This window comes from Tachypleus tridentatus, chromosome 13 (genome assembly GCF_004210375.1).
Source record: "Tachypleus tridentatus isolate NWPU-2018 chromosome 13, ASM421037v1, whole genome shotgun sequence".
Taxonomy (NCBI): Eukaryota; Metazoa; Arthropoda; class Merostomata; order Xiphosura; family Limulidae; genus Tachypleus; species Tachypleus tridentatus.
In genome coordinates, this window is record NC_134837.1 from 212879330 (window position 1) to 213023508 (window position 144179).

The following is a 144179-nucleotide window of genomic DNA, read 5'->3' on the forward strand; positions in this document are numbered from 1 at the left end:
TGTAAAGTTTGTTTCATAAAATATTTTCTTTTGGTAGTTTAGTGAATAATTAGTAGCACCTGTTTTTTTTTTCATAAAATATACTAAAATTTAAGTCTGAATGGTTAGTTTAAAGAGCCAAAACATTCTGAAAACATCTGTACAATTTTATATTTTCAATTTGCCACATAACATGGCCAAAATTTTGTATTTTAAATAGCTATTCTGCTTTGGCTCTAATAGGTATTTTCCTCCCCCTACCACAAAATTATTTTTACCTTTCTTCTGTTGCAACTAAAAGATCTTAATAAACATTTTAGTGATGTTACTTTTCTTGCTAACACAAAAACAGCTACAAGTCAGACTTCTAAATTAAACACGAGTTCCTTACAATAAATAAATAATTTACTATTTTTTGCAGTTATAGCAAATACTTGAACATTAGTGAATTTAAAAGAAAAATAAAATCTGGAACTATTACACACAATAATTTTACTTTTCTTTAGTCCTTCTGCTGAAAATAATGAAATATGGAAAAGAAAAATTGGATAATGATTTAAACTGCCTTTATAAAATCAAGACGTTTCTGGTAATACAATGCTATGAAAAATATAAAACAAACATTTATGATTCAATACAGTCATACAGGAGAAAAAATTACAATTGCAGGATTTATTTAGATATTATATGCTACAACTATTTAGTAAATTAATTTACAATGTTATGTGAATGGGTTCATCACAAATAGATGCAATAAGTTTGGATAAATACAGAGATGAAAAGCTACTAGACTGATTCTTATTTTATGTAACTTGAACCCCAGAATTATAGTTAAAAATTATAAATTATTTTACTGCACCATAAGAAGTATGTAAGATACTGTTCAGATATGAAGATGTTATGGGTCTCGAATAGGCTACATTATTAAGTCTAGTGTTATAATTTTAACCTTCAAGTTACAACATTTCACACAGTTTTTTAATTTGTTTATCAGGATGTGACATCATATAAATTATTCCTTAAAAACCTTTGGTTAAAGTAACAATGATTATATACCAGTTACTACTGTAACTTAACATTCTATCAATCTTCATTTGCATTCATTGTTTACAAAGTCATTTGACCAAAGGATGTCTTTTCTTTACTCCATTCCTATCAACATCATGATTATAAAGCAATCAGAAGATTTTATAAAAACATTTAAAACATAGTTATAAAGTCTAAGTTACTTTTCACATGAAAACTCTTTCTGTCAAAATGATGACAACTCAAAAATTCACATACTAAAGTATTCATATATCATGGCATTGGTGCATTACTAAAACCTTGCAAAACCTACTTTCAGTTGCTTATTGTACGATAGTTTAGTTAGTGTTCAACAGGAGAAATCACGCATCCAAATTCATCACTCTCGAGCAATGCAAGAAAATTCATTCTTCAAACTAGTTTCCAATATAATTCAGGAACATAATCTGGTGGAGTGCTTCTACTTTTAATTAAATCATACTACTGCTTGACTTTTGTCGGGAAGAGACAAACGTAAACCTGAACACACAATATTTTAAAATTCATGACTGACTATAATTTAATAGCAGTAATAATATTACGATAAAACCTCTCAGAGTCAAACCTCATCCTCCAATTTTTCTTCCTCAACGTCTCGCAAAAAAAAAATTAAAGAAAATTCTACTTTTCATTTTCAACACTATTCTTTTGATATATTTTACACATGACAGTTATATTTATTATGATTAAATTTCATGTATTTATACCAAGCTATTCAATACACAACACACATTCAATCCTCTTTTGTAAAAAACAAACAAACTGGAAATGAGTGCCATCTATGGGCGTCTATATTGCTTTAACTCATTGACAAATTCGAATATTTTAATATGGTATTAATATTATTATTTCGATTTCTTAGAATGTTGAGAATAATATTTGATTTTATTAAGCAAGTTCTTACTCTAGAAATATATTAAATTATTCAAGTATTCATTGTTACTTTTCATTCCGACTGCTAAATTCGCAATGATTGTTTACCATTAACGTAGAATGTCGCTTCTACAAGTGGCTTGTACATAAAAAAGTTCAGGGAATTTTCAAATATTCTTGTTAGTTTTGTGTGGTTGTTTGATCAAATAAGTAAGTTCTTTTTTTCGGTATCACTTTTAATTTCAAAATGCATTTCCCTTATTTGCCACCAGGTAGTTCAGAGATAAGTTTTTGGAATTTTGCATACAGCTACTCCAGGGTTATCTGCGCTATCGTTCCTAATTAGAAAAAATTATGCTCGAGGGGAAGCATTTGATCAACCCACCCACCGCAAACTCTTCGGCTACTCTTCACTCTTCACCAACAAATAATAGGATTGCCTATAACATTAGAACGCAACCACAGCTGAACAGAAAATGTTCAGGGACAGAATTCGAACTTGAATCGAATGCCCTAACCACTATAGTTCGACTAATAAAGCATGTAGTTTTATATTGAAATAAAACATATGTTTTACAATTAGAATTTGAAGTTTATAATTCTTGAGATGCTAGTTTTTATTTTGGTTGTTCGGACCAAGAGAGATAATTAAGATAATTTAAAATTAAAATATTATTTATTTTCTTCTTACAAAATTAAACGGGTGAGATGTTTTTATTTCTTTTATTTGCAACCTACACGGACTAAGTAAACAATTTTCTTACAGTTTTATATGAATTTTTTTTCTTTCTATCCTAAATGATTTTACTTGTAACAGATGAACAAAGATCCAACAGTCCAGTAGTTTGTCCAATTATGCTTCTCAGGCACAGACCAGACTGCAGTTGACTTGCTAATTCAAAAACGACAAGAAATAAAATTGCCCCTACTGGCAGCATTGTTCACCACAGTTATCTGAGTTTTATAGAACACCACGTGTAAATAAACGTAGATACAGTCCCATTATATTCCTTGCACATCTATGAATCTAGAAAGAATGAAAACAACAACCATGTTTAATCTTATCTCATTTAAGGCCGTAAAATAACATTAAATTTACTCAATAAACTTACTGATCCTTACAAATCACCTGATAAGCTATGTTTGGGAGATAATTCAATACTTATATCATTAATTACTCACGGACCCTCCTTGTGGTAAGTTTGAAGGCTCATAACGCTAAAACTAGAGGCTCGATACTCATTATGTCGCTTTGTCTTTAAATACGAATAACTAATTCATCATTCCCTAGCACTTGAAGTACAGAATGTTGAAATTATATAAAAGTTGTTTGAAATTACGAACAAATATGTGACCAGGACTTTTAACCACATGTAAATTCGACCATTGGATAGTGCCGGGCTCCATAATGCTGTCAGAAAATTGGTGACTCACTGGTATCACATGATTTGGCTCAGTTGTTCATGCAAATTAAAAACTACAAAAAAATAAAGAAGGAGAAGGAGAGAGAGAGAAATTTAAAATTGTTTTTGTCTTTCGGTTTTTGCTACTGCTGTTTCTCAAAAGGTTCCTGTTTTAATTACGTAAGCCCAAAACTACAGTACTACAGATAGAACATAATAAGTATAGTGTATTATCAACATAAAGGGTTTCACTCTAAAGTCTAATTGCAAAAGGAAAGTGTAGCGAGATTTTGTTTGTTGTTAAGCGCAAAGCTACACAATGGGCTATCTGTCCTGCGCCTATCACGAATGTTGAAACCCGATTTTTAGCGTGCAGCCTTCTACAATTTTGTTTTATTAAAAATATAATTAATTTACGACGATACACTACATTACAACATGAAATACAGTTTTTAAGAGTGTAGCAAATCCCAGTCAACTTAAATAGAACATAAGTATTAATTTGTTGGCAATTTTCTTTTTCAAGGTCCTAATTTCCGAGTCAAGTTACTCCTAAGCTTTCCATTTTGTTTTGACGGGTGATCCTAGCTTATACATTCACACATAGCTCCCAAGTTACAACGAATTGATTGGAGGAGGGTGTACAGTGTGACAACGCCAAAGCAGTCGGTAACCATCATGATGTTTCTGACTATCGGTCAGCTTCAGTTGTTGGGTGTGTGCTTTACGCATTGTCGTCACACCCATAAAATTTAAAAAAAAACGAACCTTGAGGCCTCCGCCCTATCACCTTGTTGTGCTGTTCCGGAGCGTTAGACTTAACGTTTTAACAGAAAAAAGAGGAAGTTACCCACCTTCATTGTAAGTCATGCAGCATGAGGTAATTTTAAGGGGTAGAAACCCTTGTGAATTTGTAAAACTTGCAACACGAAGTGACAAGAAATTTATATATTTTTTATATATTTAAAGAGCATTTTTTCTTTGATTTAATGGTTGAATTATTTTTGTCATTTGATGATTATTTGACTGGTGTACAGCTTGGATGTCACTTTCATGAAAAGTTTAAATAACATTACTACCCGATAGTTGGCGCCACATACAGAAGGATTTTCTAAACATAATACTAGGACAATTGACAAAGAGAGAGTGTTTGTTGTTTGGTTTCGGATATTCCTGCAAAGCTACTCAAAAGTTATTTGCGCTAGTCGTCCCTCATTTTGAGCTGATAGAGTGATGGAAGGCAGGTGACCCACAGTACCCAACGAAGACTCTTGGGCAACGTTTGGATAGCGAAATATAACCATTGTTGTTGTTTGTTTGTTTGTGGTTGTTTTTTGCGTCCACGGCCCCAAACTGTGGATCGCTATTTCTTTATTTTTTCTTTGCGGTTAAGGTACATGAATTCTGAACCAGTCGATCCAAGGCTGGTACATCAATCACTTGGTCACACTCAGCCCAGAAAGACTTGGTTTAATTTTAATTTCGAGCAAAGCTACACGAGCCGTTCCTTATTTAGACATGACAAGTTAGAGGGAATGCAGCTAGTCAGCACCACCCACCACCGACTTTTAGGCTACTCTTTTACTGATGAATAGTGAGACTGACTCTAACATTATGACAGAAAAGGCGAGCATGTTCGGTGGCGCAGATTCGAACCCGTGACCGCCAAATTGCGATACGATTGTCCTAACAACCAGACTGCCCAGGAAAACTGTCAAGGGTACGTGTCGTTTTCCAACACAATACAAGTGTTTGAAAACTTTCATTATTGCTATCATTACTATTATCTACCCACCACCCCCGTCAACGATAAGTATGAAGGTTCAAAAAGTTAAAAGCAGAACCTATGGCGCGTGCAGTACAGTACACAGTACACTGTGTAGCTTTGTGATTAACTACGAAAAAATACATGTATTATTGTTGTTCCGCAAGGCAACACATCAAGGCAACAGACTGTAATCACTTTCTCAAGAAGGTTATGCTACGTTTACCGAAAGTTACTTTACATTATTCTCGACACAGTTGTCATAGCAACAGTTTGTGCCGCGAGGCTGATAACTATTGATGTTTGCGAGTATAACATATGTATAGTTAGTTTACCTATCCTTGCTCTAGGCCTAGGGAAGCTTGAAAGCAATAGATTGTTAAATACGTCTTATAGTGGAATTATAGATGGCGCTGTTATACATGATGGCATTCAGCTTCTCCAATTTCGTTTTTGTTTCGGTTCATTTAACTCCACGAAGAAGGACGCCTGAAGAAAAAGCAGGTTCTCCTATGTGTACTTACAGAACGTATAGTATTATATATTAAGTGTGCAAGTGCACACGCCCACATTATCGATTTAAAGATTTGTTAGGATGTGATCGTTCAACGTTGTGAAACTAAGCATGCAGTAAAACCAGCAGGAAAACAGTTTCTAGTTAATATCTAGTTGAGTCTTCGATCTCATATCAACAAAATCATGGCATGACCACCTGCATTCATCGCACTACTTAAAACATGTCTGAATATGTTCAAGATTTGAACAAGCACTACAAGAAAAAAAAAAAAACTTTTCAGATGATTAGCTGACATTTCACTCGATTCGTAATCCGAGGGTCACGGGTTCGAATTCTCGTCACACCAAACATGCTCGCCATTTCAGCCGTGGGGGCGTTATAATGTCACGGTCAATCCAACTATTCGTTGGTAAAAGAGTAGGCTAAGAGTTGGTGGTGGGTGGTGATGACTACCTGTTTTCCCTCTAGTCTCACACTGCAAAATTAGGGACGGCTATCGCAGATAGCCCTCGTGTAGCTTTGCGCGAAATTCAAAAACAAAACAAACTAACATTTTTCAAACTTGTGCTCAGCATTTTCTTTCTAGACTAATCAGCGACTGGCATGGCCAGATGGTTAGAGCACTTGACTCGCAATTTGAAGGTCACGGATTCAAATCTTTATCCCACCAAACATCGTCGCTTTTTCAACCATGGTGACTTCATAATGTAACGGTCAATGCTTGGTGAAAAAGCAGCCCAAGAGTTTGGCGGTGGGTAATGATGACGAGTTGCCTTCCTTCTCGTCTATCGCTGCTAAATTAGGGACGGCTAAACAGACAGTTTTCGTGTAGCTTTGTGAGAAATTCAAAACAAACCAAACTAATCCAAGCTAATTCGAAACTGTTTTTTTAAAGCCTCGTATTTTGATATTACCCATAATTCTACTAACAGTAATAATGCCAAAAGTGACAAACGTTTAGTACCATGCCAATGCTCAGTTTTTCTGTGTTGTTTTAACCACAAAACTGCACAGGAGGCTATTGGTTCTGTGCCCACTACAGGAACCGAAGTGCGAATTTTAGCACTACAACTGATCTAGGTAACAGAAACAGCTGATGATATGAAATGATTACGAGAATTGATAGAACAATATTACAGTTTTTCTAACACAAAAGAGTCGTATCTATAAAAACGTGAAACAAACTGGCAAATAAATAAACTTGGAAAGAAATTATTCAATACAAATTCTTATTTAGGAACTTAATTTCTCATAAACCTTTAACAAATTATTTTGTTAAGTTTGTAGTTTGCATTCCAACGTTACTGTAACTTGTACAGTCTGAATATGCAAAATGGCAAGCACGTGACAGCCACAGCCAATACAAACTCGCGGTTGAGCATAATATATCAGAATTACATCTGGACATAGCTGTGTAGTGTTATGCTATTGAATATTGATCGGTTTTTAGGTTTGTTTGTTGTATTTCGCACAAATCTACTTGAAGGCTATCTGCACTACATGTTCTTAAATTTTTAGTGACAGAATAGTGTATAAGTAAGTATTCAAAACCATCTGTTGTCCATGTATGAGCTACTTTAATATAATGGTGGGGCTTGGCCGTCATTCTCATAATATACCCCATCCCAAAAGTACGGATCCATTCTTCAACATGCTAACCATTCAGGCCGCACTCGTCGCTTTTAAAAAGAGTATGTAACAACCCTTTTCGACACAAAGTATTAATACACTCAAATCATAAAAACGTGTTAAAGTAGAGAATGTAGAATTTTCAAAACCGTCATATTCATAATATGTAATGGCATCGGGAAAAGCAAAATACAAAAATGAATATGAATCAACTCAGTGTTTCAGGATTATTAATAAAAGATCTGCAATAAGTCGTACTCCAGCTTGGCGAGCAACGTCTTGTAATAGGTGAGAGTCCAGGAATATAAAGGCTAGTGATAAAATCCGAATACGTATCAAAAAATAGTACATGACATAAATAAGAGATACGAATGTGATCGTTTTTTTGTGTGGAAACATTCTGATTATATCTCTTAAGTCACGAGTGAGTTGAGGATAGTTTATCTTTACTCGAAATATTCTGATTATATCTCCTAAGCCACGAGTTAATTGAAGATAGATTTTTTTTTATTCTGAGTGCCTTTTATTCCCAGAACCTGAATACCTTCCAATGATAAACAAACATGCATTGCAACAAAAGTCACATGTACACAAGTTCTTCCACAACATGTCAGTCCAACCAAAACACACCTAAAGCATCTGGAAAATGAAATGAATGTTCATACTATACATAGAAAATATACTGGCTAAATGCAACACCTATAACGTAATTGGAATGTTGAATCAGACATTCTTGCAAAATAGGTGAGTTATAGAATACATGCAGGAAGGAGGGGTGTGCTTTGAGCGTGACAGCCTTACGATAACGCCTTTTACAATGAAAGCTTCACTGCAAGGTTTTGTCAAAATGCAAGGGTGAAAATTTGGGCTAGTGACGACATAGAGTGTAACGACGTGGTCAGGCTCTGAAATAATTTTAACAAAACACACTCAAATTTTAAAATAATATTAAAAGACATACGAATGAAATAGCTATGTTAAACTTTATGTTATTATCTAATTTAATATGTTTTACTCGTGCCTTCATTTCAGCATATCTATTTCTTACTTGTTTTATAAATATCTTGTAAAGTAACACAAGGTTTATCTTAATGTACTCGTCCATAATTGTGAATTAATATACTGAGACTAAGCAGTTGGTCAACAGCACCTGTCGCCAAAGCTTAAAACGTTTTTTTTTTTTTTGTTTCAATTGATTAATTGGAAAGTTGGGAAAACATCTGTAGTTTATGTAATATTTGCGAAAAATCTTAGAACTATTGATATTTTGTCTACGTCACATTACAAAAACAACACTTACGTCACTTAACCTGTTTTCATTGTTTAATGGTGTTAAACTGTTTTGATTCAGGCCTAGTAATAATAGCAAGTAGCTTGATATAAACTGTTACGGGGAGAAATGGATTAAGTTAGTGAAGTATATTAGTTGTTTGTTTTTTGGAAGTTCACGCGAAACTACACGAAGACTATCTGCGCTAGCCGTCCCTAATTTAACAGTGTAAGCCTAGAGGGTTTGTTTTTGTTGGATTTCCCACAAAGCTACTCGAGGGCTATCTGTGCTAGCCGTCCCTAATTTAGCAGTGTAAGACTAGAGGGAAGGCAGTTAGTCATCATCATCCACCGCCAACTCTTGGGCTACTCTTTTATCAACGAATAGTGGGATTGACCGTTACATTATAACGCCCCCATGGCTGGGAGGGCGAGCATGTTTGGCGCGATGGGGATGCGAACCCACAACCCACAGATTACGAGTCGCACGCCTTAACACACTTGGCCATGCTGGGCCAGAGAGCCTATAGGGAATGCAGCTAGTAGTCATCACTAGTCACTGCCAACTCTTATGCTACTTTTGTACCAACAAATAATTGGATTGATGATATTTCCCCAAGGGTTTTAAAGGAAGTTAAAGATTGGATATGTGAGCTATTTACGGTTATTTTTTGTCAGTTTTTGAATACTGAGCAGGTAGCAGAAATTAACTAACGTAACTCCGCTTTGCAAGGGAGGTGATAAAAATTGTCCCAGTAATTATATATACCAAAAGCGTACGGTCCATGAAAACAAAGGAAGCAGTGCTTCTCAAATATATCTTTTAATAAATAATTTTAAGTATCGGCTAAATATGACGTCATGAAATTGCAATTGATTCACACGGAAACACTCAACTACACCGTACATAATCAGTAATCACCTTGTACGGGCGAAAGCCCTATTGGAAAGAATCTGGACTACGATTTGCAAAATGCTTTCTTTTTTGAGTTGATTTCAGTCTTTTCTAGTAGAAAAATATATTCTTTAAACTATAAAATGCTTCTTACATGGATAATTTTCTGAATAAAAAAATTCAAATTCAACCTTGTATTAAAAAAACAACATATATTGAATGTTGTATTGGCCTCTTCTATGGCATAAAAGAAGCAATTACCAGTTAATCTTAATTTAAAATACATGTAAAATTGTAACTTATTGACAATTTATATTCTATATATTTAATTATTTAAATCACTAAAACTTTTAAGCGAAATAAATAATCTATAGTTTCGTAATTACTATTTTATAAATTAAAATGTACAATAAACAAATCAAATATAATAAGACAATAAGTTATAGTTAATTTTCTTACGATATTTGGAAACTTTGTTTTTTCATGACCAGCAGCCCGCGCTTGTGGCTGTTTGTTACATCTTTGGTGTCACGAGATGTGCAGGTGCTTTGGGGCATTGTATTAAATGATGGTGTTATTTTTTGTATGCATACATTTTTTTGTGAAGTGTTACCCTTTACATTTGAATTCAAAAGACAAGAGGAAAAATTGTAATTGTATTATTGAAAGCTTATTAGTGATAAAGAAATAATCATCAGAAATGGTAGACTGATCCCAGCTCTAAGCCTGATTGAAAGAACAAAGCAGTGTGTTCGAAAATTCAATGTAAACCAGTGTGACAGGACATCTTTGTTAACTGCTTGTCCTAACTTGCAGAAGCTATTCTGCAGGCCGTGTTTGTTATTTAACAGTGAATTTGTTTGCTATTTAGTTGGAATTCAATCCGTGATTTTACAAATCTTGCTAGGCCTAGAGTTGAAAATACATGACACGAAGAATTTTCATGTGCTTTAATTGCCTTATGTATATTATTTAAATAATCAAATCCGCTTGATTTCCACGAACCAAATTCACGAACCAAAAGTTTAGATGTCATGATGAATCACTAGTGTTTGCTAACTGAGGCAGTTATGTGGAATTGGTAAATTTGTACAAGAAATACGATCCATTGTTGAAATACCATTTAGAGAAATCGAATGTCTTCTTCTGGCCTTTCAAATAGAATCCAGAATGGCATGTAAATAAAGACTGATAGTTTCTATGAAGATGTAATCAATTTATTCAATCAAAAGGAAAATAGGGTTGAATTAACATAAATAAAATAAGTAGCCAAATATGTCTTGTTTTGAATTTTAATTGGAAGCACTTATTATTAAATATGATTAATGACTACAAGTAATTAATTTTATCTTTATTGGCCATCCTGCACATTTTTTTATTATAGTCCACCTTTTATGCGTTTGCTTTCCCATCAAGACAAATCGCCGCACGCCCTGTTACAGACCCATCAGTCTTGCATCAATGGTGGGAAAAGTTTTGGAAAATCTGTTAAAAGATGCTTTGCAAAGTCATCTAACAAAGTTTAGAATTTTATTGGATACTCATAATGGTTTTACAAATATTTTATCATTCTTTGAAAAGGTTACTGCTTATATAGATGAGGTTAAGGGTGGAGTTTTGGTGTATCTAGATTTTCAGAAAGCATTTGACAAAATGCCACACAAGAGGCTTATGTTTTTGTTTTGAATTTCGTGCAAAGCTACTCGAGGGCTATCTAAGCTAGCCGTCCCTAATTTAGCAGTGTAAGACTAGAGAGAAGGCAGCTAGTCATCACCACCCACCGCCAACTCTTGGGCTACTCTTTTACCAACGAATAGTGGGATTGACCGTCACATTATAACGCCCCCACGGCTGAAAAAGCTAGCATGTTTGGCGCGACCGGGATTTAAACCCGCGCCCCTGGGATTACGAGTCGAACACCTTAACACACTTGGCCATGCCGGGCCAAAAGGCTTATGAAAAAATTATTTCTATAGGTTTGGGAGATAAGTTAGCAAATTGGATAGAAGAGTGGATGGATGGAAGAAAGCAGAGGATTGTTACAAATGGAGTTCAGTCTAGCTGGATTAATGTTACCAGCGGAGAACCTCAGGGCTCAGTCTTAGGACCTTTGCTCTTTTTAGTTTACATAGATGAAGGAATAGTCAATAAATTACTTATATTTGTAGGTTATTTTAAGATCTTAAATGTTACTGACTGTGAAGAGAATGATGCTGTTTTACAAAAGGATTTAGATCATTTATTGAATTGGGTGAATAAATGGAAGATGGCTTTTAATTATAACAAATGTAAAATAATACATGTGGGTCATCATAATTTCAATTATAAGCATAATTTTGATGGAAATAACTTTAACAGTATTATGGAAGAAAGGATCTTGTTGTAATAATCAATCAATTTCTAAAGCCATCCAAGCAATGTGCTTTTGCTAGTGGTAAGGCAAATAATGTTTCAGGTTGTATCTACAGAAATGTTGAATCCACGTCTAAAGAGGGTATAATTTCATTGTATAGGTCATTGGTTAGAACACATTTGGAATATTGTGTTCATTCTTGGGCTCTTTACGCTAGGAAAGACATAGAATTATACGAGGAGAGACTGGAATCTCTCAAATTGTTTTCTCTTGAAAAGGAAAGATTTGGGGGGAAGATCTGATTGAGGTGTTTAAAATTGTAAAGGTAATTGATAGTGTTGATGCATTATCCTTTATCTTCTAACAGTGAGAACAGTAGGACTGCAAGACACAAATTAGACTTTTGGCAGGATAGGAGTCTTCTGCAGTTAAGATAGTTTTACTTTTCTAGCAGGTAATTGGCCTTTTGAATGGGTTACCTTGAGATGTTGTAGAGGCAGTAAATTTAAGTTTAAGAAAAACTTTAATAAGTATATGAATGACAAGGGACGACCTTAAGATATGTTTTATTTTTTAAATTATTTTAATTTTAGCTTGAAGGATGGAACAGCTGAGTTAAACCAATTGGTCCCATGTTGTTTCTAAACGTTATGTTAAGACATCAGGTTCAATTAGGGTTATAAGTCCGTAAAATTAACAACGTGCCATTTGAGGGACCCGGCATGACCAGATGGTTAGGGCGTTCGACTCGAAATCTGAAGGACACGGGTTCGAAACTCTGTTATACCAAACACACTCGCCCTTTCAGCCGTGGGGGTGTTATAATGTGATGATCAATCTCACTATTCGTTGGTAAGAGTGGCCCAAAAGTTGGCAGTGGGTGGTGATGATTAGCTGCCTTCCCTCTTGTCTTACACTACTAAATTAGGGACGGCTAGCGTAGATAGCTCTCGTGTAGTTTTGCGTGAAATCCAAAAACAAATATACAAGCCACCAGGAACAAGCGATGATGGTTACGGTTACTCTGTTTCACAGTTGTTGAATATCCCAGCTAACATGCATAACTATAGCTTTAATCTCATACAAAATATTGGCTAGATCTAGTGGTTAGTATGTATAGTTGTACATTAAAGGGTTCGGGGTTCGAGACTTCCTGCTGCAATTTAACTGTCTTCCCGCTGACCATTTATTCAAAATTAGGAATGGCTCCACTTATACCCTAGAGGTTTCTGGCTTTGCTGTTCAGCCCAGGTGCACAGATCTGAGTAGTGCCGGACAGACGTAAATTCCGGCTCAAAAAGCATTTCTCTTACAATGTCTCACAGTAAAAGTCTTAACACATTGTTAAGGTTCTATGGTATGTGTAACAATAACAGATATGAACAATAACAAATGTTATAAACAACTATGAACTGTATACAAACATTTATAAGTACAATATTTTAATTGTGAATCACGGTACAGGCGGCTAACAACTGAAACCTGCCGGCGGAAAGAACGTAAACAAAACTACAGCAGCGCCACTAAGTTACAATGAACATTCATTCGTTTGGTTTTTTTAAGAATTTCACACAATGCTACAAGAGAGTTTGGTTTATTTTGAATTTCGCGCAAAGATACTCGATGGCTATGTACTCTAGCCGTCCCTAATTTAGTAGTGGAAAATGAGAGGTAAGGCTACTTATCACCACCAACTACCAACTCTTGGGCAATGTTTTTTTCAACGAATAGTGGGATTGGTCGATTCATTTTAACGCCCCTACGGCTAAAATGGCAACCATTGTTGGTGTGACGGAGATTCGAACACCCAAGCCTTGGATTACGATACGAGAAGCCTAACCACTTGACCATGCAGGGGTTAGCGAGATGTATTTTTATTCCGTTTTATTTCAATCAAGATACATAAGAATTCTGGTAACGATTCGCTAATACTGTACTATTTAGTTATCTTAACATCATGCGTTATTAGCTTATCAATTATTTTCTTCAATTTACCTGTTCACTATGCAGAAAAACTAACGAAACAGAAAGCTAATTCTCTTCATCAGCTCTCAACACGTGCGGGCCTGGTTTTTACAACTTTCAATCTTCAGGTCCGAAGTTCGAAACTCGTCGTCGAACGTGCTCGTCCTTTCACCCGTGAAGATATTATGATATAGGTCAATCTCACTTTTTGTTGATAAAAGTGTACCACAAGAATAGGCGGTGGGTGATGTTGGTTAGCAGCCTTTCTTTTAGTCATTTCTAACTTAGGTTTGTGCAGATAACCCTCGAGAAATTTCGCGCAAAATTAAAAAGAAACTCAAGAAAAGCAATTCAAACCTTTGATTGGACTAAAATCATCGTATCTATTTCTTGCGAAGCATAAAGCGCAGAATGTGTCTTCCGTACTACAGCAGCTAATGGTATCAAACCCCGAATTTAGCATTACAAGCGCTAAACATTTTTCTCTGAGCCTAGTTAATTTATTCGTTTATTTATAGGTAAGCACAAAGCTGCACAAAGGGCTATCTGTGCTCTGCCCATCACGGATATCGAAACCCGGTTTCTAGCAGTGTAAGTCCACAGACATTACCCTGTGCAAGTGTGGGGTTTCTTTGAGCCATTCGATTAGATAAAAATTACATTGTACGCTAATAATAAGGCTGTTAAAAGTTAGTTACAGGCTAATTAGAATTGTTCAGTTTAAAAATTAAAAAATACGTGTTAGTTCGCTTTTGTTTAATTCCTCGAAATTATATTGTTGACTTCGAAAAATCATTAGGTCGAGAAAGGAGTTCAAAGTTCAACAATCTGTCTTATAGTTCTTTCGGGTCAATAAAAAAAATTCTAGACTACAGAGATTTTGGAAAGGGTTATGTTGGAAACTATCACTCGTTTATATCAAACAGGTCATAGCCCTAGCCAAACAACTTGGAAGCCATTATTAGGTCACTAAAGGGTAGGGCAGATGACATACGATAAGGTGTCAACAATATGGTTCTTCTTTGAAAGGTCAAATAAACTTGAAGTACAAGCAGAGCGGGGGTGGACGTACCCTCGTAAGTTTCGTTTCGAATGGAAATTCGTGATGACCGCCAGTCATCGGGATGATCCACGTTCTAACGTCCGCCTTTGCCGCAAGAAAGTCGTGCGCTTGTGTAGACCAAGCGTTTTGATAAGATACAAATAGGCCTAACGCTGAAATGGAACCAGTCGATCTTTTTTTTTTGTATGATACAATTTCAATAGTTTAATGAACTCAACCATGTGGACTATAAAAATGTTAAAACAACAAGACAACTTTGTAATAAACGTTAATAACACGAGCCTAGACTAATCATAACTTAACGCTTTCATTTCTGGGTGTTTTTTGCAAATTTTGGAATTTACGAGGTGTCCTTTTTGTACTATTTTCTTTCGTAATGCCACAAATAGGTCAGTGCCGCGGCCTGTCGTTCCGCGTATTCGGATCCCCGTCACACCGAAAATGTTCACCTTTTCAGGTCAGGGGCCTTATAACAACGGTCAATTCCACTGTTTTTTGCTAAAAGAGTAGCCCAAAAAGTTAGTAGTGGGTGGTAAGGGTTAGTTGACTTCCCTCTAAACTATTACTGCTAAATTAGGGATGACTAGCGCAAATAGTAGCCCTGCGCATAATTTCTAAATAAAACAAACTAGCATCGCAATTAGGGTTTGGTTTGAATTTTGCGCAAAACTACTCAAGGGCTATCTGCGCTAGCCGTACCTAATTTGGCAGTGTAACACTAGAGGAAAAGCAGCTAGTCATCACCACCCACCGCCAACTCTTGGGCTACTCTTCTACCAATGAATAGTGGGATTGGCCGCCACTTTATAGCATCCCTCCAATGGGCAAAGAGGGCGAGCATGTTTGGTGAGACAGGGATTCAAAACCGCGACCCTCAGATTTCGAGTCGAGTGCGTTAACCACCTGGCCACCTGGTCAATTAAGGAACTGATTGATCATGGAGGAGGTATAAACTTGTGTCCCCTCACGTATATTTGTTTTTACGAAAATACCCTAGAATATGATGAAATGAATTTATTGATACTTACAAACCAATGAAATTGCAAAGTAAAACATATACTTTTAAAAAGGGTCTATTGCTATTATTTTATCATACGCGTCACACTTTACTATTTATTATTATATTCGCAATGTGCGGTGGGTTCCTGATGGCATTGGGCCCTGGGCATCTGCCCCTTTGCCCATTGGATAAAACGGTTCTGGCCTAGTTATGGCTCCATGCAGCTTCTTTCTTATGTTGGGAGGAGAAAATTTTGTTTAATCAGAAGCCCAGCATGACCAAGTGGTTAAGGCACTCGACCCGTAATCTGAGGTCGCGGGTTCGAATCCCTGTAACACCAAACATGCTCGCCCTTTCAGCCGTGGGGGCGTTACAAAGTACGATCAATCTCACTCTTCGTTGGTAAAAGAGTAGCCCAAGAGTTGGCGGTGGGTGGTGATGACTAGCTGTCTTCCCTCTAATCTTACACTGTTAAATTAGGGACGGCTAGGGCATATAGCCCTTGTGTAGCTTTGCACGAAATTCAAAATAAATAAACAATCCATTAAGTCTTTCGCAGCTAAATTAGGAATCGTTAACGCAGAACTTCCTGGTGTAGCTTTTTTTTAACCATCCAGAGTTTTGTTGTTTAATAGAAGAAATACTGAACAAATAATTAACTTACGTACATTACAATAAATAAGTAAATAAAAAACAATTAATTTCATAGTACAGGGACGTGAATTTTCATTTCAGTATGTTCTACTGAAACAGAAGGAAAATAATTCTCACGTTCGTCTTTCATTTGGTTTGCACCAAACGGTTATGCATCACCATCACGAATCAGTGATCCAACAACACGCACGTGAGATTGTTTTGTTTGTGTTAGGGTAAATCCACTGTAGACTGTTTGCTGTCTCTACCGCGGGGATTTAGCCTCGGATTCTAGCGTTGGTAAGTCCGTAAACTTACCGCTGTCCCGCCATAGGGACAAAATTTGAGGACTTCTGGAGCTAATTTGATAATGCTCATCATGATAAGAGAATCGAAATTAATTTGAAATATTTACTTTTGGCATTGCGAAAAATCAAACATATATACCATTTAGTTAGTAGCTTCTTTAATAAATGTCTTCTGTCTTTTTTTTTCTTAAAACCCGTGGGAGTGAAAAAAATAGGATACTTTACTGAATATTTGCCTGAAAAAATAATGAAACTTATAATCGCAACAGCGCAGTGGTAATTATTAGTAAACATTTTATTTGATTTCATCACCACTTTTGGATTTCTAGAAAACCTGAAAACAGTAGTAACTGGCAGACTATTTGATGAACACAGAAAACCAAAGAAAGGAGCCATATTTGTCATGTTTGTTTTCTTTCTGGTGTACTACAATGCGCATTAGCTACAACAGAAAGCATAAACGTCGTCGCTTGTTGAATCAATAATATACAAAACACAAAAGGCGCAGCCAACTCAGGGCTGAGTTCTTGACGGCGCTTGATTAAAAAAACCAAAAACAACTTTGTTCAGTTGCAAATATCGCCGTTTCCAGTTTGTTTTAAATTTTGTACAAAGCTACTCGAGGCTATCTATGCTTGTTTTGTTTTTGAATTTCGCGCAAAACTACACGAGGGCTATCTGCGCTAGCCATCCCTAATTTTGCAGGGTAAGACTAGAGGGAAGGCTAGCTAGTCGTAACCACTCACCGCCAACTCTTGAGCTACTCTTTCACCAAAGAATAGTGGGATTAACCGTCATATTATAATGCCCCCATGGCTAAAAGGGCGAGTGTGTTTCGTATGACAGGAATTCGAACCTGCCACACTCAGATTACAAGTCGAGTTCCTTAACCACCTGGCCATGCCGGGCCTAGGCTAGCCGTTCCTAATTTAGCAATGATAGACCAGAGAGAAGGCAGCTAGTCAACATTACCCACTGCCAACTCTTGGACCAATCTTTTACTAACAAATAGTGAGATTGATCGTGACGTACTACCGCCCCCACGGCTAAAAGGGTGAACATGTTCGGTGACAGAGATTCGAACCCGCAGCCTGCAAATTGCGAGTCGAACGCTCATTTCGCCGGGTCATAATATAAGCCCCTGGAAAAAATAATGAAGGCGGTGTTATGAATCTCCGTGTGTGAAAGAATTGAAATGAGTTTTATGCCCTAAAGGTAGCACGTATATTATCATAACGCATCACATGACTATGTACGTTATCTTCCGCACGGTCAAACTGATTTAACACCGAGTTTCAAAAGAGTATTCTAAACACTGGAAGTGACTTCTTAAATACGATATATATTTAACCATATAACTCCATGATACTTTACAGGTATTCGCACTCACGCCGCGAGAGAAGGTCCGGTACGATCAGGTGGGTAACGCACTCGACTCATTGTCCGAGGGTCGCGGATTTGAATCCTAGTCACACTAAACATGCTCGCCCTTTCATCCGTGGGAGCGTTACAATGTGTCGGTTAATCCCACTTTTCACTGGTGAAAGAGTAGTCTAAGAGTTGGCGGTGGGTGGTGATGACTAGCTGCCTTCCCTCTAGTCTTACACTGCAGATAGTTCTTGTGTAGCATTGTGTAAAATTCAAAAACAAACAAACCAACGTCGCTAGAAACCGGGTTCGATACCCGTGATTGGCAGAGCAGAGATGGCCCTATGTGTAGCTTTGTGCTTAACCACAAACAATCACCGAGCCCTTGATTTATTGTTTTATATGTTTTGTTGATTCCATAAGTTCTAAAGAGAACATTACAACGTTTTAATATATTCACACAACCAACCTCGTGTTTTCCACTTAACAGATAATCAAGTAATTTTACGAACACTCTCACTCTCGAACCAGACTACCTTCTGTCTCTCGAGGTTAAACTCTCCAAATTAATGTTGCCATAGTTTGCTTCAACCTTAATGTATATTACTTAATAATTACTGGTCGTTCTGTTTTTTTAATCGTCCACGAGACGGGTATAACGTGTGGAAGGGAAAGAAAATCAATCCAATATCAAATAAGTTCTTACATCCAACCACGTCCCTAACAAAATTTGTTAGCAACTAAATATTTTGGTCGCCCAAAGGAGGGTCCTATGGAGCGAACTCAAACAGAGTGTTAATTAAGTCTTTCAACACAAAAATTATTTGCCCAAAAATGAAAATTCCCGGAAGGAATTAAAAGAAAATACGAAACACCAGACTTACTTTATTCAGTATTTTTTTATCCTTTTCTAGTGAAAGTAGATACATTAAAAATGGGCCTAAAAATAAGGGTTAAGAATAGTATTCGCAATATTCTTTCTAAAACCTATTTTAAAAATTTCATTCTTAAAGTGTAAATAATCACCCTCTTTCTTATCAAATTAAACTAATTACATATGATTTTTACCAAAACAAAAAGGCTTTTAAATTAAATTATCTAATATTAATTTTTATTATTCGCGTGTGTGCATTAACAACGAGAATAATAAGTAACCAAGGGTTCTCCTTCTTCTAAAAAATACCCAACACTCAAAAAAGAATTGACTTTTCAAACTACTTTAAATTTAAAATTACAACAATTTAACATATTCTATCATTACCTCAAAGATTCACTTTCCACGATAATATTTCTCTTATTTAACAAAAATTGTATAGGAAATCGTAACTTATCTTTTAGTGTTGTGACACAAATTATCAGTGACGTAGTCCTACGGAGCCAGGAAGGAGTGCTGACCCCACATTTCGTGTTCAAGGGTAGCGCCGCTCCCATACCTCTAATGCAGATTATTTTCCGTGTTGTTGTTTGTTTTTTTTATACATTCAAACGTTGATCGATTGGTTAAAATCCAGTATTCAGTTTCCCGCGGTAAACACGGCAGATAACACAATGTGGCTTTGCTTTAAAATGATCAACCAATCAATCTAACTCATTAATTAATAATAAATTAGTAATCATGGCGGCTGTAATAAGTAATCAGTTTCATAATTAGCTGTTCCGTTGGAGGGTTGTTGTTGTTTTTCTTAAGTGGAAGGCTACACAATGAGCTATCTACAATTTGTCCACTAGGATTGTTGTTGTTTTATTAGTGGACAGCTACCCAATGAACCATCTGCAATCTGTCCACCACAGGAAATGAGCCTGGATTACTCTGTTTAAAACTACCTTACTGCAAGAAATATAAAGCTAAATTACAGGAGTTCATTAATTAAACATAAAACTCACATTTAACATAATTGATTATTTGCTACTGTCGATTATTTTATGTTCAATCGTTCAAGCAAAACCACGTCATTAGATTTTGATTTTTAAATTACTACAAACAGATGAGATTAAATATCATTATGGCAAATACTCTTGACTGGAAATCTGAGGGTCACGGGTTTGAAACTCCATCATCGAACATGCTCACCGTTTTCTTCTTATTATTGTTGGGATTTTCATCTTATAGACCAGAGAGAGACAGGTTCACTTGGATCTATTCCGTCTGTCTGTGCTTTTGTTTTGTTTACTGGTAAATGTTCACAATGATACCACACGAGGGTCAAAGTAAACCACACTTGCTCCGACCCCTTTCAGGACAAATGTCAATGTGGTATCCTCATTAACATTCTTATGTTGCGTGTAACGTCTCTAATGTTTGCTATTGGAAAGTTTTACATTTAAACAGTTCGGTATATACAAACAACACATTTCACTAGTTATTGACTAACACAAAAACATTTTACATATAAAAACCTGTTTTTAAATATCATAATATCAGTCCAGAACTAGTGTGGGTTTTATTATCTAGTAATAGATGGCCTTTATAAAATATATATTAACAGAAGAGAGGTACTTAGGTCTACTTTCATCACGTATGTAATAGTGCTCACCCTTTCAACCTTTGGATTGATTTGTTTGAACATTCGCACAAAGCTACAACCGCCCGGCATGGGCAGGTGGGTTAAGGCGTTCGACTCGTAATCTGAGGGTCGCGGGTTCGAATCCAGGTCGCACCAAACATGTTTGCCATTTCAGCCGTGAGGACGTTATAATGTTTCGGTCAATCCCACTATTTGTTGGTAAAAGAGTAGCCCAAGAGTTGGCGGTGGGTGGTGATGACTAGCTGCCTTCCCTCTAGTCTTACACTGCTAAATTAGGGACGGCTTGCACAGATAGCCCTCGAGTAGCTTTGTGCGAAATTTAAAAAAACAAACAAACAAGCAAAGCTACACGAGGGCTGTCTACGCTAGCTGTCCCTAATTTAGCAGTGAAAGAGTAGAGGGAAGGCAGCCAACTCTTGGGATTGACTGTAACATTATAAAGCCCCCATGGCCGAAAAGGCGAGCACATTTGGTGAACGAGGATTCGAGACCGCAATCCTCAGATTGCGAATCAAGCGCCCTAACCAATTGGCCATTTCAGCCATGGAGGCGTTGCAGTGTGACCATAAATCCCACTGTTCATTTTCAAACGTTTTTTTAATAAGTGAGACAAAATAATTTGTATTTTGTGTTGTTGTTTTTTTTTAGCTATAAGATAAAGTTACCAATATAAATCATAATCCGAGGGTCGCGGGTTCGAATCCCCGTCACACCAAACATGCTCGCCCTTCCAACCGTAGGGGCGTTATAACGTTACAGTCAATCACACTATTCGTTGATAAAAGAGTAGCTCATGAATTGGCGGTGGGTGGTGATGACTAGCTGCCTTCCCTCTAGTCTTACACTGCTAAATTAGGGATGGCTGGCGCAGATAGCCCTTGTGCAGCTTTGCGCGAAATTCAAAACAAACGAAACCAAAATAAACACAAAATACAGGATGATCAACATGATGACTGTCATGTAAATTCATCGATATAGTCTGTTTATATATTTTGCAGTTAAGCACGAAGGTATACAAAAGGCTATCTGTGCTGTGTCCACCACGAGTATCGAAACCCGATTTCTAGCGTTATAGGTCAGCAGACTTACTGTTTTGCCGCTGGAAGTTTCATCAGTATAATAACATATAAATAAACAAGTATGAATATTAAGACAGTAATAATAAAACGTTTCGATTACTGTAACCATGCCAATGGTTTGAAAAATACAAAATATTAATAACAAAAAGGTATTGAAGACCTATTAATCTAAGCAGAAACAAAACCCATGGAAATAGACAAGTTGAAAATGTTAGTTTGTTTTGGAACAAAGTCACATTGAGCAATCTATTGCGTCCACCGCGGGTAATCGAGCCCCGAAATTTTGCGTTGTAACACCGAGTGGTAAGTTTACGGAGTTACAACACTAAATTCTGGGGCTCAAGAGTAAAATTTAGCCAGTTAATTACTTAATAAAGTACTTTGTCTAGTCATTTATAACTTAAAAAAACGAAAACAAACTTTTATTGTGACGTTTATTGTTTATTTAGGATCAACAGCTTTATTATTTAATTTTACGACTATTTCAATTTTCGAAGCTTTTGTGAACTGGAGTCAGTACGTTGTTTAAAGAGAAAAACGTCATACCTTATATAAGTATAATGAACACTAGTACAAATTACTTTTAAAAAATTACTCACTTTCATTAGTCAGTCAGTAGGCTATGTAGAGAGCATATGGGAGGCATCAAAGATTAAACGATGGCTGTCCAGCATATTGCTTACATTCACACTTAACAATAGTTTTAACTACAGTATAATGGGTTTCAAACATGAATCGTGATTTTGACCTTTATGGCTAATTTAACTTATTTGTATTTTATCATTGTTCCTGTGAATTGAAGGGCCTTAAATCAAAGTCTACAGCATATACTGAAGTGTACGTCATTATGATTCCAATGGTGTGTGATGTATTTTGTATGTATGGTGTTTTGAGGTGTAAATTACTATAAAACGCGCACTCTTCTTCTTTCAAATTGTCAGGGTTAGCTATAAGAAAGTGTGAAAAATGATAAGACGAATTTCAGAACGAGCTTCATGTTTATTTCTGGTGTGATATATTTGATTTCATGTTTACTTTTGGTGTGATATATGTAACTCCGTGTTTATTTTTGATGTCATATATTTGGCTTCATGTATACTTTTAGTGTGATATACTTGGCTTCATGTTAATTTTGGTATGATGTATTTGGCATCATTGTTACTTTTGGTGTGATATATTTAACTTCATGTTTATTTCTGGTGTATTATATTTGACTTCATGTTTGCTTTTCGTGTAATATATGTGGATTATTTTTGGTGTGATATACTTGGCTTCATGTTTATTTTTGCTGTGATATATTTGACTTGATGTTTATTTTTGGTGTGATATATTTGACTTGATGTTTATTTTTGGTGTAATATATTTGACTTCATGTTTATTTTTGGTGTAATATGTTTGACTTCATGTTTATTTTTGATGTAATATATTTGACTTGATGTTTATTTTTTGGTGTAATATGTTTGACTTGATGTTTATTTTTGGTGTAATATATTTGACTTGATGTTTATTTTTGGTGTAATATGTTTGACTTCATGTGTATTTTTGGTGTAATATGTTTGACTTCATGTTTATTTTTGATGTAATATATTTGACTTGATGTTTATTTTTGGTGTAATATGTTTGACTTGATGTTTATTTTTGGTGTAATATGTTTGACTTCATGTGTATTTTTGGTGTAATATATTTGACTTGATGTTTATTTTTTGGTGTAATATGTTTGACTTGATGTTTATTTTTGGTGTAATATGTTTGACTTGATGTTTATTTTTGGTGTAATATATTTGACTTGATGTTTATTTTTGGTGTAATATGTTTGACTTGATGTTTATTTTTGATGTAATATGTTTGACTTGATGTTTATTTTTGGTGTAATATATTTGACTTGATGTTTATTTTTGATGTAATATGTTTGACTTGATGTTTATTTTTGGTGTAATATATTTGACTTGATGTTTATTTTTGGTGTAATATGTTTGACTTCATGTTTATTTTTGATGTAATATATTTGACTTGATGTTTATTTTTGGTGTAATATGTTTGACTTCATGTGTATTTTTGGTGTAATATGTTTGACTTGATGTTTATTTTTGGTGTAATATATTTGACTTGATGTTTATTTTGGTGTAATATGTTTGACTTGATGTTCATGTTTATTTTTGATGTTTATTTTTGGTGTAATATGTTTGACTTCATGTTTATTTTTGATGTAATATATTTGACTTGATGTTTATTTTTGGTGTAATATGTTTGACTTGATGTTTATTTTTGGTGTAATATGTAATATATTTGACTTGATGTTTATTTTTTGGTTTAATATGTTTGACTTCATGTTTATTTTTGGTGTAATATGTTTGACTTCATGTTTATTTTTGGTGTAATATGTTTGACTTCATGTTTATTTTTGGTGTAATATGTTTGACTTCATGTTTATTTTTGATGTAATATATTTGACTTGATGTTTATTTTTTGGTGTAATATGTTTGACGTGATGTTTATTTTTGTAATATGTTTGACTTGATGTTTATTTTTGGTGTAATATGTTTTACTAAATCCATTTCACGTTATTTCCGACAGTATTAAATCACTTCTGAGGCACTTGTACGGTAAACTACCAGCTAAAAACAAACAGCATGGTAACTATTATTATTAATAATAAACAATGCTTATGACTGGTGTGTTTATTTGTTAAATTTCACCCATAGCTACTTGCGGGTTATCTGTACTAGCCATCCCTAATTTAGAAGTGACAGAGTAGATGGAAGACAGCAAGTCAACACCATCCACCGCCAACTCTTTCACCAATGAAAAAATGGGATAGACCGTAACATTATAACGCCCACACGGCTGAAAGGACGACATGTTTGTTATCAGGATTCGAACCTCGACTCGCATGTTGATGGCGAAAAGCCGTAACCACCAAGCTATGTCATGCTTCTCACGACGGAGACATATTCGTTTAATTTGTCATATATGTGCCAATAAACAGGATTCTTATAAACTAATCAAAGTAATTAATACCATATTTAAAAATAGTATATCATAAGTATTGATTTCCTTGGCATTGATCCATTCACCACTTGTCTCTGGATGTATGAACACAAATGGATTGTTGACACCAAGTAACTAATTCAATGCTAAAGTAGTTCTTTGCATGATAATGTTCTTAACTGGTACTTTTTTGTTACCAAAACTACATGAATGAGACAGTAGTTTGATAAACCTGTGTTATAAGGCATGTTTGTTCACTCTTTTGTAATATTAACTGCCGATCAGAGTAGCCCATGTATTTGGATGAAACTATAAGTTAACCTATCAAATAGTATAATTGATTAAATACAACCTTTATTGCGTTTATACTTATCAATATTAGAATGCTTTATATCATCAAGTGAGTACCATCGCTGTTATCGATCGTTTCGGCCGTAATCCCAATAATACCAAATGAGATTCAGCCAGGTTTGGAAATGGAGGCTAGTCCTAAACACATATACATACTAAGCTAACAGAGTAAATCAGTCTGTATAATAAAAGTATACTAATATAAAAAGAAATACAATTAAAGAATAATGGCATTCGTTATACTAAATAACTCGGTGTTAATAAAAATAATATATAAATAATATAGTATACCTTACATAAGAAACTCAAAACACTAAAATTACCCCACACTTCTTCATTTTAGATAGCTATTGAAACAATCAGAATTGAAACATGGAAAAAATCAAGATGAAAACAAAACAAAAGATATAATTATATTCAATAAGAGATAGTATAAAGTTTCGTCACGGTTCATTCTAAATTTATCCCAACGTCAACAGTATACTATATTGTTCCACTTGTAGAACTAACCATTTTACAATATTGATTTATTGGTAATAAGTGATTCAAAGGGTGAAAGAAATGTTTATGGTTTACTATCCTTCGCATAAAAACAACCCTTACGTCAGTGAACAATGACGAATCCACACTGGTGATTCTGAGGTACTGTATTACTGTTTTCCAAAGAGCTGGCCCGGCATGGCCAGGTGGTTAAGGCACTCGACTCGTAATCTGAGGGTCGCGGGTTCGAATCCCTGTCACACCAAACATGGTCGCCCTTTCAGCAGTGGGGGCGTTATAAAGTTACAATCAATCCCACTATTCGTTGGTAAAAAGAGTAGCCCAAGAGTTGGCGGTGGGTGGTGATGACCAGCTGCCTTCCCTCTAGTCTTACACTGCTAAATTATGGACGGCTAGCGCAGATAGCCCTGGTGTAACTTTGCGCGAAATTCAAAACAAACCAAACCAATCCAAAGAGCTTTCTCGGACGTACGTGTAACGTGTCAATAGTGTTACAACCAATCGTTTGTTCACATAAAACAACGCGTGTGTACAGTACAACATTTTGCCTTGAGAATGGAACGTTAAGCGAGAGATAAATCTGATCCAGTTTCCAGCCATTAGGGACCACCCGATGGGTGTGAATTTCTTAGCTCTAGGCGAAACGCTGATAATTCTTGTTGTGCATAGGTTTGTCCTTGAATGGCGCAAACCTACAATGCTTAATAACAAAACGTCTACGTACATGAAAAATAGTACCTTTATACGTCCGCCGGCAATTTGCTTGTGGTTGTGATTAAGCCTAACCACGTGTAAGTATCGAATCGTCTCGCGCCTAGGAAACAATTCAGTTTACGACAGTCTGAGTCCATGAAAGTCTCGCACTTTACGAACTCCATACTTTAGTTGAACTGTTTTCGTCAGATAGTTAGACACATACGGAACACCAGGCCTAACGGATGGCAGCCCGAAGCTCTGAAACTTGCCCAGTTCCCGGGAAAATCTCTCCAGCCATACCTCGAGCCAACCTGAAACCTTCAACCCCGGGAATTTTGGAGTCTACGGCAGCATCTTATGCAGACAGGATTGCTATAGCACGGTAAGTATTTCTGGATAGTTTTTGAACTAGACAATTGGTTATTGTCTGCTATGTTTGAATAATATTTGAACATGTGTTACGGATTTGATGTTCTAAGTACTTGTGAGTTAAAATTGAAGCATGGTGTATTTCAAAAACATTATTTCGATACCTAATCCAGACCAACCTCTTAATGATAAAAAAAAATAAAAATAAAACTTTTTATAACTATTCATAAAATTACGTCCTGTTGATGCAGACGTAGAGATAAAGAACTAGATGCTTCCACTATTACCAATGCCTTTACGTCTTTGTTTGAAATTAAACAGAAAACTACACAATGGGCCACCTGTGCTCTACCCACCACAGGTATCAAAACCCGGTTTCTAGCGTTGTAAGCCCGCAGGCATATCGCTGTGTAAACTAGGGGCAAACCAATATCAACAAATTCACCATGGCAATTGGACCATTAAAATACCTAGACATATGGTAGCCCAAGAGTTGGCGGTTGGTGGTGATAACTAGCTGCCTTCCCTCTAATCTTACACTGCTAAATTAGGGACGGCTAACGCATATAGTCCTCGTGTAGCTTTGCGCGAAATTAAAAAAAAAAAAAACAATACATATTTTCATATCTTCGTGTTCAATTACTCGAAAAATGAAACTAGCTACTTTATATGCATTTATTCAAGTTATTTTTTTAAAGAAAGTTACTTCGAAATACTTATGCACTGTTACCTAGAATAAGAAATATTTTTATGACGCAGTAAGTGTTGAAAAAGGCAAAGCGTGTTTACTCAGTGTTGCTGCCAAAAAAAGAAAAATCGCGTTCCGCACTTTGGGACCGTGAATACGTTATAAGAATGACAGAGAAATCTAACTTTTCGATTAGTGTCCCATAAGTTGACGATTGGTGATGCTTACTAGCTGCCTTCCCTCTAGTGTATCAGTGAAGAAAGCTCTTATGGCACTGTAGCGCCGAATTTCTTGTCCTGTAGACAATTGGCATTTTAGATAACATTTCTGTCATGGGTTCAGCATAAGTTGATGAATTCTGTGTATAAAGTTTACTACATCCTGTGAAATGACCTTTGACAAATAAACATAAGTCAGTGGTGTTTTCCTTTCAATATGAATGTTTATGTATTGTGTTCTGTATCCATTGCAGGCATCAGAACCAGATTTTTAGTGTTATAAAACATCAGACGTACTCCTGAACTACCAGGCATCATTCTTTACGGACTAAAAGAAATGTCATAAAAATGACTGTAGTTTGTTATGATTTTCTTTCCATTTATTTGGTATAAACGGATTATATACAGAATATTACATAGAATTCGTTGGGGGGGGTTGGAGTAATCATAAAGCTGGATAGACTAATAAATGAACATTATTGTTTTTTTTTATTCTTTTATACCTTCATGATGATGAGAAATCCATTTAAAGTAAAAAATGTGTTCTCGAGACGGCTAATATTGGTATTAAAACTAATTAAAATAAAGTACAGAACAACGTTTCGACCTTTTTAGGTCATCTTCAGGTTAACAAAAAGAGTTTGCAACCTGAAGATGACCTAACTAGGTCGAAACGTTGTTCTGTACTTTATTTTAATTAGTTTTATATCCATATCAGCTATCTTGAAAATACACTTTTACATCTTGTACGACAAATAAACTGATATTTTTAATGACTGCAAGGCGCGACATTAATAGCCTATGTGGGCTATTTTCGTTTTTACGAACGTATTGAAGAAGAGATAAATGTTATATCGAAAGAGTTTAGAATATACAAATATATATATATATATATATATTATATCAGGCATGTGGCTGTTATTGTTAATATTCAGTTCTAACCACAATTCGTTCATGCCGTCACTAGATGTTCAGTCATTCAGCTGTTAACCATTCACTGAAAAATAGTCGTAACGTTGTTCTCTTTTTCAATTTTCTGGTGAAAATAATTAAATATCCAGTCCACGTGACGATAGAAAATTTCTGTATTCTCTCCTATAAATCTTCTTCAAGCCTAAACACTATGTCGTTTACAGATGACTCTCCCTATATTACAATAGCGTAAAGAATATCTTATTTACACTACATGACTGATCCACTGACCAACTCAATGTACGCAATAGCTAACATAGATCTAAATAATTCACTGAAACTGAAAGCATGTTTCAAACTATTTCACTCTCCCATCTTCAAACAATTCTCTTAATTTGGTATCAATAATATTCCCTTGAATTTACTAAAAGAATTGACGTCAATTTTTTTTTTAAATTTAGGCCTAGCTTATTTAAACTTTATCATCTTTTAAAAATATCCTAACGGCCTGCAACCCCCTCTGTATAGTAAAAAAATTATAACAAAATATAGCTTATAACAATATTATTATTGATAAATTCGTTTCTTATTGCAATTTGAATACTATAAGAATATTTATTTTTGTCATAAAAGTAAACCGCTTTTCTTCAAATTATCTAAAGCGTACATTTTAAAATATTCATGTGCACATGAAGTGAATGCCTCGTATAAAGCCCAGTAGCTAATATATTCTTTGCGTATTTGATGTAGTAATTTTTGATTCGATATACTAATACTGCAGTGTAGGTATAAGTTAAATTACTTTGTAAAATACAACTACCATTGTTAGTGATTACACAAAGTCACTAAATTGCTAAATCAATAATAAATGCAACTCATCGAGCAATGTTTATTCGCTCGCTGTAGTTAGTCGAATGTTTTCCAAACATATATCTCTACGGTTCACATCGTGGGTTGAATGCAAACAGAGATATCACAGTTACTCCTAGAAAATAATTGTGTGTGCAGCCAATTCATCACAACACGACCATGAACACTAAGCCATTTCCCCTTAAGGCATAGGTAAAACCGATTGCCGACGACCTTCGGATTAAACCTTATATATATATATATAACAAGATGGTCGAATGTCTGTTGTATGTGAAAGTTCTTAAAATGGTGATATCTATAAATGTGTTTGTAACGCAACCAAAACTGCAAAAATATAAAGTCATAGAAAGATTTATTCCACGTCGAATTATTATATGGCCGTGATTACAAAAAGAATCGCCGTGTGTTTGTACTCATTGAGAGTACGTTAACGAAAACTGTTAAATCCATTATTTGATTTAATAAGTTGCCATGATTAAGCCTACATCAACATCCTCCCTGGCGTTTCGAATTTATAATAGGACAAAGTATTTACTATTCGTGAACAGGAATGGTTGTATTAAAATAAATAGTTTAAGATAAAATGCTATAAAAACTTAGACATGATAATATACAAATACATTTCACAAAATCGGACATATTTATTTATGGTCGTAAATATCAGTATTCTCGAAGGACACGATCCATGCTTTAAAAACTCATTAATAAAAATATTGTTTCGATTTCTTAAGGTTCTCGTATGTTTGTAATGAAAATGCATGACATTTGTCAGAAAAAAAAAGCAGGTTAAATAGAGCTTTTGAAAAGTTCTAGGTGGATCATACGCGAGAAGCTATCGTAAGAATACATAGGCCTACTTTATATCCGTGTGCGTTCGAACGTCGTATTTAATACAGAATTTTCCCCGTTTTAGTTTTTGCTGTTATCTTTTTTATGTTGCGTATTATTATCCTTATTTTTGAACTGTAAATTTTTATAATAAACTCACTGTATTTTACAGCTCTTGGATGGATTCCAAAATGATGATGACTTCTATTGAATCTGCGAACTACAGTCATAAAATATCTGGAATCCCGTGTGTGGCAGCAGCTACCCGCTTTACAGCTCCTGTTCATATTGATGTTGGAGGCGACATCTACACTTCTTCTTTACAGACACTTACCAAGTAAATATGGTTTAATTTGTATCTATTATTCACAGTATGGTGCATAAATTTAAACAGAACATAAACCGTAAACAAGGAAACAAAATGTTTGTGTTTTCAAAGACAAAACAATAAGAAAACTAAACAAATTAGTAAATGTTTTTTAAAGCTTAAGTTTGAAACGTCGAAAGGTGGCGAAGCATTGTAAATATTATTTTCTATTTATAAAGCTACGAATGTGGAAAATAACCTTTTGTTCTACCTTAAAAACTATTTCAAATTTTCATTATTATTTTCACTGATAGGAAAACATTCCTCCCGCGGTTCAGTGGTAAGATTTATAATGCTAAAATTCGGAGATCGAATCCCGTAATGTAGGTACAGCGGAAATAGATCACTGTGCAGCGTTACATCACAACGAAACAAGACTTTTCCTTCTTCCAAAATATTCAGAAATGATTTTATTCAATACTCAAGTAAGAATGTTAAATTTGAAGTTTCAGTGATATATATATATATATATATATATCTGATATTTGTGTTTTGTGTGTATGGTTATCAAACGCAATGTGACAATTTTGTAGTCCACATGGAATATTTAATTACGTTGCTCAAATCATTCATGGCCCAGCATGGCCAGGTGGGTTAAGGCGTTCGACTTCTAATCTGAGGGTTGCGGGTTCGAATCCCAGTCGCACCAAATATGCTCGCCCTTTCAGCCGTGGCAACGTTATAATGTTACCGTCAATCCCACTATTCGCTGGTAAAAGAGTAGCCCAAGAGTTGGCGGTAGGTGGTGATGACTAGCTGTCTTCCCTTTAGTCTTGCACTGCTAAATTAGGGACGGCTAGCGCAGATAGCCTTCGTGTAGCTTTGCGCGAAATTTAAAAAAAACAACAACAAACATATAATTCATTGTCTGCTTTACACTTAGCAACATTTTAAAGTTAATTCAAGGAACTATTAGTTAATCGCTAAATAATTTTCTCACTTGAATAAACCAATGTTTATGAGGTAGAAAGTGTTTTAGTTATAGCGTGAAATGTATATAGGCATGTATTAATGGTCATTTATCACTCAATTATAGATAGATCCGGTAAGAAAATGATCAATTGCTTGTACCTGTTGTTGGCTAAAGTTCAAAAAGAGGAGATATAAATTTACAGAATTCAGTAGTAATGTATAATAGAGGGAGGACGTGGTATTTAACTGACGTCCACTACTATATTTGAGAATTTCATTAATATGTTTTTACGTATTTTAATAATTATTTTTATCGATCAGCACTAATCAGAAGTTAATATTATAGCTTAGCTAAATTAAAATGGAAAAAAATGGACTGACGGGAAATATAAAAATCAAATTCACATGAATTTACTTCCCATAGGACACTCACGATTCCAACCAGGATTCAAGAACAGACAGAAATGACAACGTTTGGAAACGTCAGATTTTATCCGTTGCAAAGGAAAGACCTAAACAAGATTATCTGTCACGGTTTATCTTTGACACCAATACTCTAGGAGTGAAGTGTCACGAATTCGTGTTTTTTGAGCACGTTTCAAATTGTTTTTTTATTACTAGCTTTAGGCAAGATTTTCCTACAAGGGATAACCCGTTTGAATGACTATCTACAAGACTCAGTTTTGTTATTTTTTTGACCCGTATGAAATGGACGATATGTCACGGATTACGTGAATTGTTTTGAAACAAGCATAAATTGCTTTAGCTGTTGCCTCTGGTGTTAAAAGTCTTGTTTTTGATGTTAGTTACGGGTTGTTTGTAAGAGGTTAAGAAAGCCATATGCATCCACAAGGTATAGAAATTCCTCATCTTAAAATCTCAGTTACTGTATAACAGGTTAAGCTAAAGATATAGCAACGCACAGTTATTTGTGAAATGTAGCGTCGGGGTCCCCCGGTAGAGAGCAATAGGTCTACGGACATACAAATAAAAAATTCGGGGTTTAATTCCTCGCGGCGGACACAGCAAATACTCCTTTGTGGCTTTGCTATTAAAAAAAAAATTACTCCATGGAACGTCAGGAGTAGATTGGGAAGATGATAAGATCGGCATTTGTAATTTGACTATTGGACTGGCTCTAGCCTCTTTTGAGGGAGGAGGGGAGGGGTCAAAGCTTAATTGAAATTAAGTAGTAATTAATGCAGATCTTAAACATTATAACTTTACGGAGACAAGTATAAAGCTTGAAAACAAGAATTCTTCGTTTTGTGTATATTTTTATGCATTTATTGTGTGTCATATGTTATATGTGTCATTTCTTTGTAATAATCCAGCAGGTCGATTCCCTCTCGGTTAAAACTGTCAGACCAGCCCAGTGATTGATCGACGCATTTTTTGACTATTCTATCCACGAACCACATTTGTGCACTTGTATTGAAACTGTTAGAAAACAAACAAACCTAATAAGCTGACGGCTTTCAGCAACATATTCTTTTTGCATCCTTATCAATAATTATTTTTGTTATATTTCGTGACGTCTTTGGATGATGGATTTATTCACATATAAAATGTGGTCCAACTGATAAGCAATTTGTCGTAAACAACGCGTCTGTCTATTTTCTCTCGAGGTCCTCTTCATTAAATAACTGTCCCACAGCAAACTACCTATACGTCCGAGGGTTCTTAATGTGAAAAACGAGGTTTTGATGATGCCTGTGGTGGGCACAGCACAGATAGCCCACTGTGTAGCGTTTTGCTTAAAACAAACAAAAATCATTGAATAATTAAAAGCCGGTTCTCACCTGATACCGTGCTCGCCCTTTCAGTTGTTGGAGCATTATAAGATGACGACCACTCCCACTATTCTTTGGTAAAAGAGGAGTTGGTGGCTACCTTTACTCTAGTCTATCATTTTTAAATTATGAACGGCCTCCCACTGGCACAGCGATATGTAAAAAGCTAGAAAGCGGGTTTCGATAATCATGGTATGCAGAGAACAGATAGCCCATTGTATAGCCTTGTGCTTAACTTCAAACAAACAAACAATTATGGACGGCTAGCGCCGATAGCCCTCAAGTTCCTTTGAACAAAATTCAAAACAAATTAATCTGATACAGAATACATGCAGTAACATTATGAAACTGAGTGAATTCTCTCCTTACTACGACCTGACATGTCTATGTGGTTTAGGTACTCGACTTGTAATCTGAGGGTCGCGGGTTCGAATCCCCGTCACACCAAGCATGCTCGCCCTTTCAGCCGTGGGTACGTTATAATGTTAGGTCAATCTCGTTATTCGCTAGTAAAAGAGTAGCCCAAGAATTTGCAGTGGGTGGCGATGACTAGTTGCCATCCATCTAATCTTACACTGCTAAATTAGGGATGGCTAGTGCAGATAGCCCTTGTGTAGCTTTGCGCAAAATTAAAAAAACAAACAAAACAAACTCTCGTTACTTAAAAAAAAACAAAAAAAAATATTTCAGTAAAGTCGCTATATGTTTGTTTTTGAATTTCGCACAAAGTTACACGAGGACTATCTACGCTAGCCGTCCCTAATTTAGCAGTGCAAGACTAGAGGGAAGGATGCTAGTCATCATCACCCACCGCCAACTTTTGGGATACTCTTTCACCAGTGAATAGTGGGATTGACTGTAACATTATAACGCAACTACGGCTGAAAGGGCGAGCATGTTTGGTGTGACGGGTATTCGAACCTGCGACCCTCGGATTACGAGTCGAGTGCCTTAACCACCTGGCCATGCCAGGCCTTGGTCAAAGGTAAGAACAATCGAAAAATTCATCATTTTATGTTCCTCTACGGTCATACTCACAGCAGTCAAGATGAAAATTGATGCAAATGTAAGTTTATATTTTCATTCACCCACGATATTGACATATAAATAAGTTGGATTTACGTATTGTAAGTTTTTTTTGTTTTTTTTTTACTCAGGGAGGGGTCAGAAATCACAAAAGAATTGGGGGAAATTTGGTCAATTACTCGGATGTATTTCGGCCAAATTACGAGATTTAATACAAATATAGTTTTTTACATGTCTTATACAGAGATATAAACTGTTTGAGAATATTTATCTTCTGCTCAATTTCCAGCGAGGAAAGCACAGTTTGGGGTTTCTAATTAACTATTCACGTGTATGTCAAACAACTTACACAAGATCTTTCAAGTTCCGCCCAAGCAGTGATATGGACAATTTTGAGTTTTCTATGCTTTTCACGATTTTTCTGGTGTTAAAATCTACCTTCGTGCGATTACGTAGCGCAGACGTACAGCATTCGCGCACGAACCGCGAATGTTGTCCTCTTTCAATTTTTTTTTAATTGGAATTTGAGCTTTATTTATGAATTCAATGTTAAATTATTATTTCTTTAATAATGTAGATGGTAACGTTTAACTTCGAAAACCTTGTATGGTATCGTTTTTATTGATACACATATTGTATATTTATATATATTATATATATTTTGTGAACCGTAGTAGCTGTCTGAGCGTTCTAGTCGGGCATGTATAATAGGTCTGCCTGCATCCCCCCCCCCCCATGATCCTCTGAAACCAACTTTTTTTGAAATTTTTAGGATACTTTTGAAGATTAAATATGTTTCCAGTTGCGCTTTCATGGTATAAGGGGGTTTTCGGGCCCTTTTCAAAATGGCCGCCACCGAAAATCGTAAAATTACACAATATATATGAAATAATCATTATTTGCATCCACTTGGCCTATAATATTTAAATTGTTGTTATTCACTTATGTATAAAGCACAAATTGGACCAAAATATGTAATTTTGAAATTTTGTGACATGGCAGAAATCCAAGATGGCGGCCAAATTTTGTTGCATTTTCGCAAAATCGCTCATAACGTTTGAACCAGTTAACGTATAAAGTTGATTTTGTTGTTTAACCATATGTGTTGCCACATAAGGAATTCAATAGAACCATAATTAGAATGATTCATCCAACTCTAGTCATATTAGCAACATATTAACTGTGCACAATGAGTGCAAAGTGATTCATGCCATTTTCCGAAAAACGTCCTATTATTCCACTCTATACTCAATGCTTCGTACATTTGATTTTCAACATTTTTCTGAACTAGGTACATAACAAATGACCTTATTCTGCTATTTTATAAGGTAATATCGCTATTTTATATAGTATTAATATCACTGCATACAAAGAAAAACCAAGTAAGTATTTATAAAACTTTAATCAATGTAATCAAACTTCACATTGTTACAAGATTAACCATTTGAACATGGACAAACAAAAAAACAATATCATGAAACTACACTGTTTCTTTATACTTCATTGTCCAAGTCGTCGTCTGAGGAGAAGGACTCAATGGTGTTTAGGCAGCTTCCACTCTCCATTAGTTACGGCTCGGCATATGTCCTGGCCAATGGAGAGCATGATGCGTTCAGCTCGTGATGTCTTAACCGTTTCGCTACCTGTCAAAACCAGACCCAGAAACCGTTGAAGTACATGTGCAATCACCCCATCTTGGACAATCATTTCCATTGGGTCTGGGGGCCATTTCTCTTGAGCATCGTCCGCTTGCTCATATGCCTGCAAGATAGCTCCACGAAGGATCATGGCCACATCTCTCATCAGATCTTGTGAAGCAAGCTGTTAAGCCTTGGCGATAGCACTAGATGTTTTGGTGCTGCTGTTGAATACAAGATAAAATGGCAGTTTGCCACGATCTGTCTCAACCAATGTGAACTCAAGTTTGGAACCTAATTCTGGATGTTTCTGTAATTTGTCATTGAGTTTCTCAGCTCTGTAGTGTGGATTGTCATAGCGTGTTTGCTGCAATTCAGTAGCATACAAACGTCGAAGGTGCGATAACATGACAACATTTTGCTCCACTATTATGGTGTTGGAAACATAATCGACAACTTTCTTCAGGGCATTTTGGTGTGCCTTCTTCAGACCTGCTTGTTATTTGATGTTCTCAGGGTCTTTGCTGTTCCATAGCGCAGGGTTTGATGTATACTTCTTTCTGCAATTCGGGTGATACTGGGCTTCACAAACAAAGAATTCTTGCCCACGTATGCGTGTTAGAAGTCTGTCATCATTGCGGCTTGTGGCAATATCAATAACAGTTTGACCGCCACCGTACTCGAACGTTGACGTGGACTGCTGTTCCCAATTTCCTGCAATCTTGACTTTGATACGCCCAACTTTGTTGCAGAATATATAGTCTTTCTTGAACAGAATGTGATCTCCCTGTGTGAAGGATCTACGAGAAGGATTTGATGTGCCTTGCACAGAGTCTTGACGTGCGGTGCTTTGTGATACACTGGTAGGATCAAGCAAGGGAAGCTGGTCCAGATGATTAGTGAATCGCTGGTAGCAATTTCTGTGATACCCATGGTGATCTTGGAGAATTTCTGGGATGAGGGAATATGCCGACTCTTTCCTTTCTGGTGAATCTTTTGGTAGCAAAATCGCCTGTCCCTTATGTTACAAATTTCATTGTACCTTCTTTGTGGATTTGAAAGGTTGGACATCAAAATCAGGTTCCCTGCATTTTTGATGCCATCAGTGTGTATAATACAAACTGGCAGGCGTGATTGTTTTTTAGCTGGACCATCACCAGAATCAGTGCCACCACCACAAGTTTTAGATTTTGCTTTGGGTATGGTAATGCAGACAGATGTTAAAGTGTCTCTACAACTACAATATTAGATCACCGACACCTCTAGGAATAGGGAAAACTCTAAGTCTGTGAGTCTTGTTAACCACCGTCGATTGGTAATTATGCCACCTATAACAAAGAAAGATATTTTAAAATGACGTGTTACAATGCATTATTCGTCATGTTTATAGTGTTTTTACTAAACATGTATATATTGCAACTTATATATCTTATTTGATTACTATGTTATTTTTATATGTTTTACTGATGTGTAGTATATGTGTGTGCCATATGTGACCAGAAATAAATATTTTTAACAATTGTTTATTCAGTATAGACTTGTACAAAATATTTCTAAAAATTGCTGAATAAGGTCATTTGTTATGTACCTAGATCAGAAAAATGTTGGAAACCAAATGTACGAAGCATTGAGTATAGAGTGGAATAATAGGGCGTTTTTCGGAAAATGGCATGAATCACTTTGCACTCATTGTGCACAGTTAATATGTTGCTAATATGACTAGAGTTGGATGAATCATTCTAATTATGGTTCTATTGAATTCCTTATATGGCAAAACATATGGTTAGACACCAAAATCAACTTTATACGTTAACTGGTTCAAACGTTATGAGCGATTTTGCGAAAATGCACCAAAATTTGGCCGCCATCTTGGAGTTCTGCCATGTCACAAAATTTCAAAATTACATATTTTGGTCCAATTTGTGCTTTATACATAAGTGAATAACAACAATTTAAATGTTATAGGCCAAGTGGATGCAAATAATAATCATTTCATATATATTGTGTAATTTTACGATTTTCGGTGGCGGCCATTTTGAAAAGGGCCTAAACCTATACTATGAAAGCGCAACCGGAAACATATTTAATCTTCAAAAGTATCCTAAAAACTTTCAAAAAAGTTGGTTTCAGAGGATCATGGGGGGGGGGATGCAGGCAGACCTATTATACATGCCCGACTATTCGTCTGTCTTCTGTTTACAGCGACTGCTTCCCGCGCTTCGTTTGAAAAGCCGTGCACGCAGACAAAGCTCAACATTCACTTTTGAAAACGACCCGACATGGCCAGGTGGTTAGGGCACTCAAGTCGTAATCTGAGGATCGCGGGTTCGAATCCCCGTCACACCAAATATGCTCGACCCTTTCAGTCATGGTAGCGTTATATAGTGACGGTCAATCCCACTATTCGCTGGTAAAAGAATAGCCCAAGAGTTGGCAGTGGGTGGTGATGACCAACTGCCTTCCCTCTAGTGTTACACTACTAGCACTCGTGTAGCTTTGCGCGAAATTAAAAAAAAACAACAACCAAAACCACTTTTGAAATGACAGGAGAACAGGCATTAATAATAGTGACGTCACATTTTATATTAGAAGCAGGATATTCTCCACTGGATCGTTAGGAACTAATCACGCTATCATTCACATTTCAAAATGTGACGTAACTTAAATAATAAAAATGTAATTTACCATATATTATTGTTAAGTGGCTCTTAGCATGACTGAAATGTTCAACAATTACTTTTAGCAATGGACGGTATAAGTAGGTCAAAGCTTTGGCTCTGAGTGAAATACGTTTAACGTTTTTTAAAGTCAATGAAATAATTTAAACTGATGAATTAACTTAAACGTTTCCCGTCACTGGGTATGGGTATTTTTGATACATTAACTTGAACTATTCCTGTCACTAGGTATGGGTACTAGATTATCCTGTACCGGGGACGGGTACTTTTGCTTATAGTTATATGAATTTTCTTTCTTTTGTAATCAGGCACCCAGACTCTCGACTTGCCCGGATGTTTAACGGGAGCATTCCCATAGTGCTTGACACACTAAAACAGCACTATTTCATTGATCGAGATGGTAAAATGTTTCGTCACATCTTGAACTTCTTACGAACCAATGTGTTGACGATTCCAGAAGATTTCGGAGAGCTGGATCTCCTTCTGGAAGAAGCAAAGTTTTATGACATCTACCCTTTGGTTAGAATGCTGGAGAATACGAAGAATGAGCTCAACAAAAGGAAATATTCCAGTGGAAATGAGTCGAACCATTTCCATCGTTGTCATGGTTACTCGACGTTAAATGGTGAAGACAGGGACGGCGAAAACGGCTTCAAATGTCTAGCCCTTCACGTCAATCCAGATCTCGGGGAGAGAATTATGATCAGTGGAAAGCGCTCCCTAGTGGAGAATGTTTTCCCAGAAATTAGTCAAGCCTTAATGGACGCTCGCAGTGGAGTAACTTGGAACACTGACTCCAAATATGTGATCAGATTCCCATTGAATGGGTACTGTAAACTGAACTCTTTAGAAACTATTGTACGGCTACTGGACAATGGGTACCATATTGTGGCCTCTAATGGCGGCGGCGTTGAAGGTCAACAATTTAGTGAATATATTTTTGTACAAGGAAATATTTCCTTTTAAGAGCCAAACGAATTTCTTCCCCTCTATTTACCGTAGGGGAGGTTTTTTGTTGTGTTTTTTTTTCTATGTAAAACTTTAAGGTGAGTAAAATGAGGTTACAGAGGTATACGAGATGTTAGTAACACTGGGAAAATATTTGTGTTTAAAGACGAATCAGTGTGTTTGTATCACAGTTGGTGTTATGAGATGTCAGTAACACTAGGAAAATATTTGTGTTTAAAGACGAATCAGTGTGTTTATATTACAGTTGGTATTACGAGATGTTAGTAACACTAGGAAAATATTTGTGTTTAAAGACGAATCAGTGTGTTTATTCAGAGCTGGTATTATGAGATGTTACTAAAATGAGGGAAGAACTGATGTTTAAGCACGAACCAGTGTGTTTCTATCACAGTTGGTATTATGAGATGATAAAACTTAAATGAGGAAAGATTTGGTCTATAAAGATTAAAAAGATTAATCTATGTTTGTTTCGTAGCTAGATTCTTCATATAGCTTGTATGTATTACTTATTTAGGTAAGGATTCTTGTTGATTACCATGGTCACAACTGTTTATCTTATTCGTTGTATGAAGTCCACATGCCCTCGAGTCACCCCCATCGTCTCGGGGCACCCACAATTGTAACCCCTATGTAATTGTGCTCTACATACCTCATGATGTACTGTTACGCTTACGTAAGTATATGATATTAAGATGAACGAAGAAATCTTGTAAAATATGGCGTATTATTTATGGTCTGACAGAAAAATAAAACATTTTGTGCTGTTATATAGATATGCGTGCATATGTATGTGAATAAAGATTTAGGGTATGGGAACACTACATGTAAAAATACAAAATAAACTTGTACAAATTATCTGAAATTGTTTTTAACTTTTCAATAACCCGCCCATCTCCCGATACGTCTACAGTCTCTTGACGCTAAAAATCAGGCTTCGATACCCATGATTGGCAGATCACAGGTTGCCAATTGTGTAACTTTGCGCTTGAGAACAACCAAAACCATCCTTTCGATACCTAAAATACTCTCGAAATCAGCCACCTGTTGTGAAAAAATATTATTAAACATTTGTTTAGATTCAACGTTAACGATATGTATTTATACAGTTAAAATGTACAAATACGGATTTTTGTTCTCATTGGAAAAAAACATTCTTTATTTACCCAATTGTAATTCTAAAAATAAAACCTTGTTTAGACAGGATTTAGGAACTGACGTATTACCCTTACGTGAACAAATTATTGTTTATGTAATTACGTTAGGCCTAATTGTTTAAAAGTTTGATATAGTATATAAGTTTAAATGTGTCCAATATGAAACGTAGTAGTCACGTCAACTTCAGACGGAAAGCGTTTTGAAGACTTAAGTTTGTCTCTCTCTCAGTGCTTGAGTTTTATATACATTATCTTAAAAATATGAGTAACATTATATTAAAATCCATTTCAAAATACACGTTAATTAATGTCGCCCGCCAGGAGCCTGTCGTTCCAAGGGTTAAAAGTGAATTAGCGTTAACCCTAAGACCAGAGTTGTTATTTATATATATATAAACCTATATAGGGTTTGGAGATAAGTTTTAATATAATAACATTGTTTCTAGGTTCATGTAACTTTGTAGGTTGGTTAGTAGATAACATATAATTTTGAACGATAAATAGATATGGCAAAGAAAATTCTAACCAAATTATTTGAGGTATTTGCAAAATATATAGTCGTTTGTGATACTGCAGTGTGGCTATTAAAACACCTTTATTTTGATGATGTGTGTGTATATATGTATATATAAGTATTCATATTTTAATTTTACACGAGAATATGTATGAGGTTAAGCATTTTTGTATGTACACAAAGTAAATAAATATTGATTTTTGTAAACTATTAAAAATGTTTCTTTTATTTTCGTTTTTGAATTTCGCGCAAAGCTACACAAGGGCTATCTGAGCTAGCTGTCCCTAATTTAGCAGTGTAAGACTAGAGGAAAGGCAGCTAGTCATCAATCACCACCTACCGCCACCTCCTGGGCTACTCTTTTACCAACGAATAGTGGGACTGACCACAACTTTATAACGCCCCCACGGATGAAAGGGCGAGCATGTTTAGTACGACGGGGATTCAAACCTGCGATCCTCAGATTACGAGTTGAACGCCTTAACCCACCTGACCATGCTGGGCCTGTTAAAAATGTATGTTTACTGCTAATCTCGTTCCAGGAATATCGATTATATGATAATACGCGTGTGTGTATTTTTTTATAACAAAGCCACATCAGGGCTATCTTCTGTGTCCACCGAGGACAACTAACCCCTAATTTTAGCGTTGTAAATCCATACACTTGCCTCTTTCCCAGCGGGGGACATATAATAATGACTTAATCTGAAAATGCAAAAATAAATACAATAAAAGCTTCATTATCTTACATCTTTACATCCGGATAGCTCTTGTAACGAGAAGTTTCAGTATCTTCAAGTACGAATGTTCATTGGCCCAGCATAGCCAAGTAAATGTGGTACTTGATTTGCAACAAGAGGGTTGTGGGCTCGAATATACCATCAAACATGCTCGCTCCTTTAGCCAAAAGAGTAGCCCAAGAGTTGGCGGTTGGTGGTCATGATTAGCTGCCTTACGTGTAGTTTTCCACTGCCTAATTAGGGATGGCTAGCGCAGATAGCCTTCGAGTACCTTTGCGCGAAATTCAAAACAAACCAAACCCTCGTGTAGCATTATGTGAAATTCCTAACAAACCAAACGAATGAAAGTTCATTGTTGCTTAGTGGCGCTGCTGTAAGATTGTTTACGTTTTTTCCGCTGGCAAGTTTCAGTTGTCAGCCGCCTGTATCGTGATTCACAACTAAAATATTGTACTTATGAATGTTTGTATACAGTTTATAGTTGTTTAAAACATTTGTTATTGTTCATATCTGTTATTGTTACACATACCATAGAACCTTAACAATGTGTTAAGACTTTTACTGTGAGATAAATTTAAGAGAAACGTTTTTTGAGCCGGAATTTACGTCTATCCGGCACTACTCAGATCTTACACTTGCCGGATAATAAAAAGTCCGCTGCTTTTCGATCATATCAATGACGTTTCTTGTAAAACATCGTAAGGAGAACGACTTTTTAACCTAAATTTTTTATTTATCCGGCAAATGCCGGATACTAGAAATTTTATTGTATTCTGATCATTTAAATGGCAAATAACTTATCCTTGAGTTAAGTTTTTCTTGTTGTTGTTTTTAATAAATTAAATTGAAAGAAGAAACAAGAAATGTGCTTTTTAACAAAATCGTAAAACGTGGAACTGAAATTTTCAACCTGAAAAACACTTATGGGCACGTGAGCTAAACATCTAGATCAGAAACCTCTAAGATTTAACTGGAGCCATCTCTAATTTTGAACAATTGGCGAATGGGAAGACAATCAAACTGCAGCGACACGTCTCAAACCCCAGACACTTCAATATGCAGCTAGATATAGCCAATATTTTTTATAAGATTGAAATTACAGATACGTTTATTAGCTGGGACAGTCAACAGTAGTGACACAGAATAATCGTAATCATCGTTGTTCGTTTCAGAGATCTCCAAAAGTGTCCTCTGGTGAAACATTGGTAAGTTTACGGACTTACAATCCTAAGATCAGGGATTAAATTCTCCTCAGTAGACACAGCCCAATGTGGCTTTACATAGAAAAAAAATTAACCTTCAAATGACTTATTTAAATTATTTTGGCTTACGTCTTATTAAGTTTTGAACCTAATGTTCCATCCTCTAAACCAAATTATAATAATTAAAGAACATGTTAAAGTCATCCCTTATCATTCATATACTTACCAAGCTTTTTCTTAAACTCACTTAAATTTACTGCCTCTACAATATCCGAAGGCAACCTGTCCAAAAGGCCAATCACTCTATTAAAAATGAAACTCTTAATTGACGATGACTACGTTACCAAAATGTATATTTGTGTCCCCTAGTCTCACTATTCTCATTGTTGAATGTGAAAAAAATGATGCGTCAAAATTATTGATTTCCTTAACAATTTTGAACACATCAATTAGATCCGCCCTAACTCTTAAGTTTTCAATAAAAAGAATTTCAAAGATCTTAATCTCTTCTCATAAGCTAAACCCTCCAACCAAGGCACCATTCCACTAACAAACTTATAAACCCTTTCCAATAATTCTATGTCCTTCGTAGAGTAAGGAGTCCAAGACTGAGCACAATACTACAAATATGACCTGACCAGTGACCTGTGCAATGAAATTATGACCTATTTAAAGTTGTATTTAATATTTCTATAGATACGATATAAAATCCTATTTGCTCCATCACTAGCTTGGATGGCTTTAAAGACTGATCAACTATTTCACCAAGTTCCATTTCTTTCATGATACTGTTAAGGTTATTCCTATCCAAATTATACTTATAATTCAAATTATGATAACCCACATACATTATCTTACATTTATTATAATTAAAAGCCATCTGCCATTTATTTGCCCAACTAAATAAATGACCTAAAGCCTTTTAAAGAAACAGCAGCGTCCTCTTCACAACTAGCAACACCAAAGACCTTAAAATAATCTACAAATATAAGTAATTTATTGACTATTTTTTCATCTATGTAAATTAAAAAGAGCAAAAGTCCTAAGACTGAGCCCTGAGGTTTTTCACTAGTAACATTAATCGAGTGTGACTGAACTCCATTTGTAACAACCCTCTGCTTTCTTCCACCCAGCCACTCTTCTATCCAATTTTCTAACTTATCTCCTACACCTATAGAAATAATTTTTTTACAAGGCTTTCATGCGGGCGGCACCTTGTCAACAATCCAGACACACCAAATCTACACCCTTACCCCCCATGTACATACGCAGTAACTTTTTTTCAAAAAATGTCAAAATATTTGTAAGGCAAGATTTTTCCTGTAGTGAAACCATTATGAGTATCCAGTAACATTCTAAACTTTATTAAATGACTTTGCAAAACATTTTTTAACAGACTTTCCGAAACTTTTCCCAAAAATGATGTAAGATTAATTGATCTATAATTACTGGAACAATTTTCTTCATCTGTCTTCAAATCAGGAATTGCATTAGATAACTTCTGCTACCTACTCACTATTCAAGAACTGATAAAAAAAAATGCTTTGACTTAAGCATTTCTCAATCTATATGGCTGAAATTAAAATCACCCATAATTATGACTTCATTAATAGCTGAAATCTTAATATCACAGTAAAGTTTCTCACTAATTTCATCAGTGACATTTGGTGGTCTGGAACAAATTCCCGCCTAATGTTTACATCCACTAATAGAAACCCAAATGGATTCAATCTTCTTCCAATTATATTTGATATCCTCAATTTTAACAGAATCTTGCATATAAAGCTACACCTTCACTTTTTAAAACTCTAACCTAATTAAATAGTCTGTAACCCTGTATTTCAAAGAAATCACTGCTATCAAAATCATGTTTCAGTTATTCCCATTACATAAAAGTTATCCAATCCTACCAGTGCTCTAAAATCATGCCCCCAGTGGCACAGCGGCATGTCTGCATATTTACAATGTTAGAATCCGAGTTTCGATACACGTGGTGGGTAGAGCACAGATAGCCTATTGTGTAGCTTTGTGCTTAATTACAAATACACAATCTTAAGGCATCTGCTTTATTTCTTATATTTTTATAATTATCATAGTAGCAATTAATCCTATCCTTGTAATTATTTCTGTACTCATTTCCAATCCTAAATTTTTTTTTGCCTCTAATGTTTGCCTTTAGTTTTCCTGGCCCTTGCCACTGTTTAGTCCTAGTTTAAAACTTCCCTTGCAGCTGACTTAATAACCTTAGAAAATCAGCTAACCCCTACCTTATTTAAATGTAAACCATCCATTCCAAAGAACTCCCTTCTTCCATTAAAATGATCCCACAGGTCCAACTAGCCAATCCGATCATCGTTTACACACTAACCAAAATCCAACTAGCCAATCCGATCATCGTTTACATACTAACCAAAATCCAACTAGCCAATCCGATCATCGTTTACACACTAACCAAAATCCAACTAGCCAATCCGATCATCGTTTACACACTAACCAAAATCCAACTAACCAATCCGATCATCGTTTACACACTAACCAAAATCCAACGTTTGGCTCTAGTAACCCACTTATAACGCCATCCCCACAGCTAATTCCTGAGAAAATTAAGTTATAGCGTTTTTCTTTAAATGCCGTTTTCAATCTTTGTACTTATTGCTTAGCTCCTCTGACCTACCTTTTACTAGGTCATTAGCACTTGCATGCACCACAAAAGCTGTATCTCTGCTAGCTCCCTTTATTATATATTTCCCACTGTGTCAGTTCTATTCTCCATCTGTGCCTCTGGGAAGCATAACCTGATTCTTTTCTCCCTGTTCTATCTACATGTCGTATCAAGAAATCATCTATAAGTACAAACTCCTTCTCTGACCCTTTTGGATGGGTTTACCTTAAGGATTAAAAACGCTTTTACGGTTTTCAGTTAGCCTAACATTTTATCAGTTTCTAAGTGGCATAGCGTGGGTTATAAAATACTATTATTAAAGCACATACTTTCAATACAATTCCCAAAATTGATAGTTCCGATTCAAATACGTTTGATCAACTCTAGACTTATGCCGTCCTATCACAAATAAGAATAAAACTCGGCAATTAATACAATCCATGAACATTGATGCGAAGCTCAGAATATCGTTGTTCTGGAAAAAAAGAATTTAAATGCCGTACTAGATTGTAGAAATAAAAAACAAACTAGATCTATTTTCGCTGGATCACCAAAAGCATCCGATTTCAAGAGTAAATAAAACCAGGATTAAGAGTTACAAACGGGCCCGGCACAGACAGATGGTTAAGGCACTCGACTCGTAATCCCTGTCACACCAAACATGCTGGTCTTTTCAGCCGTTGGGACTGTCAATCCCACTATTCGTTGGTAAAAGGGTAGCCCAAGAGTTGGCGGCGGGTGATGATGACTAGCTGCCTTCCCTCTAGTCTTACACTGCTACATTAGGGACAGCTAGCGCAGAAATTCAAAAACAAACAAGAGTAACAAATATTTTTATTTCTTGTTTTTGAAGTTCATATGGCATACTGTGTTGTAGCCTACAATGTGCATAATTGTTCTCGTGATTCATGGTACATTTTATTGACTTCACAATATTATAAATTGTAGCGTTAAGCGTCCCTTATGTGGCGTCATTTCACTGACTGACAGACAACACACTACTGCATAATATTGTAAGTGGCTAAAGTTGCTGACCCCTCAGGAGTGGCCTTCTGCCTCATTTGGGATAAATTAAAAAAAAAAATCGTAATAAATATTAAAGACGTTTGCTTGACCAAAGCTTTAAACTTTCCCGGCATGGCCAAGCGTCTTAAGGTGTTCGACTCATAATTCGAGGGGTGCAGGTTCAAATCCCGCTCGCACCAAACGTGCTCACCATTTTAGACGTGGGAGCGTTATAATACGACGGTCAATCCCACTATTCGTTGGTAAAAGTGTAGTCCAAGAATTGGCGGGGGATGGTGATGAGTAGCTACCTTTCCTCTAGTCTTACACTGCTAAGTTAGGGTAGCTTTGCGCGAAATTCGAAACAAATTCTTGGATTTATTAAGTGAGATGCTATGAATGAAATAATTATATAAAATTCATTCCACATGTTTTCATTTTACATAATTACAAAAGTAAACGTCACTTGAAGAGATATATTTTGCACCATGTTTCTGACGTAATTCCTCCTTATGATTTAACATTTAAGAGCGATTTAAATATCAAAATCACCCAATTTTGTCTTTATAAGTATACAAAATAAATATAAGATAATATTTAATTTAAAACTTAAGAATTGACAACTAACGAAATGTATCAGAATACAAAACAATTACATAAGAAAGTTGTCATATTTGGTTTATCTTCCTACATCTAATGACGAGGGCGACATCTAGAAGCAGTTCGTGACACCATCGTAAACGACAAATTTGCAAAAATAAAATAATTTGAAAATGTTCCCAATGGTTCAGCCGTAAATCTAAAGGCTTATAACGCTAAAACTCGGTTTTTGGTAGCCGTAGTGGTCACAACGTAGATAGCCCATTGTGTAGCTAAAACACTTCCAAGTTCGAATGTTAAAAGACGTGTAAGTTAAAATCAAATATTTATAAACGTAAGAGCAAATTTTGAATGAAATAATATACAGATTTGCTATATTCGATACCATATTGTTTAACTTCTTGACTGTATGTGGTTAGTTTATTCTATTCCATCGAATAAGTTTATAACCTTAGCTAACCCTTAATGGACAGATACGTTAGTCATTTATTCAGATATAACATAAACTGTTTCAGTGACATATTTTGTCCGATTCATTTATATATCACGTACACGATCTCCAAAATAAATATTTAATCAATAATTTTATGAGGTTTGAAGCACAATTAGGAACAAGAAAAAGTTTAATTGTTTTGATAATAAAACGTCATATAATTAAATGTTTTACTTTACTTGGTTGTATTAGGGCAAAAACCACATTCAGCTATCTCTTGTGTCCACTACAGCGAACCGAACCACAGATGTTAAGATAGTAAGTTCGTGAACCTACCGATGTCCCACTTTGGAACAAATAATTTGTGAAATTAATAAACAGGAAAAAAGAGACATATTAGACCAAATAACTCAGAATTTATTTTCTCCAATATTTTACGTTAATGACTTTTATTTAGTCATGGCTCATACAAAACTGGTAGATTTTACTTATCAGTTTGAACTGTTAATAAATAAATTCACTGTGATGATTAACTCGTGATCAAATTCACTGTGATGATTAACTCGTGATTCTCTAATTTTTAATATTCTGCTAAAAAGATTAAGAATAACGAAGATTTTCAAATATTATGTAACATCCCTCCTAGTGGCACAGCGGTATGTCTGCGGATTCACACTGCTAAAAACTGTGTTTCGATACCCGTGATGGTCAGAACACAGATAGCCCATTGTGTAGCTTAATGCTTAATTCTAAACAAACATTATCACATTCGCGGTGATAACTTAAGGTTGTCGAAACGTTGTACGTTTGTATTAAAGTTTCTGGTCCGGCATGGCCAGGTGGTTAAGACGTTCAACTCGTAATCTGAGGGTCGCGGGTTCGCATCGCCGTCGCGCCAAACATGCTCGCTCTTTCAGCCGTGGGAGCGTTATAATGTGACGGTCAATCCCACTATTTGGTGGTAAAGGAGTAGCTAAGAGTTGGCGGTGTGTGGTGACCAGTTCCTTCCCTCTTGTCTTACACTGCTAAGTTAGGGACGGCTAGCGCAGATAACCCTCGTGTAGCTGCTGTACGAAATTCGAAACATACAAATAAAGAATAAAGTTTCTTTTTCTACCCATTCACAATATTTCCAGAAAAGTGTGTTCCTTGTCGTTAAATCTGGAATCACCTCTCATCCTTTCATTTACGAACAGAGCTAGTCAAGCCAACTTTCTATAATAATGTTCGTAAATCCTGGTACGTAACTATTTAACAAGGTCTAAAATGTATAATAACTATAAACCTGTTTAATTTTATGTTGGATTAAGTACCAGAAAATTTGAGTTTTAAATCCTGGCTACCGGAAAGGTGATTCGGCGAATTTCTAGGTGAGATAACAATGCTCTTTCTAAAGTTTTATGGGTAGTATAATATTTATGGAACTGAGTTGTATTTTATCTATTACGGTCGACTGGTGTAAAGATGATAAATAATCAACACTTATGAATAAGGATTTCCTCTGTCTCTTTGAAGCCTGTTTGGGTTAATCCAAAAACTTCAACGTTTCAAAACAGAATAATTTTTGCACTGGTCATAAAAATGCTTAAAACATTATTATGTATAAAAATAATCATCTTAGTTACTTTGAAATTAGATTGAACATTAATATATTTATTTTAAAATTGAATTGTTAACGGTAACAAAGCTGTCATATAAATGCATTACATAGTTCTTATTATCAACAAATAGTATGAATAAATATAAATACATTACATATCTAAAATGGCCGAAGAAGGTCGAAACGTTGTTCGCTCCTCTACACAAAAATTTTCTCAGCCCAAACTAGCCGTTTTTACATATATATTTCTCTACAAGTGGGTTTTCTCATCATCACTGATAAATACATTACATTGTTGTTATTGTCAACAGATGGCAGGCCTAACGCTATTGAATTAATTATAAAATATCAACTTACTGGTTCGTCAGTTCCTCTGAATGATAGTAAAGTTAACTCAAATAAATTAATAATAATAATACGTAATTGTGATAAAATACTGGTTCTTTCTGGGTTTTTTTTCAGTATCATGTCTCCATTTTGACATGATTAAATATTTTGTTTGCGCCTGCCCGTCTGTTTCTCCACAGTTTCTTATATGTAAATATTTCTCCTGACCGACGAGAGATAGCACTACTTTCTGCTGCTCGTCAGTTTCCATGCTGGGACTGATATGGTATGGTATTAAAAACAAACTACTATTTCTGTTGTATCCCAGCTGGTTTAACGAGACCTGGTATTGTACAAAAGACCTCTTCGACAATGGATATAGCAGATATAGTGAGGTTTATATGCTTATATGTTTTCACACGCAACGAAAGTATTGACTTTGTTGCAGTAGAGATAACTGAAAATAATAAATATCTTATTTTTATCTTTATATTAAATAACTGACTAAGTTTGGATAGATAAGTGTAATAAAACACACTATGGTGCGTTTGGTGAAAACATTCTTAGTTTATAATTATTGTTTGCGTGGATTTAAATGCAGAAGTATACAGTAGGCTATCTCCGTTGCTCCAATCATAGGTATCTAACATGGATTTCAGCGTTATAAACCCTCAAGCATACCGCTAAGCCACTGGGGGGTGGAGCTCAACTGTGATTAATAGTTTGAGCGTTTAGGAGAGACTGAAGTGTATTTTGTGTAATCTGAGGTACGTTAAATTGCAACTGTAGCAACATCTCTGTTAAGTTGAAGATGGCCTAAAAAGGTCGAAACGTTGTTCTGTACTTTATTTTAATTAAAGTTTTAATACCTATACCAGCTGTCTTAAGATACATTTTTACTTCAAGTGGGTTTCTTGTCATCACAAATTAATATTTTGTCTCGTAGATATACAATAAACCTGATTTTCAAACACGACAACATGTCGTAATCCAGTTTGATTGATTGATTGTTTGGAATTACGTACAAGGCAACACAATGGGTTATCTGTGCTCTGCCCACCAAGGGTGTCGAACGTAAACAGAAAACTTCAAATAACAAAAACCATATAATTTCACATATTTTTCTGTTATGTAATAAAAAATATAACAAACTAACAAGATGTTCAAGAGGGGCCACTTTTTTTGTCCATCCCTGTAACTTCATTAAAAAACTCTATAAGTATTATATAAAAATAGCACCATAACTTTAGGTATCTCTTCTAGTTCTCTTAAGATTTTTTTATTTACGAACACCGATGGGTTCGTCAGTAAAATATGACAGTATATATTCAATAAAATATGCAAGGTTTATTGTTTTATTCAGCGCAAAACTACACAATATATTATCTGTCTACCTTTTGGAAACAAGTACCAGGTTTTAATGCTGTAACTTCGTGAATTAATCACTGATCCACGGATGACGAAAATCTGCAAGGAACTTGAAGAAACATCGGGTGTGTGCCTCCTCGAGGTGGAATAAGTCCGTGGTCTGTTTGACTCAAATATTCGATGTTAAATATAAATGTATTTGTAACACAGACACATTTCCACTTAGTCAGCAACAGAATAGGAGACAGTGAGGTGAATGCTTAAACATATTTATCTTCTATATGTTGTACACTGTCATGTGGCCAGCAGATAAAAGGAGACAGCATGGAAAATACGCAGTTATTATAAACGTATGTTTTGTAACGAAAGAGTTCACGAAATTTGTATTTAGTATATCAGCAAAAAAGTCCTTAAGTTCTTGTGTGATTTCTGCAGTAGTCTTGACTAATCTTTGTTATATAACAACGTGAATCTCTCGTCTCTGAAAGTTAATGTAAATGTTTATCACTGGCACAGTAAAGTATTTCTGTTTTCTAACTTTTTATGTTACAAAATAATTGACTTGTGTAAGGTGCGACAAAGATATTTTTGAGACATTGAAACATCATGTGATATTGGTGCATTTATTCTATCTTGTTTACTCCCTCTGGCCGTCCACCCACTGAATCTGCGGAAAGTTTCCGGACTCAGGGAGCTAACATTCGTGATTCTATCCTTCCTGATAGACAGACCACCGATAGCCTATTGTACAGTTTTTGTGCTGAAGCAAACAAACCTTTTAGCCTCGGGTATAGTCTAACAGGTAGAGTCTAGTGCTCTTGAAGTGTGAATCCAGAGATTCGTGTCCTGTGAAACCACGTTTCGCACTTCCAATTGGCTAGACAGTAGAAGTTTAAGAGATGGCGGTTGGAGCTGTTCACTTCCTGCTCTTTATGGAAATCTTTTATTTACTTTTTTCACTTTGGCTTTAAACCAAAGACTTGATTGAGCCAAAGGGGTAGTTTCTATAGCTTGCTAGTAGAACCTTTTTAATCACTCATACTACTACAATTTTGGTTTGTTTGAAATTTTGCTCAAAGATAGACGAGGGTTATCTGCACTAACCGTTCTTAATTTAGCGGTGAAAGACCAGAAAGAAGGAAGCTAGTCACCGTCAACCACCACCAACTCTTGAGCTACTCTTTTACCAACGAATAGTGTAATTGGCCGTCACATTATAACAAATTCACAGCTGAAAGGGTTGGCCAGGTGGTTAAAGCACTCGACTCGTAATCTGAGGGTCGCAGGTTCCAATTCCTTTTGCATTAAACATGCTCGCCCTTTCAGACGTGAGGGCGTTATAGAGTATGGTCAATCCCACTATTCGTTAGTAAAAGAGAAACCCAAGAGTTGGCAGTTGGTGATGATGACTAGTTGTATTCCCTCTAGTCTTACACTGCTAAATTAAGGACGGTTAACGCAGATAGCTCTCGTGCGGCTTTGCGCGAAATTCAAAAAACAAACAAACAGTTGAAAGGGCAAGCATTCAAATGAGGATTCAAGCCCACAACCATGAGATTGCGAATTCAATGTCCTAACCACTACAATGTTGAAAGGGTCTGATGGAACGAGTATTCGAACCCACAATTCTCAAATTGCGAGTCCAACGCATAACCACTATAATTTTGAAATTAGGGGTGGCTCTGGCAGAAAGCTTTTGAATGTCTTTACGGAAAACCCAAAGACGAAATAAAAACAAAGCATCAAAAGTAAACGTAAGTTGTTTATTTATTTATATTTATTTCATTTACTTACCTGTATATTTACACTTTTTAAAGACTTGTTAATCATTCAGGTTTATGCATGAGAAAACGTTTTGTTGCCATCTAGCGGTCAAAATTATATTTAGTATAATTTTTATCTTATTATTTACAATTCGAACTCTAATCTGTAGGTAAACATAGACTTCATCTTTTAACGAATTATTCTAATGCGTTTCAGTCTGTGGATACAACAATTATCATCAAATGTGCTGATATAATTTGTTTTATTTTGCAACGTAAGTTGCTACTATTGTTATTTGTACAAGCAACGTAAATATAACTTTCGATAAACAGCCATGAATATATCACTAAATGTTTCTAGAATATGTAATCGTTTAAAGTCATCTTTCATAACATACATTTGATTTCGCATGTGACAAAAAATTAACTACACAAAATTTTCCTTTATTAGTTTTTTATATACTCTTAATTATACAAGAGAGCTCTATGAGCCACTAAACCGACCCCCGGGGCTTCGTGTTAAGTTTCGGTGCATTTAACACTAAAAATCCAAGTTCGATGCCTATAACGGGCACAGATACACTGCTGATAGCGTATTGTGTAGGTTTGCGCTTAAGCACACAACAAATGAACCGCTGGACCTAAAATTATGAAAATGTTCTGTAATATGTGACAGATAGTCAGAAATTTTGTAAAATGTAATTTCTTAAACAACTCTTTTTAGACATGCACTCAGACTCCTACAAAATAAGCCGTGTAAAAAGTCGATCATGCAGACTGTTGTTTTAGCGAAAAGCTACAAAACTGAACGTACATTGCGAGGAATCGTACTCTAGATTTAAGTGTTGTAAGTTCGAAAACTTCAAACACGTGGGAGTCAGTCTATATGCTAGTAGCTTATATGTTGAGATTCCATTTTATCAAATATTTAAATATGTGTGGATTCTTTATTTTAACCTAAACGTAAAAGACTCCAAACCTGTTCAATAGAATATATTATTCTCAATTCATAGAGAAAGGGATTATGTTATCGTGAGTGTTATATGCATTAGAAATATAATCAAATACCACAAACGTTGGTAACAAATTTTAAGAAAAAAAAAGAGGTATAATAATCTGTTTTATATGGCATGTCAAAGATTACATGCTCTAAATGAAGGGCGCGAGATGTATTAGTACAGTTTTCCAACGAGAAGGTAAACAACTGTTAAATCCGAGCTCAGAACTGTTGTGTAGGGTGTAGGTCATTCCATAAGTAATGTCCGAAGATTTAATACAGAAAGTACATAATCATTTCTGTCTTTGTAGAAGGCTTTAATGACTAAAATATGTAGTAGGACGTGTATAAAAATGTTCAGACAAATAAAAGAAACTAACCCAGCTCCACTTTTTCAGATCATTAATCAAATAAACCCTTATAAAGGTGAATGTGCCTGAGGAACACATTAGGTATATAATGCTTTATGAGTTTTATAAAGGCAACAGTGCAGCAGAAACTACACGAAACATTCAAGGTGTTTATGCTGCGGAGTCCCTCAATAAAAGAAAATGTCGAAGGTGATTTCAGAAGTTCAGATCAGGTGACTAAGGCTTAAGTGATGCGTCACGTTCAGGTCGTCATGTGGAGTTTAATGATGACTTACTACTGGCTGCATTTTATGAAGATTGTGCTGTAACAGTTGAAGAACTAGCACAGAAGCTTATTTCAATCCATTCAACAGTTCACCGCCATCTGCAACAGTTTGGAAAGGTATTAAAACTTGGAAAATGGATCTCCCATAATTTGAAAGAAGCCAACCTTAGAGCAAGAGTGGGCATTTGCGCTTCTTTGCACTCTCGTGAACGCAACTCACTTTTTTGGACAGGTTAGTGACTGGAGATGAAAAATGGATATTTTATAAAAATGTTAAATGCCACAGACAGTGACTCAGCGAAGATAAACTGGCTAAAACACAACCCAAAACGGACCTTCTCCCTAGGAAATTCTTGTTCGGATTGCTGCCACTCAATGTAACGATTACATCAGATTTCTATTGTCAACAGATGGAACGCTTGAATGTTACACTGAAAGAAAATAGGCCTGCTTTGTTCAATCGTAAAGGTGTTGTGTTACACCAGGATAATGCATAGCCTCATACAGCAAGGATCAGATCTGTAAAGATTGAAGAACTATACTGTGTAAAACTTCCGCATTCTCCTGATTCTCCAGACCTTGCTCCATCTGATTATCATCTATTCCAAAGTTTGTAGAACTATCTTGATAGAAAAAAGCTTGGTACACATGAAGTTGTCAAAACTACCCTCTCTACGTTCTTTTTCTCCAACCAAAACAATTTTATAGAAGTGACATTCAGAAGCTTGAGAATCGTGAGCAGGAAGTAGTTAATAATAATGGAACATACACTATTGGTTAAATAACATTAAAAACGTTTGAAATACTTTCTCTCTTTCTGAACCTAAAATCGAACATTGCTTAAGGTATGACCTGATAATTAGGTTTGGTTAAGCCTGATCGTAGTACAAATTCGTATTTGTGAGTTCAGAAAGCGGGACATAAAAATTGAATGTATTAAAATATATACAATAACTGATTACAAATGGTTGGGCTTAAATTAATGGCCAACAGATAACAAAGCTATTAAAACTGTCAAGATAATTTTTAATAAAATAATAGGTCAAGAAATTGTAAGTGTTCGATTAGTTTTGAATAAACTTAAAACCAGTGGATAAAAGTGTTAATTAGCTGCTTTAAACTTTTTAAACAAGTTATATGCATTCGATAGAAGAATATTTTAAATTCGTATATAACTACATTAGTAATAATTGCTGTATACACACACACACACACACACACACACACACACATATATATATATATATAATGAAGAATATAATCACAAATAAGTGTAATTTTTCACCGGTAGAGGTCTTATCTTGTTCTGCTTCTATTTTCCTTATATAATGCATAGATATAAAGTCAACATACAAATCAACTGAATCGTGAAATTATTCAACATAATAAACAATCTAAATATTTTCCCATCACCAGCCTCTTTCTTCAGATTCCGATAGCAGAAGTCAACTATGATTTTTGTTGTTGTTAGCTTCTGAACTATGCAACGAACATTCTTTCTCGAAATTCTTGGTTCAAACTTTGTGGCTGAAGCTTTTGGTTTAAGTACACTTAGAAGAGAAAGTCAGTTATATTGATTGGTGTATCTAGGCTGTTATTTATCAACAAACAAATTTTTTTTTAAATATTTCTTCATAATAACCAACACCTTCAAGAACATTATATTTTCAAAATACTTGTTTTATGTACTGAGATATAACTTGTTATTTTTCTCTTTTTATTATTCTGATTTAGATTTTTTAAACTCTTTGCAGTAGGCTTAGCATATGATTTATTTTTTTTGTTATTTTCACTAAAATTTGAATATTTTTAGTTTTTTTTGTAATTACTTTGGAAATAAAAACGTTTATTTTATACAATACTCCAGCTACTTAATATTAAAGACAGTAAGTAGATTGTGTTCAAATCAGACGATTTTCTTTCTTTGAATAAATGTATCGACGTCACTTGAAATGTACTATTTTTCAAGTCCACTAATGATGTCCCTTTGCGAATATGCGTGTAAATTGGACAAAGAAGGAGTGCTTAGAGTGTTACGGATTCGGACACACAGAATAGCGGTCATTAAACAAGAAGTTAGCAGGATGATTAAGATGACCACTAAGGCTGCAATAAAACTAGGAGTTGAGATGCAGAAATCTCCTTTTACGTTGGCCTGATGTCCAGCAGTTAGGGTTAAGGTCCCATTATTTGTTTCAGTGAAGGTGATGTCTTCTGGAGCAACAACTTGAATACCACGTAGTAATCTCACAGGTTCTACACGCTTTGATGTCCTCACTATGCCATCCTTGTCTTTGTAAACACGTTGGTCTCTTCCACTAGTTTCTCTCTTCTGTCTCGCTGTTAGTGATTGAGGATACTCAGGACAGAAGTCCTCGCACTGGAACTTGCAGATTTCAACATTACATTCTAAGTACAGTTCCATAGTGTCTGGGAATTTGAAGGCTTGGAAAAAGGTATAAGCGATAATGCTAGCACCAGAATTACCAGTTGATCGTGTTTTCTGCCAAGGACCCATTAATTTTTTCTTTATAACGCATCCACGTTCGTCAGTCAGTTGAATGGCCTTGGTGACATCACCAGCATGGGCAATGCAGCTCTTCACATGAACATCAAAATCATCCGTGCCCAAGACATAAATTACTGCGGTCAGTGTGTCACCTATTTTGACCAGTCCATTAACTGGAGCAGCAAATGGTCCACGCCCAACCTGGATGTCCATGTAACTGTCCACTGAATCTCCACTGTATGTGATGGACACGATGTCTAGCATGTCCACATTGATGCTTGAGGTAACAGTCTTTTCAAATTGTCCAGTCCACAAACAGCGAATGTGTCGAGCAGTGTCCCAGATTTCTTGAAAACTAGGTTCGTTCTGAATAATGATGGTATTTTCTAGGTAGGCCTGACCACCCTGACTGAACTGATCTATGAACTGGGTGCCACAACGGTCCAGAAAAACCGTGAACTCATATATGGACTTTCCACTGTTGGCCGCTATATACTGACAGCTGCTGTCACTACAAACAAACGGAAAAACAAGAGGTTAATATAAGTAAAACAAGGTTAAAAGACATTTCCTCTCTTCGCAAATAAAGTCTTTAACAGGTATTTGTTTAGAACAGTACGATTAAGTTAAGCACAAAGCAACACAATAGGCTATCTGTAATCTGCCCACCACGGGTATCAAAACTCGGTTTCTAGCGGTGTAAGTCTGCAGACATAACTTTGTGCCATTGAAGGGCGTACGGTTAAGTTAAATATGTATCTGTTTGTTTTTAAAGCAAAGCCACATAAAACTAATTACTGTGTCCACCAGTTCGAGAGGGTTCGAGTTTAGCATTATAAGTCCGTAAACTTACCGCCCTCTCAACGAAAGGCGTTAAATTTGTGACGATAATTTAATTACGATAATAATAACAATTTCCTACTCTCAGGGTTTTTTTATAATTCCTTTTCTAAAGAGGCCCTGCATGGCCAGGTGGTTAAGGCACTCGACTCGTAACCTGAGAGTCGCGGATTCGGATCCCAGTCACTCCAAACATGCTAGTCCTTTCCGCCGTGGGGGCGTTATAATGTTACGGTTAATCCCACTATTCGTTGATAAAAGAGTAGCCCATGAGCTGGCGGTGAGTAGTGAAGACAAGCTGCCTTCCTTCTAGTCTTACACTGCTAAAAGGGACGGCTAGCGCAGATAGCGTGGCTTTGCGCGAGTAAAGTCATTGAAGCCAAGCTGCTCTGAGGGTCCTCGCATCCCTGTCGAGCCAAACATGCTCGCCCTTTCAGCCGTGGGGGCGTTATAATGTTACGATCAATCCCACTATTCGTTGGTAAAAGAGTAGCCCAAGAGCTGGCGGTGAGTAGTGAAGACAAGCTGCCTTCCTTCTAGTCTTACACTGCTTAATTAGGGACGGCTAGCGCAGATAGCCCTCGAGTAGCTTTGTGCGAAATTAAAAAAAAAAAAAAAAATGTTTACCAGCCACCAAGTATGGCTATTCATTTATTTACAAAGTGATTTTAATGTGTAACAACTAGATCAAAAACATGTTTAGGGTAAATGGATCATGTTTACCAGCAAAATTAGAGATATATGTAGTTACAAGACAACAGATATCTTTATATTATCTTCATTACTGGATTTGACTAGTGACGTACCTGAAGTAACCTTTAGAGTAAATGATGCCATTGAATGGAAGACTAAATTCGATTTTAATACTCATGGACTCTTTCTGGCATTGGACTTCAATACTAACAATTTGAGCCATCAGGCCCGTGGGTAACTGAGGAAGAAACTGTGTGTCACCAACAGGAGTCTGGGCTGCAGTCGCAGGTTCCACTTGACCTCTGTTGACCTGTCTACTCGAGATGCCACCTCGTCGTTGAGCTACAGCCGATAAGAAGCGGTCAAGTTTAACCTGAGATTCTCTAGCTTCTAGTCTCCGTGGATTGCGTGCCCACGTGGACTGAAAAGGGAAAAACGTACAAGTCAATAGTCACTGTGTTCTATTCTATCTCAGCGTTTCTCGGTCCTTCCATAAACACGGCTCATGTAAACTTGAAGAAATTTCCCGCGGCCCACAACAGAAAATTATAAACGACTATTGTTTCACAGTTTATATCCTGGGTTCGTGCAAGTAACATTAATTTGTAATTAGCGAGGTATTATGTAGTTTGCGTTTTGTTTTGTTTTCTCTTTGGCAACATTTTCTCAACACATCTTCATCTAGTCTTAAGCCTTTCCGCGACTCACCTCTTGAGAAACACTGGCCGATATCCTCTCGACCTACTTGCATGCAGTTGTGTCGTTTATGTCTTCCCAAGCTTTCACCGAGACTTTGACCTTTGGCCTCAAAGTGATCGAAGTCAGTATGAGAATTAATTAAAATATTTTAATGAAACACCGAGACCTTGCACTTTGACCTTTGATCTCAAAGTAATCCAAGTCAGTATGAGAATTAATTAAAATATATTAAGGAAAATATTATTAAAATGAATATTTATTGAGGATATATAACTGCAGCTTTTTTTTTTAAAAGAAGTGACGAGGTTAATTAAATAATAATAATGTCGTCACTGGTTTTAAGATATATAACTGCAGCTTTTTTTTTTAAAGAAGTGACGAGGTTAATTAAATAATAATAATGTCGTCACTGGTTTTAAGTCTCTCTTGTTAAAACGATAACAACAAGAATAAAATATATCAGTTTAGAATACTGGAACAAACTGATGCAGTTGATTTATTTTCATATTGAAAACATAGCCGAAAGGAAAACTTATTTAGCAGGATTAAAAATATACCCCATATATAGGTTATTCTAGTGGAAAACATATTTTATGAAAATCATTAAGTCATATTTTCTTTCAAACCTACACTTATTAATATGTTTCAACGACAAATTAAACCTTAAACGTTCAAAAAAGCCTCAAATTATTTCTAGAGTGAATGGATCTACCTTGCACAGTCTTGCCATTAGGTGGTAGATTTGTACATCTGCTAACGAACCTACTCTCCTTTAAGACAAAATTTTAAAACTAAAAACATACGTATGTACTCATTAGAATAACAGAATAAAAATGTACTCACTCCGATAAATAAAGACAGTAGCAACAATGAATGGATCTTCATTCTGTTCATTTGCGCCATCTATATTTAATTCTGAAACAAAAAATATTGCAAAGAAAACAGATGTATGGACAACCTCAATATTTTCTCTTTCGAAACTACATCATCTCGTTAGATAACAAATAATTATCGTATGCAATTCAACTTTTCATATCTATTAATTTCAACAATACATCTTTGGGTCTCGCGTATAAGGCGAATTTGTTCATTGTTTCTTGACGAGCACAAAGTTATACAAATAATTAAATATAACTAACACCTGTATTAACCGATCATAACCTGTTTCCAAACTTTGTACAAGAAATATCATGATAAGCTAAGGGTATTTTAAATATTTAGAAACAGACCCTCGGCAATAAAGTTCCTCAGACTAAAAACTTGATAGCATTTTGTAAGCCTATATATCTATATAATTATATAGAATAATTATATATTTTATATAATTATTTTTATTATTATTATGTCCCCCGCTGAGACATCGGTAAGTCTCCGAATTTATAACTCTAAAATAAGAAGTACGATTCCCATCGGTGGATGCAACAGATAGCATGATATGGCTTTATTATAAGAAAAAAAAAACACTTATTATTATTATTACAGTCTTCTAGTCCCCCGCTGGTACAGCGGTAAGTCTACGGATTTACAACGCTAAGATCGGGGGTTCGATTCCTCTCGGTGGACTCAGCAGTTAGCACGATGTGGCTTTGCTATAAGAAAACATATACAAAAAAATACATTTTATAACTTTTTTCGTGACGCCACTTTGGATCGAAAGTGAAACAATTTGTAAGTAGGTCAAATGCATGTATGTACAACCTTCTAGTGGCACAACGGTATGTCCGAAGTCTTACAACGCTAGAAAGTGAGTTTAGATACCCATGGTGAACATAGCACAGAGCATCGTGTAGTTCTATGTTTAATTACAAACAAACAGTATTAAAGAAAATGCGCATTGTAATCTTGAAAGATAACACCATATCAAAATATCTCCTTTTGACAAGTCCCACAATAAATTATTTCCAAATTGCGGTTCCGGTCAAGGTGGTCCTAAACTTAGTATTAAATAATCACCTCTCGAGTTAGAAGAAACAATGGTTGAGGGTTTTTTGCGATAATTGCGGATAAAAAGGTCGTTTCCTGTGCTAATTTTGAAGGTCAAAAATGGTCATTCGTTCTCAACTTAACTTCAGTAGGTGGTGTTAAATATATACAGTCTTAAGCATTGTTATGCTTACAGTTTTGTACAGATATTACGGTCACGAGAAAGGTCGTCATTCGGGTGGAAAGAAAAATCGTGGTTCCAGTGACCCAGTCACCAAAGTATGTGTGTGTACAGAGACTTAATAGATGGCGCTGTAAACATCTTGTGCTTTTAAAATTTTACTATTTCTACATTTAGACGGTTCAGTTGTTTAATAAAATATATCATGCAATAATTTGTTCGATTTTGGTTATTTTTCCCCCACTATAATCTCTATTCGTTTCGCTTGATCGGCCAAGCAGTGATTGTATCTTTTTTATTCTATTTTTAGGTACAAAAACGATGCAGAGAATAGGTTTGTTTTTAGAACTTCGCGTATAGGGTTATCTGCAAACAGGCGTCCATAATTTTAAACTTATAGGTCAGAAGGGGTCCTCCAATGACACAGCGGTATGTCTACTGACTTACATCGCTAGAAACCTAGTTTCAATAGCCGTGATGGTAATTCAGGTGGGCAACAACACCCATCACTAAACTCTTAGACTACTCTTTACTGACCGAATGTTGCGATTTGACTGTTGCTGTTTTATTGTACCTGCGCCCCAAACTTGGGGAGCTAGTATCTGCGGCAAGGGGCTACGAACCATGAATCCTGGAATTCACAGTCAAATAATTCTAACCATTTGTTAACTCACGGCTCGTTGGTATAGTTGATTTTGGTTGAAACACATTTTAAGCTGTCACGCAACGATGTAGGCTTATTAATTAACATTAATTCAAGTAGCTTGTCAGAAAAATATTAAAATCTGGTGAGTACAGTCTTCAACTAAAACCTATATATAAGCCTTATATGGCCTATTTCAAGTGGCAAGTCATATACGACAGTTTTTAATCTAACCTAATTTTCTTTCTCTGTGAAAATACAAAATACAACGAAATAATATATCTTAAAATAATGAACTTTTATATAAATCTTGAAACATTCGAAATTAAATACTATTTGAGTGAAATAGTTATTCAAATGCAAACAAAATAGCTGTAACCAGTGTTATAATGGAGTAGGAACAAATTTTCTGTTATAAAGTGTAGATTTCCATTTTTTCTTTGTGGCCCCCGCATGGGCAGGTGGTTAAGGCACTCGACTATTAATCTAACGTTTGCGGGTTTTAATCCCCGTCACACCAACATTGCTCGCCCTTTCAACCGTGAGGGCGTTATAATGTTTCAGTCAATCCAACTATTCGTTGGTAAAATTGTAGCCCAATAATTAGCGTTAGGCGGTGATGACTAGCTGCCTTCCCTCTAGTCTTCCACTGCTAAATTAGGGATGGCTTAGCACGAATAGCCCTCGTGTATCTTAGCACTAAATTTAAAACCAAACCAATTTTCTTCTTACTATCTTTTCCTTTTCAAAATAAGTTTGTTTTGCTATTATGCACAAAGCTACACAAAAGGACTCTCTGTACTCTGGTTCACAGACATACCACTGAAAGACTTTTCAAATAATTAAGTGATTAATATTTTTTTTAGGATTTGATGATTTTGAACATTATTGATCACGTAGGAGCTTGGTTTGCTTCTTTCTAATTAGAAAGCTACATTGGACTATCTGTGCTCCACCCACTGCTGGCGTCCAATCCTGATGTTTAGTGTTATAAGCCTTCATACTTACTACTAAGTCATTTTCTCGTTTAGTTTAATTTTGGGCTTACTTACTGATAAACTATATTTTATTACAATTTACAGTTAACTTGATAATGAACGCACCAGTCGGTACCACTATTCGTTGGTAAAAGAGTAGCCCTATGGTTGGCTGTGAGTGATGATGACTAGCTGTCTTCCCTCTAGTCTTACACTTTAAAATTATGGCCGACTAGCGCAGATAACCTTCATGTAGCTTTGCACGAAATTCAAAATGAACTAAACTAAACCAATAAGAAACCTAACTTTCTTTTTATTTGCTAACCCAAGCTGTGCTGATGAGCTTTGAACAAGTGAAACTGTAGTCCACAGCAAAGAGTAAATGGCCAATCATAGAATGCATTACACATTTAAGTCATAGATTCTCGTTTCGACTTCACCTCTGGTGAAATAGAACATGCAGTCTTTAACCTATATATATATATATACTACCTAAGAAACTAACGTTTTATTTAAAACTGTCAAGACTTTGATGTCTAAGATAAAATCCTTGTGCGTTAGTTGGTTGGTGGTAATGTGTATCAACTTAGGCTACAAACTGTAACAAGATATATCCGGGAATAAAATGTCCATATTGTACGGTCCTCCTCTGGACAATAATAAGTCTAAGGACGTATAACGTTGAAATCAGAGTTCGATTCCTCGCCGTGGACACAGTAGGCAGCCAAATATGGCTTTGCTCTAAGCCAAACAAACCATATAGTACAAAGATTTTATCTTATAACTAAATATTTTCTTCAGATATTGCCAGATACATAAAAACAATCTAGTGAATAAAGCACGATTTTGTTGTTAGTGTATTAAACTAAATAAAATTACTGCAAACTTATATGATATTTAATAATCTCAATAAGTTGCTTACCTGAAACTAAAGTAATAAAAAATATATTGATGTTTAGTCGCAACTCTCCAGTCGAGATTTTTCCCCAAAAGAGGAGTCCTGGATGAATGTTAAACCAAACCTTGCGTCCGGTTGATCACGGAAAGAAATAAACAGTGATGCCAAGTGAATCCCAGACACTGGACACAGAGAGTCGTCTGTAGCCACAAGAGTTTTCTCCATAAAGTGACTTTCAGTTCTTTATATTTGAGACCAAGTGACCTACATGTGTTCCAAGAGAGTTCTGTTTGTGTGATATTATAGGGGGAGGGGTTATATAGTGTCTTCATCAGATTCTTTATTTACCCTTCTGTTGGTTTATAGGTGGGAAGGGAAAGAACTCAGGTTTGCCAGGCTCACTGACCCACTTTTTCACAATTGGTAGTTAGTATTATGTCAGTTTTTAGGGTTAGGGCTGGAAAGAGAAAACAGCGTCTTGCTGTATGGTTCTATCATGTATACACCAATCTAATGCTTATATATACGTACCATACAAACCTGTACGATGCCCATACACGTAAAACTTGTAGTGTGTGTGTAATGCACATTTCTATAACGCCCGTAATATACGTTTACGATAAACAAACGTATTGTTCGGACCTGCAGTTTATAGTTACCTGTCAAAATCATTATGCAAAACACACATGCGTGTGAAAGTTGTAACATCTATGCTTGTGTTAAAGTTGTCATATATGTATTGTGCAGACCGCATATAACTTGTACATTTGTAAAACTTGACATTCGTGTAGTATCTTCGAAATAATGAAAATTGCGTTAGTCCAAATGAACCGAATACGCTTTGTTTTCTATTAAACACAAGAAGGAATTGTGGCCTTTTATAAAAGGTCATTCATATAATAACAAATCAAATCAAAATAACAATTTTACAAACACAAAGCAACATTGACCGAGGTAGTAATGACCTTGACTTTTGACTTTGGATATACTAGATATCTTTCTCTGTCTCTCTTCGCGTTTGGTTTGGATACATAGTTGAAGTTTATTGTTTTTCAAAAGACAGATATCAATACACACGATATTCCTGCGTAGCCAATTAGAGTTGATATTTACGTGAGTATTAAAAATAAACGAGTGGTGCGAGTGTTATATATCATTATAGAATAAGTTCTATATCAGTACAGCCTTGGGTGGATCTGCTATAACTCGGTGATTAAAAAAACAACTAAAATAAGCATCCATTAATGTAGACTAAGAGAACTGTGTGTGTTTTTGCGTTTCACGCAAAGTTACACGAGGAATATCTGCACTAGTCGTATCTAAGTTAGCAGTGTAAAACTAAGGGGAAGGCAGCTAGTCATCACCACCCACCGCCAACTCTTGGTCTACTCTTTTACCAACGAATAGTGCAATTGACCGTCACATTATAACGCCCCCACGGCTGAAAAAGATAGCATGTGACGGGGTTCGAACCCGCAACCCTTAGATTACGAGTCGAGTGCCTTAACCACCTGGCCATACGGGGCCGATTTGCGACTCTTAAAGGAGTAAAGATACAGAATGGATTATATATATATATATATGTTTGCGCTCTCTTCACAGCTGGAAATCGAGCCTCGGATCTCAGCGTTGTGAGTAATAGGCTAATTTCGAGTGTATGTGTTTTTCTTATAGAAAAGTCACATAGGGCTATCTGCTGTGTCCAGCGAGGGGAATTAAAACCCTGATTTTAGCGTTATAAGTCTGAAGACTTACCGTTGTAACCCAGCGGGAGACATTTCGAGTGTTCCGCGATGAAACGACGGTACGTTTATGAACTTACAAAGCTAAAATTCGGGGTTCTATTCCTTCCGATGGACACGGCGGGTAGTCCATTGTGACATTGCTCTTAAAAAACAACAACAACAACATTATTTCTTGTATTCTTAACCATAGTAACAGAGGGAAAGATCAAAATAAGAGATATTTGCAGAATTCAGTAACTGAAATTAAACTTATTATTTTCTTCTTGACACATGAAAGTCCGTCATGAATGAGTAATAACACTAATCATGATAATCAAGTTATTAATTGAATTATTTACCACATAAATTGCTTGTTTTTGAATCTCAAATCTCATTCTAGTCTTAACACGAGTTGTAGCTTTCTCACAACTCTTTAGAGTAGTTTAAGGGTTTGATAAAGACAGAGGAAGGCCTGGCATGGCCAAGCGTGTTAAGGCGTGCGACTCATAATCTGAGGGTCGCGGGTTCGCATCCCCGTTGCGCCGAACATGCTCGCCCTTTCAGCCGTGGGGGCGTTATAATGTGACGTTCAATCCCACTATTCGTTGGTAAAAGAGTAGCCCAAGAGTTGGCGGTGGGTGGTGATGACTAGCTGCCTTCCCTCTAGACTTACACTGCTAAATTAGGGACGGCTAGTGCAGATAGCCCTCGAGTGGCTTTGTGCGAAATTCGAAAACAAAACAAAAGACAGAGGAGGCGGAAAAGAAACAGTTTTGTTCTGTAACGAGTAGAACATCGGTTGTGAGATGATATCACCTCTACTATACCCGTTAACAAAACAGAGATAAACTGTTAAAAGTTAGAGATGAGGAACGTGACATTATTTTCTAGATATATCTGCATATAGAGAACAGTGTGACCCTTTGGTCAACACTTTTTTTTAACCATATGATGAAATCTGAGTGAATTTAGCCTAGAATCTTGACTCGACAAGTGTCTAATGCGGGTTCTCCGAGCCAATGTCAACTCCGATACAGGATTGCTGAGGAAATGTAGGAGCTTTTAGTCTTAATTTAAAAATTGGGTCAATAAGTTAACAGAAATCCGTTAGTTTTCACAAGAAAACATATTTCGTTAAATGTGACGAGGCTTTTAATTTGTCTAAACGAAATGACCAAAAGCATTTAAATTTATTCGAGCGTAGCCTTTTAGTTAACGTATCGAACTGTAGAACCGAAGGTCTCGAGTTCGAGATGAGGTGCTCCCAGACATGCTTCGAATTTTCAGCGGTTGATGCGTTAGAAGAGTGGCAGTCAGTCCTGCTATTCGGTCAAGGTAATTCGCAGTTCCAAATTATGGAGGGATATACTTGACCAACATGAGCCTATGACGTAGTCGTTTACCACATGTGGTATCATTTCAGATGAACAAACGAAACGATTTGCATTGGGAAAAAAACAAGAGTGAAATGTTCCTTTCTCTCTGCACATTCGATAGAGGTTTATACTTATTTATTATGCAGTCTTTTTCAGGTTTACTTTCCAATGTGATTAATTATACCAGAACTTTTGGTTTTGTGGGTTAAATTATTTTAATTATCTTTTTGTTTTTTATTTTAAAAATTTAATAAAAAACAAGCTCGAAAATAACAGATTTGTGTGCATGGGAAAAAGTTTTAAAATAGATGAATCACAAAAACCAGTAGAAGATAAAACACATTCCACACAAAAACAGAAGCTTTGGAGGGAATGATTACCACAACACTGACAAAAAACCTAGTTTAATATTGAATTCTAAACTCTTAATCGGTAACTTAAACAAAATATTATGTTCTGATACAGACTTATAACAGGTAGTCACAAGCTCAGTGAGTATAAATAGTTAAATTTGATGGAATTCTGGCGAGCTGGGTTTGAATACGTGCAGCACTACAATATATACCCCTTACTTCAAGTTGTGCCCGGCATGGTCAGGAGGTTAAGGCACTCAACTCGTAATCTGAGGGTCACGAGTTCGAATCCCCATTACGTCAAATATGTTCGCCCTTTCAGCCGTTGGGACGTTATAATGTAACGGTCAATCCCACTATTCGTTGGCAAAAGAGCAGCCCAATAGTGGTGATGACTAGCTGCCTTCCCTCTAGTCTTACACTGCTAAAATAGGGACGTCTAGAGCAGATGGCTCTTGTGTATCTTTGCGCGAAATTCAAAAGCAAACAAACAAATAATACTTCAAGTTGTGAGTACGTTGTAAGAGCGCCAATCCCTTAGTGTTTATAGAGGAAAGAAACTACTGATTGCAGCTTTCCCTCTGATTATTAGTTCAAAATTAGTAACTTTGCCACAAATGCCAAAACGGACAAAAGCAAATTTTTTTGGTTTTGTTGTACTCTACTAAGCTGTGATTGAGGTACTTACTAAATCGTAAACGTACACAATTTTTCCCACGTTCCAACATAATATTTGGGTTAAATAATCTCATGACAATTACACAACTGTTTGTACTACAATTGGCGAGTTTTACTTGACACCAAACTCCAGATGTCCCAACTTTAACTACTTATTTGACGCTATCGTTATAATCTTGTAATAACAAATAATTATAGTTCTTAGGAAGTTTTGAAAAGACCATAATAGTTTAACCTAAGGTAATAGGAATATACTAAAGAATAATACATGGGATTTAGCGGTAGAAAACGCCCACGTTTTCATCTGTGTAACTCGGAATTCGAATTACCAGACAATGCAAAATTAGTTTGTAATTGGGCTTGTACTACATAATTTCAGTGCCTTCTGTAGGTTACTAATTATGGTTCAACTTGAAGTGAAACGTAGTTGACTTTCAGTGTCCATTTTAAAACATAACAAGTCTTAGTGTTTTCAGGAACTCATTAATAAAGTGGTTCTTGAATAAAGTTAAATATTCTACTAGGCCTCGATACCTCATGTCCTCTTTTTATCCCAGTAAGAGGTCACCATTAGTGTCAATAAGAAATTTTATGGCGGTCTTCTTATGGGACAAATCAACAAACAAGCTTCCACCTCGAATCTTTATATTGTCTAAAAATGAGGTCATGAAAGCGGACACTAAACTTCACAGAGTGTAAAGGAAGACGACTTGTTAAACGTTTGATGCTGCATAAATTATGAACGATTATCTTAAACTTGCATTCATAATATTAAATGAAAGTTAAACAAGAGGATATTCTAAATAGCCAAGGCTGTAATTGCATCTCAAATCAGTCACGATATGGATATATGAGTAAAAGTTTATACTTGAAAAAAACAACGCACTCATAGCCATTCTATGAGCCGTTATGCCGCGGCTGAAATATAGGCTTTTATTTTTTTTTGCCCTTGAGATTCTTATACGACAAGCATTCTTAAAAGGTATTACTTTGCTTCCAGTTGCTGCAAAATCACCCTCAGCACTTTGGGTCCGTGAGTGCATTATCAGAGTAACGGTCAAATCCCATTATTATATTAGATTAGCTTTTGACTGGTATAATCTAAAATCAGAGAATATAATAAGTTGTTGGAAGCATCCTGAATATTTCAAAGTTGTTATTCCGCCCTTCAACCAATTTTTTAATCTTTTCTAACATTCTGCTTGTTTTATATTCACGTGTGTACCACGTAGATAGCGATATCACTTATGGTGATTTAAACTTGAGATATTGTTTCTGATATACAGACACAACCAAATAATGCTCACACACTTTTTCAATAGATCAACCTTAGGTTGTGTAATTAAACTGTAAAACAACCTACCGTACAAGGGATTAAACATTTTTTTTTATCAAATTGTGTTTTGTTGTACGCCTTGCACAGTGCTTACAGTCTCATTTTCCATTTGCTGAGAAGCACGGATGATTGAATCGGAAAGCGACATGTTGTGTATGTTATTAGGGCCAGTTTCACGTGAGGTTCAGACTCCATAAAAGAGAAGCGATCGTATGCAGTGATGTAGTGGTTTCTATAACGTTTCCATTCACTTCCTACTAAAGAGAAAGAAAAAAAATATACCAGTAGTCTACATACGGAATTCTGTCTTAAACCAGAAGTGAGTGTTCAAAGTGGTATAATTAAAACTGTAAAGAGTTTATATAACAGAGATAATAACATAAAATAGTAATAAACAAATCGAATACGTATCGTGCTCTGAGAAGCAAAGTTGGTTGTTGTGTATGTAAACCAGTAACTTCATAAAACTTTCACTCTCATTTGTGTGTTTTGGTTGGTGGAGGGGTCATTGCCTTAGAAGAATCATTATCTTTTATGGCTCTTGCATTAAGTGTTTAATCTTTACGACGGGCACAGTGCAGATAGCCCATGTTATATTATCTCTTTTGCAAGGCTAGGAAAGGCATCACTTGGATTTCATCACACACATATGTTTGATTAGTGCTATCGAGAAAAACGATATAATAGTAAAGTTATCATGTATCTAAAGAGAAACACGAAATATTTAGAAGCAACTATAAAACACATTATGCGACGAGACGGATATTGATTTATTAACATGTCCCTTTGTTTTCCTAAAAGTTTTTTTTCTTCTAAAGTATTTGTTTATTGTCAATCGTGCGTTACATATGGTCTCACACAGAACTTCTATTAGAAGTCTGGTGTTGGCATTTTGATTTAACTGTAAAGAGTATAGTCCAAAATGTTTCATTTTTATCCACCAGATGGCTAATATTTTGCAAGAAACAAACTAAGGACCCCAACGAAACTTGTCAACTTGCTCGTGTGCTGTAAACATTTCCTCAGATTTACTAACTGCAGTACCACCTTTATGTATAGGGAAAAAATGGGAATCACTGGGAGTAGAGGTTATATAGGGGTCAGATCCAAATTACGACCTCTGTTTCACTGTCCCAAGAGTCCTTAGAGTATTCTCATGATTTAGTGACAATCTGTCCAGCGGATGGTGACTATTCGTCACTTATAAGAGATTTCAGTCCAATTATGGTTTAGACTGGAACGTACAGCACTAAATAAAACATTATAGAACAAGCAGTAAGAGAGACTCCGCTTAAAAAAAAAAAAAAAAAAACTTTAAAAATGTAGAAGTTTCTACTTCTTGTGACAGATTTTAACTACATGAGATTTCTTGTTCGATCTTGTAAATCACAGTAATGTTTTTTGACGTATTTATGTATATATGTATTTTTAAAGCATCTAAATGGTCTGTTATATTTCTTAAATCAGTCAACCTTTCAATTGTATGCGTGATGTATTTTGTACTTTAAAATATTATTGTTTTTATGAAACTAAAGTTTCCCATAAAATTGTAATTTTTCAGTTTTTCAAGTTAAACAACAAAAAAATCGTCAAATTCGGTTAAAATGAAAGTGACATTTTCCTCGTCTTTGTCTTTTAGATTGAGTGTGTCCACGAAAGCGTTGCGAATTGCTTTAGAAAGTTTAATTCTCGAATGTCCCCAGAATTCTAATAAGAATAATTCTCAGGAAGGCCACCACTAGAGCCTGCAGATCGGTGATTTTATACCTTCGTCGTAGAGGAATACCAGAACTGTTCATTAAGGAAGTTCATAATCAGATTAATGTAATATCGCTATTTTTATCAAAGCAGCTCCTCGACCTAACAATGAATCATAGTACAAAGACAGGAACCACGCCTCAGACATTCGTTCACTTCGCGATAGAGGAAAAGAACCTTGAATGAAAGTGTACTTTGGCATCCTTTTCTGACAAGTGTAAGACTAGTTGAAAAGCGTTTGTTCCGCCCCACACCTTATTTCAGAAATATATTCTCACGTAATACACACACGAGCACTCACATATACAAATTTATAAATACAGATTAGTTAGCCTTGATTTCTATAAATAATTGTGACTTCTTTGAAAGCTTTGAAAATTGACTTCATTAGAATTGGTCCTATCAACTCTAAGCTGTAATTGTAGTTTTCTACTACCAATCAAATGTCACCCTTTATTACACGCTGTGCTACAGACTTTTACCGCGCAGTGTTATTTTTACCTTATTATCTCTTGTCGCACTGGAAGTAATTTTTGTCACTGTGCTAAGAAATCATTTTATGAATAGAGCTGGAAGACCTCCTTGGTGAGGAAGAAGAACAGCTCTTCAATGAGCAAGGATTTCTTATTTCTTAAAGCTTTATCACGTTACGTTTATATTGTTGTTATTCCTGATAAGTTTTTCAACATATATTCTTACGTACATCCATCTCAATCCATCATTTGGTTTGTTTCGAATTTTGCGCAATCATTTGAACAAAAACTACCATAAGTGATTTGGTTCGAATTTCGCGCAAAGCTGCACGAAGGCTATCTGGGTTAGTCGTCTATAATTTAATAGTGTAATACTCGAGAGAAAGCAGCTATTTATCACCATCCACCGCTAACTCTTTGGTTGCTATTTTCCTAATGATTGACCGTAACATTATAACGCTCCCACGGCTGAAAGATCGATCAAGTGGCATAAAGACGCCATTTCTATTAGTTTATTTTGCGCTCATTTTCTCGCAAAGTTAAGCGAGGGCTATCTGTGCTAGTCGCTCATAATTTACCAATAATAGCTAACTCTTGGGATATCCTTTTACCAACAAAAAGTGGGGATGATTGTAACATTATAACGCTTCCACGGCTGAAAGATCGCGCATGTGGCATAAGGACGCCATCTCAATTAGTCTGTTTTGCGTTCAATTTCTCGCGAAGAGTTACATATAATTGCTAAATTACGAAGCTCTAGCACAGACAGCTATATCTTGGGCTACTCTTTTACCAAAGAATAATGGGATTGGCTGTAACTTGTAACTCCCGCACGACTGAAAGGATAACCATGTTCAGTAACGGGGATTCGAACCTTCGATCCGCACACCGAGATTCGAGTGCCCTAACCGCAATCCCTACTGCCAGCATTACTTACAGTGTGGCCATTTAAATACAATATAACACAACGTTTTAAGACTATGGAAAAAGACTAACTATTGGACTTCATTGATGTAACGAATTTCTAATATTATACGCTGGCTCATAAAAAGTTGTATGTTTTCAACTCAAACATTCTGCTTTATGTTTATCTTTTTAACGCGTAGTATTAATTAAATATGAAATTAAACTTTTGGAGAAAAATCCTCTCTATTTTCTTGGCGACATTTGGAGTATGAAAGATTTAATTAATAAATTACACCCACAATTTCTTAAAGGTGGTTTTTCTCCAAACGTCTAATTTCTTTATTTTATCACCTTCACATTTTTGTCTATTTATTTATTCGCTGAATTAAATAAGATTATTTGTTTGTTTGTAGTTAAGCGCAAAGCTGCACAATAAGCTATCTGTGCTCTGCCCCACACGGGTATTAAAACCAAGTTTCTAGAATTGTAAGTTCGCAGACTTGCCTCTGTGCGACTGGGTGGCGGGATAATCGAATTAAATAAGAGATTGCATTCTAAATAAATACAGAACAGATGAAAATCCACGGACTTGATTAACCATGTAATTACAACTTGTAACGTGTTTTGTTATAAATTGGAATTGTGCTGTGTGGAAAAACAAAATGAATATTGATGTTTTTAAATGTAAATTTAGTGTCAGATATTCTACTACAGAAATGTCTAACTTTTTTGTAAAGCTGGGTGGACACAAAATATTAAGTCAATCTGGCATAATAGTTTATACACACAAACTGGAAAAAATGGGGACACGTACCCTCTTTTTTTACTATATCCATATCTCAAGTGCTTATGTTCTAGTACCTACTGCAGGGTTCAAAAGATTGATTGTTTAATAATTTTAAAAAGGCTCTAGGGATTAAAAACGTCACTAACTCACCATTTAATTAAATACAAACATCATTTTAACTTGGGTTCGACCATCATCTTTGGACTCATTTGACACTGGATCACGTAAGACGAATCAAAGAGAGAAACAAAGTTAAGCCTTTAACAGTTTCTACCACAATATAATTTAGTAAAGAGAACGCCATCAACAAACACACACAGTCAAACAAATGTTCGTTATCAACTGGCCCTAGAGTGTTTTTGTACACACGAAACACGTAAACATAACATAGAATAGGGTTAAGTGCGCGCTTTCATACAGGTGAAAGTTGAAAAGTTCAAAGAACGTCCTATAACTTAGGGACAGTGCTTTCGCAGGTGGTAATATTCCCTGAGAAGGAACCTATAAATTTGATTAAAATTAATTCACCAGATGGCCGAGATGGTTTTGTCCCTCTAGTTCTCTATTTGATCGCTCTCTTTTCTTTTTCTATATAAAATTCTATAGATGAGTAGTGACCATAAGGTAGGGTTCTGCATTTCGGAGCTCGATGCGAATCGGCGAGATACTACAAAATATTTTCACATTTTAAGAATTCGAGACGTTATAATAATATCTGTCAATATCTGAAAGGATAGATAGTGTTACTGACCACCTGCCTTCCTTTTAGTCAGTTGCCCAGAATTAGTACGGCTGGGGGTAGACTTGGTAGTTTTGTTATAAATACAAATATGTAACATATTCTAAGCTGGGCCATTTACAAAATGCTATGAAATGATTGCTTGTCTAGTATTTTAATATGTTAAGTATTCAACGCTATTCTTTTATCATTAAGTATTCTTCAATTCTGAGTGAAAAGTCAGCAGACAAATCAGGACATTTGATAACAATGTCCAATGAGGAACCCTGTTGAATCCAGGTATATATAAAACCAAACCTGTATTAAATATAAGCTCTTTCATTTTGAATAAGATATAAACTGACATAAAGCTAAATAGAAGAATCGGAAAAATTTTGGTAATTCTCTTCATCCTAGAAAACGAACGTACAACGTTGATTTTTTGCACAAAAATCAGTTTTATTTAAAACAAGGCACGTCTCTGAAAACCTGCTTAGGTGGTGCTGTATGTCACCAGCGTTAGGAGTAAGAGTTCGAATTAGATACTGACTTATACATGACCTTCATTTTACATGATATTACATTATATCTTCAGCGGGCCCTGCATGGCCAGGTAGTTAAGGTACTCCACTCGTAATCTGAGGATCACGGGTTCGAATCCATGGTTACACCAAACATGCTCGCCCTTTCAGCCGTGGGGGCGTTATAACGTGCGGCCAATCCCACTATTCGTTGGTAAAAGAGTAGCCCAAGAGTTAGCGGTGGGTGTTGATGACTAGCTTCCTTCATTCTAGTCTTACACCGCAAAATTAGAGACGGCTAGTGCAGATAGCCCTAGAGTAGCTTTGCGCGAAATTCAAAACAAACCATAGCTCACTCATCTTTTGACAGATTTCAGATTTAAATGCAATTTTGGACTCAGGAGGTCAAACCCTTTGAATTGATGCATTTGAATATGCCCAAAGTGTATTAGATTAATTTATTCAAACCCTGCCTAAAATAAATTCAATTTGACATCAGGCTGATAGAGGTCCTGACGATTAATAAAATCGAATCGGTATATGCTTCAGATGGTGACGTTACCAAAACGGGTAGTCCTTTTTAGGACTGTGCCCTGTTTTTAATAAATCTAATTTTATTGTGTAACAGTTCAACGTTATATGTTCGTTTTTATTTATTTTTTTCCCCACGCGCAAGAGGCATTTGCTTTATTCACTTATCTGTGTGACTAGTGTGTTGTGCGTATAATAATTTTAGCGGAGATTTGAACTGAAGCCTCGTGATGAGTCTACACCCCTCCCCATTGACACAACGGTATGTCTGCGGATTTCCATCGCTAGAAACCGGGTTTTGATACCCGTGGTGGGCAGAGTACAGATAACCCATAGTATAGTTTTGTGCTCAAATACAAACAAAGAAAACCTGATAATGAAACTTAGATTCTACATTATTTTCTTATATAAGTTAATAAAATAGAAATATATAAGAAACAGCACAGTTTCTCTAAAATTAATTGAGGTAGGGATAGTTGGTTGAGTTTTTCATTTAACGCAAAGTTACACGAGGGTTATTTGGGCTAGCCACTCCAATTTAGAAATGATAGACAAATTATAAGACAACTAGTGAATAATATCCACCGCCAACTCTTGGGCTATTCTTTACCAGCGAAGAATGAGATCGACCGTAACATTATAATGCCTTCCTAGCTATAAAAACAAGTATTTACGGTAATAAGTCGAACGCGAGCAACCAAGTTGCTTTTTTTTATTTCGCGCAAAGCTACTCGAGGGCTATCTGCGCTAGCCGTCCCTAATTTAACAGTGTAAGACTAGAGGGAAGGCAGTTGGTCATAATCACCCACCGCCAACTCTTGGGCTACTCTTTTACCAACGAATAGTAAGATTGACCGTAACATTATAACGCCTCCATGGCTAGGAGGGCGAGCATGTTTGGTGCGACCGGGATTCGAATTCGCGACCCTCGGATTACGAGTCGAACGCCTTAACACGCTTGGCCATGCCGGGCCACAACCAGATTGTGAGTCGATCATCCTAACTGTTAGACCATGCAAAGTCTCAAGTAAAAAATTAAAAAATAAACATTTTAAATTAATTCTGATAACTGAGAAAAATTTCTCTCATGTCTCACGTTCTTCTAATGAATATTATACTAAGAACTATTGTCGATTCAATCAATTGATTTTAACTTATTGCTGAATTGCTAGTACTATTAGTATTTGGTTTCTTTTTTCATGTCAGAAGTTTTTTTATTTTATAAGCAAAACAGACGTAAAAAATTAACATTTCAAGTAACCTACTTTTTGAAAAATACTGCCTTCAGCCAATCAAATTACTGCTTAAACCCAGCACAAGAAACTCTCGACCCAGAGCTGTTTTTCTTTCCAGTTAGCAGTAACTCCTTCGAGCGTAATGCATATTTTAGCTTCCGCTAGGTTGTTGTCCGACCCGATGAACAAAGGGTCAGTTGCCAAGTGGCGTAGACTGAGACAAAATGGGGAAATAAAAATTAACGCATTTAAGAGGAGCACGTGAGGGGTAGAGTAATGACCTCCCGTAATACTCGAGCGTGAGGGTATGGTATTTTACCCCCTTTGTATCGTAACCTATATATTTATAGAAAGAGGATGGAAAGTATTTCCTTTTCAATAAGGTGTCACTGAAAACAGTTTTGGGGTCGCTTAAAATAATCTCTCTCTTTATGAAGAACCTATTTTACAAATAACGATGGATGAAAGGTAAACAATAACACATCTTACAGAAGTTAGTATCCCAGTTAAGAGAGGATTTAGCGATGTAACCTTACGAATATTGGGTAACAAAAATAAGTCTTTCTTCTTATTTGTTTTGAATTTCGCGCAAAGCTACATGAGGGCTATCTGCGCTACCGTCCCTAATTTAACAGTGAAATACCAGGGGGACGGCAAACAGTGAACACATCCCACCGCCAATTTTTAGACTATTCCTCAATCAACGAATAGTGGGATTGACCATTCATTTATAACGCTCCCACGGCTGAAAGAGCGAGCATCATTGGTGGCACGAGGTTTCAAACCAGATTGTGGCCGAGCTCACCTGGCCATGCTGGGCCTAAACCTAGAGAAATAGCGAGCATAAAGATTTATAAACAAAATTAAGAAATGGGGTATCAATAATCGACAATTCGATATGATTTGACCCTATATGAATCGGGGGATGAAAAGGAATCGTAAGTCCGGAAGTGACGTCATAAGCATTATTATTTCAACCAGACAGAAGATTTGATTTTGATCTTGTGTTTACATAAATATTGCATATGGAACATTATTTCGTCTTTATTAATATAACAACTTCTGAGTAAAATCAAAGGAGAATATATTATTCCAGCCATCCTACAATTACCATATTCAATTCCGAAGAGGCCTTTCGCATAAAACCAGGGCTCGTCAGGTCAGCTGAGATAAGACAAACATGGTAGTGATCTTGGCGCAATTGATAACGCCCATTTTCATGAACAATGACCACACTCTAAGTATATTTTTATATAAGGTTTCTGTTAAGATTTAAGTGGTACAACCTTTTCGTACAAAGGACTATAGTTTCCTTGATTGTCACCATACACAAGATTATTATTAACACTGTTTCTTTTAACGTGTAATTCAATCGAAACTGTTTCGTGATACAGCATTGTTAACTTAGTTACAATGTACATACGTTCGTCTTCGTCATTTTTATTTTTGTTTAATTATGCGGCTCATCGCTAAATGAGGAGTTGGCCCCGTTTTGAAAACCAGCATCCATGCAACTATGGATTTATTCTGTTACTTGACTTCCTGGTTCGTTCGTGCGGATCAAACCTTCTGACCGTTTTATTGTTTTGTTTTTTTTTTTTAATTTCGCGTAAAGCTATACGAGGGCTATCTGCGCTAGCCGTGCCTAATTTAACACTGTAAGACTAGTGGACGGCAGCCAATTATCACCACCCACCACCAACTCTTGGACTACTCTTTTATCAACGAATAGTGGGATTGACCGTAACATTATAGTATCCCATAACTGAAAGGGTAAGCATGTTCGGTGTGACGGGGATTCGAACCTGCAACCCTCAGATTACGAATCGAGCGTCCTAGCCATGTCCATGCCCGGCCGACCGCTTTATTTCTGTGTTTCAATACAACAGAGAGCTGATAAATAATCAATATTAATATACTCTCTCTCACACACGCACACTCACAAAATTAGACGCTCGTAATTAAACATTATTATTTCATTATTAAATATCACATCATTTCAGGTACTAATTATATATTTTTCATGTCACTTAAAACAAATATCTATGTATACTACGTAGTTTCATTTTTTCGAGTTCCTTCACGAAATAGAAAGTTTCAGTACTTTTAGCAACCTCAACGTAACCAATCGTGACCTCCTACGTCATACTGGCACACCAGAGTAAGTTTCGAATGAAATGAAACCAGAACTTGAAAATTTTCATTTGTACTTTAGCACCTGGAAGCTCAGTTATCCATACTGTGTGGTATGTCGTTATTTTCCTTGTTTCTCTTTAATGGAAGAGTTTTATTTGATTATTTTATTTTCAATAGGTGGCTTACAAATAAAAATAGAGGCCTGACATGGCCAAGCGCGTAAGGCGTGCGACTCGTAATCCGAGGGTCGCACCAAATATGCTCGCCCTGCCAGCCATGGAGGCGTTATAATGTGACGGTCAATCCCACTATTCGTTGGTAAAAGAGTAGCCCAAGAGTTGGCGGTGGGTGGTGATGACTAGCTGCCTTCCCTCTAGTCTTATACTGCTAAATTAGGGACAGCTAGCACAGATAGCCCTCGAGTAGCTTTGTGCAAAATTCCAAAACAAACAAAAAATAAAAATAGTTCAGTTACTGGTAACTACATTACGCACGTTTTACTGAATTTAACAGTGATCCAGGATACCTGTTACACAACTCCATTAAAACATATCAGACTTAACAACCGTAAATAAATGAAGCTAGGTTTGTTATAACTTCAAACAATAAATACACCAGACGAATTATATTGTAGTAGTGAACCACAGATACGCAAAGTCAATCGTATTGGACTTAAGAACCATAAAAATATGGAACTAAGTCTTTTAGGGTTAAGACTATGCTTGTCAGATACAAAGATCGATAATCACGCATAGTTAAATCCTCTTAGGTGGTTATCAAAAAATAATGTAAATAACCATAATAATATTACCTCGAGTAACGCATTTCCACCATTTGTGTTTATCAAATTTAATTCGAATTAGCCGATTTATGACGAAATACACGAGTATATAAAAGGTGTTCAGTTTTCTTTAATTACTTTTGTATGTGTGTGTGTTTCCTTCTAGCAAAACCACTTTGAACTATCTGTTATGTCCAGAAAGGTGAATCGAACCGCTGCTCTTAGCGTTGTAAAACCGAGACCTTACTGTTTATTTGATTGTTTGTTTTTTTGTCGTATTCCTTCTAACCCAAAAAACGGGGCAAAATTAGAATGAATAATATCTGAAGACTTCTGGTTTTACACTAAAACACCTACGAAGAAACAGTCGTTTCTTTTGAATTTCGCACAAAGTTAAACGAAGGATATTTATTCTAGTTGTCCCTAATTTAATAATGATAGTTAGTTAGTAAAAAAGCTAGTCATCAACACCCACCACCAGGTCTTAGGCTACTCTTTTACAAACAAATGGTAGGATTTACCGTCACATTATAACTGTCCCACGCCTGAAAGGGCAAATATTTTGGAAGGAACAGGGTTTCGAATTCACAACCTTCAGATTGTGAGTCGAGCGCCCTAATCACCTGGCCATGCCGTGCACAATTAAACAAAATTAATTTAAATATAGTAAGATTTGGTAAAGATATAAATGTAAAAAAAACCTAAAAAAATTCAACAAATTTGAAGAAAATAATACTAAAATTAAATGTCTGTTCTAGAAACAATATATTTGACGTAAAACCACGCCTTTCTTTTCGGCAACATCGGTCCTGTTTTGACGCCCAAATTACTTTGATTATATGAATCATATACCAATTTACAGACTGAGTCTCAAATGTAACTAATAACTGATGTATAAACATATTATTGTAATATGCATTATCTGTTTGTTTGTTTTTTGAATTTCGCACAAAGTTACTCGAGGGCTATCTGTGCTGGCCGTCCCTAATTTTGCAGTGTAAGACTAGAGGGAAGCCAGCTAGTCATCACCACCCACCACCAACTCTTGGGCTACTCTTTTACCAACGAATAGTGGGATTGACCGTCACATTATAACGCCCTCACGGCTGAAAAATCAAGCATGTTTGGTGCGACCGGGATCGAACCCGCGACCCTCGGATTACGAGTCGCACGCCTTAACGCGCTTGGCCATGCCGGGCCACAATATGCACTATCTACAGATATATGGAATGAACTTTCACAGTAACCTTCTATACTGTTGCGTGCTTAGTGTAATTGTGTAATAGAATCATAACATCATTAGTGTCCCCAGTGGCTCAGCGGTATCTCTGCGGACTTACAACGCTAAAAATCGGGTTTCGATACCCGTGGTGGGCAGAGCATAGATAGCCCATTGAGTACCTTTGCTCTTAATTCAAAACAAAGAGAAACAAATAACAAAAACATCATAAGTGTTTCGAGTTTGTGAGGAGTCTCAAAAAACTAACCAAAACCTAGGGCAAAAAAAAAGTTGCCCAAAATATGTCTAATTCTTAGACAATCTTTGTATATTGATTGCTCATAGTTTCAAATAACTGGACAATAATTTACTCATCAATATTATTTCATATCGCTAAAAACGTTTCTAATTCTTATATTTAAGCTCTGAAATATGTTCACTTGTTTCTTGAATTTTTCGCAGAGCTACACGAGGGCCATTTCCACTAGCCGTCCCTATTTTGGCAGTGTTATACTACAGGGAAGGCAACTCGTCAACACCGCCCACCGCCAATTCCTAAGTTGCTCTTAATCAGTTAAAAAGGCGAGCATGTCTGGTCACGGGATTCGAACCCCGACCCGAAAATTGCGAGCGCAGTAATTTAAGCATCAGGTTCCAAGCATGTTACAAAGTGTGCAGTTAAATAGGCATCTGGATAAGTCTTACCGCATTAGTTGCCAGTTGGTAGGGCTCGAATTTTATTACGCTTGTAGACATAGGATTTATTTGTTTTAGAATATTCGCGCAGGATTATTCAAAGGCCAACTGAGAAAACCGTCTGTAATCTCGGACTGATGGACTAGGGAAAAGGAAACTTGTCATTATCATCCACCACCAACTCTTCGGCTACGAATATTAGGATTAGAATCAGCCCAACACCCTTATAATGCATTCACAGCTCCAAAGTGCCGAACTCATAATATGAATTTGCAGATCGGCAGCTCGGCACGCTAACAATTGGTCCACTCTCGGTTCATAGAGATATAGATTGAGTCTTTAGCAGTCTAGTCTTGTAATTTGTAAACTATTATAATCAGTTAATTTTTTAAAGCATAAAACAAACAATTGCAGCCGTTTAGCAACGGAAATAATTTAAAAAAACATTTGAATTGTTTGTTTAGAATTAAGCTCAGAGCTACACAATAGACTATCTGTGCTCTGTCAACCACGTGTATCAAAAACCGGTTTTTAGCGATGTAAGTCCGCTGACGTACTGCTGTATCTTTAGAGAGGATGTGTTTTCTTATAACAAAACTACATGGGACTATCTGCTGAGTCCACCGACTGGAATCGAACCAATGATTTTAGCGTTATAAATTCGTAGATTTACCGCTGTACTAACGGGGGGCGTCACTGAGGGAAGTAAATTTTTGAATATTCAAATAGTTAACATTGCAAAAATCAGTATAAAATTCAGCTATATATATATAAGTACATCGTGCAAAATTTACTAAATTATTTAGTTATAAATTAATAAATATATAATTATGATAATTGAACAAGTAAACAATAATAATTCAATAAATTATCAACCAAAGTCCACAATTTCCACACACGCGTAGTAAAAGTATCAACCACCTCGTTTGAATTACGAATTTCAAAGTCATCTCATCTGGATCATAAAATTACTGAACTTTTAATTAAATAAAGTTTATCCGTTATAAGCAAACTTCCAACTTTAAGTTATAACATAACTTCAATATAATTAAGTTTTTTTTTTTAATTTCGTGCAAAGCAACACGAAGGCTATCTGCGCTAGCCGTCCCTAATTTAGCAGTGTAAGACTAAAGGGAAGTCATCATCACCCACCGCCAATTCTTGGGTTACTCTTTTACCAGCGAGTAGTGGGATTGACCGTTAAATTATAATGTCCCCACGTTTGGTGTGACGGGGATTCGAAACCGCGACCCTCAGATTGCGAGTCGAGCGCCCTCTACCACCTGGCCATGCTGGACCGTACAAGTAAGTCTGTTCTGAATACTGGTATAATATTGGTTCATTACTTTATTTATTTGATTGTCTTTTAATTTACTTCATCCTTTTAGTTTGTAATTTAATTGCTTTTCATAAAATGTTTAAATTTTGCACCTAGTAATTCACCCTGTTTAACATAACTTGCTGAAGATGGAATGTGTATATTATAAAATGTTCAAGAGTGAAATGTTTGTTACCGTACACACGTGTCAAATGTTCGTTGTTGTTCCCGTTGTTTTTATTAAATTTAAAGTTAACACGGCCGGGGGAGTTGAGGCACTCTACTCGTAATCCGAGGGTTCGTGGGTTCGAATCCCCGTTACACCAAACATGCTCGCCCTTTCAGCCGTGGGTGTGTTATAATGTGATGTGTTATGATCAATCCCACTATTCGTTGGTAAAAGAGTAGCCCAAGAGTTGGCGGTGAGTGGTGCTGACTAGCTGCCGTCCCTCTAGTCTTATACTGCTAAATTAGAGACGGCTAGCACAGATATCACTCGTGCAGCTTTGCGCGAAATTCACAAACAAATAATCTAACATCAGTATGACTAAGTTTCATAATTAAAAACACGTTTATATCGTCTACAACTACTCTGTTGCTATTTCACATAATTATGAAACAAAACTGTTTGAAACTAGTTTATCTTTTTCGCTTGCTGTTTTATTTTTTCTGGTTAATTAATTTCTACTCGACTTGTTCATAACAATTTAAATGTAAATAAATTTTAGGTAGTGAGCAATGATTCATTTTGAATTGTTTTACTTGCCTGAAGGATGGACGGGGCTCGTTAATCTTCACAAAATGAGGAACATAATTATTTACCTACAATACCCGCTTTTGTGTGTGTTTTCTTATAGCAAAGCCACATCAGCCTATCTGCTGAGACCACCGAGGGGAATCCAACCGCTGATTTTAGCGTTGTGAATCCGGAGACATACGGCTGTACTCGCGGGGGACACCCGCTTTTGTGACTTGGAATCGTGAAGTAGTCTCGAAATACGCATTAAAAACACATTTTTTTTTCATGAAAACGAAAATGAGCTACAGGGTGTCTTTGAATATGTTTGCAGTTTACTACTCAAACATACGTCATTATTTCTGTATTTGGCGAGACACTTTTTCTGGAGTAGGAATATTTTACGATAATATCGTCGTCAAAAATAGTCAGGCTTCGTTAACAAAATGGTTTAAGCTTACTTATTTAATTAATTAATTTGTATTTGTTTTATTTTGTATAATTAAAACATTATTAGTTATCATTGTTTCGATATTATTTAGACTACTCTTTCAATTGAAACATTAATTAAGAATCACTGATTCCCTTGTACTTTGGGCCTATGGTGGCACAGCAGTGCGGATGAAAAATCCACTACTCAATAACATAACTCATGAGACGAGGGTAAATGATATTAACTTGGCTATAACTTAAAAATTGAGAATAACTTGCACATGTTGCTCTCAAATATTTTCAAGAGACATTAAAGAAACAAATATATCACCTTCATATCCTCGTTGACACCTTTACAATTCTTATTGGCCCTCGATGACTCAGCCTAAGGCTTTATAACGCTAAAAAAATTAGGTTTAATATCTCTAGTAGACAGATCACAAATTTTCCTTTGTTTTTGTATTTATTACATTAAACAAGTTTGAAGCACGTGGAACTTTCTAATGATGAAGAAAGGTCTGGCTGCGTATATCACTGTACATAAATAAATATATATGTTAAATACGTACTTGTATGAATATACGTTTGTGTATAACACGTTATTTATTGTTGTTGACATTTTGACAAGGTTTTAATTAGCAAGTTTTATATGTGAATTAATTGCTTACGATAGTGTTATGCGAGCCACGTCATAAAATATATTATTATTATCTCCTTAAAAATATTAAACACAACACAAAGATTAAAGAAATATATCAAACCAAACATTTTGGATTACTCAGAATTCGATAATTCATAAACTAACAAAAACTAAACCAGTTTAGAGTTGACGCACCTGTATCACATGATGCCTTTCGTTCGTTCTTAATCAGCTTGCCAAAACGCTGAATCGAAAATAATTTTCTTCCTCAGTGGATACAGTTTTATACATTAGATGGCGCTATTCCCCACTAACTTGAAATTGTTGAACCGGCTTTTGAGCGTCATGAGTTTGGAATTTCATAATTATTTAAATTTATGGTAATTTATTACATATTCCACTGAAAGTCTGCCGTCGTTCGGATTAGGTTAGTAGTTGTAACATTAAAAAAGTTAAGGGAAAGTTAAATGATATTTGTAAAATTTTTTTAAAATTAAAAACTTTTTTGTAAAGCTAGAGCACTTAACAAGTTCTTTAATGGTCTTTTCTGTCACTTGTTGTATTACTCTGTAGTCAAACGTTCCAGTAAACGATGCTGCACGTATATTCACAATATAAAGGGAAACCACTACGAGGGAAATGGGAATTTTGGACGGTCAGATAGATTGTAGTTGGCGATATAAACGAAGTAACAAGATAACTTATTTCATAAGAATACATGGAAAATCTGGAATTAGAAAGGAAGTAAATGTGGAATAATAAGATTCCCGGTGTTAAGGGTATAGTAAGAAAACAATCCTTATGTGTGACCAACATTATAGGAAATTATCTGTGTATTTTTCTTAGAGCAAAGCCACATCGAGCTACTTGCTGTGTCCACCGAGAGGAATCGAACCCCTGACTTTAGCGTTGTAAATCCGTAGATTTACCGCTGTCCCAGCGGGAGACAGAAAATCATCTGATTAATACACTGGAGGTATAAACAAAGACGAATCGGAACCTTGGACTTCGAATCCCAAATACAAGTAAGAGTAAGTTTCGTTTTCTGGTTTAAAATCTAAGCCTTTTCTAAATTAAATAATTTGGTATACACCAGACAAACTTATTTATACTCTTTATTTCTGTTTTTTCTTAATGATAATGATCAAGCTATGTTTTACTGCTGGTTCTAACTCTAATGAAGACAAGATGGCGAAATGTTGGCTGAAATAAAATTGTTATTTTTTTGTATAATTATATGGAAAGTAAAGAACTTTCTTTTTTGTCTAACTTTACAACCATAATGATAACCGTCTGAATAATTTCTGTATTGTAAAGCTATTAAAGTTTGAATTCGGATCCCGAACAAAGTAACAAATCTGATTATGTAGAGTTGGAATAGGCTCATGTTATCGGTAAAGAATTTTTAAATTAATCTAAATTTCTTAAAAATTTGTTCATTTGATACACACTGAGTGAAATTCGTTTACGTCTTACTCGGATTTTCCTTAATAATAACTGTTTGATTGCTATAACACAAAGCCACAAAATAGGCTATAGGTGTTCTGTTTACTGACGGAATCAAACTTTGAGTTTTAGAGATGTAAGTTCATGAACTTACTACCTACCATCTCTCTGAGTGGCGTTGATAAGCTACGTTCCCTCTATCACTTCAAAATTAAGGATACCTATCCCAGATAGCTCTCGACTATATTTACGCAAAATTCAATATTTTGTTTGCTTTATCATTGTTGTTAAGCGTAAAGGAACACCAAGAGCTATCTGCTGCTGATATTTTTCTCTTTAGAAACCCTCAGACTTACTGCTGAGCCATCAAGATCTCATTACCACTTCGCAGCATTAAATTTTAACTAATTACTCTGAATAACATGCGCAGATAACCATCAAGTAATTTTGCTTGAAATTAAAAACAAACAAACAAACTGAATAACACTGAGTAACCTGTATTTTAAAACTATTTATGTCAAGTTTAATACTTTTTTTTTTTATCAAAATTGTTTTTCTTCTATGTGGCCCGGCATGGCCAGGTGGGTTAAGGCGTGCGACTCGTAATCTCGCATTCCCGTCGCACCAAACATACTCGTCTTTTCAGCCGTGGGAGCGTTATAATGTTACGTTCAATCCCACTATTCGTTGGTAAAAGAGTAGCCCAAGAGTTGGCGGTGGGTGATTATGACTAACTACCTTCCCTCTAGTCTTACACTGCTAAATTACGGACGGCTAGAGCAGATAGCCCTCGAGTAGCTTTGCACGAAATTAAAAACAAACAAACATACTTCTCTCTGAGCTAAAAATAAACTCACTATATTTTATCGGCTACCGGCAATACATATTTTCAAATTAGTATATAGTGTTTACGAATAAATAACTGTAAGTTTAAAATTATTTCTAAACAGAGTTTAGCCAAGTTGGAGATCACTCTTTGGTGTACAAAGGTAAATGAAACAGAAATTACAAATAAACTTTGAATAGTTTCGCTTTGAGTTAGCATTATTTCACTACAAGTTGCATATTTTACAATAAGGAAAATTTGTTTTCATAATGGTGCAATCAGCAGTATGTTTACGGACTTAGAACGCAAAACTTTGGGGCTCGATTCTCCACTATAGATAAAGCGCATGTAGCCTAACTGTGTAGCGTTGTACTAAAACAAACAAGCTAAAATAGTTTACTGCGATTTTTACACAACTTTAAATTTTCCGAAGGTCGCTGAACCATTTGCGGTTACGTTGCAAAGTCCTACCCTCATCTGTTCGCTCATACAAATATGGCGCCTACAGGCGAAAGAACAACAGATTATTTTCAGATAGATCAATCTAAAAATAAAACCGAAGGCGAAAGTGTCTGGTGAGAATTACTTTAGGAAAATATTGTAGTAGACAACAGCACAGGATTATTATAATGATGATTTTTATGTGTGGTTTAATAGCTTTTGTAGTTTTTTCAGGCTTGATAATAAATTGAATAATTTGGATAAATTATGAGTTAAATGAATAATCACCTAACTCAGGCGGCGTTTGTGTAATTAAACTAAACATTATTATGAATTATTAGTTTTAACATTATCGCTGACTAAAGAAATATATATAATTGGATTACATGTTTATGTTAAGTACTAACGATATAAATTACGGTCCAGAGCTAAATTTTGTAATTGCATTTACTTAGGGTTAGGTGAGAAATATATTCTAGAGATTTGAAATACACCTTGCACTTTGCAACTACCACATGTATATATGATACATCATATGTATTGATGTAATATAGTGTCAAAATTCTATATCTTGAACAGTCGATGAATAAGCATAAGATCAAACAAGATGACTGCATAAATTCTGAGTTAAGAAAAAATTGGGAAGTTTAAAAATATGATAAGGATCTTGGGCCAGATAGTTTTGATGTTGGATATGTGAACCACTACTATTTGTTGTCAGTAATAAAGTGGTAGAGGTACCAGGAGACTTTGAAGTAAACTAATGTAACACCTCTTTTTCAAGGGAGGTGATAAAAATCACCTTAGTAATTATAAACCCATTAATCTTAAACCATTTAACAATAAAGTTTTGGAAAGTCTGTTTAAAAGATACTTTGCAAAGTTATTTAACAAAGTTTTGAATTTTATTGGATAGTCAACATGGTTTCACAAAGGGAAAGTCATTTGACATTCTTTGAAAATGTTACTGTTCATGTAGATTGGGGTAAGGGTGTAGAGTTGGTGTATCTGGATTTTGGACAATGTGCCACATAAAATGCTTGTACAAAAAAAAATGTGTATAGGTGTGGGAGATACATAAGCAAATTGAAAAGAAGAGTGGCTTGATGGAAGAAAGCTGAGGATTGTTACAAATAGAGCTCAGTCAAACTGAATTAATGTTATTGGTGGGGTTGAGTACCTCAGGAATCAGTTGTGAGACCTTTGTTCTTTTTTATTTACATCAATGACAAAGATGAAAGAATAGTCAATAAATTACTTAAATGTGTAGATAATTTTAAGGTCTTGGGTGTTGCTAGGTGTGAAGAAGATGCTTCTGCTTTACAAAAGGATTTAGTGAATTGGGCAAATAAATGTGAGATGAGTTTTTATTGTAATAAATGTGAGATAATGCATGTGGATTATCATAATTTGAATTATGAATATTCTTTGGATGGGGATAACCTTAACAATGTTATGAAAGAAAGGGATCTTGGCATAATAGTTGATAAGCCTCTAAAGCCATCCAAGCAATGTGTTGTTGCTAATTGTAGAGCAAATAGGATTTAAGGTTGTATACACATAAGTGTTAAATACAAGTCTAAAGATGCTATAATTTCATTGTACTGGTTGCTGGTTAGGCCACATTTGGAATAATGTGTTTAGTCTTAGGTTTCTTACTGTAGGAAATACATCAAATTGTTGGAAAGGGTTCAGAGAAGGATAACAAGAATGATGCCTTGGATGGAGGAGTTGTTATATGAAGACAGGCTGAAATCTCTCAGATTGTTTTCTATAGACAAAATAAGAGTTAGCAGGGATTTGATTGAGGGATTTAAGATTGTAAAGTGAATTGGTAGTGTTGACACATTATCTTTTTTCTTATTCAGTGGCAAGAATAGTAGGACCAGGAGACATAAGTATAAATCTTGGCAGGATTATAGTCATCATCAGTTAGGACAGTTTTATTTTCTAACAGGGTTGTTGGCATTTGGAATGTGTTACCTTCAGATGTTGTAGAGGGAACAAATTTAAGAAAACACTTAAGTAAATTAATGAAAAAGGCTGTTTTTAAGGTATGTTTTGTTTTTAAAGTTAATTTAGTTCAGTGTGTTGAACAGCTGAGATGTACCAATAGGTCCTATGTTGTCCCAAAACATTATGCTAATTATGATTGAAGGCTGGGTGTCAGCTAGTTCTCAGCCAAATGTTTAGAAAACAAGCCAAGAACCAAAATAAAGGGTTGTTTAAACTTATCTACATTTGCTTACAAATAACATTTGTCAAGATAACAAACTACTTTTAATTGGATAATATTGAATAGTTTTTTGCAATAAACATTTTGGAGAAGGGTTATCAGAGAAGAATAAATAATCATAATTGAGTTTGATGCTTTAATATGTTATGCATGAAAAGTTCATAATGTCTTTGTAAAATTTATAATGTTCATATAGTACTCTGTAAATGATAAATTTGTTCAAACCCATTTTAAAAATTTTCCATTGTTTTTTTAACAACACCAGATAGCCCATGGTGTAGCTTTGTACTCAACAACAAATTAACAAAAAAATTTTTCCCCCCAACAAATCAATGTTAAACAAACATAAGCATATAATTTTTTTCATGATTGCAAAAAAATAAAATATGAAACACTTTTCGGGTTTCATAAAAAGTAACAACAGTCTTGGCACTTCTTGCCATACATCTGTAACCAGGAAAATCTGAGTGGGTTTTTCTTTATAAAACTAACATGTTCAGAAAACTGACTCCCTACGGTACTTGATTTACAGTAATTTCAACTTTTTACTGACAAAAGGTCTACATTAAAATCTGAATGAAAATAATGTAATGCCCATAGCAAGTGTTTGCAACTTTAACTATTAAAAAAAAATTCTACATACTTTATTAACACGTAGTGGAAGATTAGTTTTACCTCAAAGAAGTCTTCATAATCAAAATAGAAGCTGTGTTCTACCACAATTCGTGCTGATTTTATAAATACCAGTTTAGAATGAGAAGCCAATAAGTATGTCAAATATTGTTTATTATGGTGGTAATTTAACCAGTACATTTAAGTAAATGGTCTCTTTGGCATAGGATATGGCAGATGTTGTGTAGTTTACATGATGTATTCTCATTTATTTTCACTCTTGGATCCTTTTAATATACATTTGATTTGTAGAGTAACTTGTTTTGTGTTCAGTTTCTGCAACTTTTATCTTTTTCAAATAATTTTACTTAATTTGTTTCTTTTTCTCATATACTCTACTTTAAATTTTCAATTTCAAACTGTCGTAACCAATCATACTTTTTTAATTACTTGTTTCATAATGGTTGATGTTTAGTATGTTCATCTAGGTCGACAATATTGAGCCAAGTTCATGCCAGTTCACCAAACAAGCTACCCTCATGTAAGCTTCTTTTAACTTTAGGTAAGTATAAAAAATAATTATTTACAGTGTTTATATTTAAGTTTTGAAACATTTGTATTTTTAAACATGCCTGTAGCAAATATGTTCATGCAATATATAAAAACAAAACTTTTTTTTTCAAAATTTCTGTTTATTTTATTAACATTCAATCATGCTAACAGGAATAAATAATTATAATAATAATATTTTAAAATAATTATGTGAAATACTACATTTTGAAGCAGTGCTCATAATGCAAAACATTTTTTTTTTTTTGATAAATCTTAAAATTCTACATTACAGCAGTGCAGACAAAATATTTTTATGATTGTGTTATATTTTAATGGTTAATTCATTCTTCAAATTATGATAAAGTAATGTGTGTAGGAGTTCATCATATATTTCTGCTGTTTAAAAATTTATAATACAATAATTTGTATATGTTTGTGTATGGTTGGGCCACATTTGAAATCCTGTGTTCATTTATGGACTCCTTGCATCAAGAAAGATTTTGTGTTGTTGGAAATGGTTCAGAGGAGGGTGTTTCTCTGAATAAAAAAAATTGACATACAATGACCAAATAAGATCTGAAATTCTTTACTCTATATAAAAAGAAGTGTTACAAGGACTTCTGATTAATGTGTTTAAGATTGTAAAGGGATTTGATAGTGTTGATGCATCAGTTTGTTGTTTTTTCCATACTTAATGGTGAGAGTGGCAAGATTAGGGGGCCACAAGTATAAATCTTGGTAGAGTAGGAGTCATCTTCAAACTAAGACAGTTTTATTTTTCTAACAGTGTGGTTGGCTCTTGGAAGGGAGCCTTCAGATGTAGAGGGTGCAGTTAACCTAAGGCACTTTAAAGGAAGGTTTCATGAATATGTTAATGATAAGAGCTGGTTCTATGTATTTTATTTTAAAGTTTAATAGATGGTATAGGCTGGATGGACCAAAAGGTCTCTTGTGATTAAAGGATATGTAGGATATATGTAAATGTTAAATTATTTAAAGCTGTAAGAATATGTAATGAATACAACTAGTGTTGTACACTGTACTAAATATGTATATATACAATTTATGAGGTCAATTATATAAAAGAATAGTTTAGAAAAATTTGTAAAAAGGTATTTTTATATTATTTGTGATAAAAGTTTATTATTCATGTTGTCTGCATTACTACATTAACATTTTGTAAAAATACCACTTTGTACAGTTTTGTAGTTCTTTTTATTTTTTTCAGGTGATGATGAGTCTGGGAAAACTTCATTGGTTGCTAAACTGCAAGGGATTGAAGATCCAAAAAAGGGTTCAGGGCTAGAATATTATTATGTTTTTATCAGGGATGAATACAGGGATGGTTAGTAATTATGGTACTGTGATAATTATTCAAAATTATTAAATGTTAATCAAATACAGAATAAACTTAAAATGTAAAATAAATTTCTTGTCAATTAATTTTCATAATATCTTCAACTTTTTTTGGTTTTTTTTAAGGAAAAATTCTTATTCTTACAGCCACATCCCTGTTTGGACATGTTAACCACCTTTCAGGTGTCTAGTGCACATTTGCTTATCAAATTTCAGACTTTTAGTAAACTTAATCATTCTGACTCTGACTTGATTTCAGTTTTGTTCAAAACTATTTTAGAGTTTGGCATTCTTTCAAATGTTTAAACTTGGATTTCTGCATACCATGCGAGGAGTCTCATCTGTAAACAACACAGTTATAGCTTCTTTTGTTTTTTTAATTTTTCTGCCCATATCAAAGCATAATTTATATTTTCAGAGAAAGTATTACTCCTTGAAATTATAATTTTTATTTCTCATGCAATATTCTTTTGTTTTCTTTGATTTTATGAGAAAAATTCAAACACAACAAATAAATACGAATGCAAATCAGCTCGTTAACTTTGACAGCAGCTGCAATCAAAGTTAATACCACTGAATAGAACAGATTATAAACCATTTAACTCAGTGTAGAGTGAATAAAGTAGTATGATGGTATCATAGGAAAGAGATTAGATGTAGTTCCTGTGGAAAAGAACAACAAACTTTAGTGGAAAGTTCAGAAGTCTAAGAATCAAACCACAAATCTGGAATTATCTTAGAGTTTCATTTAGATGTTCTATTTATTCCTAAAAAATGGTTTTGTGTTAAATTATGTTTGTTTGGAAACTTCTAAGCTTTTATTTTATGGCAAATTGTTTAAAAAGTATGATAGATGACAGCAAAATACACCAGTGAACGAAATACGTATTTATAGAAAATTATTGTTAAATTTATTTATCATATTCAAACAGTGTGAATAAATTGAAGAAATTATATTTATTAGAACTAAATGGATCTCATTCAAAACTGTTGTTAGCATAAGTATTGTCTCTCTGCTAGATTTGACACCACTGTAACAGGTAAGGTCATAGGTCAAAAATCTTTGTCAGTTTTTGTTGTGCTTTGAGTAATTATAAAAGTAGGAGTGATGACTACTGCAATTGCAAAACAGTGTGTGAAAAAAATAATTTAATTAATAAAGTTAAAACTAACTAAATTTAATTTGCTGATGAACAATAAATTTTAGGACAAAATGATTTTTTTCTTAATATCTCAACAAAATTTTGAAATTTCAATATATATATATATATAGTATCTAGTTGAAGATATACATACATATACAGATTCAACTAGATACTGTTTCTATTTATTAAGTTGTTTTACTAAGTTTCATGAAGTGCTTGTAATATGAGGAGGCAAAAATGAGTGATATCAGTGACATTTTCAGTCTGGAAATCATTAATTATTCCACAATTAAGATATTAGCCCTTATGAAAAAAAAAAAAAAAACTATAGAAATAAAGGACCATAAGAAAAAAGTACATGTACTAAATCATTTTCAGTTTTGATATTTTAATTTTTAAAATATTTATTTTCCTTTTTCCACCTTTTGTTTGAGAACATTATATTAATTTTTTGCCTTGTTCTAAGCAAAATTTAATTTTAACTACCAAAAAAATATGAAAGTGAGGGATAATGCAGGACCTCAACTAAAAGAAAGCGGTGATCTTAAAATTTTCTGAATTGGTATATTGAAGAAGCTGCTCTGTAACAAATTTAAACCTAAATATTTGGACTGTTAAAATCAGGATAAGTAATGGTTTTTGTATAGTATGCATGTTTTAGTTTCTAATAGAAAATTAAAAATCCTGATAGCTTTTGAATGAGATTATTTCAGTAAACAAGAGGTTCTTGTAAACATTTTTTACTTAACAATATTTAATTGTGATATTTGGAACCATCATAAATTCCTTTCATTACTTATTGTAATGTTTTATAAAAAAATTTAATCCTTTTATAACTTGTAAAAATTTCAGATCACACACGTCTTGGAGTGTGGGTTCTTGATGGAGACTCATGGCACAGAAATCTCCTCAAGTATGTTGTGAATGAAAACACTTTTCCCCACACCACAGTCCTCCTGACAGTATCTATGACTCAGCCATGGATTATGATGGAGTCCTTGGAGAACTGGACTGCAATATTAAAAGAAAATCTTGATAGGCTAAACCTAGATCCCGAGTTTTTGGAAGAACAAAAACGAAAATGTAAGTTTATTTAATATAAATGTATGGTTAATGGTAAGAAACAAATAATTTCATAAATAATGCATTAAATAGGGAGAAATTATTTTATAACAAATGTGTGTGTGTGTGTGTGTGTGTGTGTATATATATATATATATACATACATACAGAGAGAGAGAGAGAGAGAGAGAGACTGTTACCAAAAGTGGAAGAATAGTGCAATTTGGTTTATTAATTGGTTATTCTACCTGAAACTACAATAGTTGGAATAATAAAGTAGTAATAATTTGAAACAATAATTTAGACTAGTTGATTATTTTTGAGTCATAATACTAATCAAAGGAATTGAACATCCTTTAATTAATTAAAAATGATAATGAGAAATCCTAATTTCAATATTTTGAATACTTGGATAGTTGGAATAACTGTACACATTAATCTCAATTTATTGTTTGTTTTCATGGCATCAGTCAATTTCATAGTAATTTTGATTATTTCAAGTGAAATTGATGTAATCCATACTTCTAAGTAATCGGTTGACTTATCAAGTTTGTCACTTGGCTCTAACTGTTACTGAGGAAGTTAAGAAATTACCAATTTAATCATTTAAAAAGGCTGTGGTGTGACTTTGTTCTCATAACATTTATAAACTTTATAATAAGAAAAGAGTTGTGTGCTCTGTGATATAGTAAGAATGAAATAAATAATGTGTTGGTTTATTTGTAAGTGCATTAAACTAACTTATTTGAAATTATTCAACTGATGTTTTTTTTTTTTTATTTATCTTTTTTTTTTAAAGAAGAAGCTTTAAATTTGAAAAAGGATATTTCAACTTAAGATTTTCTTCTAAAATATTAGTAATCACATTAGATCAGACTTATGTTAAGAGTGAAAGTTTGGTATTAAATGTTACTGCTTCTCTAGAAGATCGTAATTTGATCAAATGTGCTAAGAAAAATATGGTATTGAGTCAAATCTCTCTTCAAGGTAAATATTTCTTACACGTACCGTTCTTTTCATCTCTCAAAAGAAATTGTAAAGTGTCTTAGATATCATTGTGTTTTCAAATTTATCCAAGTGGCAATTCAATTTCTGCATTACTATAATGTCTAATAAACCCATGAAATAGTGTAGATTGTGTTCTAAAATAAAGGTAGGCTTTTCTGTTTTGTTTACAGAATGAATTTCAGTAAATGCTATTAGGTACCAGGTGGCGCCACAGGAGCTTTCTGTTATTAATGTAATATATCAATGTGTAGATATTCCTTTTATAATGTCATTTTAACCTTATTTTAATTTGAAAGATTTGTTTAAGATGTTTTTCTTACTAGGTTTATCTTTGTTGCTGGATTAGTTGGCTTTGTAATTTTAGCTATTTATTTATTATTTATGTATAATTTCAAAGTGTGCATATTGAAAGATGAGGGGACTTGAAACTTGTTAAGTCTGAGATAGAATATTAAAGTTTTAATTTTTATGCCCCCAATGCAAAGTTTAGTTTACTCCTGTCCATTCTGATCTTGTGGACAGGATGTCTCAGAGATTGGATTGATTGATTTTGATCCAATGTAGGTAATGGATATCACATACAAATTTGTGTACGTGGTTAACTTTAGAAGGTTATGAGTCAAAGTTCAAAATTTGAACAATGGGGTTTCATAGATACAATTCTCACTTGTTTTTTTATTATTATAATTATTAGAAACAATACAAATTATTATATTTTTAGCTCTAAAACGATTCCAGGAATACACTGAACCAGGAGACGTAGTAGACAGTATAACATCCTTAAAAAAAGGAACAGGACTTGAACAGGATACCATAGATTTACCATTAGATGAAAATGTATTAACCCACAACCTTGGAGTTGATGTAGTTGTAGTTGTCACCAAAGTAAGTATTCTATTCCTTGCCATTCTTAGTAATTACTACGTTCTTCTGGATTCGGTGTTTATGGAATTTGCTCTGAATATTTGGAACAACAGATTTACGTCACAGTTGACAACTTTTCATGGTTATGTTTAACAACATCAGTATATCCTTAATTGCTGATGCTTGAGCTTTGAAAGAATTTAAATGATCTTAGATTAATTTAAGGCAAACTGTTCAGGACATTCGATTCAATCTGTTTCACTGGCTCAGAAGAAAAACAATCACTTTGAAAGCTATAAAGATAAACCCATGAGTATCTCAAAGCAATGAAAGTGTTTTAAATAACTGACAGATGAGCAGATATTGCCTGCAATAAAGAATTATATTTAATGTGAAATAAGGAGAAAGGTTTTGCATTTGAAATTAATTCAGGTTTATGAAGCTGCTTTTATATTTTTGTGACACAGGTTCTTGTAGCTCTAATTTTCTTCAATTTGTAATATTTGATACTATTTAAGAAAAAAACTGATTAATTACTCTGCACCATAAGTAGAAGGTATTCAAAGTTAATTATTGAAAGTAATGTGTATATGATGAGAGATTTTTATTTGAAAGATGTGTAATGTGTAACTCATCCTCTAAAAGATTCAGAAGCATAGCCAAGGGAGGAGGGGACCAACCCCCCCCCCCACAAAAAAAAACAATTAAACATATTAAACACATTATTTTTCTGCTTTTATGCATATCATTGATAATACATTGTGTATCATATAATAATAAAAAAGTGAAACTTCTGTAAATACTATTACATTTGATTAAAAATTTAGATCACTTTCAGTTTTTAATTTACCTTCCTATTTAAAAATTTTCTGCCCTCCCTGGAAAACCTGGCTGTGCCATTAAAAAGATTGCAGCTTAAATGAGCTGATATACTTAAGAAGGAAAAAGCCTTGTACTTTATTTCTAAACTATAAAATTCTGCATGTAAAAGTAAACCATTATAAAATTATTTTATTTACATGTAAATATTACCCTTTTTTCTTTTTAGACTGATTACATGTCCACACTAGAGCGAGATTATGACTACAAAGACGAGCATTTTGACTTCATCCAACAAACACTGAGAAGGTTTTGTTTGCAGTGTATCCTTCATGTTTACATGTAAGTTTGTACTAAAGGGGTCCAGGATGATATGTATATTGATATTGTATGTTTGTTCTAAAGGGGTCCAGGATGATAAGTATATTGATATTGTATGTTTGTTCTAAAGGGGTCCAGGATGATAAGTATATTGATATTGTATGTTTGTTCTAAAGGGGTCCAGGATGATAAGTATATTGATATTGTATGTTTGTTCTAAAGGGGTCCAGGATGATAAGCATATTGATATTGTATGTTTGTTCTAAAGGGGTCCAGGATGATATGTATATTGATATTGTATGTTTGTTCTAAAGGGGTCCAGGATGATAAGTATATTGATATTGTATGTTTGTTCTAAAGGGGTCCAGGATGATAAGTATATTGATATTGTATGTTTGTTCTAAAGGGGTCCAGGATGATAAGCATATTGATATTGTATGTTTGTTCTAAAGGGGTTCAGGATGATAAGCATATTGATATTGTATGTTTGTTCTAAAGGGGTCCAGGATGATAAGTATATTGATATTGTATGTTTGTTCTAAAGGGGTCCAGGATGATATGTATATTGATATTGTATGTTTGTTCTAAAGGGGTCCAGGATGATAAGTATATTGATATTGTATGTTTGTTCTAAAGGTCCAGGATGATAAGTATATTGATATTGTATGTTTGTTCTAAAGGGTCCAGGATGATATGTATATTGATATTGTATGTTTGTTCTAAAGGGTCCAGGATGATAAGCATATTGATATTGTATGTTTGTTCTAAAGGGTCCAGGATGATATGTATATTGATATTGTATGTTTGTTCTAAAGGGGTCCAGGATGATATGTATATTGATATTGTATGTTTGTTCTAAAGGGGTCCAGGATGATAAGCATATTGATATTGTATGTTTGTTCTAAAGGGGTCCAGGATGATATGTATATTGATATTGTATGTTTGTTCTAAAGGGGTCCAGGATGATAAGTATATTGATATTGTATGTTTGTTCTAAAGGGGTCCAGGATGATATGTATATTGATATTGTATGTTTGTTCTAAAGGGGTCCAGGATGATAAGTATATTGATATTGTATGTTTGTTCTAAAGGGGTCCAGGATGATAAGTATATTGATATTGTATGTTTGTTCTAAAGGGGTCCAGGATGATATGTATATTGATATTGTATGTTTGTTCTAAAGGGGTCCAGGATGATATGTATATTGATATTGTATGTTTATTATAATATAATATTGGTATGCTTATCATCCTGGACCCCTGCTGGGACAGCAGTAAGTCTACAGGTTTACAATGTTAAAATCAGGATCAATTCTCCCTCAGTGGAAACAGCAGACTTAGCCATGTGGCTTTGCCATAAGAAAACACAAACATACCATCTTGTAAACATTTGTTTTCCTAAACAAAATAATACCACATTACACAGTTTTCTACTTGTATCTTACAGTGTTTCTACTATCAAAATGAAAAATTGGTCATTTGAATAAATTTCTTAAGGTATGTGAGGGAAATTTACAATAAAGTGGAGACAATTAAAAAACAAAATTATCTGTAGTCACTGTAATTCCAGCTGTAAACAGACAAAATAGGTTTACTGTATTAGTTACAGTGGTATTGCTTTCACATTTTGTGATACCTTCAAGGCCATAACTATGGTAATTGCATCAGTATTGTCAGCTAATAATATTAAAAATAATTGCCAAATGTTTATTTATAATGTATTTCTGCTGTATACTTCATAATAAATATATGAAATGAAAGGCTATTTCAGGGTAATTTTTATCAAATCGAAGACATTTGTTTCCTAGGATTGTATGATCACTTAGTCATAATAAAGAAAAACATTTCTTATCTATAGGGCTTTTAAATTCTTAGATTGAAATGAAGGACTTATAATATAGGACCATGTGTTATATCTTGGTTGAGAAAACGTTCTTTTTGTGGAAACAATCTATATTAATTTCATTTGTTGTTCAAAACTTAGAAGATTGTATGGTTTTTTGTAAAAAAAAGAATTTGTGGTGAAAATTAGAAAAATGTTTACTTAAAATGATTTTGATTGACACAATAACACTGAAAACTAAATCTAGTTGGCTGAGTGTGTGGGATAACGTTTAAAGCTAGTTGACAGGATAGGAGGGATAACTAAAGCCAGGTGGTGGAATACAAATAGTAATAACTGAAGCTGGATGGTGGAGTATGAGTGATGTTTAAAGCTAGTTGACAGGATAGGAGGGATAACTAAAGCCAGGTGGTGGAATACAAATAGTAATAACTGAAGCTGGATGGTGGAGTATGAGTGATGTTTAAAGCTGTTTGACAGGATAGGAGGGATAACTAAAGCCAGGTGGTGGAATACAAATAACTGAAGCTGGATGGTGGAGTATGAGTGATGTTTAAAGCTAGTTGACAGGATAGGAGGGATAACTAAAGCCAGGTGGTGGAATACAAATAGTAATAACTGAAGCTGGATGGTGGAGTATGAGTGATGTTTAAAGCTAGTTGACAGGATAGGAGGATAACCAAAGCCAGGTGGTGGAATACAAATAGTAATAACTGAAGCTGGATGGTGGAGTATGAGTGATGTTTAAAAGCTAGTTGACAGGATAGGAGGATAACTAAAGCCAGGTGGTGGAATACAAATAGTAATAACTGAAGCTGGATGGTGGAGTATGAGTGATGTTTAAAGCTGTTTGACAGGATAGGAGGGATAACTAAAGCCAGATGGTGGAATACAAATAGTAATAACTGAAGTTGGATGGTGGAGTATGAGTGATGTTTAAAGCTAGTTGACAGGATAGGAGGGATAACTAAAGCCAGGTGGTGGAATACAAATAGTAATAACCGAAGCTGGATGGTGGAGTATGAGTGATGTTTAAAGCTAGTTGACAGGATAGGAGGGATAACCAAAGCCAGGTGGTGGAACACAAATAGTAATAACTGAAGCTGGATGGTGGAGTATGAGTGATGTTTAAAGCTAGTTGACAGGATAGGAGGGATAACTAAAGCCAGGTGGTGGAATACAAATAGTAATAACTGAAGCTGGATGGTGGAATACAAATAGTAATAACTGAAGCTGGATGGTGGAGTATGAGTGATGTTTAAAGCTAGTTGACAGGATAGGAGGATAACTAAAGCCAGGTGGTGGAATACAAATAGTAATAACTGAAGCTGGATGGTGGAGTATGAGTGATGTTTAAAGCTAGTTGACAGGATAGGAGGGATAACTAAAGCCAGGTGGTGGAATACAAATAGTAATAACTGAAGCTGGATGGTGGAATACAAATAGTAATAACTGAAGCTGGATGGTGGAGTATGAGTGATGTTTAAAGCTAGTTGACAGGATAGGAGGGATAACTAAAGCCAGGTGGTGGAATACAAATAGTAATAACTGAAGCTGGATGGTGGAGTATGAGTGATGTTTAAAGCTAGTTGACAGGATAGGAGGGATAACTAAAGCCAGGTGGTGGAATACAAATAGTAATAACTGAAGCTGGATGGTGGAATACAAATAGTAATAACTGAAGCTGGATGGTGGAATACAAATAGTAATAACTGAAGCTGGATGGTGGAATACAAATAGTAATAACTGAAGCTGGATGGTGGAATACAAATAGTAATAACTGAAGCTGGATGGTGGAGTATGAGTGATGTTTAAAGCTAGTTGACAGGATAGGAGGGATAACTAAAGCCAGGTGGTGGAATACAAATAGTAATAACTGAAGCTGGATGGTGGAATACAAATAGTAATAACTGAAGCTGGATGGTGAGTATGAGTGACAAGTTGACAGGATAGGAGGGATAACTAAAGCCAGGTGGTGGAATACAAATAGTAATAACTGAAGCTGGATGGTGGAGTATGAGTGATGTTTAAAGCTAGTTGACAGGATAGGAGGGATAACTAAAGCCAGGTGGTGGAATACAAATAGTAATAACTGAAGCTGGATGGTGGAATACAAATAGTAATAACTGAAGCTGGATGGTGGAGTATGAGTGATGTATAAAGCTAGTTGACAGGATAGGAGGGATAACTAAAGCCAGGTGGTGGAATACAAATAGTAATAACTAAAGCCAGGTGGTGGAATACAAATAGTAATAACTGAAGCTGGATGGTGGAATACAAATAGTAATAACTGAAGCTGGATGGTGGAATACAAATAGTAATAACTGAAGCTGGATGGTGGAATACAAATAGTAATAACTGAAGCTGGATGGTGGAATACAAATAACTGAAGCTGGATGGTGGAATACAAATAACTGAAGCTGGATGGTGGAATACAAATAACTGAAGCTGGATGGTGGAGTACAAATAGTAATAACTGAAGCTGGATGGTGGAATACAAATAGTAATAACTGAAGCTGGATGGTGGAATACAAATAGTAATAACTGAAGCTGGATGGTGGAGTACAAATAGTAATAACTGAAGCTGGATGGTGGAATACAAATAGTAATAACTGAAGCTGGATGGTGGAATACAAATAGTAATAACTGAAGCTGGATGGTGGAATACAAATAGTAATAACTGAAGCTGGATGGTGGAATACAAATAGTAATAACTGAAGCTGGATGGTGGAATACAAATAGTAATAACTGAAGCTGGATGGTGGAATACAAATAGTAATAACTGAAGCTGGATGGTGGAATACAAATAGTAATAACTGAAGCTGGATGGTGGAATATGAGTGATGTTTAAAGCTAGTTGACAGAATAAAGATCTAAGCATTCAATGTGGTTTATTTGAAATAGAGACCAAAGAGTTAAATATTGAAGATGTTTTTATTTCTGTGGGTATGAAGTATTGTATCTATCATTGAATACTGAGAGCCATAGTAAAGTTTCTAATTCATATTTTTCTTAAGTTTATTTTATTCAAAAGATGATGAATGAATTTTCACTGTCAATTTTCAAATATGTGTATTATTACATATGGAAAGAAAAATTAAAGAAATTGAAGTCTTGAGTACTGTTAGGTTTGATAATTGTTTTTTTTCATTCTTACGATACTGTTTTCTTAACTCGAAGACAGATGGTGCTGCTTTGGTTTACATCTCTGTTAAAGAGGATAAGAATTGTGATCTACTTTATAAATACCTAGTCCATAGAATATACGGTTTTCCATTCAAGACACCAGCACTTGTAGTTGAGAAAGATGCAGTGTTTATGTAAGTCATTAACACAAAGGGAATTGTTTTTCTGTTGACATATTTGAAAAGATTAAGCCATTCTCAAGAATGTATTAAAGTTGCTTTTTAAAGTTCACCTGAAATGCACATAATACAGAAGTAATTAATGAGTAAAGTTTAACAGTAAAAGACAATGGTCCTTTTTGTGTTAATAATTTGATTTAATATAATTATTGTAAAGAAAATGAAAATCCAGTAATAATTACGAAGCAAAAAAAAAAAGTTTTATGTGCATGTGAACTGTTGTCTCCTAAAACTCACAATAATAATTTACTTATTTAAGACTAATAGATAATCCAATCTAATTTTAAATATAAATTTCTTCCATCCAAAGGTATTTTTTTTTTTTTTTGTTCTTCTTTGTTTTTGGGTATCATTTTGTAATGTGTTGATTTTTTTTGTGTGATTTTACTTTTATTAACTTATTCTGTATTTATTTTATTATATTTTAATCATTTGATTAGTTTGCAGCACTTATCTGTTTTCTTTTTTTTTCTACAAATTTAATATTTTATATTTAGTCCATCCGGGTGGGACAACAACAACAAAATTTCCATTTTATATGAAAACATCACGTCCTTCAATCCTGAAAGCCGATACTCGGATGTAATCGTTAAGCCAGTTATTCGAAAGGTGAGCTTTGCAATGCTTTCTTTGATTTGTAAATGTTGAAAGTGAATCAGTATTTATTAGAGCACAGCTAAGTTATCTTGTTTAATCTTTTGTAAGTAACAAAGACTTCCATAATAAAACCATATGGTAGTTCTTGAATTCTATTCTGTCATTCTTGTGTTAAAAAACAAAAAATTACTATTTTTAATGGCATGTATCCAAGTCTAGTGGAGTGATTTTGTTGCTTACATCTGTAACTGGAGAGTCACTCAGTAGAGTACAAACCTTCTCTTTCACCATATTCAGTTTTGAAATGCCCTCCCCCAGTACAGCAATATGTTTATGGATTTACAATGCTAAAATCAGGGGTTCGATTCTCCTTGATGGGCTCAGCAGATAGCTTGATGTGGCTTTGCTATAAGGAAAATGCATACAGTTCTGAAAAAATATGAATTTGTGTCTATAATTATCAGTGGACATGGATCATCTTTTGTGAAACATTAAGGAATAACATTATACTTTTGCCCACTAAGTTTCATCAAATTTTGACTGAATTACAGAGCAAAAATAGTGTGAAAAATAGGCCTAAGTCAACAGAGAGAAATTTTGTTTGTGGCCTTGATACTGTAAAAACTAATCATTTCTAAGTTAGGCCGTAGTCCAAATGTATACAAACTTTTATCCAAATCCATTAGTTATTTTCAAGAAACTTACTGACAAACACACATATATGGGTGTAAGCATAACTTCCATCAACCTTTAAACTGACCACCAGATGGGCATATGAAATGATATGGAAACATCTCAAACCATTTCTCATTGTACTTTAAAGAAACGAGATTTTTCTCAATTTGATGAGTATGTTTTTTTTTAATATTGTAAATAAATGAAAAAGGTAATTCAATACAATAGCTCACCAACCCTTATGCATACTTAAATTAAAACTAAAGATAATATGACAACAGCATCATTTTCATCAGCCCAAAACTTGTTTGCATAAGATTAAAAAAACAAACAAAATTCAACATGTTTCAGTGGACAATGCAATCAGTAATCTTCAGGAGACAAAGACACATTTATTGAATACGTAAATGAACTCCATGATCTTTGTGGTTTCTGATGAACCTTCTCATATTATGTTACTTAATATACTAAAATTTTAAGTTATTTGTTAGTTGCAATTGCTAGTATGTGTATCTAAAACTAAACCTACATTTTATGGCAAATGTGAAAAAATACAACTGTCTAAGGTTTAAAAATATAAGTCCTTAAATACTTCAGTTTTAAATATGTAAATATTGATCATTATTTCAGGCTTAAAGATCTGAATTTTAATTTGTTATGACAAGAAACCCAGTTAAAATAAAAATGTATCTCAGGATTGCTGGTATTCGTATTAACGCTTTTACTAATAAAGCAGAGAACTCTTTGCTTTATTAGTAAAAGTGTTAATATCCATACCAGCCATCCTGAGATACATCTGAATTTTAAATATAATTTGATTTGTAAATATCATCTAATGAAGATCCAAATTAGCAGTTAAAACAATCATCCATTGATTAATTAGTGAACACTGCTTTTTAAATATGTGTTGATATAAAACAAAACTTGTAAAAGTATTTTTTGTGTTGATTAGAGGCTGAGAGAAGTCTTATTAAACATCTTGCACTTGTGAAAGGCTTAGCTAATTTAACTGATTGTATGTATACTAAAAACAAAATTAAAAAATATACATGGTGGTAATCCAAATAAGTTACTCGATACAAAGAATGGTTTTATGTTTTTTTTACAATGAAAAACATTTATTATTTAATATAATAGTATTAATGGCCTACTTTATCAATATTTAATGTTAAAACTGAACAAAAGGAATATACTTTATTAACATTATTACTTCTAACTAAGCTGGAATATTCACCTGAAACTCATTGTCCTTAAAGAAATGAACTTATAAGTGCCACACCAAGAGAAAGTTTTGATATTCATACAAAAATATATGCCTCTCAGTGGTAGAGTTGTATGTTTGCAGACTTATAACCCAAGAAACTGGGTTTTGATACCTGTGGTAGGCAGAGTAAGGATGTGTAGCTTTATGCTTAATTATAAACAAACAAAAAATATATGCAAAAAGTACACTATAAAAAACTTGTTAATTAAAAACTAATTTAGTTTTACTTTATCTTGGTTATTTAGCAACACATTAGACCTTTGTAAACTTATAGTTTGTTGGGTTTTTTTTCAAGAACCATTATTTTACTGCTTGGAGATTAAAAAGTAATTGATTGAATAGTTATTTAATTTTTAACCATTACTCTATATTCTTTAATTAACATTTTGTGGTTTAAGCACAAATTTGCACATGGGCTATCTGTACTCTGACCATTTCAGGGATTAAACCATGAATTTAAACATTACAAGCCTTTAGGCTTACTACTGAGCCACTGGTTCGCTTTAACGTGATGAATGATATACACATTGGTATTGTTTAAGAAATAAATATAAGCAAAGATGTTTGTTATTACTTGAAACTTTAACTGCGTAGTTTAGGAGGAACTTCATATTTAGTGTTAAGCCAGAAAATGATGTTCACATGTGACTGATTAATGTTTGTTACAGACATAATACCAAACCAGAGGAATAGAAAGTACAACAACATAGCTTTGATGCAATGGAAATATTATTTTTGATCAAAATAATTTTAAATGAATTCAGTGAACAACATTGGCAAAATTGTTCATATGCAGTGTAATGGAAGCAATGGCCATGTCAAAAGAAAAGGTGTTATAAGAGTAAATGCATTATATATGTTCAAGTAGTATTATAATTATGGAGTTGTATCAGTTATTGTCTGTATTGTGGAAATGAAAATTGTCAGTTTGCTGTTAAGTGTGAGAAACATGCTAAGACAAAACTTTTATATATAATAATATATTGTCCAAGTAAATTTTATCTCTTATGAATTTATTGTAAAACAGTATATAATTTATTTATAAATTTCTATTTATTATTAGCCAATTCAACGAGAAATGGAAGTCACAACTGAAGACGATCAGACATTTCTAGTTAAACAGCAGGCTCTTCTTAGTCAACAAGTGCCAACCAGTGGTAGACCCGTAAGTCGTCGATAATTAAAGCACTTAGATTGTTTTAAAAAAATAAAAGTAATATTTTGTTTGTTTTTAGTCTGGTGTTTATGAAATCAATTAAACAAAAACTTGGAAAGAGTAATTGTAGAAATTGGAAGTTTAGTGTAATAAAAGAGAATTGTAAATGTTTACTGTTCATTCTGTATTATGTTTTAGAACCCCTTATATAAACCTTAACAACTGAAACCAATAGTGAAATGCTGGAAAACACAGGGTGTTCAGAAAGTTAATGTGCAGTTTTGTAATCATATTTTATTCAGTCTATTTCAAGCCAGCAACTGATAGCAGTATTTAGAAACAAAATAAGAAGACTCCAGGCCTGTATTGATGCCAATGGGGGTCACTTTCAACATTGTTTATAATTGTCATTCATATTTACCCCCTGTATTCTATATTGAAACGTGTCTGTTGATAAATATATAAGTGCACAGTGAGTTTCTGAACACCTTGTAGTAAAGTTAATGGTGGTGATTTAAATTAATTTAAAAGTTATCTCTTATTGATTTATTTTGTATTTTGACTTTATGTATGACATTTCACTGCTTTAGATCTAAAGTTTGCTTTTAATCAAATGGAAAAATTATCGGTATGTGTTTTTTGACATAAAAAATTATGGAATGTTTGCACTTATTTTCAGTTTTTATCTTACATTTGGAGTGTTATCTCTCTTGCATTCATTTTCTTGATTTCATGAAAGACATAATCTTTTTTTAACAGATTTTATTTAGAGCTTCTGATAGAAAATATCTTTTCTTATATTTCTTTGTCTTTTTTCTCTTACATGAAAGACATAACTTTTTTTTGAAAGTTTGAGTCTGATAGAAAATATCTTTTCTTATATTCCAGATTCTATGTACAGAAATGACCAAGTCCTAAGTACCATGGGCATACCAGACTTATGGAAAAAACAGCCAACAATCCAGAAACAATGAAATATATAATATCAGTTTTGTGCATTGAATACAATACATATCCAGGTTTCTGAAACTTTATGAACTACAGATTTTTGTGATGGAAAAAAACCTACTTGAAGTAATAAAGTATCTCAGGATAGCTGGTATGGGTATTAACACTTAGTTATAAAGCAGAGAACAATGTTTCAACATTCTTAGGTCATCTTCAGGTTAACAACAGTTCTTTGTTAACCTGAAGGCAACCTAAGAAGGTCAAAACATTCTTCTCTACTTTATTAGTAAGTTTTCATACCCATACTAGCCATCCTCAGGTAGAGACTTGCCTCTGAAAAAGATGTGTTATTTTTTAACAGGTGACCAGAGTTACTCTGATGACGATCAGTGTTACTTCCATGATTATTCACATAATTGTTTCTATCTTATATTCTTCATTTCAGATGCAGGACATATAACCTTCTGTTTCTATAACTTCTGTCAAACCTTCCTTATCTTTGGATCACTTTGTTCAGATCTTCTAAAGCCTAATCTTTCTTTAGGTTCTTCTATCTGTGACAAGAATTTTTGTAGTGCCCACCATTGTTTTCACTACCTTAATAACTGAGGTATGTGACATTTGTTCTCTCACCAAGTTGTTCTTGGATGAATTTTTTTTACATGCACCTGAAATCTAAGGTTTTCTTTCTTCACTCACTTGTCTGTTGCATCATTGCAGATGTTTTCTATCTTTGCTTCATTTTAACCTTTTGCCACATCATCCCCAAACTTAAACCTCTTTCTCTGTGGCTTGTGATTGGAATTCTTCAAATTTTCATGTTCTATTCCATGAATCTCTTTTGTACTCATTTTCTTAATCTGCTGTTCTCTTCACATTTTTTTTTCAAGCCTTTCTACTCAGTCATTTTCCTCTTTCTGGACTAGAATCTCTGTGTAATTCTCAAGGATCTTGCATGTCCTCCATTTGAACCATTGGCCACCTGTTCATTGTACAACTTTTATCTTAAGAGTTATTTTTTTTCTTGCAGGAGAGGTTGCTCTGATATTTTTACTTTGGACGCCTTCCCTCTTTACCACAAGAACAAGTTGTTTTAATCCCAAACCAATTTTTCCTCCCCAAGAATTAAGCTACGTGGGAGGATAATTGGATATTTTCTTAAATCTCCTTTCCTGTAGAGTTGTTTAAACTCTGATCACTTCTTTTGTTCTCTTCAGGCAGTTTGTTGTTAATTCTCAGTGTTTCTTTTCTTGAAGAAATCAACATCATATTTGTTTGCTCTGGTATTCCTTCTCATCACTTGTCGTCTACTATCTTGGACAGTTGTGTTAACTCATTTGGCTTTTCTTTTCCTCAATGACATATGACTTTTTTCTTTCTTTCTGTTGTTTTTTTTTTTTTTCAGATTATTTTAATTGTCTATGGTTATCAGCATCATCCAAATGATGTATTACCAAAGGGTTTGTAGACAAAAATTTTTATATCACATGGTGGTTTCTTCTGTCTTTTATTATTATTTTTCTACTTTTGCCATTCTTAAATATTTCAGAAGTAAAATGTTAATTTTTTTTTTTTCTCTTTCAACTTCTACAGAAAACAAAATTGACCATTATTGTCTTATATACCAACAGTGTTTCTCTCTTGAAATTTGCATAAGTATTAAATGCATCTGCCTCCACTTTGTACCCACTGTTGCAATGTAGTTTCCCACAAGACGACTTTAACAGTTTTACCTTCCAAGACCTACTATAGCTTTACGTGGCTTGGTGGTCAGGGGTACTCAACTTGTAAAGTGTTCTTCTGGTCATGTGTTTCAAATCTCCATCACTGAACATTTTCTCCATTTCAGCTGTGGGGGCATTATTTTGTGATGGTCAGTCCCACTCTTCATTACTAAAAGAGGTGCTTAAGAGCTGGTAATGGATAGTGTTTACTAGCTGCCTTCCCTCTATATTATATTACTGCTAAATTAGGGATGGCTAGCAAAGATAACCCTGAGGTCTCTTTGTGCAATATTAAAAAATAAGCCAAGCCATTACACCTGACCTTTACACCTCTGCCATTTCTATTCTTCCTCGGTGTGGATTCCTGTACATGGTGAGGGAACCTCCCAGGGAAGGTTCTGTTCTTTCAGTTTACCTCCTCTGGAATCTAAACATCCACCCACATGTTTGCTGTGCATGGTGACCCGTGAAGGGGATGAGAGGATCCTGGTTGTTGAGGGGTCTAACCCTAACACACCACTTTGGCCTTGAATTCTTTTACCAGTGTTGGATGTTATAAACAGGTATTGTATTTGATGCTGGTGTTTGGGTATAGTGCTCACAAAACCCTGGCATTGCTGCAGTGTCCTTGTTTGACATTGTAGTGCATTCCTCATAAGGCTCCATAATGAGTGGGGTCAGTGGACACCGAAATTTCCCTTTCTTTATTATGGATACTTCAATCAAAAATCTTAATAAAATAGTAAACAAACAGTCTATAGGTAAACGACCACGTCTTGAAGATTCTGAGCAGTAATCCTCATCATCTGTACCACCTGTTGTACCTCATTTTTTTATATTGCATTCTCTTTCAGACAAACCTTTAGGGCAAATGTCTCCCTTTTTCATTCAGAAGGGACTAGAGGGACTTGCTGGCTCTCCAAAGTCAGTAAAGAAGCTTTGATCTGATGACATATTGGTGGAAACATTCACATCTCAACACATTGAACTCCTCTTGCATTCAAAGGCAGTTGGGGATATACGTATTGAGGTTACACCTCATGCTACTTTGAATTCATCACGAGGAGTTATTGTTGAGAGGGATTTGAAGAAATCCCAGTGTCGGAGATTCTCGCTGGTTTCTCCACCCAAGGACTTCTCACATTCACATCACAACGTCCACCTGCCACCATCAAGGCAGGTTATCTTAACTGCAGAGTATGGCCATACATTTTAAACCCTCTCCGATGTTTCCAATGTCAGCGGTTTGGTCACTCGAAGAAGTCATGTCGTGGTTCCTTGACGTGTGCTTGTTGCAGTGGCAAGGACCATGATGTCTCTGAGTGTGAAACAGACCCTCATTGCATCAATTGCAATGGCTCTCACCCATCTTCCTTTCATTCTTGCCCTGAATGGTTAGAAGAAAAAGAGGTGCAGCATTTGAAAACAATTCATAACATTACTTATCCTGAGGCTCAAAAGTTGCTGTCTACCACTTCATCTTGGGCATATGCTGCTGCACTTCATTCCACAACTGCAGTGGAAGTGTCCATTACATACATTCCAACAAACCCCAAGATCCACATCCTTTGGTTTCAGGTACAGAGATTTCCTTGGATACATCTTCTTCTCCCACCCCAAGATGCAAAACAATCATTCATTCACGTCCTCAATCACTGGAATCCCATTCCAGTAGCAAAGACCTGCCCAATTAACCCAGGGCAGGATCCATGGAGATCGATAGACCTCCCTCAAATAAGGACAGTAAGGAAAAAAAGACGTGGTCGTAAACAGAAGAGTTCTCCACCCAATTCACCTACATGTAAATAAAAATGGCTACCCTGATACAATGGAACTGTCAAGGTTTACGTTCTAATCTGGATAACATTGAAACAATGATTGCTTCCTACCATTATGTATGTCTTTCTTACAGGAAACTTTCCTTAAACCTGCTGATACAGGCACCTATCGGCAGTTTTCTTTGTACAGAAATGACAGGCTGTGTCATGGATGAGTGCATGGAGGGGAGGCACTGTTGGTTGATCAGCATGTGTCCACCGTCTTTGGCACTTGACACACCCTTGGAGGCCGTAGCCATCTGTATTTCCTTGGATCATACCATCACTGTTTGTTCTCCTTACCTGTTGCCAGGAGAGACCTATGATCAATCAGACCTTGATGCTCTAATTGAACAGTTGTCGTCTCCCTATTTTATCCTGGGGGACTTTAATGGACATCATCCTCTCTGGGAAAGTGCTGATATTGATAGGAGGGGTTGTTCTGTAGAGCACATGCTCTCTAATCACAACCTTTCCCCTTTCAATACTGGCTCTTCTACTTATTTTCATGCACCTAGTCAATCCTTTACTGCTATTGATCTCTCAGTTTGCTCCCCTTCACTATTCTCCCATTTTTCATGGAGGGTTAACAATAATCCACGAGGTAGGGATCATTTTCCTATAATCTTGAGAGAGACTGGCCGTGGTCGATGCCACCCAACCTGCATGTCCCAGTGGAAGCTGGATCAGGGAAACTGGCCCTCTTTCACTGCTCTCACAAAACTTGATCCTGTCATCAATAGACGACTGTGTGGTAGCAGTAACTGACTGTAAAATACAAGCAGCTGCTCAATGTGTTCTTAAATTCTTGACACATTTTCCATTGTATCCTTGTCCATGGTAGAATCCTGCCTGCCACATGGCACAGAAGGCTCTAAAATGGGTCTGGGATACTTCCTGTAGATATTCCACACTTGTAAACTGCATTGCTTTCCAGGGGACCCATGCACATGCTTGGTGAGTAATACATCAAAGCCAGAAGGAATCTAGGATTAAGTTCACAACCGGCATATCTTCTACCACCAGTTTCAAAGTCATGTGGAACAAGATTCAAAAGGTCATTGGGTAATATAATTCTGTTCCCCTCTCAATCTTGCTCTTTGATGGCCAGGCTGATACCCTGAACATTGCCAATACTCTAGGTGAAAGCTTTTGCCAGGTATCTAACACTTCTGCTTCTTCTTCCACCTTCTTCCACAAGGTTTTCCAAATAAAACCCTATATTGGACTTTGGCCATCTTGTTTCCATAAGGATCGGAAAGAGGAAGTTTTTCTAACTAGACAACACATTGGTCACAGTTTTTTAACTCATCATTTTCTTTTATCTGGAACTGATGCACCAGTGTGTAGTTTGTGTAACACTCAGATCACAATAAGCCACATTTTACTTTCTTGTCATCATTACGACTCTCAACAATGGCACCATTTCAAACATCTTCTGTCCCAAGGTTTGTCCATAACGTTAGACAGTGTTATTGGTAATGGTGACACTGTCCACCTTGGTAATGTTTTTAGTTTTTTAAAGGCCATTAATCTTTTTAATGCCATTTAAGTTTTTAATTTATACATTACACCTTTTTAATGTGATTCCCTTTTAAAAATCACAGTTCATCTAGTTCAATTTGAAATTAGAAACTGGCTGTAACATTAAATAACTCGAAACCAGGACTGGAAACACCAATTTCAGGTGACTAACACTGCTGTGTGAACTACCCATTAGTTATCCTGGCAAAGTATTATAATTTTGCTACATGTCTTTTAAAACCTTTTTATTACTTTCCTTTTTGAAAATGGCCATAATGTCAAATACCTCGAAACCAGGACTAGAAAAGCCAACTTCAGGTGACTGACGGTGGTTTCTGTACCTACCTGTTAGTCTTCTTGGCGAGTTATGGTAATTACAGTTACTCTACAGAAAGCCCTTTACAACTTGAATTACTGTAGTTTTTCTCTTCACGTTGTAGACTAGATGTAAACATTGGGTTTATGATATTTATGTTTTGTTTTTTTTAAACTCTGTTTTGTTTTACCTTAATTTCCTTTTATGAATTTTACTAAATTTACTTTTAACATTTTACTGGATGTTTGGTGCAGATTGTCTAGCTGCTTTGTGCCATAAAACACTATATCAACTAACCAACCAACCATCTCTATTCATGGTAGTCTATTGTTTAGTCTCTTCATGTGGAATCTTATGCAAATTGTAAATAATTTATGTTCAGTCAACTTATCTTTTTAGTGTTCACCCCTACACATTATCCCTCAATTTTCTTCTATTGGAGTGAGGGAACTTCTGTTTTCCCATTACTAATCAACTTTGGAAGTCAATAAAGAGAGTTCCTTTTCACATTGGTGTAGTTCTACTGGTACGAGACCAAGTGGATGCACCTTCTCATCAGAAATAGGAGAAGTGTGTCAACCAGGCAGTGTAGTGCATCCCCATCTCTCCAGTAGCAACTGAACTAATTCAGCTAGTTGTAATCACTTCAGTAGGATTTGCAGTTCCCTTAGAATGCAGGTCTTGGATGATTCATTCCTGAATCTGCTTATCCTGGCACGTATATTTCATATATACTACCACTTAATTTATTGTCCTAGCCACACTACACACATGATGGTCTGCCAACTTCATGAGACATATGTGTTGGTTGATCAGCCTTTATGATCTGCCTACTTTTGTAATACGCTGAAGGTCTTCTGATGATACCTTTATTGTATTGAACAAAGAGTTTTTCCCAGCTTGAGATGGATTGGTGGTTTGTCACATAGCAGTGTTCCAAAGAGATCTCTCAGTGGGTGTCACAGTAAATTTTCCCTTTGGATGAACCTCATTCTTTTAATCTTCACCATGTTTTCAATATGGAATTTAACTATGGAGAGGTAAGTGACATTTCTGAAGTTAAAAATTTTCTTTTCTAGAAATATATTTCACATAGATACTTCTTCACAAAAACCACCCACCCCTGCTGCCAGTGTTAGAAAGATAACACTTTGAATGTTAACAAAAACTGAGCACAATAAGCACACAAGTCCTATAATTTGTGATAATAAAGAAAAAACACAAACGAGTGCTTGCAGATACACTAAGTGTTCAAGGGAAGTGCTGAACATGGAGATGTTGCTTTTCTATTGGTGGAGAAACATAGTCTAGTGCTGATTACATCACAGAATTACAGAGTATATATTATTATTATGTGTAGAGGTAGGAGTTTCATTCTGATGCTTGGTGCGCACCCAAAATTTCTCTGTGATGTCGTGAAGTGTTAGCTATCTTTTTTATACAACGGTTAGTGTCTATCTGTTAATACATTTTCATGAAAGGAAACGTTTAACACTTCAGTGTTGTTTTTCTTTTAATAAAATATATTTTAAAGACTAGGGAAGTATTACTTATTTGAACCATTATGTGAAATATCTTGGAATTTTTATTTGTGGTTTGTTTCACCCATTTAGGTCACTCACCATTATATCTGTTAACACTAAATATTTTTCATTTACTTCAATAAATTTTCCTTCTTGGACTTAACATAACTTTATACATTTGAGTTACTTGAAAAGAACTTTTTACCTCTGTTGAAAACATCCACTATATTTCTGTAGCAAGAGCCACCTATTAGAAGCCCTGCAGGAGTGCAAAAGACATCAGAGAGAAGGTTATCTGGTTCTTCCACTGGACAGGGTTCACCAAAAATGGCAAGTTGCTTATTTTTGACTAAACTAAGAAACAATAATATTTAAACAGAAACAGCATGGATGGTGAGTTCTGCTACATTATAACAAAATCAAGTCTTTGTTTATATTTTATTATCACTTTAGCTTGATGGAGCCAAAGTAGCTGCTGGAAGTGAAGGAGTTTTGCAAAGCTTTTTTAACAGCCTACTGAATAGAAAGACAGGGCCTGGAATGGGACCATCTGTGTCACCTCGAACCTCAGGTAATTCATAAAATAGGGCTTTGTAACTAATACATCTGTAACACTTGTGATAAATGTGTGTTGTTTGTGTGTGTGTTTGTTTGTGTATATATATTGTTTTAATTTTAAAAATGAAGCATGGTGTCATTGATGTTAATGGGGAACCTTAAAATATTGGTGATCGGAAATAGTCACATTTTGATCACTACAAAATAGTAAGTCATTTGACCAAAACATTTAACTTCTTTTTTTCTTGAGGAGTGTTTAAACCTTGTTTTATTTGTAAGTGTTATACATAAATACAAAGTTCAACATTGGACTAATCTATCAGAGAATACTTACTGTTGTAGAGTGGGCATTTGTTACTCTTTATTTTAGTATAAGATATTCTACAAATCATAGTTTCTAGAATAACTTTGTAAATAAAATTAAAAAAAAACATATATAAGTAGCATACATGTGACATGGGGACAGTTCAGAAATACACAAACTTATCTGAAAGTCAATATATTTAGACTTGTCACAGCAGTTGTATGGAGACTCAAAAATGCGTTTTTGTAACTTGGATAATGGTTTATCATTACACTGAATGTATAATTTTGGACAAATATTTGTTTTACAAAATAACTGCAAAAGTAGCTACTTATTTGTATACAAGAAAAAGATAATTGTAAAACAAACTAGGGTTAGCTGTTATGTTTATTATTATAATTTAACTTACTTGGATCCACTTTATGTGAACTAATATCTTCCAAGGTTGTTATTTTTACAAGCTGTGTTTTGGTATGTCTTGGATGAGAATGATATTGTTTGTAGAATTTGGTTAGAGCTAACCGTTTCGTGTTTATAATGGCAAATAATACATTGTTAAAAAAAACTGAATTTCAAATTTATATTTAAGATTAAGTACCAGTCAAAATTTGAAAACTGTGAAATATTTTAAGTTCTAAAGAAAAGATTTTACCATGAATAAATATTTTACAGAAACTTATGTGATGGTGTTATGAGAAAGACAAAAACCATGTTTTAGCCATAGAATTCTCATCAGTGAAAACTGTTATCAAAATGTTGACCATGTCTTTCTTTTCTTACAGAAATGTTTTAATGAAATCGATATTTTCCTCTATCATAATTCTGAAGCTCTGTTGTTTTTTTAATTGTGTAATGTGGTACTGGAATGTTGATAGTTACAAGGAAAAATTAACATGACATTATTGTAAGCTGTTTTATTTTATTTTTATCATAACTACCACAACTTCATTTTACAGATAAATCTGTAGTTAGGAATGATGATGATGCAGAAGAATTATATTGCATGACAAGAACCAAAATGTCCTTGGCTCCAACCCAACCAGATCATAAGGATAGCTCTTCAACACCTAATTCAACTGAGACTGGGTCTTCTTCAGGGTCACAGTAATAATTTAAAATCTACTGTCAGATGAAAAGACAATCATTACATGAAATATTATAACAGTGGAATTCATTTCCTTGGAGTACATGGCAGCTTTTGAGTCATTGTGGAAGTGTTTATTTCTACCAAAATCATATTTTATGGAACATGGGTATTAAAAAAAGAAAAACATGAGGGCAGCTGGTGTTGTTTTATGGAAAACAGTGCTTTTACTATGTACTGAAACATATTAGTACTCTTTTTGTCATGAGAGTAAAGCAAAGAAAAAAAATTAAAGTGATGAAATTTGTAAGCAGAAACATAGACAACCATTATGGACTTTTATACTTATTTGTTATAAATCATGGACTTCCAAGTGTATTCAAAATGAAAATTAAAATGAAACCTAAACCTAACAATTTAATACCTTTTACATCATAGTTTAGAAAACAAGGTATATAAATAATTATATATATAAATATAGAAAGAAAGAGAGTCGTGGCTGTTATTCTGTGGTCATTTTCAGTTAATTTAAACTGATAATTTGTATAATTGAGACTTGTATGACAAATACTTTCTTTTAATGTATAATCAGTTATTTTGATGTGTATTCAGTGGTAATTTATTCCAGTTTATAGTACTTAATAAGAGTGATTTATGTTATGATCTAGCACATACAGCATATTCAATTACAGGCATAAAATTAGATAAACCAATTTATTATGAAGATTTAATCTGGCCATATTAGTGCCTCTAATTACAGTTTGTTTTGTAAAATAATGTTTGAATTTTTATTAAATAAAATTGGTTTTCTATTGAGAAAAAATTTTGAAAGACACTTAAATTTGAATTATTGGTGATTTCTGTTCTGGCTCTTTCTATCTAAAGAGTTGTTTAAAATCAAAGTATAATTTGTATATTTTAGTATGAAACAATAAAGTGTTTAATGATTTAACTGTAAGGTTTATATGAATAGTTGAGGAAAATTTAGGTTAAATACTATTTAGTTCTTTTCATGGTGCTGTAGGTCATTGTTAGTGTACTGTTTGATTCTTAGGGTTCTGTTGAAATATGTATTTATTGCAGGATATTTGAAAGTCTTATCATTTTATTTCACTGTGATATCTTTAATTCACAATGTTATGAGTTCAAACAGTCAATATGGCTTCAAATTATGTTGTAAAGTTGGCAGCCCTGTTTACTTTTACAGTGACTATCAACTAAGCTGTATGTTTTTGTGGTATTCAGCCAACCTTAACACCAGAGGCCTGAAAGTTAATCTATTTCAAACGTTAGTTAACCGGTCTGACAAATGTGAAAGTTAAGCTCCCTGTATTTTCTTAATCAAAAACAAAAGGTTAATATGAATCAAACTATTAATCAATATCAGCCTCATTTGTTTATAAAATCTTTAAAACGTATGATAAAGCAACATCAGGAATTTTTATGTACTAGTTCATGTGCCTTGTTTAAAAGAAAATGTAATAATTTTCATTCCTCTTAACTGTAGTAATATAGGGTGTTTGGAAAGTCACTGTGCACTTATATATTTATTAACAGACATGTTTTAATATAGAATACAGGAGGTAAATATGAGTGACAATTGTAAACAATGTTGAAAGTGACCCCCATTGGCATCCTTCTTATTTTGTTTCTAAACACTGCTATCAGTTGCTGGCTTGAAATAGACTGAATGAATGCTGATTACAAAACTGCACAGTGACTTTCTGAACACCCTGTAGTACTGTTATATGCTAGGATGTCATGTTGACTCAATGAGTTTTGATTTAATAAATAGTCTTTGAGGTCCTTTAAAGTATCTAAATGCTGGAGCCGATATTTTTGTCAAGTTTTTCTAAAAGCTGGTTTTTAAGACTTGAAGGTTTGACGTTTCCTGTATTTAATTACAGTCTTCAAACTTCTAGAAGTGTTTCCAGTGTTCTTTAGTGTTGTTATTGGTTTCATATTTAAGTAATTTATTTCCTTTTGTGAGTAGAAAAAACTGTTCTACAAAAGTAACTTTTCTGTATGTATATATGTTTTACTAATTAAACCTGATGTTGTATTTTGTCAATAGGCTACCTATTTAACACATGTACATCAAATTGCCCTGATATAAGATTAAAAGTCATTATTATGAACTATTATTATTAATTGAGAATTAGTATATTAAGAATAATTATCTATAAAGGTGGACTACTGGACAGTTAGGTTTACAATTTATTTTTATTATCTCCATACATAAACATGAAGCCACATTAGTAAAGTCTGTTTCATATTAGTTAAACATTAAAACAAGAAAAATAACAATATTTTTCCAAAATTTTGGCTTGTTTAGCATGAACTCTCTGCACTTGATGAGACCTCATTAAACTGTCTAGTTCCATCAAGTTCCATTGAGTAGAAAATGAATTAAGTTGCCAATACCTAACTAGACTGAGTAGTAACCACAGAGGTTTTGGTTTTGTTTTCTGTGCATTATTTATGTTGATTATTTAGCTATCAATGAAAGCAGTTATCAGGTGAAGGAGTATCATTTTGTTGTTTGTGAGGTTTTAAGTGGATGGTTTATTACTGTATTCTAAAACTATATATATATGTAAACTAGTTTTAACAATCAAGTCAAAACTAGGATCGATACGTGTTTAAATAAACAAATGTAATGGAGGGAATGAGTGGGAACTCTCAACTGTTCCTTCTTGGAAACAGTTTTATATACATGTAACCAGTTTATTTAAGCGATTTTATTTGTTTTGATCAGTTAAAAAAACCTGAACGTGCTTGAAATCTCAAAACTTTAGACAAACTTATGTTGATCCTTTACTTTTTAAATTCACTGAATATCCATAACTTCGTTTCTTATTAACGCTGGTGTTATTGTTTTCACACTAATTTTTTTTTCTCAGTGTGAAAGCTCTTGGCTTTCTGCATTTGTTAGTGTTCAAACTTCAGTTGTTGTCCACCATGACACAAATGTTAAAGTATTGGATCAACTTGGATAGCAAATCGTTTTGTTTTAATTCTCTAGTGCAAAAGAAGGTAATAGGAATAAATTTTTATGATAAGTAATTTTAAGTTGAACCTTGCTGTTATTAAGATAAAGGAGTTTACGTGAAGTCGATTTTTATTATTAACTTCCTTTTCCAACGTGTAGTTGGTTGGCGTTTGAGATTTTTCAGGGTGGTAAAAATTGTATTTACATTTGTTGTTGTTTTTTTGTCGTAATAAAAAAGACTTCTTTACAAAAGAATTAGATTAGAAAGTCGTTTTCAACACTAACCATTAGCAAGGTAAGTCACAGACTTCTTGATATACCTGAACAACCTTAATGTTTCTAATTAACATTAGGCATGTTTTAGTTGTTCTTTTAATGACCTGATTTTCTATTCAGTTTATTTATCTGAAAGTGTATTGAAACCTATTAAACTTGTTCGTGCCTAACCCTTTCGCGACGGGTCAGACCGTGTCATCACGTATATTGGCTTTCATTCAAAATTGTATTGAACTATTATTTTATAAATTTATGTCAATAAGTTTGGAATCAACTTATAGATTGTAATTCAAACATTAATGTCATATATAAGTTAATTTCTTAGTTTGCAAGTAAATATTAAAAGAACACAAATATAGGTTTTAGTAAGTCACGTGGTATGTTGAATGCAGCACTGTTTAAACTGAGATGTTTATGATGTCAAAATATTAAGTCTATAGTTTTGCACAAATTAGGAATTTCAAATAACCAATATTAAGAAGCTAGTATATAAAATAAGAACCTCATATATTTTTACTTTGCTGAGATATGGTTTAGGCCCGGCATGGTCAGGTGGGTTAAGGCGTTCGACTCGTAATTTGAGGTTCGCGGGTTCGAATCCCCGTTGCACCAAACATGCTCGCCTTTCAGCTGTGGGGGTGTTATAATGTGACGGTCAATCCCACTATTAGTTGGTAAAAGAGCTGGCGGTGGGTAATGACTAGGCCTTATCTAGTTTTGCGCGAAATTCAAACAAACCAAAAATAAAAGATATGATTTATGTGCTGAATTAAACACAGTGGACCTGTTGACCTCTTTCTATTTTTGGACAAAATCCTTAATATACACTTACCTCTACTTTGGCCTTTACTACCTGGCCAGACCGAGTGGTCGAGGACTTTGTGCATTACGAATCGCGACGGTCAACTCTACAACAATCCATAGGAATGTTTGTGTGTGTGTGCGTGCGCGCGCGCTGAAAGAGTTATAGTGTGAACAGCGAGGATACCTATGAGGTACCCTTTATACAGTAGCGAACTAGTCAACCTACCCTTTGTATGGCGGTGTTTGCTACTGAAGTGTTATACTTTCTGAAGTCTACTCCTCTCGTTCGCTACTATTTTTACAACCCTAATATTGTTTTGTGTAAAATTATACGTTTATCACTTAAGCCCTAAATAATTTTACTACTGATAATCGAATCTGTATATAATTTAATAAAGGGAACGGAATTTAACAAAAAACATTAGTTACTATACTTTTAACACCTGCCACACAAGCCAGACTAGCATCTTTTAGTCCTGAGCATAAAATGGTCAACAGGAAAAGGTTATTCTGGAAATCAGTGATTTAGGGTAGTTTCCCCAGGTTTCGATAAAAGAAGCTCGGCACAACTTCTGAAACGAGAAAAACCAACAAAAACATACTAAATATTAATGACAATATGGCGTGGTGACATCTTCATGAATTATACTACGTTGGTACTCTAGTGGTCATTATACAATTTTTTTTTTTTTATTCTTGCATGCCGAAAAAGCATTTTAATTTGTGTTTGTTCGAAGTTAAGCACAAAGTTACACAATGAGCTGTCTATTTTATGCTCACCATGGGTATCGAAGCCTGATGTTTAGCTACTTTATATATTGTAATGGTGATAAACATAGTAGCAAGCTGATACGGTTCATGATGATTTACTGTAGTTATTGATTATTTGATCACATTAGTTTGAGATATAAAATGTTAAGTTGCAGCTGGAATCGTCATGGAGATTTGTTTGAGAATGCAGTGAGTATTTATAGTTTTTGTGTAAGTAAATTCGCTATATGTAATGCACGGTAATGGGCAAATAAATGGCTAGTCTAGAATACAACCCCCACTAAGTATGTATAATATTTTAGCAGTAAAAAAGTAGCCTTTTGAAAAGAAGCATGTACATCTAAAACATCACTTTAAATAAACGTTCGTGTCTTTTAAAGTAATTATTCTATGAATATGTGAAATTATGTGTATTGATTTACTTATTTATTTTTACTTCTTCGTTTTATTTGTATTATAGGGGTTGGCTTCCTAAATACGTCGATTGTATAGTGCAGTGCTGGTAACTCCTGTTTCACGTTGAACATGCTCGCCCTTTCAGCCGTGGAGACGTTATTAAGTCATGGTCAATCTCACTATTCGTGAGTTGGTGATGACTAACTACCTTCCCTATAGTATTACGCTGCTAAATTAGGGACGGCTAGCGCAGATTGCCCTCGTGTAGCTTTGCGCGAAATTCAAAAACAAACAAACACCATATACTTCTATAATGAAGTGATTAAATTCATTAAAAAGAACAAAACCATGTAAATACCAAAATTCCCAGTAAACACATCAATAAAACCAGATAAAACGATAGACTGGAGCACTCAGCAACTGTTAAAAGAAATAACACGAAATGAAATATCAATAGCCATCAAAAACACAAAAACAAAGCACCTGGAGAAGATGGTATACAAGCCATCTTCCTAAAAAATGGTACTCAGAAATTATATGAACACCTAACAGTTCTATTTGACATATCATTTACAGATGGATGTACCCCTGTTTCTTGGAAACAAGCCGTAATTTTAACGTTCCAGAAATAAGGAAAGCCAACAAATAAACCAAACAATTACCCTCCGATTAGTCTAACCAGCTGCATAGGAAAAATATGAGAAAGAATAATTAGTAACCGACTATATACTTAGAAGCAAATTCAAAATTACCCGACATTCAAAACGGATTTAGAAAATATAGATAGACAAACTACAGACCACCTAATCAGATTAACCGAAACAATTACCGATAGTTTTAACAAGAACGAATGCACTGTAGCTTGCTTTCTATGAATATATATTTAAAAAATATAAATCTAGCTGGCCATCATGCACTAGACGTTTAGAACTAGTACAATATTCATAGCTTATAAATATCTTTATATAAATAGATTAAAATAATAATAATAAATAAATAAAGAATTGTAGACAATATATGGACATTGCCCTGAAAAGGACTGGAGTAGTGGGGGTTACTCTGGCCTTTAAGCACTACAACAACAACATAGTAGTGGCTGAGAATGAAAGCTAGGGATCGAGGAAAAGGTCTTTCTGCACTTGATCCTCCTGAGTATAAAAATTTCCATCATACCCATAAAGAAGAAACGAACTATGAACTTAAGTTTTTCAAAGAAAGCGAAATATTTGTTAAAAAGCTAACTTCAAGGGTAATGATAACATCGTTTACAAACAAACGATCTACTTGAGTTAGCTGATAATCTGGTTGGTTTTTGGAATTTCGCACAAAGCTACTCGACGGCTATCTGTGTTAGCCGTCCCTAATTTAGCAGTGTAAGACTAGAGGGAAGGCAGCTAGTCATCACCACCCACCGCCAACTCTTGGGCTACTCTTTTACCAACGAATAGTGGGATTGACCGTCACATTATAACGCCCCCACGGCTGGGAGGGCGAGCATGTTTGGCGCGAACCCGCGACCCTCAGATTAGAAGCGCACGCCTTAACGCGCTAGGCCATGCCAGGCCCTGCTGATAATCTGAGAAATTATAAACGATCTGTATATTATCTTCTAAAAACGTAGTCACGCTAAGCTTTTCAAGTTTACCTGAGTGATTGGATTTTATTCTACTTTAAGTAAATCGTATATATGGTTCAGGCATATATATATTGAATACATTAGATTTAAAAAAAAAACCTCTAAGTATTTGTACGATAATTTAGTTCGTGCCCCCAGTACATCTGCTGACTCCAACCGCTAGAAACCGGGTTAGATACCCCTGATGAGCAGAGCACAGATATCTCTTTGTGTAGCTTTAGCCTGTGCTTAACTCGAAACAAACAAACGATCTAGTTCGTGTGTGTGTGCAAATCATAAAGTGAACTGTAATACATTATACTTAATATACTATAACATTTATGTAGAGTTTGAACATTTTACGCTGTCTGTGTAAATTAAGTCAGTGTACGATGGATATATAGGGTTTGTAAGTATGTGGCAGTTCAGGCACAGTTCCAGTCTAGACCTCTAGTTACAGGACTTGAATACAAATAACAATCAGCCTCTATTTTTATTATAAGAACAGAAAACTTGTTTGTGTATCTCCTTACACTGTTCCAACATTTTTGTTTATATTCTTGAACAATAAACTGTTTACTGAATGGTTCGGGAAACTTCAGGATAGGTTTATAGCATAAACATTAACAAACCAACTAACTTTCCTTTCATTAAAATACAAATACTAAAAAATATATAATATTTCATCATTTTGACAAAACATCAATTACTTGGACGGGTGGCCTTGGAGTTCCCCAAGGTCAGTTGACTGTTTCTGTTGAACTAGGGTCATCTGAGTACCAATGTTGGACGTTCTCAACGGGTGTTGTGGACAATGTGTCCGATGCTGGTATTTTGGTGTGGTGCTCGCGAAATCCTGGTATTGCTGCAATCTCCTTACTCGGTATTGTAGTGCGTTCCCTAGTAGGACTTCTTAGTGAGTGAGGCCAGTGAGCACTGAATCTTTCTCCTTTCGTTATGGATCCATCACTTCAAATAAAAATAAAATCATAAAAATCAGTTCATCGGTAAGCGACCAACAATTGCCATCTCATTCTACACTCGTACCTTGCTTTCTCAACCTGCATATCTTTATCAGACAAAGGTTTAGGACAAATACTTCCCTTTTTTATTCAGAAGGGATTAGAGGGGCTTTCTGTCTCTTCTAAGTCAGTTAAGAAGCTATATTTTGGAGACGTCTTGTTCGAAACATCTACTCCAAAAGACAGTGAACTCCTCTTGAATTCGAGGATCACTGAGAATACTCCTCATGTTACTTTGAATTTCTGACAAGGAGTATTTGTTGAGAGGTGTTTGAAGAATATCCTCGAGTTGGAGATCCTCGCAAGTTTCTCAAACCAAGGAGTTTCTGCAATGAGGCGTATCACTCCTCGTAAGGATGGAATTATGCTGCCTACCAATGTTCTAATTTTGATGTTTACATCACCACATCCGATCGTCATTACTAAGGTAGGTTATTTGAGCTGTATGTTATAGTCATATATTCCCAACTCTCTCAGATATTTCCAATGTCAGTGGTGCAGTCATTCAAAGGCATCTTCCTGTGGTCCTGTGACATGTGTTCGTCAAACATTACTTCGCCTACGAGTGTGAAATGAACCCTCACTGTGTTAACTGTAGTGGTTCTCAACACTTTTGCTTTCATTCTTGTTCTATGTGGATGAAGGTACAGCGTTTAAAAACTGTTAATAACACTTCCTATTCGGAGGATCGAAAGATGTTGTCCTCTACTCCATCTTGGACATATGCTACTGCACCACATTCCACTACTATTGTGGGAATGCAGACAGTTCTTTATGTACCTCCGTTGGAGTCTTTTTCACATTACGTGAAAAATTTGTCCTCATTAAGGATATACCCATTACTCTCCATGGCACTTTAAATTCCTCACAATGAGTTATTGTTGAGAGGGATTTGAGGAACATTCCTGAGTTACAGATCCTCGCTGGTTTCTCCAACCAAGGATAATCGAGTTACAAGTCAACGTCTGTTCCTCTCTCTGTACCCACCATTCCTTCCAGTGACTGTCTGGAGCCACTTTCTTCAGCTCCTGGTTCTGGCGTCTGGTCGAGTCCACCTTCTTTGGCCTCGAAATGTAGAACGATTATTCATTCACGCCTTGAGTTTCTTAAACCTACGTCTACTGACAGAAATCTGCTCACTATCAAGAGTAGGGTCCATGGGGTCGAAAGACTTCCTTCTAATAAAGACAAATGGCGTGGTTGTAAACCAAAGAATTCTTCACCTAAGTAAAAATGGTCACTCCAAAATAGTGAAGCTTTCGAGGATTCCATTCTAATCTTATAACATTAAAGCCTTGATTGATTCTTCCTGTGTGTCTTTCCTTATAGAAAACATTGCTGAAACTTGTTGATACAGTCACATTTCAGCAGTTTCCTTAATATCGGAATAATAAGTTGTGTAATGGACGATCACATGGAGAGATAGCACTTCTGGCCAACAAACACAGGCTCATCTTATCTTTGTCACTTGATACATCCTTGGAGGCTGTAGCCACCTGTGTTTGCTTAGGTCATACCATCACTGTTTCGTTCTCTCTACCTGTCTCCTGGAGAGACTTATGATTAATCAGGCCATAATGTTCTCACTGACCCGTCGTAGTCTCCCTTTTCATTCTGGGAGACTTCAGTGGAGACAATCTCCTCTGAGGTGATGCTGATATTTGTGGGAGGTTCTCTTAGAGCTTATGCTTTTGGATTACAATTTATGTCTCTTCAATACTAGTTCTCATATTTATTTCCATGCACCTAGTCAGTATTTTACTTACACTGTTCTCTCGATTTGCTTCCCTTAACTTTTTTCAAACTTTTCCTGGAGGATTGACAATGGCTCACGGAGCAGTGATCATTTTCGTATCGGTTTGTGGGAGATAGATTGGCTGTGGTCGATGCCACCCTACCCGTGTGCCTTGGTAAAAGTTGGATCGAGCCAAATGGCTCTTTTTTACAATTGTTTTGCAACTTTCCCTTATCGTCGCTTGTCTGCCATCAATGAACTGTTGCGTGGTAACAGAGATAAACTGTATTGTCCAGGCAGCTGCTCAATCTAGTCATAAAACCTCGTCACGTTTTTCATTTTTTTTGATGTATTCATTCGTGTTTATTATGACTATAGAGTTTCCTTTATCTGCTTTTAGAATTTTTATGTCTTGTTTTAGGTTGTTAATGGAATTAATGTCTCTTTTTGTAAAATTGTTTTTTAGTTTTCTGTTTTGTGAAATTATGTTGATGGTTTTGTGAGAAAATTCTTTGAAAAAATCTAAAAAGATGTTGCTTTTAGGTGTTTCTGGAAAATATAAATTTTTAATTTTTTCTGGGAAGTTTTGCTGTTGGATTGTTTGTTTGTTTTGAATTTCGCACAAAGCTACTCGAGGGCTATTTGTGCTAGCCGTCCTTAATTTTGCAGTGTAGGAGTAGAGGTAAGGCAGCTAGTCATCACCACCCACTGCCAAATCTTGGGCTACTCTTTTACCAACGAATAGTGGGATTGACCGTCACATTATAACGTTCCCACCACTGAAAGGGTGAGCATGTTTGGTGCGACGGGGATGCGAACCAGCGACCCTCAGATTACGAGTCGCACGCCTTAACCCACCTGGCCATGCCGGGCCGGCTGTTGGATGTCAATAAAATCGTCGAAGTTGTCTTTTTTCTATTGATTGTTTTCTTGTTTTTGTTTTCTGTGGAAAGTGTCACAAGTCTCTTGGCTAGGTCTTCTAAACATGTTTTAATTTCTAAGGTTGTAATATACCAAGGTGCTACTGCGAAGTTGAGTCCTTTGTTAACCCATACCAGCCGTTTTTACATATGTATTTTTCTCTACAAGTGGGTTTTCTCGTCATCACGGATTGTTACTGGCGATTTCAAGTCTGTGTGGGCTTGATACTTTGTTATTCATTTCCACAGGAACTTGAAGTTCACGAAAGCTATGTCTTGAGTGTCACATTTTTCAATATCAAAATTAATGCTCTCGCTACACAACTTCCTCTACTGTTGTAAACAGGCTCTATGTCGACGATCCCTCATTTTGTGTCCGTCATTGAACATAAGTTTCATTGAGCAGCAGCTTCAGACTGCCCTCAGTTATTTGTTGAAGTGGACCACAGCAAATGGTTTTACCTCTTCTTTTTCCAAAACCATTTACATACACTTTTGCTACCAATGGTGTATGCACCAAGATCCCGAGCTCAGTCTTGGTAATGTTGATCTTACTGTGGTTCTTGAAGCAAAGTTATTGGGGTTTATATTTGGTCATAAGCTTACTTTCATTCCTTGCATCAAGTGTACGAAGGCACTGAACATCTGTGTCCTCTTTTCCACTTCTTGAGGACCAGATTGATGTTCTGTGCTCAAGATCTATCACACCCTCAATAAATCTAAAATGAACTCTGAGTCTGCCAGGACTTCTGTCTTGAAGATGCTGGATCTCATTCACTATTTGGGATTTGGCTCTGCACAGGGGCTCTTTTGCACCTCTTCATTTCCGAGCTTGTATAATCAGCTCCATGTACCTCCTCTGAACCTCAGCCGCTTGCAACTTTCTTTGTAGAATGCTTCCAAACATTGAACCTTACCACAGCATCCCACCTGGAGTTGTATCTTTCTTCCTTAGTTGGCTATGCTCTTTCGGAATAGATAATCTGCCGTTCTTCCTTTTTGCTTTGGTATCCTAGTGCAGCTGGCTGAATTGGGTTTGTCCTTGGATGACGTTATTGTCTCCACTGATCAATTTGTCCAACCATAGCTTATTATTATTCTCACCTGTGACCTTTCTTTGAGTCGTCTGATATTCCATATTGGAAGTATTGTCTTTTTTTTTCGAACCATTCTTCTATACCCGTTTATACGGAAGTTTCAAAATCTGGTAACTTTGTGGGCTCTATCATGTTTTTTTTTTGTGATTCGGTAGTTGCTCACAGGATTCCCTCTGCAGTTTCTGTGTTCACTGCCAAGATGTACACAATTTCTCTTGTCCTGGATCATGCGGAAATTATGAAGTGCACTGAGTGTACTATCCACACTGACTCTCATAGTCTTCTATAGGACCAGGAATCGCTTAACGTTAGTTCTAACCTTGTTTTCATCGATATACAACAACAACTGACCCATTTTTCCTCTATCTTCTATTCGTATCTGTTATTCACGGGAACGAGCTCTGTGATACTGCAGCTATGTCCTTCTGCTCAGATGGTTTCACAGCTGTGCCTTTCTCGTATATGGACTATGGACCTGTATTGAAGTCCAGGCTTCGCGCTAGTTGGCAGTCGACTTGGAATGAGTAACATCGGTACAGGGTTTTCCAGATAAAACCTTCTATTGTTCTTTGTTTGTTTGTTTTGGATTTTGCACAAAGTTACTCAAGGGCTATCTGCGCTAGCCGTCCCTAATTTAGCAGTGTAAGACCAGAGGGAAGGCAGCTAGTCGCCACCACCCACCGTCAACTAATGGGCTACTCTTTTACCAACGAATAATGGGATTAACCATCACATTATAATGCCTCCACGGCTGAAAGGGCGGGAATGTTTGGTGCGACGGGGATTCGAACCCGCGACCCTCATATTACGACTATTGTCCATTGACCATCTTGTTTCTGTAACGATTGTAGGAAACTTGTCTAATTAGTCTTCGCACTAGTCACAGTTTATTTCCGCATTATTTTCTATTGTCTGGGACTTATCCATCAATGTCTGGCCTTTGTGACACTTAGGTCACAATAGGCCACCTTCTACTCTAGTGACGTCGTCATACCAGTGAGCGACGGCACCATTTTAGTCGTCTTTTCTTAGGGTTTACTCCTGATGTTGGACAGTGTCATTGGCGATGGAGACACTGTCCAACTATCTTGTGTTTTTAACTTTTTACGAGCCATTAACCTTTATAATTCCATGTACTTTTGTTATCTGAATTGTTTACATAGTTACGTTTTAACTCAATTTATTTTTCTAATTCATAATAACTTTACGTTTCTTACTGGTTGTTTGGCGCAGATAGCCTAGCTGTTTGGCGCCAAAGAACAAACCAAGTAAGAATTATTAGAGTAAGAACTATGTTAATAGTAGACCTAAATGAAATTGCCTATAATATTATTTTTATTTGTACATAACTGTTTTCATATTTGATTTATCACGAAAGTGCATAATTGTTATCACTTTCCCTCTACTTTCCTCACTGCTTTACTAGCTTAAGGTTTCCATGGCGACAACATGTTCTTATCTGTAATAATCCTGCACTATCAACCGATGAAACATTTTAAGGTCTGATGTATCATTGGCTGGACCACTCGTATCGTCGACCATATAACTATAGTTAAGAAGATACTCTTAGCTCATTTAAATGTGTTTCCGTTATACCCTCTTTTCTTTCTTTTTAGCTCCGTATCAATGTTGTGTTGTCTTCTCGGTTCATCTAGATTTTTTTTTGCTTCTTTTTGGATAATTCTCCATAACACGAATTACCCATTAACAATACGAGTTAAGACGTCCTATATTTTTCTCATCATTGTATGTTTACCCCTGTATAAAAAAACTAAACATTTAGCAGTTCCATAGACAGGGGCCCGGCATGACCAGGTGGGTAAAGGCGTTCGACTCGTAATCCGAAGGTCGCGGGTTCGAATCCCCGTCGCACCAAACATGTTCGCCCTTTCAGCCGTGGGGGTGTTATAATGTTATGGTAAATCCCACTAGTCCTTGGGAAAAAAGAGTAGCCCAAGAGTTGGCGGATTACGAGTCGAACGCCTTAACACACTTGGCCAGCTGTTACTTATAGTGAAACAATACTTAACAAGTAGGTAAACTCAAAATAAAACTACTAAAGTAAGTTTGTTTCTGAAGTATTATGATAAATGCTCGTAAAATGTTAATTCAGCTAATACAATGTTGTATCTTTCAATAAGTGCATCAGAAGTAGACAGATATATTAATTATCTTGTCCCAGCAGCCTACATTAATTCTTTCATTTGTAAGAAATATTTAAAACTATTTGGAGTTTGTCATTTTCAATCTGTTCGATACTTTGAACGATACATTAGTTAATGGACTATATCAGAAATCTCAAGGTTCAGAAGCAACTGTTCCTAATTTACAAGTGGTAACCAGATGGAACTGGAGATGATCATTCAGCTACGCCCACTGCGTCCTTTTACTCGAATATATCGGTATTTAACTATTGATTTTACAAAATTTTCACTGCTGAAAGTAAGAATCGTGTTCCACAACAATGTGTGTCCTCGAACGTTGGACCTTTCGATATGCAACCTGACATATTAAACACTAAGTCTCACCTAGAATGGAAAATAATTTGCATTTTTAAGTACAACAAGTTAAAGCTGGCTTTATTTTTGTTCCCTCTCTTTCAAGTCAAAAATACTTTTTCTGGTATATTGAACGAAAGGCTTTTTGGGAAATTACTTGTGTGAGACAAAAGATAGGTCAGAAATGTTATTTTTCACACTTTTTTTATTTGAAATCATTACTTAAAACGAATGTGGAAAAATGAAAGTAAGTTTAATGTCACTTTTTTTACCAACACTTCCAACCTTCCTTAAACGCCACTTTAAGAACATTTACATTATTGTGGATTTGATTGTCATGAATGAAGTAATTTATTGTTGTCTATTAATTGTGTGGTATTTTCTGTTACTCTGATTTTCTTTAGAATGAAAGGTTCGCTGAACAGCGAATTTCATGCTACAAAGTCTTTCTGGAGTCAACAATCAAAATTTACACAGTAGCAACCTTTAGAAAAGTGCAAGAGTTTGCGGTGGGTGTCATTGACTACCTGTCTTCCCTCTACTCTGTCAACTCTATATTAGGGACGGCTTGTATATATAGATCTCGACTAAACTTGTATGAAATTCGACAGGCAAAACAAACAAAACTTTATCGAGTGTCTTGTAAAATTCGTGATTGTTTAGTTGTCTATTAGCTTCTTAGAATAACAAAATCACATAGGCCCCTTACTTGCACGGCAATATGTCTGCTGACTTACAATGTTTGAAACCGGGTTTCGATATCCGTGGCTGGCAGAGCACAGATGGCTTATTGTGTTGGTTTGTGCTTAACCACATAAATATATATATCTATACGTCACCGCTAGGGGAAACTCGTGTTGGTTTTAGATTAGTTTGATTTCGCGCAAAACTACACGAAGGCTATATACTAAACAATAAAGAGCAATTTGAATAAATTTTCCCAACAAATATATCTAAGACGAACACAAGACACATCACAAACTACGAAGACACGATCCTAACGAAAAAAATATCCATACATGAACTTCTTGAGGCAATAAAAAAACACAAAATATAAATCTCCTGCTGAAGATGAAATACAAGCCATCCTTCTAAAAAGGGAACTCTGAAATTGTTTGACCACCTAAAAGCATTTTTTAACTTATCTCTGTCCTCACGATACATACCAGTTTCTTGGAAGCATGCTAATATATTAATGTTCCATAAAGAAGGAAACCCAGTAAATAAACCTAATAGCTACCGACCAATCAGCCTGACCAGCTGTGTAGGAAAATTTCTTGAAAGAATAATCAATAATACACTCTCCACATTCTTGGAGATAACATCAAAATTAACAGAAAAACAAAATGAATTTAGAAAATTTAGTCAAACTAACTGAAGAGATAACAGATAGCTTTAACAAAAAACAATGCACCGTCGCTTGCTTTCTTGACGTTGAGAAAGAATTAGACACTGTATGGCACAATGGTCTACAGTTCCGTATGTATGAAATGGGACTAACACATGAAGTTATTCACTGGTTATCTAACTTTTTGTAAAACAGAAAATGTCGAGGGAACCTTTTCTGAGTATTTTACTCCAGAAGCTGATGTCCCTCAGGGAGGGGTGGTTAGCCCTATACTCTTCATCATGTATGTAAACAATATGCCATTGAAGGATCCGAATCATGGATTCTCCTCACAGTTTGCTGATGATGTGGCAGTCTGGAAAAGTGCCACAACAGCCACAAACATACAACCATAACTAAATATAATAAGCGAATACTGTCAAAAATACGGAATAAAAAGAAATACAGCAAAAACACAACTTGTCATTTTCAGAAAATTGACAAAATGCAGAAAATTACAGCCTGAAATATATATGAATGGGACACTACTTCAAACTGCCACATCGGCAAAATTTCTTGGTCTAACCTATGATTCAAAATTAACATGGATTAACCATGTAAAGGAAATTAAAAGTAAAGTCTGGCGAAGAACCAACTATGCTAAGAGTCTAACTGGCAAGAATAGTGGAACATCAACAGATAATATACTAAACATTTACAAAATATACATTAGACCAATAATTGACTACGCAGCTCCAGCTTGGATAACTGTAAGTGATAAAACAATTAAAACCAAGCTACAAACAATCCAAAACACACTCCTCACAACAGTATATAGAGTTCCCAGAGCATCATTATCTCAATTTATACATAAATATTCAAACATACCAACCATACCAGATAAACTTCTACATAGCACATAACGTATATCGATAAAAATTGGATGAAATATGAATTACTATGCGAACTAGAAAGGTACCTCATACATGATGAAGATAATCCTAAACACCTCTACCCTATCAACATATATTTTAAACATAAAAATAAATAAATGAAAAAATATATACATATATATATATAATAAAAATATAAATAAAAAGGTCTATCAACAAACTAGACATCTAACTGATAGGGTAAAAGAGTATCTATATATGTATTCCAGTATATGGACATTGCCCTGAAAAGGGTCGGAATAAATTCAGCACACTCTGACCCAAAGAGCAGTAATTAACACCGTCAAACGCTGCATGACTTCACAAGTAAAGGAAGGAGGAAAAGGTCAAAGAGCACCTGACCCTTCAGGGTACATATGATACTCAATCATCGAGAGAGAAAGAGGGCTAGCTGTCCCTAATTTAGCAGTGTAAGACTACAGGGAAGGCAGCTAGTCATCACCACCCACCGCCAATTCTTGGGTTACTATTTTACCAACAGATAGTACGATTGATCGTAACATTATAATGCCCCTACTGCTGAAAGGGCGGGCATGTTTGGTGTGACGAGGATTCGAACCCGAGTCTCTCAGATTACGAGTCGAGTGCCTTAACCACCTGGCCATGCCGAGCTTCACAGCAGTAAGTCTGTGGGTATGTAATAGTAAACACTGGATTTTGACACTCGAGGTGGACATACCACAGACAGTCCCTTTGTTGAGCTTTGTGTTTAATAACAGGCAAATTATTTCAAACTAGCCGCGATCAGCTAAACATTTGCTATAATTTTGATGCCTTTCGCTTGTATCTTCCTTATATTACTTTCAGCATAGCATTTAGGATATACTTTCTTGCAAGCAGTATGTGCTAGATGATAAATCCTGGTGTATTTCAAAAATAAATAAAAAGTACACGGTCAGACAAACTCAAGTAGATGTAACTTTGCTCAATAAAACTATACGTAAACAATAAAGTAAAGTTACGAGTCGAAATAAAGAGAAACTCACAAAAACGAAGGTCTAAGCCCGTAGTAAAGAAAAACGTAGTTAGAAAGGTGTTTGTGGTAATCTATGAAACGAACTAAAGCTAAATTGTTGCAAAATAGAGAAAATATAAAATTGCAATAAAGGCAAACCTAGCTGAATATGCAGAAATGTCTCAATGCGTGTTCACAAGATGATAAGCATATGGATTTGAAACTGCATATGCGTATTATAGACCTAGGTAATTAAAAAGAACCCATAGAAATTATATTTATTGTATCGTTCATTTCTTAAGACATTACACGCGGTTAAGCTGTTTATACCAAATACTTTGCAAATAAAAACTAAAGCGAGCCCGGCATGGCCAAGCGTGTTAAGGCGTTCGACTCGTAATTCGAGGGTCGCGGGTTCGAATCCCGGTCGCACCAAACATGCTCGCCCTCCCAGCCATGGAGGCGTTATAATGTGACGGTCAGTCCCACTATTCGTTGGTAAAAGAGTATCCCAAGAGTTGGCGGTGGGTGGTGATGACTAGCTGCCTTCCCTCTAGTCTTACACTGCTAAATTAGGGACGACTAGCGCAGATAGCCCTCGAGTAGCGTTGTGCGAAATTCAAAAAATAAGTAAAAACAAAATAAAAAACTAAAGTTGAAATCAAGCCATTCTTCACGTGATGACACTAAAAGTTTGGCTGAGCATAAAATGTAAGGTGGTTCTGAATTGAAAAACCAGTACTCAATCTGGATTCTAACGATATGAGATTTGTTGCGCTTGCTCGAGAAACTTGTGAGGAAAGTTTCAGACAGACAAACTTATACCTATTACCTATATGGTCGTAACTATTCATTTTTTATGGAAAACATTATTATAAAAGTATATACAACGTTAGTGATACTTTTATAGAATCAAAAACGCATTACCACCAATAGCTAAACAGTATGTATGTGGACTTATAATGGCAATAATTAGGTTACAAATACCCGTGGTGGGTACAACACACATATTCCATTGTGTAGCTTTGTACTAAACTGTATACAAACAAAATCACGTTTTCCATCGATATATTTTGTCTTATTTGTGGTTCTGTTACATTTCCTCCGCGATTTTTTGTTGTTGTTTATTTGTTAACTTTTGTTCAAAGCGACTCAAATGTTAAATCCACTAGCCATCTCTAATTTTGAAGTAATAAGCTAGAAGGAAGTTGGTTAGTCAACATCGTCTACCGTCAGCTCTTGGACTAGTCTTTGACAACAAATAATGGGATTGACTGTAAACTTACAACGCCCCATGACTGAAAACGCGAACATGTTCGGCCACAGGTTTTGATACCGCGATCCATAGATTGCGAATAGAGAAGTTGGATAAATATGAAATACATATAGTTCTAAACGAAAATGCTCAATTTTATCTCTCCCGTCCTCCTCCAGTGGCATAGCGGTATGAAACCGTGGTGGATAGAGCACAGGCAACTCTTTGTGTAGTTTTGTACTAAACAAAGAACAATTTTATCTCTGTAACTCGATAATTATGTATGTTACCACAAGAGGGTGCAACAGGTATAGAAAACCAGAGCTTTCAACACGCGTTTACGCACATTAAAAATGGGGGAAGTGGTAAAGAGTTGTAAGAGCAATGGTTAATGAGGGGACAAAAAAATTTTGATATAGGAATGCTATGTGTTTCCGTAAAGTGCAGATGAAGAAATTATGGTGTGTAACTAACACACGTAAACATAAATTTCGCGTGTTGATGATATAATGAACGATCAGTGATTTATTACGTAAGATATGGCGATCGCCTTTCTTTTGACGTCATGCTCACCGTCATAGAAACAGAGTAGGTTGTAAGAGTAAGGAAGTAATATATTGCCAAAAATATCTTTTAAGCAGTTTTGATATGTCACGCTGCTTACGATTACGATTATTTTATTATCTTTGGATTCTGTTTTTATAGATGTTTTTGTGGCAAACAGTGCTGGTAATATTACAAAAATACAGTTTGTTAGTAGGCCTGATGCCAGTATTGCTAGTAATAGTAGTGGCATTGTGCCAACTTGAGTTACACTTGGTAGTGCACTTTGGAAAACAGAATACTATAAATTAAAGCATACGTTGCTATACTGTTCCTATCTACTATATTTGACAGCGTCACTATTACAGTACCAGGTACCCTAGATTTACAGAAGTTATAAAGATTTAACAAAATGTGTTTTTCCAAATGTTAGCTTGAGCAGTTCTTGTTTTTATATACCTTTACCTTTTTTCATAGAGCTGACCTCAATATCACTTTAATTTTTCTTTCCCATATTTTTCTTGTTTAAGCTACATAATTTTTGTGGGAATAGCAATATTTACGTTATTTTACAATAGGACCTAAGTAAACATATTTTTAAAAATATAGCATAAGTGCAAGAAAAATATGGTTTGTGCATTTCACTTGTTACAATATGTTGAAATTTCCATTCAGAATAAAATTTTAGCATTGAGTTCTTGGTTGGTGATGGGATGGATATGTTATTTCTAGACTTCATTTTTGTTGTTTTCCTCAGATAAAAATTATAAATGAATCGCAAATATTTTGCCTGCTCAATTATTTAAGAAATCTGGGAGAGTTAATAACCATAAAGAATATTAAATAATTTTATTTTATGACTTTTAAACAGATATTTGTCTAAAAAGGAAGAATGTTTTATTATTTTAAATGAAGTTTCAAATGGCTACTGCCTTTCCCAATACTCAGGTTGAAAGAACATGCCAAACATTAATTTGTCCACTATGTCTAGCTCAAAGTCTAGAACCTAAAGTTTTACCATGCTTGCACACATTTTGCAAATATTGCCTGGAGCAGTTCAATGAACTTAGCCAAGATTCATTATCTGGGTATTTAAAATGCCCAACTTGTCAACAAAAAATTTCTGCTATTTCAGAGAATTTGGGGTTAGACACTATAGTGTCAAATTTACTTATTGGGAATATATTAGAAGTAGTGAAAGATGATTTTGAGTATGAAAATGGTTTGAATGGACTAGAGATATCTCTGATTCTGTGCAGCTGTTGTGAAGAAGGAAATAATGCTGTAGGTCGCTGCCAAGATTGCAATGAATTGTTGTGTGAGAACTGCATTCAAGCTCATCAGCGTGTTCGTTTGACAAAAGAACACTACATTATACGATTTACAAATGATTTATCTCAGCATTGTACATCTTCTACCCAACCTGTTGGTAGTCATTCAGACTATTATTGTGATGTGCACAAAAGCGAAGTGCTCAGACTGTTTTGTGATACCTGTAATGAACCACTATGTAGAGAATGTGCACTGAAGTTACACAGAAATCACAGTTTTATCTATTTAAAAGATGCAATACAGAATTCCAAAGTTCTCATATTCAAGTTGCTGTGTGATGCAAAAGCAAGACTGCAAGCAATTGAGGAAAGCATTGAAATAACCCAACAGATGACAGACAGAGTAGAAGTCAGAGCCCAGAATGTTTCTGCTGATGTTCATGAAACAATACAAAGACACATGAATGTTCTTGAAGAGAGGGAAAGAGAGTTATTGCAACGTGTAGAAACCATTCGTCAAGTGAAAGGGAGATCGTTACATTTGCAAATGGAAGACTTGAAAGTAGCATTAGGAAAAATGACTCGGATAGTGGAGTTTATTCAACGTGTGCTTGATTCAGGATCAGATATTGATATTTTAAAGGCTAAAGACAAAGCATATACAGAGTTACATGAGTTAAGACATTATCAGAATCACTTACAGCCTCAGGAAGATGATAATATTCTCTTTACCCCACCAGACAATGCTCTGTTAAGTGCAGTTAGTGCTCTAGGTTTCATCAGTAGTGGTGGTTTTGCTCCAAATTGTATTGCCGTGGGCGAGGGATTGAAGTGTGCTCTTCGAGGTCGAATTTCTACTTTTACTGTCCAGACTAAGGATCACTTAGGTGATGTTCGACTCGTGGGTGGTGATCCAGTCCATGCTGTTGTTCAGGGTCCTGATGGAATGTTATTCCGTGCTGATATTGTAGATTATCAGAATGGTACCTACGTAGCGAGTTATCGACCACATACTGAAGGTCACCACATTGTGTCTGTAACTTTGCATGGAATGCATATTCAGCGCAGTCCATTTAACGTTCTGGTGCGATCAGGAAGGAATTACAATACTATAGGACAAGTATTGTTTTCCTTTGGTAGTGAAGGAGATGGAGAAAGTCAGCTCTGTAGGCCGTGGGGTGTTTGCATTAATAGAGAAGGCTATATTATTGTGGCTGATCGAAGCAACAATCGCATTCAAATTTTTAACAGCGATGGGTCCTTCAGGTACAAGTTTGGATTTCCTGGATCTCGTCCTGGGCAGTTTGACCGACCTGCAGGAATAGCTACTGATGCTCAAAACAGAATTATTGTTGCAGATAAAGATAACCATAGAATTCAAGTTTTTACCTTTGATGGTACGTTCCTATTAAAATTTGGTGAAAAGGGAATTAAAAATGGCCAATTCAACTATCCTTGGGATGTTGCAGTAAACTCTGAAGGACAGATTTTGGTATCAGATACTCGTAATCATCGTGTTCAACTCTTTCAGGCAGATGGAACGTTCGTTAACAAGTATGGATTTGAAGGTGCTTTATGTAAGCACTTTGACTCTCCTCGTGGTGTTTCTTTCAATCCAGAAGGATATATGGTTGTGACAGATTTTAACAACCATCGTATTCTTGTGATCCATCCAGATTTTCAGTCGGCTCGTTTCCTAGGCACAGAAGGATCAAGCAACGGACAGTTCTTGCGGCCACAAGGTGTTGCTGTGGATCCCGAAGGGAACATCATTGTTGCTGATTCCAGAAATCACCGAATCCAGATATTCCAACCAAATGGAACTTTTCTTTGCAAGTTTGGAACACTAGGAAGTGGTCCAGGTGAAATGGATCGTCCTTCAGGTGTTTGTATCAGTTCAGATGGCCTAATTGTTGTGGTAGATTTTGGTAACAATCGAATCCAGGTATACTAGATAGAATCCTAAGACGTGCGACTGAGGTTTAATTGATGTTACAGTTTTTTAAGATGCTAGTTCTTACTATATACATTTTTATAACTATGTATCCTGAAGACCATTAGCTAGAGTTAGACAAAGATGAGGTTTATTTGTAATAATAACAATATGAGGTATATATAGGCTTATAAATATTTATTGCAGAAGATGTTTTTATGTACAAATATACAAATTTGTTTCTTAATTTACAGATATGTATACAAACATTTATATTCTGGTCAAATAAAAACCAATAATTTTGCTTATGTTATGTTTAAAAGATGTTTTGAAAAGCTTAACTGAATGTAACTTGAGGTAAAAAAAATAGTTGTAATTTATTGATATACAGTGTATTAGTAATTTAAAGAGTGTCTAATATTTTCAATTTGTAGATTTTACCCATTGTTGGAATAGAATTTCAGTAAAGTTTTAATAAATATATTTGTTTAGAATTGCATTATTTTAGAATGATAGTCTTAAAACAATGCAATTCCCCACAAAATGGGAGTCAAACTCACAGAAATTTCAATGTGTTTGTTAGGTAGCTTCATTAATTAGTTGGTTGTTATTTACAAGCAACATCAGGTGTTAAAAATCTTTGTAATTTCTTATACATGGTGTTTTTAAGTTGTGTACTGTAATATACACAAGTTAGTTGTTAGATCTTTGAACTTGCTTTATTAAGTTTGACAACAATCATATTAGAATCACATTTCCATGGTTTGGATGTTTTTAGTAAAGAACCCAAAAGTTCCTGTTCTTTATAGGAGACAAAGACTGTATTTTAACACACACACAAGTTCTCCAAATTCTGAAGATATAGTTCTGATATTCATTCTGTTGAATGTAACTGCATATCAGAATGAATGTAGATATGGGTTTCTGGTGAACATTCTGCATATCCTATACTAGTATCTCACATGTGTTCCTCTCAGGGATTTCTTGGAGTACATTGTTCATGACTTGTGAAACTTGTGCATTTTGTGTTATTTGTTAAATCATGTGATAGTGACTTGTCCATATTTATTTGATCTTTAATTGGATTGTTTCTTCAGATGTTACTTTTAACACCTGAAAACCAGTTTAATCCATAAATACATATATAATATATATATGTCAACTTAACCAGTGTGATATATATGCATAAGAACTCCGTATGGAAGTGTCCCTTTCATGATGATAGAAACATAGTAAAGTATCTTGTATCCTGAAATCCTAAAAGTAAAGTAACATTGTCATCTTCACTACTTCCTGCTGTAACAGTCAAAAGAGGGATTTCTTTCCAAGACCACAAATTCAGCCAATCCAAGATGCATTCAGAGAAACACAGACACGTATCCAACCCACTGCTGATCAGAACAGAGCATATGCATTCCATTATATGAGGGTACAAGCCCAAGGTTCCTTGCTTTTTTCTTCCAAGTTAAAAATGACGTAATATCATGGGATGATCATTTCTGTGTGGAATTCTTACGTACATATATAGAAAATATCAGTCAGTTTCTGTAATTCCATGTTTGTTAAAATACAAAAGAAATTGTTCTAAACAAAACTGAACATTTTTGTATTAGATATTATACTTCCTTATTTATATTGCTTTTTACAAAATTAAATTCATCTCCATTTGATATAAAAAATAAAAATCTTCCCACTTAAACACTTCTCTATGAGAAGAAATTGTTCAAAGCTTAGCTACTGAATTATTTCAGAACAAGTTATCAGAGTGAAGTTTCTCCTTCTGAGTCATTATATTTTCTTATACTAAATGTTTATTATTTGTATTCATATGCATAAATCTGAAAATTCCAAGAACGCTTATGTTCATTACTCCTTTTGTGCACAGATAGCCCTCGTGTAGCTTTGCATGAAATTCAAAAATGATACTCCTTTTGTAGGTAAATAGCATATTAGAAAATTTATCCTGTACAGTGAGATAGATTCATGCCGATTGTATGGCCTAAAATATTACTTCAGATGATGCTTTGGTACTATGGGAAGATAAAGTTGATTTAAATAAGGCCTATGTTTTTTTGACCATGACAAATATTGTAAATTTTGTTTATAATACATTTTTTGTCACTGGAATAATTTTAATTATGTGTTTAGATTATATGGCTTCAAACACCTCTGAAACATTCATCTAGAATAGTTGAGTCTGTTTATTACTAACTGAATAATTCTTTTAAATTAATATTTATATATTTAATAGAACTAATTCAAGTAGGAAATTTTTTGGATCGAAATGGACTAATTTTAAGATGAATTACAAGTGCTTATAAGCCAGTCACAGACATTAATCACTGAAATTTCTTCAAAGTGTAACCTGCATCATCTGGATGGAACTTGATATAGTTCAGTGTAATTCTTCTAATAAAAGTGAAGTTAGTATGCAGTTTTGCTTAATTTATGTAAATTAAATAAATACATTTGTATATAATTCTGCTTAACTTTTATTAAAACAATTGTAGCTTTGATAATATATCTTATAGAATAAAACTAAAAAATTCTTCATCTGAAAACATCAACAAATTATACTATAAGCTGATTTTCTTTAAAACTCTTTACTTGCATGCAAAAGTAAATAAATAGTAAGTAAATAGATATTTTAAGATGCTGTAATTCAACCACGTTGTATTGTTCTAATCACGTTAATCTTGACATAGTTCATTTGTTTTGTTAGAGTTTTATTGTAATTAAAATGTTATGTAGTTTTAATTTTCTCCCTTGTTTGTATTAAAAACTAAAATTGTTCTGTTAAGTTTCAAGTTAAAACAGCTGAAGATTAAATCATATACAATGCATTGCTATCTGGGCTATGCATTTGCACCTTATTTCATTGTATGTTGATTGTGTAAGGCTTAGGACCATAAGTACTTCAATAAGTAATTGGACCAACGTTATTTATTTTGATTATTTTGTTATTCATTTTTAAAACATGTTTACCATTTTTATAAAGAAAAGTATCTTTCAGATGGAGTAATACTAACATGAACTGCTCTCTGGGCTATTACACCTTACTTCATAGTGTGTTGCTTGTGTAAGGCTTAGAACAAAAAGTAATTAGACCAACATTATTTATTTTGATTATTATGTTATTCATTTTTAAACGTGTTTACCATTTATTTTAAGAACAATATTTTTCAGATGGAGTAATACTAACATGCACTGCTCTCTGGGCTATTACACCTTACTTCATTGTGTGTTGATTGTGTAAGGCTTATGACCAAAGTGCTTCTATAAGTAATGAGAGACAGCAAATGAAAACAAGCAGTATTTATTGGTTTGAAGAAACATTTTATTTTTAAAAATTATTTATAAATATTGTAAATTGTGTGCCATGTGAGGAAAAAATCTAAATTATTTCTATTTTACATTGTTTATGTGGTTGGTTTTGTTTATGACAGCAAGACTGTCAAACATCTAAAACAGTTTCATTAATTGATTTTCACATTATACATTTTTCAGAAGACTGGTTGTAAGTGATCCAGTTTTAGTTTTCAAATTTATTAATACAAAGTTTGAAATTCTTTTTAACTAATTGTATCTCCTAAGCAGTTTTACTGTCTTTTCAAAAAATTAGCTCAATCTTTGTACTAACTTGTATTAGAGGTTACAACTTTTCTAATCCTGTGTTGTAGAATTCTGAATATACTCAGTTAGTGTAATGTATAATTAGGTGTTTCGAACATTTGTGAAAAAAATTGTTTTCAGAGGATTTTAATTGTAGATCAGAAATGAAGTTTTTAGATTTGGTTGATTTCAGGCATTTTGGTTTTAACCCTTAACTGTGGTTTAAAGGAGAAAAAGCCTTGAAATACTTGAAGAAATATTCTTACAAATTAGTTTATACATTTATAGATGTGGTTAATTAAGTTTTTAATAAGTGTCCATGTAGATAAACTATATACACTGCTGAAAGAATTAACTTTGATGTCAATAACAAATTAATTTTCATGTCAATTTAATCATGGAAAATGTATGAAAAATGTTTAACATAAGTGGAGAGCCTATAAGAAACACTTAGCTGTATTTCTGGCCTGATTATGATACATTTTCAAAAATAATACATGTTTTGATAAGCTTACCACATTTGTTATGAGTTTCTGTGCTTTGAAAGGTAAAATATATGTTATTTTTGGACAGTAGTTGTCTTTGTCACTTCATATTTTGGTAGATTCACAGAATGAATTTTCTACTTTGTGTGTCTTGTTTTATTCTGTGAAACACTAGTTTAAAGCTGATTGTTAAGTTATAAGAAGGCAGACAAAGGATTTATTTGTTGTTTGAAAAAATACTATTTGTATATTTTTAGGACCAATTAATCTGTGAAGTCTGTTGGATATGTATTAATTTTGTCACGGCAATTAAATGTAAGTAAGTGAAGAAGAGAAACCAAAAAGTTTAAAAATGTTGCTTTCTTGTAGTTAAAGTTAAAAAAAGAAAATGCCATAAAGTACATGTATCTATGAGAAACAGTCATTAAAAAAAATGAAAGTTATGTGTACCTAGGTTCATATTTCTTAAAATACTGGAACATATGTGTAAGTAATGTAAAATATAAATACATTTAGATGGTTAAAAAATAGTAACATTTACTTTTAAGTCATACTGTATGTGTTATTGATGGTATTTAGTTTGTGAATGAGTTTCATCATCTATGGCCCTTTCATAGGTTCCTTGAGTCCATGCTGTTCATCCAGAAAAGTCATTTACATGGTAGTGCACTTTATATCTAAAGTTGGGGACCATCAGTGTCTCTACCTCGCAAGTTTTCTCTGAGACATTGTTCTCGTTATTTACATTTGTGATGGTTGTTTGCTGTTCTTTTATTTTACTAAGTCGTTCAGTTAAGTTTGTTCTTGTGATAAACATTGTGTAGACTACCTCTAGCTATAATATAGAGGGAAGGATTTTTTTTGTCTTAAAGGGATAGATGAAAGACTGTGAAAATATTCATCTGAGGCATTATGGGAAATCTCTTGATGTTCCTTTACATTTTTATCCATGTATTCGAGGTTGGCAAGTTTCAAATGATGGAGAAAGAGGGAGCATTGGAAATATTAAACTGCTCAGTGACTTTAGTCAACTCATGCTTGTAGCTTTAAATAGGTCAGTGTTTAATGACCATGCTCAGATGGCTCAGTTGATGTTTTTGAAATTCCAGTTGTTTTGTAGGCACCTTCAAGTTTATGGTAGGGGGAATTTGACATATGGTACTTTATGTGTGTATAATTAATTGAAAGCTCAACTTTGAAAAAAAAAATGGTAAAGGAAAATAAGCTGTTTGCCGGCTTAGGAACTGTCCTTCTATCCACAAATCCCATTCCAGTGTTTTTAATGGGAAGTGTAAAAGATTTGTAGTAATTGTGAGGTGTATATTATGGCTGGTTAACCTTGAAGTTCTAATGTAAATTGTTTGTTGCTATTGTTATAAAACAATCCATTTCTCACAATTTCAACAACATAATTATGTAGTAATTTTATTATTATAGTTTGAATGTAAATAGTATGAGTAGTGTTAATTGTATATTTCATTTGTGTGTGTATGTATGAAACAGTTTTACAGTTTATATTGTGTTATTTTTGTGGTGATTAATTAGTAAGATTCCTGTAATGTGGCTTGATCATCATACACTTGTTGTGCCACAATTCTTGTTTGTGGTAGGTTTTATGTTCCATAACTGAAAAAAAGACCATAAGGTCAGTGAAATCCTACACTATACCTACAGTGTTTATGGGTTTTCAAATGTTTTGAACCCTATTTTATCTGGGTGCAACCCTAGCATTCAAATGGTCTATGTTCCTGACTGGTTTACCATTGATAGTTATATTTGGTACAAGTCTGATCATTAAGCTCAAGGTTGCCTGCTCCATTAAAAGGCATGTTAACTTCCAGTGCTTTTGAAGCTATCATGTATATTCAAGTTCCAGGCCATAGGCCTATTTTCAGTGTCCTACACTTTCTTAAGGGACAGTGTAACTGTATCTTAAAAGCCCTTGGAATTGTGGGATATAGATGGCAGCCGTCAAACGGTTTCACTGATTTGGTTAAGTCAGTATACAGTATTTTGTATCAGTTTCAGGCACATCTCTACCAGTCCATAAAGCGAGACACTAGTTTCATGCATCAATGGTTTAGAAAGTGGAAGTTGGTTGAGCTCCCCATATTTCATTCTGTC

The 144179-nt window shown here is 34.9% G+C and overlaps 5 protein-coding genes across 9 annotated transcripts in view; 3 read left to right on the forward strand and 2 right to left on the reverse strand.

The window, feature by feature from the left end:
* The window catches only part of LOC143237981 (uncharacterized), an 18933-nt gene extending 17120 nt beyond the window's left edge, over positions 1-1813 (reverse strand). Inside the window, exon 1 of one of the 2 annotated variants that reach the window (XM_076477814.1) lies at positions 1319-1813. Coding sequence is in view for 1 of the 2 variants with exons in the window: in XM_076477813.1 (XP_076333928.1) it covers positions 1610-1614 (5 nt within the window). In the remaining variant the exon portion in view is untranslated. The remainder of the gene's footprint in view (positions 1-1318) is intronic. The other variant, XM_076477813.1, reaches the window with a different exon arrangement.
* Positions 1814-26149: 24336 nt separating this feature from the next.
* On the forward strand, positions 26150-41377 carry LOC143237757 (BTB/POZ domain-containing protein kctd15-like). The gene is made up of 3 exons (XM_076477318.1): positions 26150-26607; positions 30283-30447; positions 38832-41377. Exons 1-3 carry the CDS (start codon positions 26468-26470, stop codon positions 39487-39489), a joined length of 963 nt encoding a protein of 320 aa, XP_076333433.1. The 5' UTR covers positions 26150-26467; the 3' UTR covers positions 39490-41377.
* Positions 41378-54760: 13383 nt separating this feature from the next.
* LOC143238378 (uncharacterized) lies at positions 54761-84425 on the reverse strand. Of its 2 annotated transcripts, none has more exons than XM_076478529.1 (4): positions 84406-84425; positions 60078-60149; positions 58649-58956; positions 54761-57513 (listed from the first exon to the last, which is right to left on the reverse strand). In XM_076478529.1, exons 2-4 carry the CDS (start codon positions 60135-60137, stop codon positions 56451-56453), a joined length of 1431 nt encoding a protein of 476 aa, XP_076334644.1. In that variant the 5' UTR covers positions 60138-60149; positions 84406-84425; the 3' UTR covers positions 54761-56450. The 2 variants fall into 2 exon arrangements, with proteins under 2 accessions (XP_076334644.1, XP_076334643.1); XM_076478528.1 differs by lacking the exon at positions 84406-84425 and adding an exon at positions 63881-64211.
* Positions 84426-85016: 591 nt separating this feature from the next.
* Positions 85017-118842, forward strand: LOC143237271 (cytoplasmic dynein 1 light intermediate chain 2-like). 3 transcript variants are annotated; one of them, XM_076476337.1, is made up of 12 exons: positions 85017-85241; positions 90260-90333; positions 91552-91681; positions 93677-93907; positions 95616-95779; positions 96807-96900; positions 101925-102060; positions 102603-102714; positions 105705-105806; positions 113887-113979; positions 114103-114220; positions 115468-118842. In XM_076476337.1, the coding sequence occupies exons 3-12, from the start codon at positions 91639-91641 to the stop codon at positions 115617-115619; spliced, it is 1245 nt and encodes a 414-aa protein (XP_076332452.1). In that variant the 5' UTR covers positions 85017-85241; positions 90260-90333; positions 91552-91638; the 3' UTR covers positions 115620-118842. The 3 variants fall into 3 exon arrangements, with proteins under 3 accessions (XP_076332452.1, XP_076332451.1, XP_076332450.1); XM_076476335.1 differs by lacking the exon at positions 85017-85241 and adding an exon at positions 86819-87057 and having other exon boundaries at positions 91552-91668; XM_076476336.1 differs by lacking the exons at positions 85017-85241; positions 101925-102060 and adding an exon at positions 86816-87057 and having other exon boundaries at positions 91552-91668; positions 96807-96919.
* A 15687-nt stretch (positions 118843-134529) lies between these two features.
* The window catches only part of LOC143236666 (E3 ubiquitin-protein ligase TRIM71-like), a 12720-nt gene continuing 3070 nt past the window's right edge, over positions 134530-144179 (forward strand). The window contains exon 1 of the mRNA XM_076475051.1: positions 134530-144179. This exon is cut by the window's right edge and continues 3070 nt beyond it. Within this exon, the coding sequence (XP_076331166.1) occupies positions 135664-137979 (2316 nt within the window). The 5' untranslated portion in view covers positions 134530-135663 and the 3' untranslated portion in view covers positions 137980-144179.

Excerpts from the sequence above, each read along its gene's own strand:
- LOC143237757 (XM_076477318.1), top strand. The coding sequence starts at position 26,468 with ATGGCAGCCCGAAGCTCTGAAACTTGCCCAGTTCCCGGGAAAATCTCT. Across the intron at positions 26,608-30,282 it reads GACAGGATTGCTATAGCACG|CTCTTGGATGGATTCCAAAA; the intron begins GTAAGTATTTCT and ends TGTATTTTACAG. Across the intron at positions 30,448-38,831 it reads TCTTTACAGACACTTACCAA|GCACCCAGACTCTCGACTTG; the intron begins GTAAATATGGTT and ends TTTTGTAATCAG.
- LOC143237271 (XM_076476335.1), top strand. The coding sequence starts at position 86,978 with ATGGCGCCTACAGGCGAAAGAACAACAGATTATTTTCAGATAGATCAA. Across the intron at positions 96,901-101,924 it reads GAGAAGGTTTTGTTTGCAGT|ATGGTGCTGCTTTGGTTTAC; the intron begins GTATCCTTCATG and ends ACTCGAAGACAG. Across the intron at positions 102,715-105,704 it reads TTAAGCCAGTTATTCGAAAG|CCAATTCAACGAGAAATGGA; the intron begins GTGAGCTTTGCA and ends ATTTATTATTAG.
- LOC143238378 (XM_076478529.1), bottom strand. The coding sequence starts at position 60,137 with ATGGCGCAAATGAACAGAATGAAGATCCATTCATTGTTGCTACTGTCT. Across the intron at positions 58,957-60,077 it reads TACTGTCTTTATTTATCGGA|TCCACGTGGGCACGCAATCC; the intron begins GTGAGTACATTT and ends TTCCCTTTTCAG. Across the intron at positions 57,514-58,648 it reads TACTCTAAAGGTTACTTCAG|TGACAGCAGCTGTCAGTATA; the intron begins GTACGTCACTAG and ends GTTTGTTTGTAG.